The following is a 144,179-nucleotide window of genomic DNA, read 5'->3' on the forward strand; positions in this document are numbered from 1 at the left end:
TCCATTAATGGGAAGCTATAAAATATTACACAGCAGCAATTGAGACTGAACTTGACAGAAAAACAACATTTTTGGTGCTAAGTGTTACGTCCTATGGAATAAATCTGTTCTATCTACAATCACGTGCTACGACACTCTCGTCCTTTGATAGATCGAGAAATTAATGATACGCTCGCTAACGAACTTACTTCCCTAGCTGCTGAGCTTCAAGCACTAAAAGGGGCGGAGATGCAATTAAATCTTTTTTCCAGCAACACACCGCAAACATCACACAAAAGGTACGACCTGCGCACACCATTCGTTTTGTTACAAGGTGCAATCCAACACCATTTGTTTTTAAATACCTATTCACGGCTAGAAAATAAATCAGTGTAAACGACACTATGTCGAGGAACACGGTTACCTCTTAAAACCGCCAAAAAAACGTATTTGGAGTAAAATACTGTATGAATCGATACGAATATTTGAATAAATCGTATCTTTTATTCATCACTAAACATGTGAAATACCTAATTAAGGTTTGCTCCATTTGGTACGTATATAAAAGTATATTCACAAACGCAAATACTTTAAGGGTTGTTTTCACCCATTTTGGAGTGAACTCCTCTGGAACCACCAAAATTTTCACTACTGAGAAAAAAGCTTTGAGTATTCAGAGGATGTTACTTTTTCGTTACTTTCGTCAATTTTAGTAATATGCCTACCAAAGCCAATTGAAGACTTTGGTGCACAAATCGGTCATCTCCACTTTAGGCCATTTTTAGAACGTCTTCTACTGATATTAAAAGAAATTCTTTCATTTCGTGCTACAAATAAATAAATGCTACCAATATCATGGTTACTAGAAAAAAATAATAAAGACTTTGATACAAAAACCAGAATGACCGTTTGGTCCATTTAACCAGTTTCTTTTATTTTCTGATGAATCGTCATTTCCGGAGACAACCGGTTCTTGCACCAATGTTTCAAATTGTAAAATATACTAAATAACAGAAAATCAGTTCAACGTAACGCATCTTTACAGGGAATGTATAATATTTCCCTGATCCATCGTGTAACCATAATTTCAATATCTTCGTGATTCGAATGGCGTCCAAGAAAGTCGACGATGCCGGGGCGGAAGGTCGTAACACGAGGAACGCCCTGGCCACCCGTTATTATACATATAGTACCGTCCCGAGGCACGATGGAATCTCATTTTTCCTATTTATGTTAACACGAGGCACGGACAACGCAGACCATCTCCGCGCATGCATAATTATTTGCGAAGTCGGTGTGTTACGACGAACGAACAGGTAGGTAACATTACACCGGACAACAGCCACAGGTAAGAGAGCAAGCAAGAGATTCAAGCATCCCGAATAGCCGAATCATTCATGATACGTCGTTTTTATTAGTATCAAACGACCGTTGTGAACTGTTCATTATTCGGTATCGCGATAATACGAGCGGAGAATTCCACGAATCGACTCGTTTAAAAATCTCGAATTACATGGGTAACAGGGTGTCATTACGGTGCGGAATTTAAACGACGATGACAATATATATTCTTGAGAGAGCCTTGCTCGTGAATATTAAACCTGACACGAAACCAGAATGACCACAGATGATCAAGAAAAATTTTCGTATCGCTTGTAAATAATTTCTACGACATCGAATATATAATTATTGTTTATGGTTTGTGATAGTTGATAGCAATAGGAGCTTACTCCTTTCTATGAGCAGTAATCTCCAGGATCCTTGGTATAATATAAATATAGTAGATCGTAATTTATTCAAAACCATATAAGCTTGTTGATATATTAATTTCTATTAGAGAAATTAATAAATAAACGAAAGTAAAGATAATTTTTATGCAGTACTGAAGCCGAAGCATAACGAAATGTTAAGTATTTGGAGCATGGATTGAATTGTTTCATATAAAATTTGTTAATACATAAAATGATTCCAAACTTTCGACCAACAATCCGTAAGTATTCGAAGCGTCTATGCAAAGAATGCACAAGGGGAAGTCCGGTGTAGCGGGCCAAAAAAAGCGATTTTTTTTGTTCTTATAAATCGGTAGTTTAACATATAAAAAGTATCTTCTTAAAACGGCAGAACGAAATTTTAAAAATTAAACCCGCTACAGTCGTTTTTGTTACGGACTAGACGACGCAGATATACCAGAGAGCGCGTGGCGTGATGTGCTCCGTTTCTTTCCCTGTTGGGTGTCACTATGATAATTAGATATTACAGTGGCAAGGTGATGGATACTGTTCTTAAAAGAAGCTGTTGTCAAGTTTGCACATATTGGGAAAAGAAAAAGGACACTCATGACTATAAGTTATGGTTTAAACGTTATGAAAACGAATGTCCCATATATTATCTCGGTTCAGCAGTTGGGAGTGAAATACACAAATTATATCTATATGTTGAAGACGGGGACTGGAAGACATTCAAGGTGATTTTAGACATACAACCTTATGGCGATGATTTCAAAATAATAAAATTTGAATGTGTTTGTCACGTCGGGAAACGGATGGGAAGTTACCCCTAGTCAAGTCCGATTTATGAAGATTTGTCGCGATCAGATTTATTAGAAAGATGCTTAGGGGGCCATACGCAGAACGCGAATGAGAGTTTTAGTTCCACCGTGTGGTGATTAGTACCTAAAAATCTAAATAGCGGTTTCAAAATTATTAACATCGCTTCCTTCTTGGCTGCTAAACAATTCAACGAGGGCTACAGTCTTCTTCTGGACAAGCTAGATTTGTTATTGGGCAACAATGTAAGATTTTCGCCGACGTGTACGACGCGCAGCGACTGAAGAGACAAGAGAGTCGCAGCTTCAGCAGCACCAGAGTGCACGAATTGCTAGAAAAGAACAAAATGCGACCTAACTCGAAGACTTTAAGGAAGAAGAGGGTCTAATAATTTAATCTATGGGCCTGGTGTAGCGGATTAGCATAACATAGCTGTAAGTATCCGAAAACTCATTTATCCTCACCGAAAACTTGAACGGATTTTTCACGAAACGCCTTTTTTCAAATTGGCGTGTTAACTCAAAGAATATTCAACCGATCGAGTTGGCGTTTTGCATAGATATTCATGAACGTTTTCTTCGTAGAACGAACCTATTGTTTCAATCATATTGTTTGAATAAATAATTCTTTTTGGAATATTTATCGCAAACCGAAGAAAGTGAATTTTTGCTTTTATTAACAGATATTTAGGCTAAAGAAATTTGTTGAATTTTTTATTTCAGATGAATACAGTAGATGTTACGTTGCACGTCGCAAAACGACTGCGAGGCCGACGGACAGGGAAGTAGCTTTCATAACTTTGTCAGTATTCCTGTTAAGCATTATATGTATTAATATTAATAATTATATTATATTTATGAATCTTTTTTTTATAAACAATTTTTTTTTAGAAACTATAATGTGATAATATAACAACCTGAAAATTTGAAAAAAATCGATTAAGTACTGTCTTTAAAAAAAACTCCCGAACATTCCTCAATTTTTGGCGAGATACACCAGGCTCCCCCTTGAAGAAGAATATGACAATTCTTTTTAGAATGGCAAATTAAACTTGAAATCTTCACATTATGTTTGTTGCCGCCGTTCGTCAGATGACGCAGACATCGAATAGTTTAATGTTTTCTCGTTTTGTACTTCTTAAAACACGATTGTAATGCTCAAAATACGTCATTTTATCACGTAGTTTTCTAACTCAGTGTCGAGATACATCAAAGTAACGAACGTCATTAGTCAACGTATGTGATAGGGTAAGGAATACATGAATATCTTATTCCCTACGTGCAGCATTTCCAATCTTTCCATCTTCTTTCGCGACACGAACCCGCTTCGTGGAACTTGTCGGAGTTTCGTTCGCGACACAGAGAGCACGCCGCGTGTACAGAGATGTTTTTTAAGGGAACATCGATACGCATGCTACGAAGCGTCTTTCCTCTCGAGAGGATGCGCAAAGAAGAAGGCGCGAGAGAAACCATAAGGGATCGCAAAAACATGCAAGGCCAATGGTCTTCTCGTAAAATTCGTCTGAAACATTAATAATCTTGCGTTTTTAGCGGGGAAAACCAACAGCGTACAACGTTTTCTTATTCTTCCACGATTCTCCTTATTACAGTAAATGTTAGTGTAACGAATACTGTACACTGGGTGATTAATGTGTTAAATTACTCTATGAGTTATATTACTTCAATTCATGGTTCAAGTTACGATAGAAACTGTCTATTTTGAGAAAGGTGAACATGTTAAGTGAGGTACTATAATATTTTAATATTACCTACAACTACTATACCCACCCCATTGGAGTAATTACTTAACCCTTAACTGTTGAGGTAGCAATCGTATTACTTATTGCTAGAGATTGCGGATTTTAGGCATTTATAGCCTATGGGGCTTTATGAAATATAATGAAAGACAAAACTTTCATCAGGTACAATGAGTTTTATATTTTATTCTTAACCCAATAAGATACTTAGGGAAAGATGTCCACTTATAACTTATTATGGAACTAGTTGTTTTGCATTTTCATACAAGAAGACATTGAAACAACCAAGAATTCCTGTAAGTAATTATTGAATAAAAATAAAATATTCTAAACATATGAATGTGGTAAGTACTTCAGCCCAGTTAAGAGTTAAAAATGGGGACCGACTTAATAAACTGCTTTGTTTATGCAATTTCAGGGTCTTAGCGATCAACATAGAGCAGAGGAACCAACTAAAAAGTTATATTCTTTAGAATAAATTTGATTGCTTATGGTACTTCGTACACATTCACAGATTCTGCAAAGGCATAAATCTGCAATCCAACAGTCGAATATATCGAAAATCTTCCTGAATGAGTCCCTTTATCTAGAAATCGATTTAGCCATAGTAAACGTCATTCAAGAAGATCACCACTTTGGGCATAACAAATGTTCCCATTCAATCCCCCAAAAACGTCCAAAGAATAATCGAATAACCTGATACAAGAAGTTCACAGGAAGCGTCTGTCACAAATCTAATTTGCCTGTTTGAAGATATTCCCGCCATTTCTCGACTACCAGCCGATGTGTTAACACGCTCGAACACACAGCCGCCGTATCTACCGATGTATAATACATCCGCAGCAGGACAGGCTTTCCGAGACGAGTGGATTACGCGCCTCGTACAGGCTGAAAAAGATCTTTTTACGTGAACCAACAAACCATTTGGCTTGTCGGCATTCACTGCCGGTCGCTCTGACTTGAAGTGGTCCCCGTGTAATGCTTTATTCTACGGGGTCCTAAGTTGCTGGTGCAGGGCCATCTAACGCTCCATTGTTCGTCCCCGCGTACAAAGCAGCCTCGATACTACGCAGATTGCATTGACCATGGGTCCGATCTTCCGTTTGAACCAGAAATCTATGGTGTCATCGAGATCGAGAGGGGGGGTTAGTGTAGAGCGAGAATTTCGAGGGTGGAAGAATGGCTCGTAACGACAATGAACATCGAGGGGGCCATCTTTGCGCAATCCACCCACCATCATCGTGATCCATTTGACCGCCGAAAAAAGTGGCCCGATCCTCTAATAATTACTATTCAAAATTTCTCTGAAAGAAAGATCAAATGTAACCAGGGCCCCTCGTGCTATCTCTCGATGAATAGACCACGTCACGTGTTTCGTATCGGATTTCTTTGCACCCGATTAACGCTTCATCCTATGTCTCTTGTGTGATGTTTCAAATTGTGACGTCCACCAACAACGCGGTGATTTACAAGAGGATACTAGAGGGTCCATGATCTGGTCCTGATTGTTTTTAATGGAGATAAATGTTAGTGACGAGTTAAATAATTCAACGAGTTCTTTAACCACTCTGTTCGACCATGGCGCACGGCTTTTTTCCGCGTCAAGAGTAGCTGTCCGTTGCCTGATGGCGGAGCAGATTCGTGAGCAAAAAGGGCCCACGATATTATATACCGTACGAGATGGTTAAAGAAGGGCGAGGAAAGAATGGTCGGAGAAAAACAGACTGTAAAGAGCGCGGGAAGACCCGGGATATGTCAGCTTGTCTTTCTTTTCCCATAACGGGATCCGTAAGGGAACCTTGGATTGATTTACACGGCCAAGTACATATCTCCTTTTCCTTCGTTCTCCGCCTTTAATTACGGGCTACACACTCAATGAATATTATACATAATATAAAATACAGACAATCTTAACATTTAATATGTGGATACGCATTCCCATATTATGCTATTATTATATTAGGTGTACTAACCACCATTATGTTTTTAATTCTGAAACGATATATTCCAAATCGAAAATATCTTCTCGACTGTCTGCTGAGAAAACATGGGGCATAGGATGCTGGAAAATCATTATGAATATAAATAAAAAAGCAATATAGATCAGGGTTTCGCAAATTATAGTACACATATCATTGTACGCGGAAGAGCCTTCCAGGTGGTACGCGAGCTATGATCACCACTTGTCCTGTAAAGCTGAATCTTTCACTGCACAGCAGTATTCATCTGAATTTTAATTGGTGCTATGTAACTGTTCGTGTAGATATTTGAATACTGCGCAAAAAATAATGTTCAAGAACCCTTGGTATAGATCCATGACTCCCATAGAAGCGAATAGAGATCTCGACAAGCAATAGCGGATTACTTATTGGTACACCTAATAATTGAAGTTTCTTAACAGGAGCTTGCAGTAAGTATCTGATCACATATTTTCATTTTATTACAATTATTACTCAAATGACCGCTATTATCCAATCTTATCCTGCATCTAATAATACATAAAGGGGCAGCATAAAAGCTACGTAACAGCCGGGTAACGTTCCGCCGGACTTTGTCACGGTGTTACACGGTTCATTTTCAGCCGGCAGTGTTTCTGTGGCGGCGATCAAAAGTTCGGGGCAATTTCACGCGTGTTCGCAAGCGGTATTCGGTTGTTCGCCGGCTCGCCGGCGCATTAAAAACAAGAGGCGCAGGCGGTCGCTGGACTCGTATACACCGGGCGAAAAAATGGACGACAAGAAAAGCTCGACATGTGCTTCTGCACGGTGCTGCTGCTACCAAACACGCCCAACAAACGCACATGGCCAGCAAACTGACTACTCTTTTTTTCTTCGCTTACGAGAACACCATGCCGTCTCCTGCCGCGTGTTGGCGAAACGAACTTTGCGTGCGGCTGCGTTTTCGCTAAGAGGTCGAGAAAAAAGTTCAGCCCCCGAAAGGCTACAAACAACCTTGGACAACGGTTGGATATGATGGTCCGAAGTACAAGTCCTCTAAATCATGCGGGTAAATAGTAATCTGTGCTCGAATGATTCTTGCCGGTCGGGCCATAATTTGCTTAGCTGCAAGAGGTAAGAATCGGTTCAGCGGTTTGTATTTGAACGAACGTGTAAATTGAAATGTTTGTTGAAATGGTCTTCAGACTTGAAACTAACTAATATAGATTTTCGCCGACGTGTACGACGCGCAGCGATTGAAGAGACAAGAGAGTCGCAGCTTCAGCAGCACCAGAGTGCACGAATTGCTAGAAAAAAACAAAATGCAACCTCACTCAAAGACTTAAGAGGAGAGTCTAATAATTTAATGTATGGTCCTGGTGTAGCGATTAGCATAAAACAGCTGTATATATCCGAAAACTTGTTTATCCTCACCGAAAACTTGAACGGATTTTTCACCAAACGACTTTTTTCAAATTGGCGTGCAATGTTAACTCCAAAAATATTCAACCGATTGAGTTGGCGTTTTGCATAGATATTCATGAACGTTTTCTTCATAGAATGAACATATTGTTTCAATCATATTGTTTAAATAAATAATTCTTTTTGGAATATTTATGGTAAACCGAAAAAAGTGAATTTTTTCTTCAAGAAGCCGCCGTTTGTCCACTTTTGCTTTTATTAACAGGTATTTAGGTTCATTCAACGTGTGAATTGAAATGTTTGTTGAAATGATCTTCAGACTTGAAACTAACTAATACAGAGGAAGACACGCTTGTGATGATAATAGGAATGATACTGATTTTATTATACCGTAATCAGTAACAGTTAATAAAGGTGCATTTGTTAGTATTAATATTATTTAACATGTTCGCTACTACCGTGGTTTTGAATATGTTCGTCACAGACTATTCTACAGGTTTTCATCATTCTCTTCAGTGGAATACTCGTACCTTCTTGATAAGATAAAGAATAATATAAAATATAGGTGAAAATTACAAAACACATTCTGCTTTTATCAAATAAAGTATGCTGACTTAGAAATGGGAGCAGTATACATACGTGACACCTGGTAGCGAATAGAGGAAATTGATGATATTAGAAACTTTCATGACTATGAATTTAGAACGTATAATCTTATCTGTAAAGGTGGAACTTGGTAAAATGTAAAATTACCTTTTACAATTTAATTTGAAACCTTTGAGGAAGGTATACCTACCTAACGCAGTAAAGTATTTAGAATGTAGACTGTATAATCTGCACTGTATAAAATACAAAAAAAAATTGAAAATATTAGGGTTGGAGAATATATTATATTTTCAGTCATAGTAACTGATCGAAAATATCCGATTCGAAAATGTAACGTAAAAAGATTACTCTGAGCAACGTTTTTTGTTTATCATAGTAACATACGCAAGCTGTTCCCGATCAAGTGGTCCACCCTGTACATAATAAATCCTCTGTGTTCACTGTGCACCCGGAGTTAAAGCATTCACGGTAAAGGTATCCTCTAGGAACGTAACCGAAGAGTATCTTATTCCTCGCGCATAACACGACGTTGAACCAACACCGTGTTCTTTAACCACGATTGTGTCCAACGAGAAGCGAGCGTGCACGCCACCGCTGCTTCTTCTCGCACTTCCATTTCACCGTGGCCGTTCCCATACCATGCCACCAGCTACCAGAATGTAACGTTATATCTTCACCGAGTTATGGTGGTTCTTTCACCACGGCGACGAACTCGTATCTCGCACACGTTGCACATCGCCAAGCGGCATAGGTGGCCGACGCTGTGACGCAGCGAACAAGATCTCTTCTCCTTTCGATCCCTCGATGAATTCTCGGTTCGAGGCGATTGGCGAAAAGGAATACAGATGACCTCCGTATAATACGGTGGTTGCGTTTCTAAAAATGGCCATTAATTGGGTTGTAAGAAACTAAGAACTAATTTGTACATACATACAAAAAGTAAGGCTAGATTCCAAAAACTAGCAAAACTGCACTAATCTACACAATTTTTTAACACATTCACCGCTGCATCGGTCAGTAATGATTGACATGTAATACGAATACAAACGTAAGAAAATATTGTCTGCGTGAATGTAGAGTCAGACGAAATAGGTTCCCCAGTGAATGTGTTAACCGTATTAGAAACCGTGTTCCAGGAATACGGGGTTACTCGAAGATTTCCTCGATTGTCTAACTGTGTTATATGGTTGTTACCTGTGTATGCATAAAGATAACATAATAATGGGACCTATCAGCGAAATCTGATCAGAATTCTAAAGGCCAGTCCCCAAAAAACTGTCAATCCAGCGAGTACCCACAATAGAGTCTGTAGCCTTCACAAACGGTGTCTTATGCTAAATCCCATTTTTATAGCGTACAGTAACATTCTTGTTAGGTCGTTCATCCACCGTAGTCCCACTGGGGCTACGTGATAGCTACCGATGCAGTCACAGCTGGGCCTTGGAGGGAATATCGAAATTCCCCTCTCCCGGGAGAAACAAGCTAAACTAAACTAAACTAAACTAGGTCGTTCATCCTTCCGAGCGTTATCTTTTTGCTCGAGGAATCCAAAAGTTCTAAACACGGTCCGAGCCGCAAGGTGCATGCAAACTAACTATGCCGGCGACGTCTTGCCCTCTTCTTTTTTTTGTGTCCCTTGGAGGCGAGTTCCCGTCTCAAGTTCAGTGCCACCTACAAACAGGCTCGCAGGTTAGCCTCGGCCCTCCTCCTCCGCCTTCTGCTGGTTTGCTCCTCTCCACCTCCACCCGGTTGCGTATCGTAGAACCCTGCGCCGTCGGCCTCGTACCACGAGACCGGCGACGCAACAATGCGGTACCTGAGGCGTTCCCCCACCGGTAACCTAACCCCCGGGTGTCTTTCATCCCTCTTTGGACCCCCTGTCTCGTCTGGTGCCGCCACACCATCTCCGAGATCCTCCGGAGTCCTGGGCAACAATGGCCCTGGACTCCCCGATTTTCTTTATACCCATTCATCGCGGATGCGCCATTTTCTTCGTGCACATGCCGTATCATGCGATGGTATGGGGGATGTCCTGGAGGTGCAAAAGAGACCAGGGGCCGGTGCGTGCACCGGGGTCGCAAAAGGAAGTGAGGTTTGTGCGATTTCAAACCACAGTCGACGCCATATGACGCGGAGCCCTCCCTTGCGTGTTTCCGATCCCGGTGCGCTGCTACAGGTTTATTTTGTTAAGAGTACCCCGGCGGAATAGCAATAATCTTCAGCGAAGATTGTATAGGAGGTTAATACCGAGTTGATAGAAAGTTGAGTCGACATCATTCCATGTCTACTGCATTTGTCTGTGTAAGTAAAATACCATTCTATTTTGCCTTCTGTGCCCTTTTATTACCACTTTATAGAAAAATTGGATTTCGAGCCATTTTAATCAGGCTTTGAGGATATTCAAGCTCATCTATTGTTATTTGCATGTTAAACATTGTAACGATGTAAATTTGTAAATTCTAATAAAAATTCAATCTAACAGAAATTTTAACATGACACTATTTGCTATTCACAGCGAAAGTAGAAAACGTAATAATTATTTATTTGTTAAAACAATACGTTCCATCGCAACAGTCCGCGTTTATTTTTTTAGGCCTTCACACTAAATCGGAAAACGTTGAAATCGTTTAAACAGTATGCTTCATAGCGTTATTTTCCGAATCCTTTTTGTTCAGAAATATCGCTCGATAGATCGACGATGTATTCCCGACGCGTGACCGCGATCGATCAATATCAACCGTATCGTTGGACCCGAAGGTTTGACGGACACGCCGAAGACGCGGAGGAATGGGAGCTCTCGAGTTCACTTGTTCGTCCAGTCTGGCCGACGACGGGCGACGACGATTGGACATTCACCCCGGCCCCGACCAAGTGAACAGATACACCGGGCGAGTTCGCCAGATACCGTGTCCCGGTTTGGACGAGGCGAGCGCGCCAACTCCCAGGAGACATATCTGGGCTGTGTTTTCTTCGCGACCGGTTGCCCCATTTGGTATAGAAGGGAGGGCCACCTCGCGGAGCCACCGGCCCTCTTGCGGCGTATCGAACCGCGGTGACTGACGGATGTGACTCGTTCTTTATCCTTTCGGTACACGAAGCGAGCGCGCACGTTGCAATTTTACCACGGGCTCTCCTCCATCCGACAGGAAAACATCACCTTACATGGCCGAGCGTTACGAACTGCTCTTTTGTTGATCTTTCCGGGCACGAGATTCCGAGCGAAGGGTTTACGCGGAATCCGGGTATTACATACCGATCGCGAGTGATACAGTTATCATAACCATCGGATAATGAGCCTTGAGCAACGGCCGAACTGTCTGAACCGCAATTGTCAGTTTTTATCGATTTGAAATACAAGCATGGGAATCGGTCGAGTAACACGCAATAATTAACGAAAGTTCTGTACATTGAATACACGACTTGAGTGTTATAAAAATTTTATTTATGTGTATTTACTGAAATGGACAAAATTTTCATGTTTGTAGCTTAAGGGGTCATGCTCAGTCAGGAGGCCGAGAAAAGAGTGTTATTTGGGAATTTTTCTCTCGAAAACTATAAGACTTTTAAAAAAATGTATTTGTGTTTCAAAAATTGCAGTTTCTAGATTATAAGGTAATTTTTTATTTAAAAATATTTATTAGTAAATAAATGGTGAGCGATCTCCCGGATGTCTCTTCACAACAAGTGGTCTGCCGTGATCACTGTAACTTTGTAACGGTTCAACCAATCTTTCCCTTATTTCCCTTATTTATTTTCTCAAGGCTGAACCAATCTTGTCCTTGGTGGGGTTTTTCCAAATATTGATTAGGTACAAAATAGCGGACGTTTTCCTGAAAAAGTGCGATTTTCACCGAAAAAATCACTCGTCTTTGGTCAATTAAAAAAAAGTATGGAACGAACAAAAGAATCCTTCGTTCAAGGACAAGTTTTTCTGATTTGAAATAAGGTGCAACAGGCTTCATGTAAATCGACACAGTAGTTTACGAGACATATTGATCACCGATTTGAAAAATGTAGTTTCGAGAAAAACGCGTTTAAAGTTTCAAGTCAAGCTTACACTTATATCAAATGTTCATTTTTGAACGCCTGTAACTCTGTCATGTTTAATTGGATTATCTTGAAACTTGCACAGAATATTCTCGAGATGTTCTACTTAAACAAAATGTAGAAAGTGAAACATCGATTTTTTCAAAATTTCTGACTGAGCATGAACCCTTAAGTGGTATGTATGTTGAATATTTTGTTTTGAGAGAGTGACTGTATATGAATAACTAAAATATGTAATAAAATTTAATTATATAAACTTCGTTTTTAGAAATAATTGAAAACGGATAAGCCCTACAATTTCTATTGACTAAACGTCAGTTGCAAGAAATTTCTATTTCAAGACGAAAGCTGTTAATTCCGTATCATCCGTATTGAATTTTTTTGTATTTTTGAGTAACTTTTTCACGAAGAAAGATTTCTAAGTTACGATATAGAACCAAAGAAATGATCACTATTACCCAGAAATAAATCACAACACTTTATTAAATGATATGTAGGTCATGAGTGTCACAACTGAATTCATAACTATTTAAACTGCAGATTTTATGCATTGATAGTATTGAAACTTACCAGGAGACAGTATAACAAAATGTTTAACAAAGTTCAATGAGGTTTCCATTTAACTTGATATCTGATCGAATCCTTAATAGAATAAACAATTTTAATTTCAGTTCTAGTTTCTATAAATTAGTGCATAAAAATCTATATTTGCATAAAAATCCACGATCTATTCGTAATTTCGAGCAAAACTATATTAAATAACTGTCACCGAATATAATAGAAATCCATAAGATAGTTAAAAATTAACTTTGTCCGTTAATATCCTCATTGATACTAAAATTCCCAGCACTGTATACCATTCAAGTGAAAGGCTATTTTTTTCTGTTGTGAGAAGACTGATTTTCATTAGCACGCAGCAAACCACAATACGGTGTATGACACTCGGTTTTGAATTGCAAATAACCGAAAGCCACCGGGGAAAATGGAGGAGGAGAGATCTTGTCGGTGAAGTTTTCCCCTCACCGTGTTTCGGAGGGCAAAATCCTCTCCTCGGCGATTTGTGGCATAGCGTACTCGAACGATGAGAGAAAAGGAACGGAAAATAAAGACACGTTTCTCGCTATCGTAATGCGGCGCTCGTTTTTTTCCACTGGGAATCGGATGTCGCCTTTACTCGCGTGACGAGCGGCTAGCAGCGAACGTCAGAAAAAGGTAGAAGGCACGATGTTCCCTTGCGCACGCATTACCTTCCGCAACTTTGCTATAATTAAGCGGGATTTTTATTTAGCGTGAATTCTTGTGCGTCGGTTTCACAAACCATTAAACCCTCGGGTGACGACATATTTCCCACCTGTCGCGAAGTTTTTGATAAGTACAGAAATTATCCTATTGAAAAAATAATTCAGGAGTAATCGTTCTACAGAACGAAAACTCAGTTTCGAAACATTTATACAAATCTACACGAGTTTTAGTGGAACAAAAGGCCTTAAATTGCATGACTGGTTGGAATCGTCGGGTTTAAATAAATTTAGGATACATAATCAATTGAAATTTACCACTGTTCGCATGCAAATGCTTTCTCAAAATTAGGTTCGATGCACAGAAATGATGCTGTGTCGTTGCAATTTTGCAGCAATGAAATTTCGTCAATGATTGCTGTAAAATTCTGCTAACTTCGGTGAACTGAAAATTTTGATTTCTTTGAAATTTTGTATGTTTGTAGAGGATTTCGGTAGAAGTATCAGCCAATTTTTCATTTTTGCTACTTTTTGGTTCTTAGGGTGAAAGCAACTCTTAAACTCTAATGTGCGTTTCCCTATCTTTTTGTATATTTTGAAAATTATAGTAAATATGAACAAATTATTATAACGAAAATTTACCGACTTCGGATGCTGTATGAAACTGTGCGATGAAATTGTTAAAAACTTGCTGCTTAAATAAATAAATAAATAAACAAATTTTCAACAATTTAATTGCACGGTTTTATAGAGCATGAAAAACCATTAAAGTGTTAGTGCAACATCTACTATAGTATTCAAGATATACCAAAGTAACGGGAAAGGTAAATTGCCTGATACCTCAATTGAGGTCCCCCACAAAGCTCCGCAGTTTCAAAGCTATCGGAATGTTCGAGTTATCGAAATTGCATTGTAAATCGTCTGCGACTTTGTCGCTTCGTATACCTACTGAATCCCTCGTATTCATTAAACTTCAAAATACACATTTGGAACTTAATTTTCAGCCACTATCGATTGCCTACTAATGCGAATCTACATAGGGTATATAATAAGCGATTGTGTCCCGCCATTTTGCTCGAGAATGAAGATCAAGGAACGAAATTAAAAGGGGACGAAGTACACGTACAGGCAGTGTAGAAGACACAGAAGAAAACAGAAAGGGGGAAGAAAACAAGAGAGAAAGAAATAAAGAAGGAGGAATAACGAAGACCAGGAGGAGAGGGTAAGAGCATTGGCGGGAGAGGAAGAGGACGCGGAGGACCGGCCCGAGGGGTCTCGTAGCGTGCAATCTTCGTCCATTGAAGACGCGCTGGGAAACTGCACGGTTATTATGCCTGAATGGAACAGGGGACGGGATGTGCAGGACGGGGAAGGAATGTCGAAGGTAGCAGAGGATGGATGTCGAGACGTAACGCGTTACTCCTGCAAAAGGGGGAGTGTTCTTGCCCTGTAAACCGCGATCGAAGAACCTGGAACCATGTGGTGGGGTGTCCACCCAGCGTGGATTCATCGTCGAAAGCTTTCAGGAACCGCGGTCTGAACAGCGTCGCCGCGGTTTCTACGGGCGTCTTGCCCGCGACTTTTACGACACGTAGCCACGGTGAGTTTTATGTACCTACTCAACAGGTTGCTTGTTTGATAACTCTTGGCTATAGCGTCGTAACCGGACCCGTATACGATATTAAGCGTTCGCGGGACGACGGTAAAAAACAATCTTACTGTCATTATATAATAAGATTCTAATAAAACGCTTGGAAGAAGATAATTGCGCGTTTTGAGACCCGTGACCTCGGCGAGTTTACGAGTCGTCCTCGACGGAACTTGTGGTTTAGGCTTGAAAGACAATGTGTATCTTATCGGTTCTAGTCGTTCTGCTAGATTAGAGTTATCGATATCGAATGTTAGTCGATTTATTGTTGTTCCGTCGAGACGGATATAGAATATAAACTTTGACTGTGATTGGAACGCATTGGCTTGACTGTGCGATGTGTTAAGCCTCACAGGTAAATAACCGTGAGGCTGGCGTCCGAGTTAGTGGTATGTGTGAGTACGATGTTTTGATGCGACAGCTGACCGATAATTCGACAAGGTACGATAGGCCAAGGTCCCCACGAAAGACCACAAAAACCGCGTTCTATCAGCGGTTGGTGAGGACAAGCGAGTAAGAGAAAGAGAGAGACAAAAAGAAAGCGTCAACTTCGAGTCTACTGACGAATAACCTCTGAGACAAATCGATTTGTAAAACAGTTCAGTTCCGAACAGCGAACAATAAAGAACAGAAACAAGCCGAGTCTTGTAATCCCACATCCAAATTTCTTGTATCCTGGGTCTCCGCAGAGATTCCACTAAAAACAATATCTTCTTAGAAGATATACGAGTACACGCACCGACTTACTACTCTTGTGGAGTATTGCGGGTACACAACAATTGTTTTTCTTTGGAGATTTGAGTATTGTTCGTACTTATTGGCATCGAGGTGTGTGTCCGCAAGAAAGACACGAATGATGACATCCATTTTCTATCGTCTGATAAGAAAAGTTATAAAGATATATACACATTGATTGGCGATTAGTTGTTCCTTCTTGCAGCAAGTTTGCATCTGTTTCGAGGATGTCTCCGCGATTTCATTTCACTTGCATCAGTGAAAGACACTTCCTCGGCCTGGTCATCTTTGTTGCTCTAGTGTATATGGATAAATGCGAGCGTGTCTTGGGACAGGATGCTGACGACTCGATCGGTCGAAACAGCTGGTACGCCTCCATTCAAAGAGTCACTATCGTACGAGCCGCGTACAAAACGTGCTTGATAAGAAGCACCTATAGACAATCATAAGCCAGGCATTTGAAGAGTGACCATGCGGAATGCCATGAAAGGCGCATTAGGAAGCGTGAACGGAGTTCGATGTCACGTTGCCTCTTTCGGGCGCTTTTCACGGGCAGTTTATGCGTGATAAGTTCTGGATAAAGATCTCTAAATTAAATATGGACCTTCTAATTGTCAAATTAGTCCGTTATTTTCTTAATTTGCGTCTTGTATTAATGAGAATGAGGTTTGAAATTGTGTAGACTATTTTTCTGAAGACTGATTTCTTTCTTCATAATTAGACATGGATGTTTATGCATTTATAACATCCCTTAACTTGGAAAATGCAGTAAAATAAAGATTTGAATAAAGATTTTTATAAAGTTTAACACTATTTCAGTGTTATAATTAATGTAGTAAAGAATTTGCATAAACTTCCGCAGATGATTAAATTTGTAAAATATTGTATATGGTTCAAAATTTTCTTTCACGAGGGTTCCTAATTCACCCCGCTGACTTCGCGAGAAATAAAAAGTAATCATGATGTAATTTTCTCAAATATCTCTGGAATATAATAATATACGAGCACTGAATAATTAATGAAAATATTTCATATTGAATGCACAGTATGAGTGTATGAGACTGGTTTCTACGATAAGTTATATTTTAATAATAACTGATTGTTACCGTTACTACTTTATATACTTTCAATTTTGGAAACGATTCGTTTGCCCCATCGCGGAATTTTATAACACGACTTCGATTGAGTCATCAGACTCACTGAACACACATAATTCATGTTACACTCTATCGATAGCATACAAGAAGTATAAATACTCTACACGACCTAAGAATTGCTTCTCCACTTAACCATGTTTGAATTACGAACTACTAAAGAAACTTCTCACCACTCAGAAACTAACGTATTTCTAATAGTAAAACAGAAATATGTATATTTAACTTCGTAGATATATACACTAAAATTAAACATCAATAATATCGCTTGTTTATTTATATACTTCGTTAATCAAATATGATTCTAATATTAAAAATGATGTTACCCATATTAAACTGACAGTTATAGTGCCCAATTGAACAAGCATAAAATGTCCACGAATAAAAGAGTTGATGCCTAAAGGGGTCATTTACAGCTACATTGATATGCACAGAGCGTAAATGTAGGTTCGCTAACAATTAGTCACTCTTAAAATAGAATCGTCACATTTTCACCACTGATAGTACCCACAGAACGCATACAAGAAAAACATTTCTGAAAACGCTGTCTACAAGTGAACGTCGCGAGGCACCTAATCAGAGATTAGAACAGTTCATCGATTTTTCCGACGCATTCTGTCCAAGGCAGCGTCTTGCTACAAGCAAGGAACATCATCGCGGCATTGAATTCCGGGCCAATACGAGCGCCCCCCTCATCAACCTCAATTAAACTCCACCGTCTCGCACTTATGCTCACTTCGCACCCGAGGCGCACCGAGTGTTGCTGGTGTTAAGTCGCTATATACGTACATATTATTGGTCTCGGCCAGTTCATCTCAAGGAGCGCGAGTTCTCCAGACTTCGGAATCGTCAAAGGAATCCTCGATTGTTTCCGTATCTGTTCCAAATCGTAAGAACTTGAGCCCGTTCACGCGTATCTCTCCCTGGAATCTCCACCGTTCATTGACCCGTATCGAGCAATTAAAAACTTTCGATTCGAATTTGACTTTTTAATGCGTTACCGATCCCTCCTCCCGAATATGTACTTTCCTTACGCGTTTCCAATACGCGGTCCAGCGAGCATCGTGTATTGTTCACGGCGGCGTGCAATGGAAAGTTTCGTGTGTAGCATTTCGTAAATTACGATTAAAAACACACGAATCGCACCATTGTATCTCTGATTTACCGATTTCACGACCGGGGGAAATTTCTCTGGTCTCGCGGTTTGCTTTCTTAGCTATCGAACACCCGTAGTCTCTGGGGCTTCGGTCGCACCACGAAGAACAATGACGTTATCCAGCAGTACCTTTTGCTTCATGGATCTTTATGGATCATTCTGCGAAACGAACGTTCTCGTGAATGCTTTTTATTGCGCGGGAGAAAAGGAAATGGTAACACTCTTTACTCCTACAAACAAACGGCCCATTGAAACGATGATCCTTCCTGTTAGTGACCCTCGAGGTGTGACCATGCTCCTTGAGACGCGTACGAGTCGAATTTCACGCCGGACATGACGGTGAATGTCCACGCGAGGATTACGACGAGACCAATGTGGCCGTTGAACTTCAATACTCGTGATCGTGAAAAGGTTGGATCCTCGAGAGCCGATTCAAAATCCCTACCCTCCGATCCGAATGAATGCGAGACCGCGGGGGTCTTTGAACTTGTGCTCTTCGCGAGACTCGACTTCTCCAGTCGGGGCGTCGAAGTTTCCTTGCGAGCGAGGCTTCTTCGCGTCGTTTTCTCACGTCTTGGACACCACTGGAGAAACGATGATGACGATCGAAAGACTGAGAACCGCAGGGATCTTTCACGCAAGATTGAATATCGAGCGACGACGTAAGTAAAAGCGAGCGGGTAAAAAAGAAATTCTGCAGAGAATCGAATATCGAAATTATGCGTGATGGTGGGACTCGTGGATCACGAAGTATCGTCGACTGCAATGGAGTCCAACCGTAAATGAAATTGGTGCATTTTGTTAAATTTCGATATTCAGATTGGGTTTCGGGAGATCTTTTATAAAGAAAATTGTATTTTTATGTATGAAAATTTTTAATATCTGCAAATCTAAAAAAGCAATATATCCTCAATATGGGTATATTAAGAGTTTATTCGTATTATATATTTTGAAATAGATATGTTGAAATTACAGTTTGACTGGAAACTTTTGGCAGCCATTATAAGTATCGAGTCATTCCTAATTGAAACAAAAATTCTAATTAATTGCAGGTAGTAACTTTGCCTACGTAAAGCGTCGCGTAATATCTTTCTATTTATTCTATTTCTTCATGAATTTCATGTCATCTGTAAGACAAGGTGTAGGAGAAATTTATTTAGTTTCTCCTTTAGATTCTACAAATCGCATTACAACAGATATTGTTTTATTTTTTAAGAACAGAAGTTTCCTTTATTCTTTGATACTAAAGAAATTAGATGACGATGAAGAATAGATTCGATACGCTGCATCGATATTCTATAGAAGATTCTACTTCATGATAGAAGCCGATTCATTTCATGCGGATTACAGTTTCTGTGCCAATACTGGTTTTAAATGGGACGATTATGCATAAACGTGCGGAGATATTTCTCATTGAACAGGAAGTCCGGTATTTTTCATTCAGCGCGAAAACCGGATGACGCGTCCTTTTAATAAAACTACACCAAGAATGGAAAGCGCATTAGAGCCGGTATAAAACAAGACATACTTGGAAATAAGTTCCAACCGGATAGAACTGGAAATCGATGGAGTACGTGGAATAACATATTTAACACGTTGAATGCCGTGGGGGTCACTGGTGACCCCCACTCTAGGCAGTATACTTTGCGATATTATTACTATTGGACCGTAAATCGGTAAACTTCTACAAACCAAATGCCAAAAGTATGATAACATAGTTGACTTTAATAATTTTATATAACATTTTATTCTTGTACCCTCTGTTTAACGAAAATGTAACTTCGACGATGTGATTAAAATGTACGAAAATTCTACGGCAGAAATGTGTTTGTATTGTCAGACCTGTAAGCTTCGAAGTTATACTACTGTTTCAAGAATTCATGTAAATACTGTATGAAATGTTTTAGGAAAAGTCTTTGGAGATGGTATTTCTATAGAATCTTCTTCTAAGAATACATAATATACTCCAAAAAAATAAGTCAACTGTTGCAAAAACAATATAGAAGTAATTTACCAAATGGTATGGCGGATGTTTATGTACATATATACACACTTTTTCATACATCAAACTTTCCAAGAAAATGGAATCTAATAGAAATTTACCTTCTCCATTAAGGGATTTTTAAGTTCAAAATAAACTAAAATATTTATGAGAATTCTATTAAAGTATTTCTATTATTATAACGTTTCTACAATGGTAGATACTATCTAAAGATACGAATTTCTTTTCAGCCGTTGGCACAGAAATCGGAAAGTAGAAAGAATTCGGCTTATTCCTTTTACGCAAGCTATGTACAAATCACGTTCACCAAACTTCACAGCCAATACAATCGTAACGTCTACGTGGTTGTAGCAGTCAGGTCGTTCGGAGATACCCCCGTAGAATGAAATGCAACATGAATGGAAGAGAGGTAGACAGTCACCGTTAAACCCTCGCAGCGGGACGCGTCTTTCGCTCGCGAGGTAAATGGACTTGCATTTCGCAGAGAACTTCTCCAACCACCGCACTTTCAGATTCTCGTTTTCTACATCCTCTGCAGTATACTTCGAAAAGATACAAAATTCTACTGTCACATTGCACGACGCTTTAAATTTCATGTTAGAAAAACCGTAACTGAAAATTCGCTCAATACTTTCATATCATCGAATTTTTTATAAACTTAATTTCATGCTTCAAAAGTTCATGCTTAACCATAATTCCCATCTCTAGTTATAATTAAGCTTTTATTTCAAAAAGGTACTACTTATCTGTTTATTGGAGGCAAGACAAAGAACGATGTTACCATAACTATTAGTAAGCTTCTTCCACACGTGATCGAGAGTAATACAGCCAGAAGTGGTACAGCCACAAGCACCTCGTGGTCTCTTCGCGCAATGGATCATCGCACGAACGCCAGAATAATCGTGGAATGTCGGTGGAGCACAATTGGCTTTTTGTGCGCGCTTAGATTCGGCGGGTGTATCATTTCATTAGCCCATTAAACAATTACGGTTAAGCCCGGTACCCTCAGGCTCGTGTCTACAAGCAGCTGTGAATGCGTTCGTTGTAATTGAACTACGTTAGTTCGCTTCCTTTCTTGGTTTACCAGACACGTGGCCGCGGACATTTATAGGTCGATACACTAATGTTCCTACTGATTCTGTACAACCGTTTCACGCTTCGCTCTAATTAACACATTACTTTTATTACTTTAGGATCACAAGGGTCCGAAGCTTCTGTACTGACTCTCTTTACTTTATCATGTGTCTCGACTTGCTTTCTTTACGTAGTGATTCATAGCAGATGCTAGATTAAGAATTTCGAGAGACAATCGGAAAAAGAATTTTTTATAATTTACAGTCCTTCTTTTTTTTGAGGAATAGTAATGTTTATTACTAGAGCTTATTAGTGACGGGTCCAGTAATCACAATTGGTAAATATGTATAAGGTTGTTGCATAATACATGTTATTTTTAAATTGCAGAATTTAAACGATAATGATTTATTTGCAAACAAATATTTATAAACTTATTTATAAAAATATTTTCAACTATTTTATACTCATTAGATCCACCTAAATTGACTCACTCTTCCCAACAACTTAGAAGCTGCGTGATCCCATGTTTAACGATTTTAAGATAGCTGAAATGAAGGGTATTGGGAAACATTTACTATGCAACAACCTAATAATATTGGCTATTTTTAAGTACTTAATATTAAAGTTTTCCAGATAGTATTTAACTTTTGGAAATTACTTTTCAATACAGAATTAAGTCTGTATTGAAGACGTCGTTTGAATATTTCACACATCCAGAAGAAGAATCTAAAAAAATTGTTATGAGGTTATTTTTTAAAATCTTTTGTTTGCATTTTGACAGTGTTTTGAGTTTACAGTTTGCTTAATTGATCAGTTCAATTTCATAAATTGATAATTGATAAGAAGTGATTCGTTAGAAAACAGCCTAAATAAAAATGATCATTGCTTGAATAAGAAATTCAATTTAATCTGATAGTTTTAATAAATAAACAGCAGGAAATCTAATTTGTTTACTTCTCCTAGTAAATTAATCAATAATTAAAGAAATTTTTTAGCTTCAATAGCATTTCTTATAAATATATTTATTGGCAATGGATGTTAAAGCGAGTCGCGATGTTGCAACGTTCGACTGATATTCATGACGAAATCATCAAGACGACGCAGTGGTGCGTAGCGGAAATGCAGTTTATCTGACAAGAAGTAATATAGACAAATAAGTATATCGTTGGAACGCGAGACAATGTACCAAGTAAAGCGTGGTCGATGCACGAGGTGAATGCATTGTCGCTCGGCTCTGATTGCTTCTGCTGCCGCCGCTGTAGCAGAGCAGAGATAGCTCAATTGTTGAACATGCTGCTAAAGTTCATTCGCGGTAAGTCGGCAGACTTACAGTTTTCAAAAAACAATCCAAGATTTCTGAATCAATTTTATATACGTAAAATTTACTCCCAATTTAGTGGCGCAGTAAAACAGTTCATTAGAGATAAGGAATTATAAAGGTGACGCACGAATATGTTATATATTTCATAGTTTCAAAGTTAAACTAATTCATTAATTCGTAAATTATACTGTAGATTTATAGGTAATTTAAACAATAACAAACCAACTTTAGAAAACAAACAGAATTATAAGTAACGCTAGGTGCATCTATGTATTACATCAGACATTAACTATTTCTTCAATGAATTTTCATTTTCTTTACACATCCGGATGGACAAAGTAGTAGTCATAATTTCAAGACGAGGAATTCTAATGTTATACTAATTTAGATTGCGTATATTTCGTATCAAGGAAATAATTTAGCAGTTATAAAATAAAGATTCTTGCCTTTTCGATTATCATGTAAACTGAAGAATTTAAGTGTTCCTTCGCCCAAGTGGCTTTTAATCTATTGAAACTAATATTATACTATTGAAGAATGTTTGAAATCGATTACATAGAAATCACCTTTGAACATGGAGAGTTCATCCACGATGCCGTGTATCAACGAATACTACTGCCTCGAGGACTTGGCATATTTTCATAGAACCGTTCTACTTTCGCCACAAAACGAAAAAGAAAATTAAAACGTAACTCGGCCGCCAAATAAGAAGTCCAGGCATTACGATGGACAAATCACTTGGCAACATTATCGCGCAAGATGATTCGCGAGGTGATGCGTCATCGGTTGCGATCGTCGTCATCGACATCGGTTCAAGTGGTGTTGACCCGGGCTCGTTCCCTTGCAACCATGCGACTCGTTACGAATTCGTGGGAACGCCATAACAATTCCATACGAATTTTCCTTCCAGCGATCCTATCCCTTACGAACAATCAATAAAATAATTATTCGACGAAGAAACAGGCTAAAATTCCACCAAAATCGAATCAAACGCATTCGAACGACGAGAGGGACTACGAGAGGAACCACGACACCGAAACACTTTATCTTTCGCAAATATGGACGCAAATCTCTTACATCTAAATCGCCACAAGTCTCCTAACCGTTTCAGATGTTAAAGTGAAACAACATCCAGGGAATTCGTACGAAGCAACCGATCAAGTGAACGATAATTAAAACAGCGTTCCTTGGATCATTCAACTGGCACGAGCGAACCCTTCCATCGGCAGCTTCTCTTTACAACGACAGTTCAATAAACGATCATCGATGATTCCCCCAATCCCACGGTCCACGTGAAAAAAAACCTCGACCGTTTACAAACGCCGCCAAGCCACTCCCAACGAAATAAATGAAGCGACGCTGTATTTACAGAATTCAGTCGATACCGTTTATGACCTCACAAGGGAGCACAACATACGAACGCATATCCTCGATCATCGGCCAAGATCGGTTACCTAGACAATTTTCAGGCCTTTCTCGACGGTTCTCCTATAACCGCCGCGAAATCGTGGTGCATTCGATTCGAGCCTCGACTTCACGGTCGGCCGGCTACCCGGCTCCTCCTATGTCTTTTCCTCTCCGCCGCATACTTAAAGAGAGAAAAAGAGACGAGGGACGTTGCGTCAAGAACGCGAGGGAACGCGTTCTTGCCTCCTTCCGCAGGTTGTCGGGGGCTTTTTCAGCCTGGGTCGAGCGACGCGACGCGCTACGACCATGGAATTCAACGATGGAATCGCGGCGTGATCGTCGGATCCCCGTCGTTTCCCCGCCGTATTTGGCGCAGCTCGGTTTTATGCGGCTCTCCCGTTCGCCGGGACGATTTTCTTCGTAGCTGATTGAACGACATAACTGCGCGTCATCGGGGGAGCCAAAGAGCGATCGGTAGATAATACGCCGAAGGTTCTGTTTCGCGGTGACAATCGAATTCCCCCAACCCATTTGGCATCGTCAAAAATCAGATTCCGCGAAGCTGACGATAGGCGATATAATAATAAATAGACGCGAGAAAACATATGTGTCATCCGGCAATTTCCCATCTAATCATGAACGCTGCGTAAGCCTAGTCATGACTGGTTATTCATACGCGACAGCTGGATCGGGAATCAATTGTTAATTAAGCGGCCAGTCGGTGTACGGGTGTACCAAGCGCATTGCTAACGGATTACACGAACGACAAAGAAAGCACTTGACTCGATCTGCAGTTGTACAGGTATTTGTTGGTTTAACAAAAGTTTAAACAGAGAGAGAGAGAGAGAGAGAGAGAGAGAGAGAGACCCCGTTGCACCATTGGCCTCATTCTTCCACGGCTGTTCTGGGTGAACCGATCTTATTAAGGCCTAATTAGCCGGTTAACGAGATATATTTAACTCGTGTACAACACATCGCAGCCGTGTGACGAAAAACGAACGAATCCGGGAACGAATTTGGTTAAACGATCCATTGGAGAACATTCACGTATGCGCGTAAAAACTAAAGGGGTGGGGATGGTCTCTTGAGAGAACGAGCAAAGGAGTAGATTGTGTTGCCGTATCACTTTAGCATTGAATTTTCATTTGCTTATCTGCTAGGTAGTAGTGTATACTTGATGATTTCCCGAGATAACGGGTTCCTTGTTTTATCTTTGATAAGGTGTCTGAAAACGGAACACTCGGCTGACGTGGTTGGAATGGATCGGTGCATGTCGCGGGATGTGTTTGTATGATTTTCTTTCTGAACGTATGGATTTGCTTTATGGAGTTGAAAGTTTTATTGTGCGTCATTCTATACATTGAATTAAATAAACATGACTGCTTATTAATTAACAGAACAGAATTTTTTATAACACTGTGTAATATGTGTACAAACGACACAAGAGGTGGAGTCAAACAGTTTAACGTATATTCCTTAGTTGTTAAGTTAATGTAGTATATGACTTTCTAATTCAAATATCTGTCACATACTCTCGTGTATTAACTAAGAAAAACAATCTTTGCCCCATGTGGATAGAGGACCTTGAATTTGCTCGCTCTGAGGAGCCGAGTCTGATTTGGTTAGCGATCGAAATGGCGGTGGCACTCTTTCATACGTTTTTTTAATAATAGGGATAAAGATTATAAAGCAAATGAAATCAATTTTTATGGTAATTCTGTAAAGTATGGTGCACGCATTTATCGTGAAACATTTACAATATTTTTAAACATTTGTAAACGGATGAATGGATACAGCACATGCAAAGGGTTAAATATTTGCTTCAGTTGTAATAATGTCGTTTTTAAAGTCTATGTCAGTCCACATTATTTTATGATTAAGAATAATTCATTACATATTATGAGCTTTTGTTAGTATTAGTAAATGCTACTCCATTTAAATATTTCTGTCATTACTATTATTTAACACGTTGACTGTCCCAAGTTGTGTCATTGCGAAAATATCATGATAAGGCATATTTTATTAATATTCTGCTATTCAGGATATTAATATGTGCATATATGTTGATTTATACGCTCAGTATTTTATTTTTATCAGATAAACAAAATTCCGTATGTTACTATTTTGAGATTGAATGTTTTTTCATATAATTTATCGGCATCGGTTATCACTGACCATCTTGATATTCAACGTGTTAATTATTCTAAAAGGTTTCAGTATTAATAACGGAAATCATTTTTCTCTATTTATAACAAAAAATAATATTAATAAATCAATATTTAAGTATCCTTAAAGCAAAAAGTGTCTCGTGATAAATAATAGTCACGTGTATGTACTATACGCGTGACCGCTTGGTGCACAAGAGACGCAGGACTAACCCTCAAATAAACATCCCCCGGAAGAGACATTTAAATTTTAGTAAATACAAATACTATATAAATTTTCAAATCAATTCTACCCTTCTACTTCCTATGCATTGCAATAGATACTACTAAATATTAACACGCTTCACTAGGACGTTTTAAATTCCGCTGCAGTTACACAGAAAGACTCTAAACGGGTCTATATAGAACACAAGTTCAATACAAGGGTTAATGGCCCTAGAGAGGAGCACTTTGATTTCCGTATTGTCGTTCGATTCGAGCCGATACTACGAAAATAAACAATCCACTCACCTCTTTCTTCGATGACATCTGCCTGGGCGATGTACACCAGAATGAGGACCGCGCAAACCGCAATGATCCTCGCTGGTCCCATCTTTTATCCAGTTGCCAGCAGCCGTTCAATCCAGGAAGAATTACTTAGGCACCTTTCACAATAAAGACCCAACGCATATCCACTGCACTAGCACCAGACACTGAATAATATGCCGCACAATATTTCACTCCGGTATACTAAAGCGATATACCTCGAGGGGACGACGGTAAAAACACGGAAACGGTACCAAGTTTCACGGCGAGCCACGACGCGTCACCGTACCCCACGTTCCCTTATCGCGGTCGGTTAAAATTTCACCGGTATCGCTGCCCGGCAGGTCCTCCTGTCAGTCCAAGTCAGAGTCTACATCGTACACACACGTGAATTCCGTTGGTTCCTGTGGAATTCGTCCTGTTCACTGGTGGATTTTTCAACGAGGAATGAACAACAGGCAATGTGTACGGTTCGAATCCGCGCGCCCGTTACCACTGTGATTTGTTTTGCGACAACAACCGGTTCGCTGGGCACCGAGACGAATTTCGTCGATTCTCGGTGACAGAAAAACACCGAGGTTTCCGTTCGAAACGAACGCGGAGAATTTCACTCGCGGCTACCACTGACGTGTGTCGGTTGATCGTGACAAGGAAGGAACCGTTTCACGGGAAATATCGAAGTTAAGAAGGCGATAAGTCGATCACCTTCCCAGGCGTCTCTCGGGGACAGCCTTACTCCCACGCTGGCCGAGTCAAGAATACGCGCGTCTTGTCAAAGACGGGTACTGGTTCCGTTCGTGGTCGACAGGTGGCGGAGCCGCCGGAGCTCGGCGAAGATTTACGAACGTTGCCGACGATCGACGAGAGGATAAGCGGATCTTAAGAAAGTGTTGCCGGTACAAATAAACACTGATTTTGTAATAAATCGTTGAAAGTAGGGAAATTATTGTTTTTAAAGTAAAGTATTTCTAGTTGGAGAACTTCGAAGCTCTCGATTGATACTCTTTTCCCCTTAGAACCCCTCGAAGACTCTATTCGGATTTTGGAGTTTAATGTTTTCAAAGTTGTGTGGATTGAAAGTCTGATACTTTTTCGAAGTAGTAGTTAGTTGCGTTATTAGAAAACTTTGGAAATAAAATGAAAACATACAAATTTTTAATTTATGGAGGAAGATGCGGAAAAACTGTCCACAAATCAAACGTCATTTCAGATCATGAACTTTTTGTTCAAAAGCTTTTCACATGTCCGAACATCGGTGCATAGGTGCTAAATGATTGACGATTTTCAGATTGTTCTTCCATTCGAAATTTTAAAATTAAGCATTTCGTACATATTGACTTTTGGCTGTGGATTTTATGCAATTGTAGCATACACAATTTAATAAAGTTTTTGTGCAGGATTTATTTTGTCCGGACTCTGATAGAACATTTAATAGATTAGACCAATGTTGTATGTGCTTTCGATATCTGTAAATTAATCCATAAAAATCCGTATTTGTCTGAATATTCATAGCGTATGCATTATTACGCATATTCGTCACAGATATTTATCTATATTTCTTTGTTCATGTATTTCTTAAGTAATATTAGAAATTTTATACAAAATATTGACGTACGCTCTTTTATTTTGGTGGTTTTGCCTTCTAGATTTACGTACCCGTTGGAATTTCAAATCGATGAACTATATATCTGTTTTCATAAAACTATCGCCTTGAGCCCCTTCTAAATCAAAACCAGATAATTTTCATTACGTTGTCGTAGGAAATATCTATATCTGTAAAGAATTATATTTATGGGTAGCATAAAAATTGTGTCCAAAGAAGTTTAACACTAACAGAATGTGAAGTAATATAATTAGTTTCTGAAATTGCCATCGGAAGAATAAAATACAGTCTACACGACAACGACCATCAGTGTGTCGAAGAACTGTTCTACATTCTTTCCGTTTACTGCCTTTTCTTGTACGTTAGCAGTGGTCGTGTTATAAAAATCGCGGCATAATTTGAAATCATTTCAGTGTTACTGATTGGCGGTTAAGATTCAAACGGATAAGGTCATTGTCCATCGAAGCAGGTAAGACATGTAGGCATATACGGCCCTATCGATTCCTTGAAGACAGTAGTCGTTTCATCGTCGCAAAAATCATCAGGAGACTGGTTTCTCGTCGCGGTGGCACGCACCTAGAGTACGTGCGTACGTGCAACTGCGCTCTTTGGAAGAAACTGAAGACAGTAGAGCTGCAAACAGCGGCGAAAAGGTGAAACACAGGATTGTCATAATAAATATTTGGAATATTGATTGAAAAATCACATTCAATTCACTTGAGATTAAACATTTTTAAACGAATAAACAAGGTTGGTTTGCCCTACCAATGACGAAAGAAACACATTTCTTAAACAGATTCATTACAAGAACTATTAAAATTTCAAATCACGCAATTTTATGTAGCGACTTGTTGGGTTATATTTTTATAATTTTGAGAGTATTATTTATTCATATGCGTTATGGTATGTAACATTTAGTGATTCAAATATTAACTTCATACTGTCAGTCAGTAAATTCGCAATCGTTGCCGATTTTCAGTAGAATTACGGAGAAGAACGAACATATTTTTCGCGAGCTTTCCACGAAATGAGAAAAACTAAGACTGCAAATCGAAGGGAATTTTTATTCATACGATAACTTCCCAGCGGTGGGTACAAGTAAAGTACCTTTGTACTTGTCCTAGCAAGTTTTTACTGAAGAACGTGCTGCATAGCGTACGTTCGCATGGTACACGTGTGATTACACAATGGTGGAGCGGCCAGAAACATTAGAGACCCATTATTGTTCCGCGTAATTATAGATTGCGTATTATTTGAAGAATACTGTAATCAGTAAACATTTTTATATAATACCTTAATATACATTTTTAGCGATGGATATTCATACAGGGTTTATAGAAGTTGATAATTAAACAATAATGTATCCCTGCCTCTCATGCAGACGTAAAAAAGATAACAGTGTATTAAAAAACTATTTCCACATTCATTTTATAATAAATATATTGAACAGAATAAACCTCGGATTGAGCAAACTTTTGATTTTCATGTAATTTCTAATATTACGTTAATCAATTGGATGATGTTGCTTAGAAAAAATTTTGCCCAAATAATACTAATTTATATTATATTTTCTTTAAATCATCCAATTAATTTATATCTACTACTTACCATTTTTCTGGAAAACACGATTAAATTATCATAACTTAAACAATCTACGTGAAGCCTACCGTCTCTAATTGCAATATGGTGGCTTAGTTCATGCGACGATTCGTAACTCGTAAGATTTGTGTATATCCGACGCCGTAATACAATATGCGTTTTGATTAAACAAAATAAACCTGAATATTTTCAAGGAATTATTGCTCTTATTAATAAGGTTTAGCTTCGTAAAAATATGCGTAAACACTTTCATCGCGAATTTCTTCCATGGTGTACTTTTTCCTCCTTTTAAATTGTTACGCCAGATCTTTCTGACGTCTTGTACTCCAGATGACATCCGGGTTCCGTGCTGCGTGTTCTCCAGGCAATTTTTTTCTCGTTGAAAAGAAAATATAATGAGTATGTTTATTGTTGGAATCATACGACCCAGCAGCTGGAATATACGTGTATTAGTTTTTTGCTTCCGTTTCGTTGATGGAAAAAACTTTTTATACATTTCGGGTTTACACGTGATCAATATAAACATGAAGAGATTTTCACAAATAACATGAAATATTTTACCATTTACAAATAACAATGAAATGTATATGTATACAACATTTGTATTTACACTGATTTCAAACACTTTCCATTCACATGAAGAAGACGAGTCTCTTTCTGTAAAGAAAAGTAAAGTATCAATACCTTCTTAAACTCTGAAAATGTCCAATTTCTCATAAAAGTTGTAGCTATATTTAAGAAATTGATTCCAAAATTTAAATTACACTTTATTGTATTTTCAATTGAACAGACATATGATAAATACATTTTTTAAACTTGTAAATCTATTTGTTGCTTTAACTCTTTTAGTACCTTAGAGCCAATATATCGGCTTTGTGGATTTTCTGAAAAATACCTTGAGCTGATATATCAGTTGTGCATTTTTTATATAATTTAAACACATGTAATGACACTTAATGTTTAGAAAATAAGTTTATACAATGGAACATACATTTACTGGATAGGAATAATAAAATTTAAAAAAAACGTGAAAGTATCTTCATTTTCAAGAGAATTATGTTCATTTTAATGTACATATACCTCCAAAATCACAATTTTGAAAGTATTTTTGGATGGTTTCCGGAAACCTTACAAGATACTATAAAGATTTTTATTTACATTAATTAAAGACACATTCGTGTTACATATATAGTAATTTTGTTTATTCAACACATACTCTCTAAAAAGATATTCACAAGTAGGGATAAAGAAAAGGAAATTAAATCTCCGACACGATGCGTTGTTTTTTTCAATTCGTTTATTATAAATAACAAGATGTATATTCGGTGCGCACGTGTTGTTTAACCTGTATATTTATATGTATACTCAAGCTCCGTCTAAGTTTATTTCGCTTACTGTACTATACCATGTTTACTTTGAGTTTCTTCTCAATAACATATTTCCGCTACAATCTATCTGACGATAACTGCGCGAGGAATCCGGAAAAATTTTGCTTAATAGGCAAAACACTTCACGTTAGCACCCGATGGAAAACGAAAGAAAGGATCGTCATCCTCCCCGCGAGATTGTAGTGGCTTTTAGTGATCGATCGTGTGCATATGGATTTCACTTAAACCCTTCGTAACCATCCAGAGCAAACTGTTCCCGACATCCCTCGTTCGAGCGTTATAGACATTCAATCACCGTTAGCACCTAAAAATTTAATGATTTGAACACGAGAATTCGTGGCCCGAGGCCTACGAACAATTTACGTATATAATTTCGCTTCTCAATCAATAACGAATAAAATTCATAAATTAGCATTAATGATATGCGTTCACCGTGAAAATCTTCAATGGAAAGATCGGATATAGGATCACGATTCGTTTATCGAACGAATATTATTTGTACAACCTGTGTACATACATATATATCGGTTATCACACTTCGCCACGATATGTTCAATCAAATACAATTAATGGGGTCCTGGAGAAAAACGCGCGGTGTATATATACTTTGAACTCGGTGGATTTAATCCGTTTTTGAATGTCTCTATAATGCAGTTCACAAGAGCGATGTGGAAACGAAGGGGTTAACGGTGGTGGTGTGTGTATGTGTGTGTATCAGTGTGGCCCTTAAAAGCTACATCTTCTTTTTTTATTATTATTATTATTATTATTCAGTTTTACTCTTATAGCGCTCACGTTAGCAATGATTAATGCGTGCATTCCTCCGATCCTCCCGAACCGAGCCTCGAACTTTCTAACATCTAAGCAGTCGACTACTATCTGTACTCAATTCGCCATAGTCTAAATAACGCGCCATAAGTATACATCTATAATATATTCGCTCTTTTTTGTTTTTCTTTTTATAAACTCTCTTTTACACGAAACGATTAAACCCTCGTCCCTCGATACGTCCTTTCATTCTGACTTTCGTCGTAGATTTTCGCGCTTGTCGGCCTCCCTTCGATCGTAAATATTATTGTTCTCGTGTCGTCGCATCGATCGAAAAATGGAAATGTATCGTCTACCCCGCACGACGCGCAACAAGTACACGTCATATATGTCGATGGTCAAGTAAAATGCCGTACTAGATCGCCCGAAAACTGTATATATGTACCAAGAGGTTCTACAGGCATCAAATAAACCGGACAAAGATCATTTTCTCCTCTGTCGTGTCTTTCGAAACTCGTAAGATCGTAGAGATTTTTTGGGGACCCAGGAGTCCTGAAACGGAACTGTCGAACAAATGGACACGTGTTTCCATCCGTTCGAAGTGCAGAGATATGTGACAAGTGTACGTACAGAACACGGCTTCGATCGTCGTATGTTGAGGTGGGAAGGGGATGGATGTTTTCAGACGGGTTTCCGTGTAGCGATCGTTAATCTCGCGAATTGCCGCGTGGTTTTCGTTTGTTCAAAAACGGCGCGCGAAAATTGGGGAAAATCCGGGACGCGCGGGAATTATCGGTATAGAAAACTAAAGGCGGCGAAATTGTTTTTTTTTTTTTTTGAAAGCTACGTACGACATCGTGTAGCAGGCACGTCTTATCATATCACGCTAAAGGCTTTAAAGAAGCCCGGTAGAGAACAGTATTGAGGTACCGAACCAGATGCTCCTCCGGTGTTTCATCATGTTTTTTTTTGTCTTGTTCATCTGCCCTCGTTTATTTCTTTTAACGACTATCTACCCATCCTCTCTACTCGTCGCAGGCTCTCTCGGACATTCATTCCTCCATGTTCTCCTTTGCTTCTCGTGCATAAACACACACACACACACTTACACACGCATGCATCCTCCACGTCTAATTAACTCTAAACGCCTCGCGAACTAAGGAAAGGGTGCGAACGGTGCGCGAGCGCAAACAAATGAACCTGCCCGGTTCTTACCCTCGCGAAGGGGAAGAAATAACCAGTGTGCCACCGAGGGACAGGCACGTTCGAGGACGCATTTACGCGCGCGGTGTCCTCGTAACGTGGTGGGCACCTGTTCAACACGTAAGCACATATCACACGTGCAGGCCTAGTTTCTTATCGAGAGAACACGAGCAGGCCGGATCGCCTTTAGGCTTTTTTTTCTTGTATTCGCTGCTTTTTAACTTGTGTGGAACAACGAACAAGCGAGATCATCGAATATACTTTTTCGACGCGTCTAAGGCCGATACCTACCTGGTTGTCTTTCCGTTAACTCTACTTTATCCGCTCGTCGCCATGCGCCCCATATACTCGTTATACGATAACGGTGAAGGGCGACGACGAGAATCGATTTACTCGGGACTTGTTGCTTTTTGTAGGCGACGAGTTATAATTTTTTCGGAAAGACATCGCGACGTTATTATGGGTCGTTACAATGCTCTGAGATTATTCGAAAGCGATATAGGTTCTGGTGAATTTTAAATATTCAAGGAATAACGAATTCTCGCATGCGGTTGTAGTCCACCTCGGTGTAGAAAATGAACAAAAGACGCCGAGAGTGAATAAGATGGAAGAATTTTAACATTTTATCATTATACCTCTGTATTACCAAGGTTTTTCTTGTATCATTGAGTCTATACACGACCTGATACAAACGATTTTTAGTCGAGCATAACCTAAATTTATGTGAAGAAATTTAGAGCAGTGATAATGCGACCGTGATTAGACTCATTTTATCCGAAAAGATGCAACAACCTATTGATAATGCTTTCACGAAGGTATAAGAAGAAATATAGAAGTTTAAAGTCTTAAGTTGTTGGTCTCCACCCAACGAAAGAGGGAGACACCATTAATTATTTGGGGTAAAATGCTTTCAAATAACCGCGGAGAATTGTGTAATGAGTTATATGGCAGCGATGTCTTTCCACGAACGATACCTTCTACTTGTTACGTCTAAAATTCGTTCTCTCGTTTCCTTTATGAACACGGAAAGCATTAGTGCGCGTTTTTCTACGATGCAGTGCTGCCAAACATTGTTCGTCTTATTCGCAACACAGTATTTTTTTTCCCTCACATTCGTCAGTGGTATTCGCTTCGAATCACCGATCGAACGATTCGATCGTCCAGGCATGTCCATATTATCCAACATTGAACCGATTTCATGTACACTCAAAGGCCAGTATTATCTTTCGTTCGTCAACTTTCCCTCTTTCCTTTATATAAGTTTCTCCCTTTCGTTCGTTTTTTGTAAAAGTTGCGTTCATGTGAAACGATGATCTTTCGTTGTCTTCCGACGTTGCACGAGAATCGTAAACTGCGCGAACCGATGAATGCGATGGTTGTTGCATTGAAGATCATTTTTTTGTGTGTCAATTCCACGTTTTCGATCGCGATTTTTGTTATTAAAACGTCCGTCGAAGACGGATGGGGTCAGGGGAACGAGTGTTACGTATTGTTCGTTGAAACGTTTTAAAAAAATACGCTGTTCCGTCTTGAACAAAGATCCCATAAACAACAACAGTAAAAATCTGTCAAGTTATCGCAAAAAGTTGCTGCGCGTTAGCGTTTTAAAAGTGAATCCGCGTGTAATCCGAATTGTACTGAACATGTTTAAAAGTCTCGTAAAAGATATAGATACATCGGTTTCGATCCAACGTTATCCAAATCGATAAAACGCTTCGTGTACTTACAATGAACGATTAAAACTTATGAACTTAATCTAAAAAATAAAAAAAAAAAATCACACACACACAACATATTAAGTAATGAACTAACGGAAAATGTCTTGCATCATCGAAAACAATGGAGTGCTACTTTAAAAGTTATCTAATAAATTAAGGGAGGGGTAACTATTGGGAAGAAAAAGGAATCCTTGAAACTAAAAAGTCGAATAGGATTACCGCTACAAGTTCGAGAGAAGAAAAGGAAACTGAAAAAAATTAGCGCCACGTCGATCGTTGCCCGGACGAAACCTCAGTGAGATATCGACGCGTTGGCTCGACTTGCGTTGTTTTGTCGTTCGAGAACAATCATAATATATGGTAATGGCGAGGGGTCTTCGGAGGGGGATATTTAGCAAACGACTGCCTCCGATATGGGATTCTCGGTGATGTGTATAGTCGCGTTGGGCCGGTCGATTTTCTTAATGCATACGTGGTTCAGTTCTTCGAGGGAAGCCAGCCGGTAGTCAGCCATTTTCAGTGGTGAGAGCGGTGCCACTGCAAAGAAAGATAAAAGAAAATACCAGGTCAGAGGGATCGGCGAATCGGATTCGTTTCTGTCGACCTCGATCTAAGGTTGAACGATTGCGAACACGTATGCACGTTTATGTTCCGTGTCGTACAGATATGATTATTGTAAATAGAAAACGCACGAGAATCTAGAACGTCGGACGGTTCGTTCTATCGTCGAAGTAAGGCGACACGCGGGGAAAAGAAAACATAGAAGACAAAAAAGAAGGCGCGCATGCAAAGTAACAGGTAGAGTTATATGTGGTTAGTGAGATTGTATCATGTGCAAGGCATGTGAAATCCAGCGTAATTTGTTGTTTTGCTATTCTACTGCCCAGTGGGTGCGTGTCTTCGAAAAGTTGCACTTTTTAGATTAGAAATGTTATCTGGAAATATCCCATCATGAGTAAATGCTGCTACAACAAGAGAAATTTAATGACTTTTACTAGAATAGTTGTTTAGAATAGTTTATTTAAAAGTATCGACAAGAATGGAGGCGAACGTAACCACAGACGATATATAAGAATAGACCTAACATCTTAAGGGATTTGGTGTCCTACGAAAATCATGCTGGTTCGATCGCACCTCTACATAAAAGGTTCCGATTTCAGGAACTACGTTCGACACCGGGATAACGCACAGCACACACGTACCCGTGACTGCATATAGCGATATAAGGAAGGGAATACTGAAATGGTACAAGGGCTTCTGACGCCACCGAAACATGAAACAGAAAATTACATTGCATGTAAGGTATATCCTTATAATCTCGTCTGTGAACGTAACTAGCGCTTATATGTAGGTCTCTGATTTATCGTCGATTGGTAAAGCTGTTTCGTACCATCTAGTGATAATAGTAGGACCATGGAAAGTCTCAGCCGATAAAGATTTATCGTGAATGAACCTGGCAAGTATGTAAAGGCGAATGATGTCAAGGAAATTTTAATTAAAATAGTTAACGTAATGTATGAATATGCTATATGCAATTTTGACTGGATTATGAATCCTCTCGCTGCAATTAATTTAGATTAAGTGATTTAGAACACTTTTTAGAGATTCGAGATTATATTTCGTTCTTCGATCAATAATATTATGGAATATTAATGGGATACTGCAAGTAAATTCTATAATTTTCATTTCGTTTTCTCATGTATTTCAATTTCGATTTTGAAAAAAAAAGCGAACGTTATTTGAATTACCGACGAGTGAGTTACATTTTGCAGTTAAATATTTGTAATTGCAGGGTGAGTCATTAGAGCTCAGCATTTCAAGCAAATACTGACGGTGCACATATATTTTCCCAATTTGAGAAGGTAATACATATACTTTTTTGTATTATAAAAGAGTAAAATAAGGAATATTATAATTTTGTAATTTTTGCTATTATTTAATAATTGTATAATTTTATAATTAATGTATAAACAAGTATTTAATGATCTATAAAATTATGGTGATACTGTGATTGAATTTTAATATTTACGACGTATAATTGTAATTTTAATAAGTATGCATAATTATAAAGAAAATATTTGACGATCAATATGCTTTTTCAACACGAATGTTAAGATTCAAGGTCAGAACATTATAGATTATTAAATATACCCCCGTAGAAACCCTAATATTATGACATATCAAGCGTAAAGTTTTGATGATATGAAATCACATTGATTTTAGTTTTAAAAAATATATTTTCAGCTGAAATGTTTTAGCATACATAATTTCGATGTAATGAAACTAATAATGAAAATCAGTACCAATATCGGGGTTCCGTATTAAATATTATTAAAACTAACTTATTTTATTTTTGCAACTATTAGAAAATTAACTTTGATTAAAAAGACTGATAACGATTACTAGTAATCAAGACCAATTTACTCTTTTTAATTTTTATAACTGTGTCATGCGCAGGTTATCTGTATTTTATGCACTTATTAACATACTAATTACCAATTTACATTCTTCCTGTATAATTTACAGAAACTGGAATTGAATAAAAATATACTTCATGAAGAATTTTATTAAATGAAAAGTAAAATAAAGATGTTGTGATAGTATACTAAATACTATTCTTACAGTCACTTTTTCACATTAGTAAATATTATAAATATAAGCACTTCTTGAATAAATTTGTTTGTTTCTGAAATCTCATATTAAGTATTTATATCGAAAATTATATCACACAATATTCATGTTAGTAAATTTTTGAATACAAATATTTCAAATGTTAAAGCACCGTTTTCTCCCGATCCACCAATTATAATCTAAAATTTCTAAATACACGAATCCACTTGTTCATAAAAACAAACAACAGCGAGAGGGTATGGTAATTTTAAAATGGATCTGAATGGTTCATGAAGTATTCCGAGGGGATAAACCCAGAACATTCAAAGATCGAAAGTGTTAGTAATGTGAAAAGGAGCAGTAGTTGCCTTTTATTAATCCTTGGGGGACTATAACCCGGAGGTTGTCCAAGGCATGTTAGTCGTAATAGAGATCATCGTCGGTTAGTAGCTCCCGATAAGAGTTTGAATTCCGACTTACTTAACACATAGACGTGGCCTAACTGACCAACTGCGCGCTTGACTCCTTTGCGGCCTTCAATTCCTAATTACAATTACCTTCGGGTGTTGTCGGCGTCACGGGCTTCCGCGAGGATTTCACCACTAAAACGCATAAAAAAACAAATTCTCTTTAAAGACTCCAAGCACAAAGTCGTCATGTCGTGGCGGACGTTCTTTAATGTAACAAATTTCATCGAAAAATCATTCTGGTGCGATGCATCGTTAGGCGAACCGTCGTGTATCAAGTACGATTAAAGAAAAGTTAAAGCAACGACCGTCGTTCATGCATAATATTGTTTTACATACCACAAAACGGGTAATGATTTTATTATCGAATGACATGGACGAAACTGCTGCTGACAGTAATTCGCAAATTACGACTGTAATAGGCATGCATTTTATAAAAGTAATTTTGATCCAGGAACTCGGACGTTCAAACAGCAGAAACGTAAACCGGAAGTCATCTAACACTTAGAAATAAATTTCTAACACTACGGTTCGTTCGAGCCTAAACTACAGAAACTCGATGTTTGATAGTAATTGAAAAGCAAACAGAACACCTAAGAAGCCAAAACTATTGACTACTCCAGTCTGATAGGCTATTAGTAATGTATACGTACCACTCGATCGATCCGAGACGCGTGGGAAATAAAGGCGCAAGTCGGTGAACATGTATTTTCGTATAATTCTTATTTGTCTTCAGATGATAATCGTACTTTCTTTTCAAACAAAAAGCTTTCAAGTAAATGACGATGGTGGTGAGACTAAAGTGATGAATTCAACGTAATCCTTTTTTCAAACCTCTTTTTATTTATCAAGTCGAATCAGTGGCTTCCCGTTCAAGGAAAGTACATGATCGAAGATGTTGTCAAGTCTCGACGTAACCAAGAATCCGCGCGAATGGATCGTGTGATTGGATCGAACGATCCAAAATATTATCGGAGAAAAAAAAACTTCCCAATCATTTCAAGACCAAAGGTACATCGTACGCGACAAAATCTCAACGTGCATCGAGGATTAACAACACCTAGGGCGTCGCGCCATTCGTATAACATGAAAACTCTATTCATATAACAGAGACGGTTGTAACAACAATTAATTTAACAATAGTTACCACGGATAGGAACGATTAAGTTAAATAGAACAACACGGGCGTACTTGGCTACCATACGCAGGATATCTACCACGTAAATAATAAAATTCATTGTCATATGCGTGTCGATGAAGAGAATCAGACCAAGATCAACAATATGAGACGAATAGACTTGCTTCGACGATAATGACTCTATGCCCGCGACAGATACACGCATTTTCTGCTTTATCAACTGGGCGATAGTGGTTAAGCGTTGTGTCATGTGATAAGTGCTATCGTGTTTTCTGTGACCAAGAAGCCAAAAAAGAATCAAATAAACTTCAATTATAGTCGCTGGACCGACGTTAATTAGCGAAACGATACCACTCCCCGTTCGCCCCCGTATTATGTTTGTTTGTACGAGAAGCGGTCCCCGAACGTTCAGCGTGTAAAGAACAAATAATAACAGGGATGATCACGGTGTGTGTATGTACTTCGAGAGACACGGGCGAGAAACAACGCCTGAACGCCAAAGAAACGGCAGCTGTGTGGTATTTTATCGAAGCATCGAGTCGCTTCTGTTCGAGGGCCGGGGAATGATGAAAAACGTTTTTACGCGCTACGACTAAATGCAGCTTGAACCGAGCTTCTCGAAGCTTACAGCCGGAGCCGACTAGCGGGTCCGAAGGCAAAATGGTTGACGTCACTTAATTTACAAGCGTGACTTCGTTTATATTCGATTCGCAATCCAACTGATCCGGAAACGTTCCCGACGAAGAATTAAACCCGGCAGACGATACTTTCGTTTCGCGTGATTAAACACACCTGGGCGTTGATTCAAGTTCATAGGCCAAATATACACGGAATACTCGTAAAACGCAGCAGTCGATGAAACGAACTTAAGCCTACGGATATTCATGATCTACGACACTTGCTTCTGTTTATTTTCTTTCGTTTCTTCGTATCGTCCTGTTAGGAGAGCACGTGAACGTTCCCGCGTTCGCTATTGGTAATTAACGTTTCACAATAACAACGAGTTAAGTGCGTTCTAGAAGGATTTATATTATGAAGTTCTTGAACGAACGGTGAAGTAATGTAAATTGTAAACGTGAACGAGTCGCTAAAACTTGATAGTAATTGGAGTAGTGTTGTTTTCTTTATTTATCTTGGTTGTGTGGTGATCACGTGCTCTTCTACGTGACAGCATGGCGCGATCCGTTTATACCGGTGACGATCGATGGGAGTAATCATTTGTTAATCCGATAATTAATGGCTATAGTGTGAATCGCAAGGCCGCTCACTTACCATATCCCTCGCCCTGCAGAAACAGTCGGAAAGCCTCGCTTACTTTGCCTGGTTGCTCCTCCAGCACCATTCCGCAATCAGAAATCTGCGAATTGAAAACAATCGAGTCAGCACTCTGGCAACTATGAATTCTCTAATCTATATCTAAGGTCCAACATTTTTAAAAATTCTTTCCTTTATTACAATAATCCTGCACAGAAAATATTATACTTCTAGAAATTGTAATATATTTTATATGATTTATCAATACTAAAGCAAACGTGACAGTAAATAATCATTTTCAGAGACTACATCACAAGGGTCCAAATAAAAAAGATTGATTAAGTTATCAATTAAAATGAAGACTTCATTGATTTTCATTAAAGTTTCATTTCGTTGTATTTTACATTAATGCAGAAACCTAGAAATCTACTTGTCACACGTGGTTTGATAGCAGAAGATCCTATTTGACTTTCATAGTAGGGAAGTGATCTTGGACAGTTAATTGAGGTTTATGTGACCATACTAAAGAACTGAATAAGGCTAACTTGCATTATCTAGAAATTATGAGACCTTCACTGGTGAGAAAAAAGTGAGCAATCTATTTACAGAACTTTCAAGAAAATTGTCAACGTGATTATAGACAATAATAGATACGATACTATGGTCATTTCATTAGCTGGAAGTTTAATTCTTATTTACTTGCTTTCTCATTGTAAGTAAAATCGAAAAGAGGTTTGTCTACTGTTTTCTAGTCCCACCGTATGATGGGTATGACATTGTATCTATAGGAAGATCCGTACATGGCGATTATAGGCTGGAAATATTTTAGATATACTGTATATAAAACGGTAACGATAGACTGAATGAGTAAGCCCAGTGGGATCATGAACAACCTCTTTTTGTAGTTCCGGCCCATCAGAGGTTCTAGGACTCATGATCGTCTTAAACGTCGAAACTTTTCAGCTGGTGTAAAAAAAATCTAATTCAAAAGAGAGATGCTTGAAGCAGTAGACAAAATAGCAATTTCTTATTATCAAAATATTTTGTATTGATTATCAAACTCAAATCTCAAATAAACTTCTGTTTATGGCCTCGCTAGCTTTACCATGTCACTGTATGAATGATATACATGTTGCACGTTCCCCTTCCTCTAAATATAAAGCGAACGAGAACGGTTTGTATTAGGCAGGCATCATAGAGCGCAGGAGTAGGTACCCTACAATTGGTACTATACTAAACGGAAAGAATAGGGGAATCAGCCTAAATGTAGGCTATGCTACAAATGAGGACAATCTCTAGAGTAGCCAAGAGTAGTCTAGAGCTTGGTTTGGATATTGCTACACCGTTACCGCTACGTAAACATGCAGCAGTTGAGGCCTGGGATTAATATTGCCCAACTATTTCGTACCTTCATCCAAGAGCTGTTCGTCGGGTCTAATCGACCGTTTAACGTCACGGTGTCGTCGACATGCGGGCTCAGTGCTCCGGTGATATTTATGACAGGCACGCCAAGCGTCAAACCCTCCTTTTTACGTATCGGGTCTAATTCCCTCGTGATATTGAGATCCGTGCGGCGCACGTAGCTGTCGATGAATAGCGCCAAGTTCGTTGGATTCACGTGACGCTCGAAGTAGTTCTTGTACACTTGAACCAGGTCGTGATTCCTCTCCTCTGTGCCCTGAAACGTATTTTCCAATCAGTGTTTCAGGCTTCACCGATTCGTTCCGGGTGATCGAGAAAAAAAAGAAGTGTCGAGTAATTCAAAGGCACATCACCGTTCACCGAAAGAAACTCCTGTTCAGTGAACCAACATGCCTGTAAATTAATCCCGAAAGAAACATACGTCCATAATTGTACCGTGGCTAGATGAACCTGTTTTTTTTTTCAATTCTCACTTTTATAGATTAATTTCGAAAAGACGCAGAAGATTGTATAGAAGCTGTTTTTTTGTTCACAATTTTGTTGAATTAAATATCAAAATGTATGGTTTCGTCCATGGCGAGGGTTCAGTTTTTCGAGTAAGCCGCACTCGAAGAGTTAAATGTTCCCTGTGAATTGAAGTTTAAAAATAGCGGCAGGATTCGAAATTTCATAACCCAGCAGAATTTTTCCCTTACAACCGACAAAATTCCACCGACTCAGGTATATCTGCAGTTTCATGGTCCGATTGCTCCAGGTAACGGACCAGGGCAAAAACACCCGTCGAGGCCTATCATTAGGCCCTGGTCGGCGAGAAGATTAAACAGGGAACACGGGAGAAGGGTTCGAGGGTACGGTTCTTATTCGCGTTCATGAAATTGCGCGGTGCCTGTTGTCGAATGATGTTTACACCGTCCGGTCAAGCAACGTGTGCTTTTATTTTTCTACGGTATGTATGCGGTAACGCTAGTAAGAAGCTACGTGTTGCATAATAAGAGCAGCTAGAATTGCTGCTAATTCCCTGAATCCAATTTTCCAGGTTGCATAGAGATGACACTCGACGGTGTAAGCCTTCGTCAGACCCGGCCACCGGTTACGCCGTCGACAACTTATTGGTCTACGTTTCCGTGTAAATGTTAACTTAGCCTAACCAACCATGATGAGGACTTTATAGGTCACCTGGGGTTGTTGCCTACTTATTTGCATATGAGACTACTTTTAGTATGCGTTGTGATCGGTGTCGTCCTTTTGTTCAATTAATTTTCATGACGATACCACAATGTATACAAAAAAAAAAAGAATGATTTTGAGTGATATGATTTTATGGCTTGTGAACTAGTCTTTGTGATAATCGTGATAACTTAAGACTTACAAGAATGGTAAGTTGGAATTGTTTATTCTGCTTCGTAATATGTCGCTTAAACGCAATCATCTGTAATTACAAAATTAATGTTTTCAAACATTGTTAGATGATTTATAGGCACTAATTTCTAACAGAACATTGATTATTACTAGACTGCGGATATTTACGGAAACGAATGTTTTTTTATGGTTGAATTTACTAAAATGAAAGTTAAATTGATACCTAAAATAGCACAAAAGTATATGTTAATAGTTTTCACCAATTTCTCTGCTTCACAATGCTTTCTTTTTCAGTTAGATATGTATGTATAAAACTCCGTAGTCTAACAATTACTGATGCTGAAGAATAATAAGCATATGTATCGGTATCTAAATCTATATTACAAAGTGTGTAATAGTAACTGCTATAAGCAAAGAGCAAGTGATTCTACATCCGAGTAGAAAATGTAGGGCAACAACTTTTTCATGTGAGACTATAAATTAACGAAAAAAAAACATTGAATTTGGAAACGTCGCAACGGAAACGATATCGACTATCTAGCACCCATATAATGTGATCTTACGTATTCAAGACTGAACAGACTTGATATAAGCAATTCAACAGTCACTTTTCAAAGTCTAGACCTTTCAGAATTCAAAAGATCACTTATCAGCGCATTCTATCAACCAAAATTCGAAACACATTTAGAAATCTGACGTATATTCTTCAAAGTACATGAGAAATAAAATGATTTGAGTATATTCAAAGGTTTGCTAGAACCCGTGAAGTCTCGAAGGTCTCCGTGGATTTAAAATTCGTCGTCAAAGCTGCCAGAAATTCACCATGTCGCGATGAATTCAGAAGTAGTTGGATCTTGAAGTGTCATGGAGAATATGTATAGAGAATCTCAAAAGTTTGAAGATTCAAAGAATTATTCCGTCTTCTCAGATTACAGTGGACGTTTATGCAAGTTTCGGAAAAAAAGGAAATTAAGGAAACTAAGAAAAATCTGTCACCCTTCAAGGGACTTATCGAGTTATAAATAAAATTAAAATACTGTTAGCCCTCTCGCTCGACTATAACCAACATCCGTGACCTATTAAATACAGGGTTTAAAATAACGAAGTAATGTTATTTAAAATAAATATTGTTCTTATGTAAATTCCGTGTTATATCTATGCTTGGAAAGTTGTACTTTTAATATCAGCCTGTATTGTCGTATTGCATAATCGTTATTTGGTTGACCCATAGCGAGAGCATGAATTTTCGTTAAAATTAATGTTTCCAGTGTTTCACACATGCTATAAATGTACAAAATCCACAGTCTGGTTATTTATACCGAGTTTATGACGACTAGATGGTCGATATGTTTCAGTCTGTCATTTCCAGGTGTATCAAATCGGATGAGAATGATTTTGCGGAACGTTCGTGACGTCCTGTGTATCAAATCTGTTCGAGTACTAGATAGTATGTATGTATTCTCTCGGGGATTATCGGAACTATCGAAACTATTGAAACTATCGATGTCGCGTATCGAATCCCGTGAAGATGATCTTAGATCGCGCGGTACCTTGGTTATCGGTGCCAAGTCTACTGCAACCGTGCTACTGGAAGTTTCTAGCTCAATGGCGTCGGTATTGAATCCAATGAATATGGTACGAACAATACCGCGTACAGTGATACCTACGGCAGCGATATTGAATTTATTGTATCCTATTGTGCGACAACTTGAGGTCCGATCGTTCTAGGGATAAGTTCAGGCACGTGAAATTGTACTGGAGAATTCCTATAGTTATATCGTTAGTAAAGACGGTAAAATAAATATAGCATAGAGTATTCGAGTACTAGCTTCTTTCGATATAATATTACTGCTAAATTCGTATAGTGTGTATATGTATACATGGTGTTTGGAAAATCACTGCCTATTGCACTTTCTTTTAAATCTATTTCGATTTTCTTAGATTCGATTAAACAGAAATATAGTCAGATCGAAGTAATAGCTTACAAAAAGTATTACAACTTTCTCCGTCTTCCACCCCTATCACTATCAACCAAACACTTTTTAATATCCTAATATCACTATTAAGATCCACTCCACTTTCCCTAACTTTCTCAGTTTCAGGATCTTTTACACATTTACTTTTAACTATTCACATGTTATAATATAAAATATAGATATTGTATAATATAACACATAATTTTAATTTGTTTGTTATCAAACTGTTAAAACTTAATGAACAACGTGTAAAATATCAGTAGTCTCTGTTACTTCTTATCACTTTCCTAACAATGGTGCCTTATATAATTTTTATAATAATATTAGTAATAATAGTAGGTAATACGTCTCGAATACATTTGGTATTGCTACATAGAACACATAAAAAAAGGAAAGATGAAAATTAAAAAGCAAAGAAACCAAATAATATCATTACAGTTGCAATATAAGTAATGCTCCGAACAAGTGTAAAGAACGAGGTTCAGCACAGATGTAACCACTGTCATTAGAGCTCTGTTATTAGATCAGACTCTGCCCAAGACCTTTTTTTTTCGATAGATATAATGACCGCTGTTGTTGTACCCAACACTGGTAGAAATATCAATAAAAGTGCACAGTGACTTTCCGAACAGCCTGTACGCAAAACGGTTTCCTTACCCTGCCAAAGTGATGCCACATCAGATAGTCCAGCACGCCCTGAGTCATGCCTTGTGATCTCAGGTGACGAACGTTCATCTTCTGGTAAGCCCACTCGATCCAACCTGACTGGGTGGACACGCAGTTTATCAAGCACAGAGCGTTGACCTTTTCCGGGTGGGTAAGTGCGAATCTGGCTAGTATGTTAGCTCCGGCGCCGACTCCGAAACCGATTACGGACTTCAGGCCAAAATGACCCAAGACGAAGAGCAGCTGCTCTGCCAATTCGTCCATGGACGGATAAATGTAGCTAGAATCGTAGTATATCGATATAAACAACCTTAGACGGCCGATATTGACGTTGTAATGAATTTTCTGTGATTAACCATCCTACTGCTTTCAAGTTTTTTTGGACCTAGGTTTTATCCTTTCAACCCTGCTATGACTCTCTAGCTTCTTTTGGCGCGACTGTGTTTTGTTTTCGTTAAAGTCCACTCTAAATTTAGATGAATATTATACAATTTTTGGTAACGTGTGTCTCATAAATGTATAGGTGAACCGGAGAGCCGTAGCAAGGTTGATATTAGTCGTCTTGATCATGGATGACACACGGTCATTTCTTTTTATTTTTTTGGCACCCCATGGTCTAACGAACACTGAGTTCTAGGAACATGTTTTTAATTTCTGCATATCTGTGGATATCTTTACATAAAGTATAATAAGGAAGTACATCTATCTCAAGATACATGGAAGCTTTTGTACTTCTAAAGCCCGAGCAAAATGTTTTGTACAAAACTTTTTATAGAGATAAAGAGACCCGAAATATGTTTTCAGGGATAAGAATGTATACCAATATTCTGTACATAACATTATTATTAGTGCCATCCTGGACTGCTTTTAGATCTTCCAGTGCTTTAAAGATACAGTTTTTAAAAGATTCCAGTTGGTACCTTGAATGTGTATCCAATTAAATTTCCTTTATAGAATAAACAAATACCAGACAAGACTGAATAAAAGGCAATGAATCTGACATTGCAATGTATACATAGAGTAGTTATTTAAATAAATATAGCGACTTGTAATATACACTCTTCATTACCGATTATTTTGTAAGACAAATAGAAATTATTTTGGTTTTCTGAGGCAGAACAAATTCATGGTACTTTGAACTAGAAATCCGTAACATAGACTCGATAATTGACAATTAACATTCATGTTCTCAATATTTTATATTAATACATAAATTGAATTATTCTTTCGATTGTTAATTGTAATTTCACGATCCACTGTTTAACAAATCTCACTACAATTTTTTCTAGAGCTTCCTCCATAATCGATAAAACCGTGAGAGCTTGAAGTATCACCGACGTTATCGATCCGTCGCTAATGCATTCGAATACGTACTCAACATGAAATTTTACGGATTTGGCACGCGAACGAAAATGGTTTCGTACGCTCGTTCCAATGAAAATCTGCATTGCAGTCTAAATTATTCTGTAACACGCTGTTTAGGTACGTGTGCGTCCGTCGAGGTTGAACCTCGATTGTTTGAGGTCAGCTTAATCGGATGTCGTAGGTAGGCACCGTCAATCTTCTAATTCAACGCCGTAAACGTTCCACAACCATTGCGTCACAGTATTTTTCACTTAACCATACGCGTTGTCGAACGCAAATACATTAATTGCTTTACGTAATTAACACCAGAATTATCGAACCCGTCAAAATGACAGATTTCAGATTTTTTGCTTTACAATTACTGAAATCCTAAAGATACTTTCATCGGAATTTATGTTAACCTTTAATTTATTACACACTTTAGTATATACAGGGTGTAACAAAAATGTTGTCCGACCCGGAAATAGGGCACTCGGGGAGTGAATTGGAACAGGTTTTTCTTTAGCAACAATGTAACCTGAGGCTTCGTTACCGAGACATTAATGAAAAACTCCAACCAATCAGAGCGCGAGTTTGCCAGCCTAGTTCCCGCGGTAGCGTTGGCTACAAATCGCAGCACGTAGCCACCGCTAGCGCGGGAACTCGGCTGGCAAACTGGCGCTCTGATTGGTCGGGATTTTTCGTTAATATCTCGGTACCGAAGCCTCAGATTACATTGTTGCTAAGGAAAAACTTGTTCCAATTCACCCCCCGAGTGCCCCATTTCCGGGTCGGACAACATTTTTGTTACACCCTGTATATGTAATAGTTAGCATACATTCAACGTTGATAGTTCTAGTGTTAAACCAACGCACGTTTTCGACTTGTCTTCGACTACGTCTGATATATTTAATTGAAATAAGGTTTTCTGCATGAAACATGTATACAACAAGCTATGTACATATATCATTCTTCGAATAAACAGAATATTTTTCTACTCTAGAACCATGTTCGTAAAATGTTGACATTACATTTGTAAATCAGATGTAAAAATTTCAGCTTTATTTTCCTGTGTAACAATCAAGGTTCTATTGTACTTCATTAAAACTTCTAGACCAAACAATTTATACCTATTATAATATTTAAACTACACACGACAACTTTGTGTACACTGATTATTAATAATTATTTCTATACATAACCATATGACAAAGAAACGATCTGATTACCGAAGGCGTTATTATTTGACCAGATCACAGTTCACAGGTTAAAATTACTAACTCCACTTGTTGAATTATTTTACATTTTAGCGCCAAACCACTTGCTTAGCGCTTAACCTTTTACATTTAAAATACATTTCCTTTATAATTTTTCAGATTTAATCACTTCGGCAAACGAACTGCTAGTTTCGTTTCTTTTTCTCGAGGAAAAAACGTATCGATCGAGGACAATTGAAAGGGGGGCTCGGAACGATCACACTCGATGTACAATTTCGTGATTTCGTGGATGATTGAATATTGGAAAGGCCAATTGCGCAACCGGCCGATAAGATCGAACCCGTACGAGTGCAAACGGCGATAGAGACAAAGCGCAAGGGAAGAACTCGCGGCGCGAGCACCAGCGAAGAGGAATAACTCGCTTTAAGACGCGCCGGAATTATCCGCGGTAAAAGCGGGACGTACGTCGGGGGCTTCGACTAATTAGAATGTTAATTGGGTCATTGATTCGCACTAATTGAATTCGCTGTCGCTGGGTGACGCGTGTGCACAGTGTTCTTGAACGAGATCTAAATACGCGTGTTCTCGTATGGGATCTTCTAATTAATCGATTCCCATCGTCTCTAAACGGTGATTAGTCTATTCGTTGTTGGTATTACAAGGAATTAGTGTAATCAGACGACGGAAGTGATCGTTTCGCGATGTAAAGTCATCTTTGATTGAATTCTCTAATCCTAGCGCATTCATTTCTTTGAATTTGGAATTAGCAATGGAAGTTGAATTTGCATTATGAGTTTTAATGTTTGTTACTTTTTATCGTCCTTCAATGAAAATTAAATATTAAGCTTAGGATTTTGTCATGATGGTAGTCGAATTTTTGTAAATTGCATTTGTAACCTTTTTATTATAACAGATAATAAGATATATTATTATAATAGATAGGCTTATTTTGATCGCCTTGTGGAAATTTCTGATTGAAAAAAAAGAATTATGTGACAAATTATGCCACACGTTCGAGTAATTATTATTATTATACTAGTAACAAGTGGTTAAAAAGATTTATAATTGGAAGGTGTACTTACTCCTCTGGAAGAGTCGATGCACCCTCCTCTTGACCTGGCGCGTTCACATGATAGACGCAAAAGTTCTCGAGTAAAACACGCATGTCGATGTAATTGAAGAATGCCTGGAAGCTCGATATATCTGAGAACACCATTATCAATGCAATTTCTTCAGAAACGTACTTTAGGTCATCGACAACTTATTAACTTATTAATTGCGACCACATTGCCGTAACTAGACTGCGCACGTTTATGCAAATTCAGATATTTATGAAGTACTTTATAGAAACTGAAGTCAAATATATTTATATTTATATTATTAAGGATTCTATCAGGTGCCTGGGAATATGAAAACTTTATTACTATTTATTAAACTCTTTAATGCGCTGGGTTCTAAGTATGTGATAAATTCATAAAATCCATAGTCTTCTCATAACAATACTATTTCACATCGCCTTTGTTAAATATTTCAAATTTATAATGTTAAATTTCCCGGAAATGCCACACAATTGTTGTGATTGTTGTAAAATATTGTCACTGTTCAAGCGATTATACGTATGTTTCCATATTTCAGTAAGGAACGTTGAATTAACTTCAATAATAAAATGTTCCTGTAATAGTTGACTTTGATGTCACTATAAACGTAACAGAGATGGAACACGGTACTTAAAAAATCACAGTTAACCACCGCATAAGCTGTTAGTAATAAGTAGACTGCGAATATTCATGCAAATATACACTTTTGTGGAATAGTTTACGGAAATTGGAATCCAAAAAGAACATGTTTTCATTATTAAATGTTTTGTAAAGTTCTATGTAAAAAACTTTTTAATTCTTGTTGCACATCTTACTGTACTGAATCTCAGATAATCGTAAGTACTATAAATGCATAAAATTCGCAGTCCAAAAATAAGGTTAGAGTTACTCACAATTAAGGCCTAAGTCGTGATAAGTGAGAATGGCAGGTTTCGCCCGGTTCCCTTGGACAGCGACCATGAGACTTCCCTTGTCGGTCTCCACCCTCTCCTCCCGTACAGAACTGTCATCCCTCGACAGGTATCGCAGCGCGGGGAATTGGAGCTGAATATTTTTCAGTTCGATGTCATCCATACTATCTGAAGGCATCGTGCTGCGCATCGAAAGAAATTTCGTAATTAATCCGACTGTGATGAATCGGTCAACGTCCTCTTAACACGTATGCAAACGGGTATAACTAATAAGAGTTGTTTCGGACGAGACACTTGGTGTCGCGTGAGTCGACGATTACGGGACATATTCACGTATTTTTCATCTTTGGAAATTGTCGATAGGGGATTGATGATCGAAGATATGTGAAGGTGTCCCCGAAATGTTGCAGCATGACACCGAGTGTTTCGTGTGAACCGGCTCCAACTTTCCAAGGCCTGCCGAGTCAGATGAGATTTATTGGGCTAGTATTCATTTAACGACATTGATTAGAAAATGCAGCGAGTTTTACAAAAAAATTTCGTAATGGATGGATCAACCGAAAGCGTAGTGGTTTTATATGTGAAAAGTAAGATTCTGTTTTGAGAAATAAGATTTAGATAATCATCTAGTTGCGCAGTCAAAATTAGTCAATTTGATTTGGATAGTAGTGATTCCAGATATGGAAAAATAAGATTCTATTTTTAAAAAATAATGAGATTTGAATAGCCATCTAGTTACATAGACGTCATATTTAGTAAAGTTTGATTTGAGTAGCGGTTACCAAGGAACGTAGCAAATTTACTGAGGATCCTTATGCAATGCCACGTTTTTTTAACCATTCGCAATATAACAAACATTAAACAGAAAGTTAGCTTTCGCCTTAAAAATCTTATTGAATTAAATATAACTGAAAGTTTTTATTAAACTTTCGTTGTATGTTATATCTTATGACCTGTCGCACACTGCAGATCTCAAAGTCGATTTTCTCTACACATTATTTTCTGCTCAATCATTCTTTCATGAAGGATCGTTATCTATCGTCTTACAAGTATTACGATATTTTCTATACGTAGCAGTTGTTTTTGTTAAAAACTTATTGTGAATTTTCTTTACTTCGAGTTACTTTAGAATGTGTTACAATATATTAGTGGAAGAACAAGTTACGTATATAACATCACGGGACTAATATTTTATGAGAAAGTGTCAGAATCGTTTGGAACGCAGTGATCAATAGATCGCGCAAAATTGAGAACAGTTCAGTTCGATCAGTCCAGAAAACTTAGTACATACTTTTACTACAACTTTTACTAGGGCGTCTGTAGAAAAGTGTATTGTGGAAAAATTACATATTCGAAATCAATACATATTCGTTTTCTTCTTCTCATTGATATACTTATGTTATACAAGAACTTAGTATGCCTTCTGGTGAAGTTTTTTCTATCTTACGCTGAAGTGAAATCCAATTTACTATTTCTCAACCGAATTTAGTTTTTCCATTAATTAATATTTAGGGGAGTTTCATTAAGTTTTCACTGTGAACTTTTGTGCAAGTTTTTATATAATATATTACTTCACTTAAAAGACAATTAACCAAAGATCATGTTAAATTAAAATAAATTAAGAGTTGCATTGAAGTTTCTCAATTCTTCCATTTTACTTATATTTTTTCGTAATTAAATGTGCCATAAATGTATGAAATTCAGTGTCTAATTAAGACAATATTTGTAAAGAGAAATTACAGAAAGTAATGTAATTATATACAAATGTTCTATATTTTTAACACGGAATCTCTGAAGAAAGTAAATCTCTATGGTGAAAAGAATCACTAAAGCATAAGACGTTACACCTTCTCGTTTCTTTTCGTTTCATTCAGACTACAAGCGGAGTTGTATCATCAAACATTTGCTACTTCAATGGCGGAGTATCAAATGTGCCAAGCCGATGCTTTCAGTAAGTTTGAATGGTAGGAGATTCAGATTTCATTTTCCCCGAGATCTCCCAAACAAGTTTTCTGGTTACCCTATTATATAGTATTAATTGATGTCATATTTCTATTTCGTAAATCAGGATACATATTTATTATTAACGAAATATTTATATCTCTTAAAAAATGTATAGTTACATACTATGTTCTCGCAGAGGAATGAAAAGTTACCACCTGTAATGTGGAAATGAAAGAAAAAATGTTCAAGAGGCTATCATATAGTTGTGACGATTTTCTTGCAGAACAACTATCTATTATTCCAAAAATTTTACCATTGCTTTCATAGTTTTGGAAACACTAATGGTATTAATTGCTATTGGTCAACCCTGATGTGTATGTTAATTGGAACAGATTATTGTTCTACTTTCTAGCAATATGTATATAAGCGAGAACCTAAATTAACAATAAAAAAAATCAAGTTACGTCACAATGTGTTTTCAGTAAGAATAATTAATAATCTATAATTTTGCTAAGTTTTAAATTTTAAATCCTGTTACTTATAGATCACGACATTACTTTCGTAGTCCACGTTCTCATTAGTCCCATATCGGGTAACATTGTAACGCGCTGGAATGATGTGCGATTATTCGATGCTGGGTGATCCATATTCATTCGCCCTATGAGCACTCGACGATCATACAAGTGTATTAGTCTTGTAAAATTCATCTGCGTTTAATTGATGGAGCAATTAACCCGAATACATCGAAAACGAATCTCTGTACGACGAAAAACAACCTCTACGATATTGCGATGTACTTTGCATCATAACATGTTCCTGATGAAGGATCGAATCTGCTATTCATAGAGTACACTCTATTAGCGCTCACGAAAGCAAACGAGTGTCGTAAACAAATTTCTTCATTTTTATGATTTACATCGCTTGAATTTGTTGTAAGTCATGAGAAAATATATGTTTCGCACATATATCCTCATTTGCCTTGCATGATCTTTACAGAGTTCTCCCCGTATGAAATACCTTAATGTATTGTATTACAAGTTCTTTTTGTGAATGAAGACCATTGTATTTGTTTCTCTGTAGTTCATATTTAACGCATTGAAAAAGAAAACGGTTGATTCAAGTATCCTTATTACACTTTGAGTATTCTATTTTTAATCGTGTCATTACCCTTTATTTTCTATACAGGGTGTCCCAAAATAGTTGTAAGTCTTCGAAAGGGTTGATTCCTGAGGTGATTTAAAACAACTTTTTCCTTAGCGAAAAAGTTCTTCGAGGCTTTGTTAACGAAATATTAACGCAAAACCCCGACCAATCGGAGCATGAGTCTGCCGGCTGAGAGACTGCGATAACGGGGACTACGCGCCACTGCGGGAGATCAGCCGGCAGGTTCGAGCTCTGATTGGTCGGGGTTTCTCGTTAGGATCTCGTTAACAAAGCATCGAAGAAGTTTTTCGCTGAGGAAAAAGTTGTTTCAAATCACCCTAGTAATCATCCCTTTCAAGAACTTACACCTATTTTGGGACACCCTGTATAATCCATCGTAGGGTATTGGTTGTAGAAGTTTTGCATTGTGTTATGGCTTTTGATTCAATGTTGGTTGTCTCTTTTGATTAGATTGGCAAGACAACTTTGGCAACTCAAAAATTCTGATCTTTTGAAATTTTGCGGATTGTACGAGAGACCTCGATCGAAGCAACAGGCAATTTTTTTCCCTTGGTTTTTCATGGTGAAGCACCCCTTAAATGTTACTGTGTCTTTCACCGATTTCGTATATATATATCTCTCGAAAAATATAATATATATGAAAAAATTGTTAGAACCAAAATGTCAAAATATGTTCTACATATTTATTTATTTTTTTAAATAACAATTTTGTAAGAATTCATTGCACAGTTTGATAGATTATAAAAAGCCATTAAATTTACATTCCAACCATTTTTTTATATCCACTGTAGTTTTCAAGATATACATATAGGAAAATAGGAGAACACACATTAATTATTAAGGGACGCTTTCTCCCCGAAGAATCAAAAAGTAGCAAAAAATAAATGTTGCCTGATGTTTTTATTCAGGTTCCGTACAAACCTGCAAAGTTTAAAACAAAATCGGATTTTTCGGGTTATTACCGAAGTTTCCACGTGAGTCACGTTTAGTCAACCGATACCTGGTCACGTCTTCAAAGTCGTTCGGCCGCGCGGGAAAGGGTGGCCGGAAGGGTGTAGCCCGACGTGGGCGGTCACGGAAGATGTGGGAAAATTGACATGAAACTCGCAGAAACGCTTAACGTTCGTACGTATATATATATACGTGGAGTTGCGCGTTTTATTACGGAAACGTGGACGTGCGGTGAACTTTTTATGGTATCGATCCTGAAGACCACGCCCTGGCGAGCGTCGCGGGACTGGGTGGATCGCGGGCGCGTTCCCCGAAGGTGGCTCGTGTCGCCGAGCCTGTGCGCCACGTGCTTTCATTCTGATTTGTGTGCGCAATTTTCCTTTGACGCCTGCATTCTTATTCAGCTTTATGAGCAGCTCCGTTCTTCTTCATTAAAGTCCCCCGTGACGTACAGAAGTGCATCACGCCTCCCCCGGCGAAATGGCCGTTTAACACCTTGTTAAGTGCATACTCTGACTATACGTGGCACTGTGCCATACAATTTTGATTTGAATATTTGTAACCGAGTAATTACTTGTATTTTTCGATCTTAGTTTAAATAAGTAAAAAGACACTATTTTTTTTTTTAAATCTTCGCGAGGTAGAATATGGTTATAGAAACCATACGGTTATATGTATAATGTAAATTTTTGTGTACTTTGCCATGTTTTGTTGGAGATGACAAAATTGGCCTACGGGACCGGAAGTTTAACTCGAGGCCTTTCGCTTTCCGGGCGACTGTTTTGACAAACTAAGCTTCTTGGGCTATCGATGATTCTTCTTCTCTTATTTCGTATAACCATCAATCGACTATTCATTTATCACCAATACATTACAGTAGATTTTGTGTTATACGGAACCAGAGCACAAAAAGTTCAAACTAAATAAAAAAGTTTTTTTTTTTAATATACCAGAAAATAGTATGCATTTTATTTCATTTTAGAACAATAAAACCGTCAAGTTTTTTCATTATATGAACAGAATTAATTTAATCGCGTCATACGGGGTACAGTAGTACTATTTTTAGTTCGTACTATTTTAGTATCGGGTTATACGGGGTCCTACTGTATATTAACACTTTGATGTTGGATGATATAGAAGCACGTCTTTTCTAAAGAGAAACTAGAATAGTAAAAAATAGAGAAAAATCGTTTTTCTTATACATATGTAACGTTCGATAAATAAAAGTTAAGTAGTAGTTTCCAAATATTTTCGAAAAACTTTGAAGTTGTATATTTGCAAACACAGAAACGCTCTCACCAGTAAAGTGTTAATATTTGTACGATACCTGCCTGTGAAAATAATTAGAACTCACAATTGGTTCCATTCGTTACCCAATTTGCACGACAATTCACAGAACATCCTTTTCTGTTTTCTTACTCATTGAATCTCCCTCCTAAAGTACCAGGTTAAACATTTCTCTATTTCCCGTCGAAATAACGAACACAAGTAATACCCAAGGTGATTAATGGTAGTTAAGTTAATTATTGTATCCCCCTAATGTCCGGGGTATACCTACTATGACCTGTATTTCTGAGGATTTACGAGGCGACCTAATTTGTCGTAGTTTACCGGGAAAATGTCAGGAACTCGGGCTGACCTGTGTTCCGTATATGCTGACGCTTCTGCAAGTTCTGCGGGAAGATAAAGGAACCCTCCTCCCTTTTGCAGAAATATCAGTGAAAATACCATCCCCCTGACCTGGTAAAGAAGTTACTTTCTTCCTTCGTCCATTATACTATATATTACTCCCCTTGTCCCATTATTCGGTGGGAATCAGCGATGCGTAAATTGGTTCTCCAATAATATCGTTTTACGTATGAACTATTGTAATCACAGCAACTCATCGCCAACACCTCTTTCTGCTCCTCTTCACCGAGAGACAAATAAACTTCATTCATTATGCCAATCTTCGTTTTGATGCAACTCTGCGCCCGGTTCACGTAGAGCGCGGGACATTAAATGAAATTCTTTTCCTGAAAATGGTGATATTCCCTGGAAACATACCTCCGGGAACTATTTCATTCAATTTATGCTCGGGATTTAAGAGCGCGTTCGGCTGGCGTCAGGTTGACTTTATTCGAAATCGATATAGCGTTCGACGAACTTTATCGTACACGCGTTACCAAAACAACCGTGTTTTACGTATAGAGATACATAGTTTCGAGTTAACATATTTGAATACATTGTTATTCGATGAATGCCGCTTTATACATATACAGTATTTGACGATTTGTGCACTTTCATTTGGAGAAAGATGAAAAATAATGGTTATTCTCTATGACGGAGAATCGAAAAATTTACTGGAATTTTTGAAGGAAACTGTAAGGATTATAAATGGGAGAAGATAATATTGAATGCATATTGATAGTAAATTCAATAATTTCTCAATCATATGAAGTTGTAGCTTTTCGTATATATTCAAAAATATTCGTTTCTGTGACTTTGATCACACTAATCCATTGAAGTAAATATTAATTTTACAGTGGTGGATCGAAAAATATACCAATTGGAAATTAACCCTTTGATGCTGCGTCATCTTTCTCCCATAAAATTTACTTTATATTAGGATATTTATGTACAAAATATAAATGGCTAAACACCTTGCATATTCACCGTGAGTAGACTACAACTTCTGTGAAAATTCATATTACGGACTATGTAATTCACAAGAACAACAATTGAATAGAAATTTCTGTCATTAAGAATTTCCGTATCACAAAATGAATGAAAATTACCATAAGTTTGAATAAAATTCTCGATTTTATCGTATTGTGTATATCGTCGATTTCTATATGAGAATATAAAATCCACGGACTAATGATAAGATAATTATTCGCGAATGAAGAGGAATTGTCGAGGAATGTAAATGCCAAATGCATTCGACTTTTTCGAAAACGGAAATGACATCTCGCGTCAAGGTATCTAGTGATAAAATATAAAGCAGATATATCGTGTTCCGGTGTTTACTCTGATAGTAAGCTCAGAAACGATAGTGAGCTTTATATTCATCTTACTATCGCGATCGTGTTGCCGTGGCAACGTAGGGTACCGTGACGTTGCTATGTGAATCGACGGTGCAGCGAGCGCCGTAACGTGAAGAAAAACACGAAAAAAAAATAGACAATGAGAAAAACCGTATTCAGAAGAGAAAAATTACGCATACAGGGTGATTCTAGAAAGTGGGGCAGGGTTTAATTCTCGTTTGAATAAAAGTAGAGGAAATTTGCAGAGGGAAGTTAAACGGCTTTATGAAGACCATTTTTCTATGATGCATTTTTTTTCTCTCCTATTCCAGTGCAGAATAATCTTGTAGACGCAATATGCACCGATGTATTATTTCATTTATTTAATGATATCATTCATTACTTTATCTTTTCAAATTTTTAATATTAAATTATGTACTTTTTTTAAAGTAATGAATTCGTCTTCGCAATATTTATGTAAAACAATTACGATACGTTACTGAAAATTTTTCATCCCTTGTAATATTTCATATTTTTGTTTCAGGAAATAAATTCGACAGAGTAAGCGTTTCAATTTTGAATCATTTTTAACTTACATTTAGAATAGAATATAAACGTAATAACAATATTTGAACAATGAATTTGATGTAATTTGTGATTATAATGAGATTACAGACAAAACTATGAATATGTCTGCTAAAACTAACATCTTGAAAGAAGTACTGAAAGTCTCAGGGATTACTAAATTTTTTATAAATATGCCTCATTAGTTTTCTTGAAGAATGACAACGAACGTCAAATTATGTGATAAACTATATGTACTTACAATTAGTTTTATCTAAGAACGAAGTTAGAGTAAAGATCATGCTTGCATTCTTGCAAATAAAAAAAGAAATTCTCAACCTTAAAAATATTCACATTCACGGCATCCAAAATTTTTTATCAAAACCGAACTGAATTGGAAAATAGTACTCTGGTTACGTTCTTGAAAAAATATTACTTATAGTTTTAATATAATTTATAGTTTTTAAGCATTCTTTCAATTTTCAGTGAAACCTTTTATTTTTTCTTAGAAAATAGCTACTTTCAACATCAGTTTCTTGAAAGACTCTATATAACAAGATCAATGTAGTACGCGAATCGATCTACACGTTATAGTAAACGAATGTCCAGTGACATAGTTTAATGCGAGTTAATACATACGCGTGGACATGTTTTCGAGGCAAATATTTATTTCCTTATACGACTTTCTACTACAGTATCGATTCAATAATGCCGCAAACACTTTCCAACCCTTCGTAACCATCCACATCTGTGCAATTAATTCTCTGAACCTATTTATAGGAACAATAAAAACATCGATTAGTTCAATTGAAAATGGTGCAATAAATTTTGTAGTATAAATTGCTTGCTGTTATAAAGATTACTGATTAAATAGTGAGTGAATTTAGTGAGTCATGTGTATCAAACCATAGTGTAAGAAGTTTATTCCAACTGTAAACACTTTCATCTATTGATTACATTAAAATGAAAATCTTAATAGCATTATATTTACTTTTAAATCATAATTGCAATAAGGAACTGGATACTTTGAAATATCTCCAGTAATTGTGAAGACATAATCCCAACAACGAAGGAGACGCAATCTCTCGAAAGATTAATTGGCTACTTATGAGTATTGATTATCGATTGCACGAACTGGAAACTTTAAAGAATATTCTAAGTTCTTCAGCTTAATTAAACGTTTTTTAATTGTACTCGATTGTAAGTAAGCTTCCTTGAAAAAAAAAGAATTCGATAATTTCTTATTGAATATTTAACCTTATTACGAATTTCCATAAGCTCCCATGAACATGGAATTAATAAAACGAAGAATTCTTTAAAGCTCACTTCGATTCGACTGGTAATAACATGACTTATAAACTCTGTAGGATGCATTTTTAGTAGTGCCGTGATAATCTCGTTTTTACGAGCCAATAAGCACGGCGTTATTTCGCATGAATACGATATTAAATTTTATGTTTCTTTTTCCTGACTCCTGCCATTGCCAGTCTCATTGAAGATTATACAATCTGCATAATAGCTCATTATTTCCTTGAATGAAGTACGAAGAATAGAGTTTTCCTATGTTCGTTGCTTCTTCTCGGACTTTCTTTCGTTACTATCTGAAACATCAATTTTTTGGAAAAATGAATTCTCTTTCTACCAGAAGGTAGAGAATGGCACGAACAATTTAATTATCTTTTTACTATGTTCCTGAATGCATTCATAAAACTAATTAACTTTTATGATTTTGCTACAGTCTAACAGTTTCTGGTTAATAAAAAATACACGTATACACATGTAGAAGATTTCTATATGAATATTTCAGTTTTTGATTAAATGTAAAAATCAATTCTTAATCTAAGAGATTAATTTCTAATTAAGATATTAAACATTCAGCTGTTAAGTTTCTCTCGACAACAAATTCGTTTCCACAAGCTTTTAAATATGAATGTTAGCAAAAAAATTGTGTATTACTTATTAGTAGACCTAATAAAAATAACAGGGAAAGCTTAAATATCGGTCAACGATTCTAATTTATTAATTCGGTCGAAAAACTTTACACAATTATTATTCAAATTCTATTCAGACAGTATTACATTGACACTTTCTGAATTAAATTAATCCCCCATTCAAATTAAATTAGAGAAATGTATGAGTACATATAACTACGTACAATCGATAGTAAAACACGTGAATCATTTGTGTAAAATTCGTTCTAAAATTGACGTAGTATATAAAATTATTCAAAGTCAGTGTTCCCTTTTGGATCAAATGAATTTGAACAATATTATTAGTGTTCCCTTTTGGATCAAATGAACTTGAACAATATAAATATATAGTTAGCTTGCATGAAGGTTGTCGTGTGTGTTGATCTAATCATCGAACTGTCAATTACAATTTACGATCTCCTTTCTGTTTTACTGTGCATTGGTCTCTTGTTATATTTTATTTCCGCGTGAATTGATCTAATAATCGAAATGTCAGTTATAGTTTACGTCCTCGTTTTTTGTTTCATTGCATAATATAACGATTCTTTTACTTTTTACAGCCAAGTTCGCCGCGTTAAAATAGAACCGTGGATACAATGGTATTGATGTATCGACGAACTTCAGTTCATTAAATTTCCAAGCACAGAAAATCCGGCTGCGTGTGGTTCCCGTATCTTCGACGCGTCACGCTATCGTTTCCGGTTCAAGTTAATTCCGGTCGTGTTCCTGTCCCCAGTGTGTAGTCGATGAAGACGCTAACGATACAACGCAGTGCTACTGTGCTTGTATCTTTTTGTCTGTGTAATTCATATTTATTCCATTAGAGAAATGAAGTAGCGAAAATTAATTTTAACGAATTTGCCATTTTTGGTGGACGTTGAAAGTAACACTCTATCGTACCTTCTAGTTTAATTTCATATTGGTCTATGTTTTATGCTGACTTTGTAAAAATTTTAAGTAATTTCATATTAAAGTTATTTCCATATAAAGAAGACTTTGCAAATTATAATGGAATCATTTTTAAACGTTATAAATTCACTAATTGCAGACTTTTTTCTGAATAATTTCATTGTTCAACATAGTGTCTATCAGAATGTCAAACGAAATCTTATGAAGCTTACCCATCGAGTTAAAATTAGTTCCCATCTGGTTTGAGAAAAATATAAATTTTAATTTCACATGCAGATTCCTCATTTCGAAGTAATTTGTATTATGATACACAATTTATATTTTAATTCATATTTTCAATTGAAAAGTGAAATTGTAATGCAATCGATGCAAAAGTTGTTTTCAATAAATAATTTCGAAGGAATAATAGGCCTACGTGAATAAACTCTTTGGTAAAAAGTCTCGACGAGTCAAGGTTGCAGATGTTATAAGTCGAATGAAATTATCCGTTAATTTGCATTTCACAGAATACATTACGGACCCCTACTTAATTCAATTTTTTTCTCTCTCAATAACGTGCCATTGTTTTCCAAGTTTCACAATCAGAGAAATATTAAAGACTGATTATTCCGAACCTCCCAAGATTTCTTTTGTGTGCCTCTTACGAGAGTAGACGCTGAAGTAGGCAACCTGGTATCGATTATGCAAATTCCGGCAGGTTACCTTTCAAACCACCGATGTTCCAAGAGTTTTGTTGCTTCTACAGCTGAACGAGTAATACGAACAGAAGGGAATTTTGCCAAACTATGCGGGTGGTTTGGTTGCTTTCGCAAAACTTCAAAATTCTGATCCAACATAAGTTTAATGACCAGATCGAGGAGGTTAGTAATAAATGACACTAATTTTTAAAAATTAAATTTGGATGCTAATTTATTATACTCGTGTAAAAGTAGTTTTATTATGCTAGTAATAATGTATAAGTATCATAAGATGTTACAATTTGCTGCGTTTTGCAGTAAATGTTTTTATAATAATGATAGTCTTTTTGCTTAACGATTTCTTTTTTGACAATTTATTTCTACTATAATCTTAAATGAAAATTATAGTGTTTATCTTTGATATTTACTACAAATTTTCAAGAATAAGTAAATACAGATAACGATTTTCGTCGAAGTCCATTTTAACCGATTATTTGCTTTAATTTATTCTACCCTACTTTAGATTACCCCTCTTATGCACCAACGTAAGACATACTCTGTAAAAATTTCAGTTACACCGACTTGTTAAGATCAGGGGCCACATAGATTGACTGTGACTTATGGGAGGGCCGGCAAAGAAAAGACATGAAAGTTATTTAGCATATGTTCTTTGTTTTGTTTATATTTATCATACATTGTTACAAAGGAAAATAATAAAAAATAAATAAACAATTCAATTTGATGCGTGAGATTGCATTGATTTAGCAATTGTTTTAATATTTGGTTCGATTTTTGTAGTAGCCAAGCGCAAAGTTGATTCTAAATTTTCATTAGACAAGCGGTTCCTATTTTCCGATTTGTTAATATTCATGACTGAAAAAGTTTGTGCCCAGATATACTATATATTGACGCAAAGAGACTTGCGCATTTTAATGCATTATCTATCAACGATTTATAACTGTTTTTATCGATATACAACGATAGAAGTTTAATAAACTGTCTTCATTAAATTCATTTCGCAGGTTCTCATCGTTTTGCATGTCGATGAGTTCAAGCTGTATTGACTCAGATGCATTTTCGAGCAAAATGGCAAAAGGGTTGCGAAATAAATCTAGCAATGGTTTTACTTTTTGAAAATCAGAAAAACGATCCTTGAAGGCTGATATCAAATTATCAATCTTTTCAACATGTACAGTCTTCAAGTTGACATTGAACATTTCTGAAATTTTCTTGTAATTAGAGAAATGGACGTAATTCTCTGACTTTAATTGGATTTGAAATGGATTTAACTTGCATTGAAAAGATAAAATGTGGCTGTGAAGTTGCGTAATCAACTAATCTTTACCAGCTACTTTGTTGTACGCATGTTGCAATTTGTAAAAATCACCTATCGTGTGACTTGTTGAAAGTTAAAATAACACATGGTGTGGCGGGCCGCTAGCAAATCAACGGAGGGCCGCATGCGGCCCGCGGGCCGTGGTCTGTGCATCTCTGAGTTATACGGTCACACCTGAAATATTTGATTCCTGATGGATTTTAAAATACCAATTGGTTCCTTAACCTTTAACTGGTGAGATGGAAATCTTATTACTGCACATATTATTACTTATTCGAGACTGCGGATATTTATGCATTTATAGCATCTCTTAACTTAAAAAATACAATAACATAAAGGTTTTAATAAAATTTACTACTATTTGCGTATTATTATTGATCTAGTAAAACTTCTAATATAGAATTAAAAAATCTGCTCCATTTGAATTTTTAGACATTGGTATCAGAAATTGTAAATTTGCATAAACTTCCGCAGTCTACTTATTACACAACAATTTGTTTTGCATTCTCGTGTAAGAAAACATTGAAATAAACAAGTATCTAAGTAACTACTCCATAAAAATAAAGTATTCTAAAAATAACCATGGGGTTCCTCAGACCCCACCTCACCAGTTAAGGGTAAAAATTCTTTCAAATTCTTTCAGGAGAAAAGCAAAGCCTCTAACTGCTACAAAATTCAAAGTCCTGAATGCTACATAAAAACTGCCATCGCCATAAAATAAATCCACGCCTATAGGCCTGGTCACTGAATGCAGACAGTTTAATTCTTTCAAACAGAAAATTGCTCCGTGCATCTGTTATATTTCTATTTGAAAAATATTCGCATCGAATTAGGCGAAAAACACTGAATGGACGGAATAACGTTGAGAAGCGAGATTTAATTTCCGTAGACGTCCCATGGTTCCGCGGGAATATGGAGGGGAGGGCTTCTGGTGTGCACGGTCAAGAGGGCTTAAGCCGAGCTTTAAAGGCAGCGCAAATTAATCGCCGCTAGTGAATGCGGGTCGCAATCGTAGGTTTTAAAGCTGATTTGAATTTGGAGCACGATAAGCAGACGCTCGGACTGGAGTGACCAAAATAGATAGCGTATTCATTATTAAGAGGTGCACGAACGAAACTCGTGATTACATTCAGTCTGAAAGACGCCTAATTGTGCGCGTTTTAAAGGTTCGTGGTAGAAAAACTTTTATTTACAAAACTCTGAAAATTGTAGGTATCAACAGCAGGTCTTTGCAATGCATGGTAATGTCTATGGTCTAAACTTATTATTATAATTTAAAACTTCTCAATATACTGCTTTGTATTCGCTTATCTCGTCAAACTGTCTATATCTTTACTGATGTAGTATCAGCATTATCCCCATATTGCTGGGATAGTTGACCCTGGGTAATTTGCGTCCTATATTGCTGTCCCCTTTGTTTTTTTGTTCAATGTAGCTGCAGTAAATGTATTATAAACATAAAATATGTAATTCATTCATCTGAACACAATAATTTGATCCACCACTGTATTTATATAAATTTTATCTCGAATAACGAGTTCTCAACGTATCGAGTGCAGATCGATTAAAAAATTCTGCTGAAATCAATCCATAGATACCGCACCGAAGCAATAAAGCCAGAACAATTCTGAACAGAGGCTACAGGAAGTTCAGGGTACCGTTCGAAAAGATTACACCGAAGTGAAGCGAAAGAAAATGGGAGTCTCGAGAAACGATTTGAGCGTCGTTGCTGGAAGTCCAGCGAACCGCGATGGCGGGTAATACTCGATATCCTCGGTCGTCACTCGATATCTTGCCCGTGTCCTTTTTGTCGAACGATTAACCGAGCTGCACACGAGATTTTTACGTCAGTCGGTTTCTCTGCCGACCACGATCGAGGATGGACGGGTAAGACGAGGCCGCCGGGGATAGATCGATTTACGTGTTTCCTTTCTGGATGTTGGCCGTTCTCCTTCGTATACATATAACAGGACAGGCGAACAACGACTCCCTCGTAAATCTATGCAGAATGCGGAGCACGTTCCGGCGAAGCTGTTCCATCCACAGAAAAAAAGCACGTGACTAATTCGAGTCTAGCTATTGGGTGGTTGTAATATCTAAAATTGCCCTTCCTAGAAATTTTATTGAAAATAATTTTTATTCAACTGAAATATGAGCTATTTACAGACGAAAGTGACTAGCTACATTTATTTAATTTTTTCAAATATTATTGCCAAAGCATTATTTAAAATAAATTTCCTTCATTATGTTTGTGGGGTTAATCGCTTTGGTAGATAAATCACTCTATGCACCATGAGGATCAATAACTTTCTCCGAATAAGATGCACATTATTTTTATAAAATTGGCCTTTTTAGATAGTACGATCATTTGAAAATTATTAAAACCCGCAAGTTTATATGAACTTACAATTTTTTATACGGATATATCAGTATTATAATTGGAAATATGTTTATTTTCAGTACTAGAGATTTTAGTATGTTAACACTAGAGTTACCGAAGCAGTAAAAATGTTACAACAATGCGTTGTTTTCAGATCTTTCACAACTTTCATTGCAATATGAAAGTGAAGAAATAAGTTAATTTCAGTAGTTTCAAAAAGTTGTCGTGTTCATGGGTCCGATAGAATTACATAGATATACGTTTATTGTCAGTGGTTGTATTGTTAACAATTATGCATAGACCGTAATAAACATTATTAAATTTCTTACTTTACCATATTTTTCAATTTAGAAGATGCTATAAATGCATAACCATCCACGGTCTACTGATTCTTCATTAGGGAATGTTTTAATTTTCAAAAAGAATTCCAGATGTTTCGAAAAGTGACCTACTAGAGAAACATCTGATAAATGTTGCATATGACGCAAGATTTTATAATTTAATGCAACTAACTTTGCTATGGCCAAATCTAAATCCGTATTGGAAAAGTAATTGAAATTGTTGTTTCGTTACCATACGATTTATTTATGTAGAATAGTTAAACAACTACAAAAAGAATTCAGTAATCAAAGGAAATAGAGAAATTATATTTAATCTATATTACATGAAATCGTATTTAATCTATTAATTGTGGTTGACCGTTAACGTTAACTATTTGAATATCGGCGACTTCATGAGATATAACCTAATAGAATAATGCATAGTTTCGCATACGCATATCAATAAACAATACATTTTGTAGTAGACTGTAACAAACATTTCGCCCATTCATGACATGCATTAATTGCAATCACAGAACGTTTCTTTACCTTTTAGTTGACACTGTTGTTGGGCGAGGGGTTGAGGACTTTGTTCTAGTTTTGCGACTATTCTTTGGTATTCAGGCTCATGCGTAGTTATGAGACGCTAATTATGAAACGTGTGGTTGTTGTCGAAGGCTTTGTTGATTGTGAAGTGGACAACGGTGTATTGTGTGAAAATATGCAGTATTCGAAGTGGTATAATTTCAGCGAGTTAGTGTATTTGAGAAAAATATAAGTCATTACATAAAAATATATCATATATTTCTCTATATACTATATTTAGAAATACAAATATATTATAATCCATTGAGATTATTATTTCATTTGGAGACCGATACAATTTTCAACAGAATAAATTTGAATTCGTCCAAATCGAGACCAACTATTGTTGAATGAAATAATCATTACTGAAGATGTAAAGTAACATCACTTTTATGTAGAAAAAAATATTCACTAGAAACAAACATCCGTAATATTATGAATCTATTGTTACCGCCACAATGCGCACTTTATTGAACCCTATTATTATCAGCCTCTGGAACGCAGACGTATTATGTTTGACTTACTATTGGCGCATAAAGTTCTTAATGGCCTCATTATATGTCCTGGTATCTTATCTCGCTTTAAGTTAATTACGTCAGCGTCATCCAGAAGAAATTATGTCCTACTACTTCAGGAGACCCAGCGCACGAATTATGGTCAATATAATTGTATAAACCACATAATTATGAATATCAGTAAATTCTGTGTATCGCTGGATTTCTTTAGCTCCCAAGTCTCTTTTAGGCATAGATCATACAACACATTATTACCCACAATCGACTGATTATAACTGGATTGTATACTAAAGGATTATATATCCGTATATCAATAAATAAATAAATCATGGATTGACCCTTGTTCTTAGACTGGCGATATTTATGCAAGTTCCTATTTGTATAGACTACCTCAATAAAATCAGAGTTAAAACGAATTTATTTCGTCAATTAGGAGGTTCATGAAGTTAGAAATAAAATAAGAACTTTACTAGTTTCGGTTAAATCATTCGATTTCATAATGTGAACACACAAACAATTACTCTTCCTTGAAACATTTTTCATTATGTCCTTAAGTTGCACATGATAGAACAAGATTAATTGACTCGATATTTCAGGTGCTCTATCGTCGGAAACCATTATTTCGTGTACCGCAATTTCGAGTGTATATCCTCTAATTTTCCGATACTTCAACCGTATCGGTAGCCTCCTGAAAAAATGGCACTTGTATTGTTTTTATCGAATCGGAAATTGAGCCAAAGCCCGGGGATCAAGTAATTCGGATGTGTTTGGCGCGGTGCCAAGTGACGTGAAAACGAATTTGCAGCGAAAGTAGAGCAAAATGACGTATGCGATCGTGGCGTCATAAGGAACGGTTATATTTTAATGTCCTACCGCGAAGATAAAATCGTCGTCTATCTCTGACGTAACATTCTTACACGAAACTCTGAAATACAAATTAACGTTCCCTGTCTCCTCGACAACACGGAGTATCTATATTTGTGGCTTCGTGAAGGTAATTAATCTCGAATTTTGATAGATATTTAGGATAAAAATTATTTGAATTCACCGTGTGATTCAAGAAATATAATATGTATTTCGACAAATTTTTTTTAGGAGATATTGGAATTCTAATAGGTGATCTGTAATAACAGTTGAAGCAATTGAAAAGCGTTTTAACTAAATTATTTCAGTGGTATTACAATTCCTAAAGTATCATTAATTTGCTGTATATTTATTGGTGAGAAATTAACGAAAGTATTCGAACTTCAAAATACTCAATGATTCGTGTTGCAAAAATTATACAGCACATTAGAATGGAGAGACAAATATGTATATTAATGGTTAATCAATCAGACAATTTGTACGAACTGTGTGAAAGTAACATACAAAATTGTGTACATCGATATATGTATGCATACCTTGCGTTGCATAACTATAAAATCACTAAAAAATTTGCAATTCTCGAAAGTTGTCAGTAAGTTTATATCAAACCAAGTATAATAATATATACATAAGTATATATAATATAACAAATGTTCTTATAACGAAAAAGAATATTTCTGCATCTGTTTTCATGTAATAATCGTGTTTTCAATCAAACTTAGTTGTAACCTATAGTACGCAAAAAATTTAGACAGGTTTTATAGTTATGAAATGTAATGTAAAAATCCGTCTTTCGAATACTCTCATTCATCACTCTTCATCTAATAACACCATTTCAAATTTTATATGAACTTTAACATAAGAATATTCTGAAATATTCGAGCAACTAAGAAAAAACTACTCTACAATTTTCTGAAACAAAGTTATATCACTAATTAAGAAAAAAACCTACGTAAAAATCAAGAAAAATAAAACTTACTCCTAGATTGCGAATATTATGCACGTCTACGTCGTATAAGTGTTCAAAGAGCAATGAAATGAATCATTTTAATTAATTGACGAAACTAAGAAGCAAATTTAGTTTTTGTCCACATACGACTGTTATTTTAAATAGTTTCTGTGTGGCAATTACGAACCAACACAAGTCTGTGACACAAATACCACACGAATCGATATCCCCCAAGTTCTCCATTCCTTTCCTTGGCAATGCGGAAACCGCCCCTGGGCGGCAGCCGAATACTTTCAGAAAGAAGAACCGATGTTGCGAAACGACGGTCTGTCTATCCAGCTGGCTCTAATGGCCTGTAATTAATCTTAATTTCGTTGTTAATTGCTTTACCGCGAGAATCGATTGCGGAAGGATTCCGTTTGCTTCGGTTCGAAGTAGGGCGCCAGTTCGTCTACTCAGTTGCAATAAGGGAAAAATATCAAATAATTTCGATAATTGAACTGTCCATCAAAGAGAAATATTTTCGATTCGCCGAACGACTGATCAATGCTTGTTCAATTTAAGAGGGTGTCCTAGTATTGGTGATCCAATCAATTTTTAAATACGTTGAAATTTGTATATACATAGATGAAAATATTGACAGTCCAATATTTATTAGCTCGTACCACATAAAAGCGCTCATATTCGAATAGTTCCTAATTGCCCGCGATTAGTAAATTAAATATCGTCTGTATTGTTTGTTGGACTAGTTAAAAGTTATATGTACCATTACTGTGTTTCTCTATCTCTTTTGATGATTGAATTCTTATAGTTATTACTTAATTATTTTATGACAATAAACAATATAGTAGTGAAAGAATAGCTTCGAATACGTTTACAGGATGAACATAAATTAGGTCGCATCAGAGTTAACTGAACTAAATTATCAAGTCAAGTTAGTCACAGCATTCACCAGACGTTTTTCCAACAAAAAATCACTTTTTGTGTTGCCGGGAGCTTCTTCTAAGAAACAACACACTTCTTAATGGAAAGTCGGTAGTTGGAGGGTTCGAAAATTTTATACAATTTTGAAATGCTAATTTTTGTAAAAGTGAATGTATCAGATAATATGTATCTTGTTTGAAGAACGCTTTTAATCGTCATTGTGCATGTTTCAATCGAATAAAAATTATTTTTTCAAGAACAAGGTTTTTCCGTTCAAACTATAGAAACGACAGTTTCATATTCTACAACCTAATAATTCTGTGTTTTGTACAAAATGATTTTACCTAACCGTGTAACAAATTATCTAAGTAGTGAGACTGAAAAAGAATTTTCCAATAGTAAGTGTTGTAAACCAAATTACTATTTAGTGCCTATAGTAACAAAGTCAGTACGTAATGGGTAACATAATTTCTGGTCTCAAGTTAAACAATATTATTCATAGTATGTATCATTTATAATAATCTTAGGTCTACGAGGTCTAAGAAGACCAGAAAAAGTAAGGTCTGATAAAACGTTGATTACAAATCCTTATAAGATGTGACAAGAAGAAGTTAATAAAAAAATTTCATTAATAACGCGCGGGAACGTTGGCTTGTCCCCGTTTTAGACGTCGAATCACGAAACGCGTTAGTATCGCAATAGATTCGACGGGTAAATATCTCGTGACGTGGATTCGCTATAGTCGAGGAACTGTCATGATCCGGGGAATAGAAGTGTAATTCTGCTGGTTTAATTACGTGGAAACAATGCGACGTGTCTAGAGAGTTTGAAATTTAATGTTGTGCCGCGCATCGAAACTTGCTGCCATTGTGTCGCCCGCTCTGAGCAAAATATACGAAATCGTTATATAATGGAGACTACATTAAACTCGCATTTGCAGCTACACTTGCGAATGCCAGAGAAATACTAATGGGAAGATTCATGGGATCAATATTTTAGAAAATTATTATAAGAAAAGAACGTTTCTCTGTTTAAAATTTCAATTAAGTTTTCTGTTCTGAATTACGTATTGGGTGTACCAGTAAGAAAGACAGTATAATTTCAACATGGTGGCAATACGTTTTAAATTCAGAATGTCTTTCTAATCTTCTGTTTAGTCAAAACGGCGGAGGTTCATGGGAATAAATCACAAATATTGTTAAAATAGGTTAGGTATTTGAATTATTTCGAAACTAATATAGAGTTTCACAGAAAATAGTGGACTACTTGTTGGTACATCTAATAATAGTGTAATTATGCAACTTCCATCGATATTTATTGATTTCCTTGTCAATTAAAAAATTTGAAAGAATAGAAATCGAAATAGGCATTGTAATATAAATACAGTAGGACCTTAATTATCTGAAGTAAAAGGGAGACAAATCCATTCTAATAAACGGTTTCCCGGATATTTAGTCTGGGAAATCCACAATTTTATGTACTAATACTAATAGATGAAACAATATACACATCTGTATTTGAGAGGTTCTGATTATCCACGTTTTACTGTACTTATAGTAATAATAAACACTGCTAATTACAAGCTTCGTCAAAAATCTGTAAATTCAGAACAGAAATTCTGTGACAGAAAAATATCTTATTTTCTTCGAAGGGACCAAATGGCAAATATTTATATTTGAACTAAAATATACTAAGTTTTACTGAAATATAAAACACATTGAATTGAAATACTCTTAACTAAACAAAAGTTATTCCACTAACTTTTGTAATGCACAATTCTGATGTAATGCTCCTTCCATACCCGTAGCTTCAATTAACACATTGGCGACCCGATGAAGTTTCGCTAAAGTTTGCTGCACTATTTATCCACCAAAATCAGACACCAAACTGAACATATCCTTTGTATGGAAGCCAATAATATTCGAACATAAGAAGAAATACCGTGATCTCAAAAATAATAAATAATGCACACGCCTGAAAGTGAGATTATACTCGTTCCCGGTTGCCCACGTATTTCCTATGAAAACGAGATTCCCCGTCACCAGTCAGCAATCTGTCAATTCAATAATAAAGAGTTTAATTTGAATTTGCTCTCTGATTTAAGGAGTCATGCTTAGTCAGAAATGTTCAGAAAATGGATTTTTCACTTTCTACATTTTCTTTAAGTACAATAATAGAATTACGGGAATAGTCTGTGCAAGTTTCAAGGTAATCCAATTAAAACTGACAGAGTTACAGGCGTTAAAAAATGAACATTTTATATAAGTGTAAGCTTGATTTGAAACTTTAAACGCGTTTCTTTCGAAACTACATTTTTCAAATCGGTGATCAATATTTCTCGAAAACTACTGTGTCGATTTACATGAAACCTTTTGCGCCTTATTTCAAATCAGAAAAACTTGCCCTTGAACGAAGAATTTTTTTCTTCGAACCATACTTTTTTTTTAATTGACCAGAAACGAGTGATTTTTTAGGTGAAAATCGCACTTTTTCAGGAAAACGTCCGCTTTTTGTTCCTGATCAATATTTTAAAAAACCTCACGTTCAAGGACAAGATTGGTTCTTCCATTACATAAATCTTACTGAATTTTTAATTTCAGATGAACCGTTACAAGGTTACAGTGATCACGGCAGACCACTTTTTGTGAAGATACATCCGGGAGATCGCTCACCATTTATTTACTAATAAATATTTTTAAATAAAAAAATTACCTTATAATCTAAAAACTGCAATCTTCGAAACACAAACACATTTTTTGAGAAAGGTCATAATTTTTGAGAAAAAAATTCCCAAAGAACACTCTTTTTTCGGTCTCCTGACTGAGCATGACCCCTTAAGTGAACCGACTGTGCCAATATGACCAGAACACATTTTCGGGCCAAAAGGGATACCAGTGTATCCACGTGACTCGAGTGTCCCGGGTGGAGTCTTGGAAGAGTTTTGGTAATATTTGCGAATCCCTAATTATGTAATCGCGGCGGCGACGCCGTGGAACTTCCCTCCCGAGAACTTCCTGGGGACGCGGGCGTCGTTTCGATAAAGAACACCGGGGAGTCCCCGAGCGAGATTCCTTCCGACAATCGGAGTTCCGGTTTCTGCCCCAGAAACCGGGATAATGCGCGCACACCGTTCGTTTTCTGATAACTTCGGGCTGCTGCCGCAATCAGAAATATTTCCCCGTCGCGAATAAAATGTTGCCCGGGCCGTTCGACGAACGTCAAGAGAGACAAGGCGGCACGCAACGGCGCGGCAGCCCCGCCATTGCAATTTCATTTCTATGCGGAGCGCGAGTTAATGTCGACCCTATCGATTCGCTTTTGCGTAGCGTACCCATGGGAGAACGTGAAGGGCTCGAGGGGAAATGTTGCACTTATAGAAATGACACATCGAACGATTCGATCACGACGAGAGTCGCGTACAATACACTGGTACACGATTGGACAGCCATGCTTTTGTATTCGTGGAATAGTTATTTATCCATCGGATGACTGACAGGATCATATTTTTGTTTCACGAAAAAATTTTGGTAAAATTCATCTATACTATCAATGTACCATAAATTAGGACAACTTTGACTTACAAGGAGAGGTCCCCAAGTGTAACGCTGACTTTTAATGGGGTGGATTACAGCGATAGAGCTTGGAATTCTGAAGACAATGATATTTGTTTCAGCTACAGATGGCCATTAGTTTATGAGGTATTTAATGATAAATTGGAGTCTGTATACAAGGTGTTTTCGAACTGGTGATACAATCCGAAAGGATGTGATTCTACATGTAAAAATAAATTGAAAATATAGAATATAATTTTCTCGTATGAGGCTTTGTTTTTAAGGTAATCAATTATCGAAATTCATTTGTAAGACGAATGTATTCTTGGTAACAATAAGTAGAAACTGAATCTAATGAACAGACGCGTTAACCAAGTCCTATTCAGTTGCACGCGCATCCAGCAGATTTTCAAATTCAATTGTCTCAAAAACTAAGCGTCTTACGAAAAAACTTTTTTCTACATTTTCGATTTATTTTTGCATGTAAAATTATATCCTTTCGAGTTGTACTACCAGTTCGGAAACACCGTTTATATAGGCTACAACTTTTACATTAAAGATCTCTTACACTAATGCTCATATGCGGCTGAAACAAATATTATTGACTTCAGACTGCCAAGGTATGTTGCTGTGCTAAACATTATTAAAAGTCAGTGTTATACCTGGGACCTCCTTTTGTTAGTCAGGGGTAACCTTGTTCAAAAGTTAAAAATGTTCATTTTCAATTTTACAGCTCTTTTGCAGGTATTTTTATCTGAAATACTTTTTCATGTAAAAATCAACTTAATTTAACAATTTGCAGAGCTACAAAATGGAAAATGATCATTTCCTGACTCGGGACAAAGGTACACCAAACTGACGGTACACAAATATTCTGATACTGTATAAAACTGTGCAATGAAATTTGATAAAATTTATTTATTAACTTATTTATTCATGTAAACAACAAATTCTTTACACACACTACACCGGTTTATAGACATAAAAAATAGTTGAATATTCTTTCCAACAATGTTTTTATATCTACTGCACTTTTCAAAATATACCGGTAAATTGGAAAATACACATTACCATGTGAGGGATATTTTCATCCTGAAGAACCGAAAAGTAGCACAGAAGAAAGATTTTCAAGTACTTATATTGAGGTCACCTAGAAATCTGCAAAGTTTCAAGAAAAGTGAAATTTTCGAGTTACCGAATGTCAATTACTATCACGTTTACAGTAATTCCAATTATGTATAACTTCGTATTTGAAGAGAATCACAAAGGCCAATCGCCAACATGTCCCGCAAAAACACCGAGAAATGTGAAATTTTTAATCGTTATTAGTGCGTGACTCATTCTTCGTCCTTACTCCGAAGTATACTTATTAACAGCCAGTCAACCATAACACCAAACAAAAATCATCTGACATCTATAGACGGTCTTCACAGTTGAGAGATCGAGCAAAACAATTGACGACCTGTCAAGAACAGTGAAAGTGTACATAATGTTCCATTTAAAAAATTCCAAACATTTATCTTGCATTTCTGTAACCTCTTACCAATCATAAAATACGAGATGAGAGTTTTACCAAAACCCCTAACAGTTCTCGAGAACACATTTCATTAACTCCCCACGAGTCATAAAACACAGGAAAAGAATTTTATTATAATTCCTAATAATTCCCGAGAAAACAACAGGTACCACTTCAAGTGGTCCACTTAGGACTTAGAACAATCCACAATCCAGTAAAGATTCTTCACGAGTAAGCTAAAATCGCCGTAACAAGAATCACACCACCAGAGACTGTACACGTTTCCTCATCTGACATCGTCGGCCGACTTGATCGGAAGCCTTGACTTGTCTGTACTTCTGAAAAGGAGCAATAACGCGATTGCCACTCTCAATAACGTAACTGCCAATTACCGGCGATCATTCGGCTTCACTGACATCGAGGTCAATGCCGACATTCTCGGATAGATCTCAGAATCCCTATGGAACAAACGCTGTCGAGTTTGACGACACGTAGGTAGCAATACCGCGCGATACGTGGACCAATAGCTGCGATATTCGGTTTGATCGAAGCATGGATTAAATCAATTCATAAACCACTTTTATGTTCGGTTTGGATGAAACGGAAAAACTGCGCTCTACGAGGGCTTGCGGGGTGGGATCGGATAGATACAACGCGATACATTCAACTTACCCCAACAGTGCTGATTCCTCGGCTGTGGCGGCGCTCGGCAAAATTAGCAGGCAGAACTGTTAAACTCATTCCCAAACACGAGGTCGGAACCGGCAAGGGGGGGTGGGGCGTCGTTATAGTTGCACACACACGAGCCTAAGGATTGTTCACATTCAACGGGACTTCAGACGCTCCTTCTGACCGTAGTTCTCGACGTCTAAGAACGAGCTTGGTCGGAATATTTTTCTGTTGTTTCGTGGAAGAAATATACTAACCGGTAGAAATAGGGGTAGTTTTATTTTATGTGTTTCTTTGACTGTGTTCGTAGATTTCTTGCTGTTTATGGGTGAGTGGTAGCAATAACAAGAATCGATAAAGTGACACATCCAACATACTACTTTATTAATTTTTATGGTGCATGTACGGTAGTACGATGATTCTTGCCGGGAAAGCTATAAACTCACCAGTTGGTAACGGCAAGAATCATTGGAGTATATAATACAGTGTGGATCATGAAACTGCAACGAGTTGTACTTTTCGTTTGGTTGAACATGAAAACAAATATTGGTGAAAGAAAGAGTATAGTGAAACAAGTAGGTGAGAAATGTTTCTAAATTAAATGGAACTTATGATATACCATATGACTACATATAATCGAACACATTCTTTGCCATATCTCAACCCTCTGATTTTATCATTAACTTAGCAATGAACAGAAAGTGTTTTCTCTTGGTGAACGAAGAAACGATATATGACAGGTGTAATTCAGTTTAAGGGCATTTTTCACTTGCTCATTTGACAATATTCTTTAGTGATACCATAGGACCTATTTTCCTGTAGTCTCAATTCTTTTATAGATAGAGCTATGTAGGTATCTATAAAGTGCTTTTAAATCTTCGTTCAAAGTAAAACCTCATATTTTAAATTAAATCCATATTTGTTATTACTTCAGACGCACAAATATTAAGTAATACATTCAACCTATGAAAATTTGTTTAACTGTGACAACTACGCTTGTATGTCTTCTACGAAAATGTAACAGAATTAAACACAAACTAGAGAGATTTGTAAATCTGTAATTGCACGGTAATATTATAAATAGTCGTATAAAATGTATTTACAAATTTTCTCAAACATACAGAATTACTAAAGATTAAACTTTCAATATTGCACCATCAGAATATTCTGAACAATGGCTTGTGTCTTTCATTTCAAATAATTTGTATTATTTGAACAGTTTTCATTAATACCTTCATGTGTAAAATATAAAAAGAAATCGATCAATTAGAAAAAACCGTATGTACGATTCATTTTGCAATATGGATGCAATTGAATATTGTTGTAAAAATGGACATGTGTTACTGCACTTGTTCAAACTGTACAACTTCCACCGAAGCTTTGTTTCCATATGCAACCAAAAAGAAAGATATGACTTGTCCCAGTTGCGTGTCTCACTCTTATAATCCACTGGCAATAAAATTCTTTTCAGACGAGACAGTTAATGGCTGACTACTGCTATTCGAAACAGATTCACACATATTTCTGCTTCGTAACAGATAGCGCAAAACAAAAGATGAGAAATGTGTGTGTATGCCCTAAAAACAGTCATCAGCCCGTGAAGAGGAGAGAAGCAGCACTGTATAGATGCTTTTTTTAACGAATCACAGATCGAATTGTACATTCTGATTTGCTCTTTAAAAAATAATTCCTATGTGGACATATCTAATTAGGTATCTTCAAGATAAATACGATTAAAGAAAAAAATTCTCGGGTATAACAAGAGTAGAAAAGTTCGCTACTGGAGATTACTGCTTGAGATTTTCTTAGTTCGCTAAATTGAATTGTAATATTAAGAAAAGAGCACTGAACTATGCTCTAGGCCCTAGTCCCAGGTGATTACCCGATAATTTACTGTAAAATTAACGTTAAAGGCAATGTACATATTACTATTTTAAGATAACATTACAGAAAACTTCGAAATTTATACTTTAATCTATTTTTGATAAAAAAATCATGTTTCTGTTCTTTCCTTGTAACTGAACTCCGGATGTAATGCAAATTCCTACTTCGACTGACTATTTTGTAAGACACAGACTGACAGAAGATTTTTTTAATTAATATAAGTGATGATTAATCTAAACAGAAAATAAAAAACAGGTATCATCAAAAGTAAGTAAATGAAATTTCATTATACTGATATTACTGACCTATAATATATTTGTTTACAATGTTACAACAATATGACGAACTTCTTGACTCTAATACATTTTCGGGTCAATTTGACAGCAAACTAACGTTTGATTTTTAATTATGTTTTTCTTTCATAGAAATTTGCAAATTCATTTAACACTAATACTTCATAAATTCTACAATTTAGTGGGAAGTAAACTCATTTCCTAAATTCGATGTTCGCACAATTTAAATACAACAGTAGCAGTTTCTCGAACAGACTAGGGTTCAACGGTATAAATATATAATTCAATTCAAATATAAAAATACAGCTAAATTATATGCTACTGGTGCAACCATCATAAATAGAAGGTCGACAATACATACTTCGGATTACAAAGTATTGACCTCGCCTGAAAATTTAATTCTCCATACTCTACTCAGGCACATGTGCCATAACTGCATAAAATTTGCAATCCACTCATAACGTTACATATTTCAGTGTCATACAGCACCAGCGAAGCTTAAACCTCGCTCGTTCACCATTTACGATGCAATAAACTCTCTATTATCAACTGTCTCCTTCGAAGACAGCTCTAAAGGGGTTGAGTACGTCGAGAGGGTAAATATTGTGCCTGGTACTCCTAACCCGTTATTGCTTTCTGTGTCACTTAATGGTGTCTGAAGCCGAGTCAATATATTCCTTCCATCGACATATACACGCCCTTCCGAACGTTGTGATTACAGTCAGCGGAGTTTCGTTAGGTCTCGCGATACCCTAAAGATGGGAACCAGACGCGGTGGACGACAGTGGCGAACCACAGTCGATATTGGCTGGTACCTATCGACCGACAGGGGGTAGATGTTCCTTTACGAAGTGGCCCACGAGGAAATTGAGCATCGGTGGCGGTTTCAGGGAATGCCTCGTGCTGAATGTCCCGTCACTCTCGGGTGGGATCGACCTCGCACAAGGAGCACTCGAACCGAGAACGGCCGGTTCCGCAACGCGCCTCGAGTTGCCGTCGCGCGCCACGAAGCGCACGCTGATGCAACTCGAGCGTTGCAAGGACAAAGGAACACACATCCGACTACGTGCATGCAAAAAAAAAAAACGAAGAACCGTCTACTAGCGATGATAATAATAACATAACACCGGTGATAGTTTCACGGGACGAGGATCGGCTGCACGCTGGACTTGCTTTTGTACTCTCCATAAGGGCTCGGTTCGATAGCTGGTTGCTATCTTTAGCTGAGCATCCTACGTTACACAGTTTTAGTTACATCCTCCTTACGTTTCTCTTTGTGAATTTACTTTCTTTTATAACTCTAGTCTGTTCAATTGACTTTATACTTGTGTGCAGATGTTGAATTAGTAGCATTACTGTAATTAGAATTGATGTCTGTTCAGAAGTGTCAGCTTTCGTTTATTAGTTAAAAGCAGTGCTTTGTACTGAAAAAGAAAGAAAACATCCAAATAATTCATATCTTGTATTATTTTTCTTAGTTTGATGAACCTTTCCGCGTATAAATAAATAAGGGATTTGACACAAGTTCTTGTAGAATCTATTTAAAAATTTGTTGACCTGTACGTTTCTCATATTTATCTGATCATTTAGCTAGGTACATAAAATACATTTTTAGATCAGATAACGTACCGTAAAATTTCTACAAACAATAATCTTAAACAGATTCGTGTCCAACATTAGTACACTTACCATTTCAAAGGCAACAATTTTTTTCATAACAATACATATTACTTTTGTCTAATCTAATAAATGAAACTGACATCAAAGATTCTTCTTGAAAACTCTCATTATCATTATTACCATTATTCCGCCCTTATGAAGTCAAAAAAACAACGACCACATATATTAATTATTCTCGACGGGATCGCAAAATTATCACCGGCGGCAAAGTCGAAGCGTAACAATAACATGCCAAATACAGATTACGAACAAAGCACGGTGACCAACAGCAATCACAAAAGAGCAAAGAGAACCAGAAATAATGTCTCTGGCAGTTAGCAATATGCGGGTGGAAGTGTTCAGCGTGAGGAAAGGAGTGACGTTCAGGTCGCATGATGCGGCTTACCTCGTGGCCTGCTTTTGTACCCAGGCCGATCAATAGTTGCGGCTCCGACTTCCGGTCCTAAAGTCCGTTCATGCTTAAGGTTAAAGCAAGTCTTTGATTATTCTGATAACGGGGACACGCCATGTGTCTGCTTCGATTCGTCAAGCGAAGTCGAAGGAGCGCACTGAAAGCGGTCGCAGGATCGAAATCTTGTTGGGGCCATTATTACCGTGGGCAATGGTATCAATTCGATCAATACTTTGACTGCCATGTATCACTCAGATCACATATTAGCTTCAAACTACAAGTTAATATTCATAGTACAATATTAGATTCAATGAATTTGGTTGAGAACCACCAGGTAGTTAAATAACTTCTATAAAGTTGGAAAAATAAAGGACTGTCAGAAATGTCAGCTTACACAGTCCTCGTTTTCTTGAAAGAAGGGTTGTAACACTATAAAAGTTTTAGGAATTTTTTTTGGCAGTCAAAGTGTTCAATGAGTCATAAAGTCTGTTCACTATTCAGAGACTCACCATTGGTATTGACTAAGTTACGCAAATGAGTTGAGCATATTTTTTTTTATATGCCAAGAAAATTCAAATGCAATAACGAAACTGAAATTTGTTTCTTTGACGTAGATTTATACGATATTATTGTTTATATGCACATGAAATGTCGTTTTCTTTTATAATTTTTAATATTTCTTAAGTCACATATGATACAATCATCAGCATACGGTTAAAATATTAATCTTAAAAGTAGGATCCTGAAGTACAATTGGAAAAATATGGACATACTGATAATTAGTTTCAAAAACTTCCACTAATTTTAAAAGGCTAACAAATTTTTGAAAATGTCGAGAAGATATCTATCAAAACGTATTTACACATTTCAATCAACTTTACTATTTTTCAAAGAATAAATTATTCTAGTATTTTATTCAGTTTATAAAATGGTCATATTATAAATGCGAGAGAAAATAATGAGAAAAATTAAGAGAAATCTAGTGAAACTGAATATTTCATTCATGAATAAACTTCAGAGCTTATCAAATATCAAATTCCTTAAGGGCTCTTCTACAAAATTAATCTTTCTTTCCTCAATTCAGATTTGTCCTTATAAATTTTAAAATACTTCCTTTTAAATCCTAACCACATAACTGAATGACTCTCGCAGAAATCGAATCACAGAAACCGATATTTCATATGCAAGAAACATTCCAACTCGATACGAAGTAATGGAACGATATTCAGCAAAATACGACCCTTCATTGCTAGTCCGATACAGATACATGGCACAGTTCTCGGAGTAAATAAAACAGGGTTCTACGCCCGTTTAGTATACTGGGGTTAGTGAGTCAGACATTTTAGTAGCGATTGGTTTTAGTAAACTGGTAAGCGGCCCCGGTACATCAATGCGTTTCTCAGAAGTACACCAAGTGATTCCCGCGATTTTAGTTTGAGCATTTAAGAAGGGCAGGGAACTGTGACGATCGATCCTTCGACGCCAGTCCACCACACCGTGGCCAATAGCAAAAGCACTCTAACCCGTACCTCCGACATTTTCGACCTCGAACCGATTACCCACGACCTCCTTAGCCTCTGCTCAGGTCAGTTTATCATTGATCGCGTGCTCCTTAAAATCAGAAATTTCTTACTTTTTTTAAACTAGAAACGCTTCCTTTCAGAAAGTTACACAGGCAATCCATTGAAATGTCAATAATCCCCTATTTTCTCTCAACAAGATGCTGGGAGAGTTTAAGATTTATATATTCTGCTACTTTGATACTTGATAGAAATCGCGTAAGACGTGAAAAACTGACACAGAAATTAGGAAAAATAGTAAATTATTCATTAATATAATTAATAAAATTGACGAAACTGAAATTTGGCACTACACCGATACTATAAGAATTATAGTATTAGAATGAAAATTTTGAATAAGAAAATATGTGACAAACTAAAAAATTTTCTGATGCAAATTATAAGTAGATATGTAATCGAGATTTGTCTCAAATGCGCTCTAACGTTTGAAGTTTATGATACTTTATAGTTGAACGTGATATGGTTTAATAAAGATAGAATCTGTTCTAAACATAAACCACTTTATATCCCTGTGACTTTTTCAAAGACCGTCATGTGTGACAATACAATCTCTCGTGTCCAATTATTTTCAATATCCGAGCCTGTCAGAATTAATGATTGGACTGTCGCGTCATTCTCTCGCCAGAATAAAATCACATTCATTTATAAACCGTACATATCAGCGTTTCTATTAACTTTCTGTAAACAAACGCAGTTTTTCACAGTCCGTAAGCAAACAAAGTCTATGTCCAATCCTTATTTCTTTACTATTATAGGCTTCCAAACAATTTCAAAAAATTCCGTTATACTTATCAAGGTCTCTACTACATTATGTAATCATTCGTTAAGTCAAATGTTTCAAACTTTTTCGAATAAAATACAAAATTTTGAGCAAATCCCGCGAAAAATGGGAATTCACTTGGGATCCTCAAAAGGTCACATTGCCTATGGATGGTCAACTATATCCTACTGAAGAGGTATGTAAACTTAAATAATTACACAACGTCCCGTGACAAATCACGCGCCCACAATCTCGATTTTTACCGCCCAGGTATTCGTCCGAATACGAACGCCAGAATCTCTAGACTTCAGACCTGCTATGTATGTACATCGATCAACGGGTACCCAACGTACTCGCCGAATGTGTGCACAGTCTTACCACAATGATTCATGTCGTTCGATCCGTAAATCACCCCACTCCGGCCGAGCACGAACGATCCCACATAACGCAATAATTCCAACGATCGACCCGAGCAGAGGTCTGATTGTGCGGGTCGAGGCAATATCATCATCGATTCCGGAGGGCTAGAATAGACGGGTCCGAGGTCGTGAAACAATGAGAAGAGGATGCGATAGTTTGTGTGCGTTCCGCGACCGTCACCCTATCTGCCGACCGGTTTTTTCCCCTGTACATACCGCCACGGACAATATTCGTATAAGGCATTACCTTGAGACGATCGAGACGCTCTCACGGCGGTCCTCGATCAGCGGGTCCTTTTTCCTCAGCTCGACCTTGGGCGAAGCGAAACTGAAAGCCTTCTTCACGCTCTCGAGGACGCTCTGCCCGGTGGTCTGTGTTTGGTCGACGATCGTCGTGCTTTTGTAGACGTCTTCGCCCAGGTCGCCTAACGACCTGTACGAAGCGCCAATACCTGCCGGCATGGCGACCACGTTTCCGCGTGCTCTCGCTCGCCCACGATGATGCTCTGGCCCACGGACCTTCGACGACCTATTCAGACGTCTTCGACGAGGGATTCACCTGTCCACCGTGTTCCGGTGGAGATCTGGACAGCCGTCCTTTACTTCTCTCACTGTGCTTGGCCTGGTTGTGGCGGTGCGCTGTGATGCTGCTGATACGCGTGCCCGAAGCCGATACGCCTATATCGCACGTCAACGAGGCAAACGAACGGGCAAATGGGCAAATAAAGAAAGTCCAAGATAAGAGGGTTACGTGTGAACGGCTCGAACTATCGATCGAGGCATCGGCGATGATTTTCTGTCGTATTCGTTCGGGAGGTTTTTCATTTGGAGTTAAATATTAACGTTTATGGAATAGTAATATTATTAAGTGAAACAAATTTAATCGAAGGCCAGTAGATTCAGGGAAGTTAATGTTGCACCATGTGAAATTGACCCTGTACTACCGAAATTAATGTTAGTGTTAAAACAGTTTGTTACCACTGACCAGTTGAACACAGAGAACTGAAATTTTCAATTTTGAAAGTTTTAGGTTATTTTCGAAATAGGATCGCGACTTTCAGGTCACACTGGGCAGTAGTGCATTTGCAAATGTCTTATGATTTTTTTATTTCACGTTTCATTGGTCAACTGTGGAAAAAGTACTCATTTGTTTCATAATTGCAAAATTGGTATATGAGTACAAACTCAAACTGGACAGTACAGGGTTAAATGTGATATACAATCACATTTGTTGGGGTAGATGTGTTGGGTCAATGTGTTGGGGTAGACAGTAGTTATAACGGTACTGTGCCTCCCTATTTCCGTTGATTATTGAATTCTTTCTGTGCTAGTCTAAGTTCTCTACATAAGTAAACGAGATGGCAGCTATCAAAGGAATAGTTCCGAGAATTTTTCTACGGCAGAGTCAGGGGAATGAAGTTACGAAATCTCGCGTCATTCACAACATTCTCTTAACGACAGATGACCTTTTGCGGCACTGAAGCTTTCCGAGAAACAAAATACTCCCAAAGCGATAATTGATAACTATAGTATACGAAGAATTCATACAAAATCCTTCATCTGTATAAAAATGATATGCCATTTAATTATGTCGTTCGAAGGAAAACCTATTCATCGTCACGATACATAATTTCGATCCAAGAAAAATGATTTTTGTCAAAAATATATCTTTTCCATTCCAACCTATAGAAAAAGCAATTTCATATTGCTCTACCTAAGAGAATAACTGCTTTGACAAATCCTGAACTACAAATTCGATGTTTGAGATTTTTAACCCTGTGGAAGAATGCAAACTGCTCTACTAATTGTGAAAAAGATAACGAAGGAAATCATATATTCATTCGATTTGCTTTTCATTTTTCTTCACTCCAAATTCGTTTTCGTATCACGAAATATTCTGTATACATATATTCTACTTGCTACATAGAAAATTCGAGTCGAATTGGTGACCCAAATGTCGCGAAGTATTCTCGTAGGTCGACCCTAAATAACGTCACAGGCAGAAATGCAATTATTTTCACAGTGAATAGTAATATTTATTTCGTTTCTCGCGAATTAATCTCATTGTTACCGACATGTGTTTCCTTTGTTAAAACATGTATTAATTATAAACTAACATCATGCGCGACTTTCTTTCATTCGGCAGCAGCGCTTGCTAATGCTCCAGTAATTTCCTTAATTACTTCGCTTTTCTGTTGAATTCCCCATTTAAATTCTAGCTCCCCGCTATTAAGTTAGTTTTGCTCGAATAATTAATTACTCACTATCGTTTCACCGGTGTTTCATTGAATCAATGAGAATATGATACCACGAAATCATATTTCTTCAATTTCTAGATATTTCAATTTAATGTATCTAACATCAATTTCTAATTCTTAACTTCGGCGTTACTGTATTTTGTTTCGAAAAGAAAAGATTTTATTTAATACTAATTTACATCTCTATTATTATCACAAATTCTATCTTCCGGATATCAATTACGGAGAAAATTTCATTTTCCCAAAAATGTGAATTACTATCGCTTCATTTTGCCTTTCATCAACAGATATAAAACACCTGCAGGTATCTCCGCTCAATGAATTCGAAATCGAAGCGTACCGAATGCGGTCGAAATGCACGAACAACTCCACGGAGAATCATTAATGCTGTGCATCTCCTTGATGCAGAACTGCACTCCACCCGTGACGTCATGCGGTTTGAAAGGACAGGTACAACTGCCGTCATTACTGCAGGCAGGATGAATTTGGAATTATGGTTTCTGGTAATACAAAGACACAACAGTCGTTGAATCCACGGTCACGGGAAACCAAACAAATACTCCACGGATTACTCTTACCGTTAAGTGATCGCGTGTGCATACTTGTACGAATAAACGAGTTTAATTGGAATCTCAATTGATGTGAACATTGCTATATTCGTAATTCCCACTATCGGTACTTATCAATCTACGAAGATTCAGTAATCTGCTTTAAAAATATGATTAAGAAGAATGGAAGAAAAATTGACAAAATCATGGAAACAGTATACATCTATTAATTCAGGACGCGTTCAATGAAAATTTATGCAAATATAGAACCTTATAGATAAATTTTTCGAAACTGGACGCGAATAAAAATATATTTTTCTTGTTAAGAGTTCTAGTTGATTTGGAATAAAAAGAAAACCTGAATAAACTTTCTGAAATTCTTTACTATACTTTAATTTTATATAATCGAATATTTTGTAAATGCATAAAATCCGCAGTCTAATGATAAAGCATCGAACATTCCATCTTTAACCTCAAATAACAAGATTATTTTTCCTAGTTCCTAACTAACCACACAAAATAAACTCAACAGTATATTTCTAACAGTAGCACCTCGTCTGATCTTTGCGACCAATTCTTCTAGTACCCACAACATACTCACACTAGTTCCCTAAGTAGAATACTGTCAGATCGAAGCACCGAATCGTTTACAACTCTATTCTAAAATCTTCTAATACGGTCAAGAACTCATTTAATTCCTGAACAAACAGTAAACTATTTCCCTAGTTGCAAAGTTTATACCACTTGATCGCTAATAATAATCTCATAGCTGATCTCACAATCAAATCAAAGACTGAAAATGAAACGAAGATTTGAAAGTTCATACAACACTTTTCCCTTCAAACAATTAATCAAACTTTCTCGCACTCTCTCTAAGAATCACTTTATACATCTCGACAGAATTTTTTCTCTCATCGTTAAAAATTCGCTGCCAAAGTTTATCGAATCAGTTTAGAAAACTTCAATGCCCTCTCCGTTCACCTGCCCGTTTGTATCAAACGATCCTTAATTGCTATCTGGCCAAGAAAGGGACAGACGGTTGCCCGTCGAAAACTAATGGAGCGCTTCCTGTACACGCCCTTCCCTCGATTCCAGATCTTGATACGTGCTTCTAAGATTACAGTCGATCTTGATCGACTGCAGGCAATATCTTCATTTCCCGACTTTAACGTCGAATCGATCGCGATTACGCTCCCCTGAAATCGTCGCGGATGCCTCGTCGAGCCGAGAGAACAATACCTAAAAAAAAGGGGGTTGAAGTAACATAGATGCGTGTCAAAGTGCGGCGTCAGCATGCATAACAACTCATTGTCTCATACATCGAGATATAATCATGCGTGGCCGCATGCCAACTGCAAAAGGTGATCATCGCGCTCGTGGAGACACGCAGATGCTGGGAGAATCGCGAAACATTACGATTGACGGTCGTGCTTGCTCCGGAAACGCTTCGGGATTGTTTGATCGTCACGTGAAAACACGGTTTCGCAGCTTTGACCGTCGATCGCATGCTTCGCGACCGACTCCGAACGCAGATGATTCGAAAAGACAGGCGCATGCAGATATATAGATCGTGCGCACAGTACAATCGGAAGCGGACAATTCGTGCGAATGTTTTATTTTTTTTTTTTAAGTTTCGAGGGGCAACAGAAGTTTTTCATGTCGGTTTACGTTATATTGTACGAAGTGGAATTTGTCGTTGTTAAACGGCAACGATAACGATCGATACATGTATGTACACGATTGGAGTTTACTTTTCGATATAAAGATTGACGATTCGAGGATTTACGATGACGCGTTCTGGTTGACTCGGTGATGCACGATGCTTGCTTAGAAAAGTTGAACTTTATGGGTCCGTTTGAACAGAATTCTTGAAATTTTCGCGAATTGTTTAGGGTGTTTCGAGATGAAATAGAGAAGTTTCTGTGGCATATTTAGCAGACTATTCCGAGCCAAAGACGTCATATATGCTATAGTATCTGTTTTCTTACAAAACTCGAACTACGGTAATAGAATGTACTCACATATATGTTTACGATGTGCAATTATGTTTGTTTTTCGTGTTTTTTCGATTTTAAGCATTTCAAAACAAAACGATCGTATACAAGATTATCACCAGTTATTAGCAAGATAAATATTATATGAAAATAATCTCGCTGTCGCGTGGCACGGTTTCGTTCTTCCGAAAGACGCAAATTGCATTAAATATTCACTTTCAATTTCTAGGCTCCGATGAACTTCCTTTAACGTCAACTTGGGAAATATGCGTTGAATATAAATAAAGACACCAAAGTGAAGTAAAAAGATAATTAAAAAACAAAAAGTAAATATTTTATTTTTACCGTAAATTTTTAAGGAATTTAGATAAACTAAGAAGATTATACAATTGTTTTGGTTCGGAATGACCTGTTAAATCTACTAGGTGTACTAATGAGTTTCTATTTTTCATTAAATTTTACGGCAATATATTTCTTGTTACGAATTTAAATTCAAATTAATTATTTATTATCATTATGAATATAAATTAAGTAATATAGAACTCAGACTTACATAGAAACGAATAATGAGTTGGTTATGAAATTTTGTATTATTTATTCGTACACGAAGTAGTAAAGAAATTTATTGGTATCATCGTGAAACACCCTGTGTGCTTGTCGACAGACGCAACATTTATTGAATGGTAATAGCTGTTGGAGAGTTTTTGTTATCCCGGTATCCACTAATACTACTCACGAAAATAGAATCTCTATGATGGACTTCAGAGAATAGCTCCATCAACTACTGCTTCCATCGGCACGAGTATAATTCACAGGTGTCTACTCTCGCACATAGACATGAAAACTGCGTTTCGGACTAATTTCAGTAGTGTTCAATTTATGAGATATAGGTATGGTTTCGTAAAAACGAAAGTGTAAATTACTTTTTTATCGTTACGATCCTCGTCGAAGCAGAACGCATTAGCGTACCGTCGCCGTGTGGCGTCGTGGCCTTCCTGCTAATTAAAACCTTCAGTGGCTAAGAAAATTTGTTCCATACAAAGACTAGGTATTGTGCGTCACGCTCGTCGGTATTGAACTTCACAGACTGTAACCTGTGCAGTGTAACTCTAGGAACTGGGACGGGCTGCGTGTCTTCTTTAACCCTTAACTACCGATCACTCATCTCAGAGACGAATTTGAATTTTTCTTTCACTATCACCACTTAGGTAGAAAATTTCTGTTGCTCTAGACTCTAGGCGTTTAAATACCTTCAATTGACCATATGTGCTACAAAAAAATGTTAAAGTTTATAAACTAGTTGTCAGATTATTCATCCATGACACGGATTGTCTGCAGTTAGGGGTTAACAATAAATTGGAGTGAATAAGATCTGCGAAGACAGGAGGTTATAGTGTTTGTAATGAGAGATTTTCTTAAGTCGTACATAAATTCTAGTATTCATATGCGATTTACAAAACCAAATTATATTGTCGCAATAAATATATTTCAATCCTTTACGCTCCAAGATATCTTTAATATGAACGACTAGGAACTTCAAGAGATTTTTAATCAATCATATCTGAAACTGAAAAGTACCAGTTTTCTAACAGATATTTCGACGTGCCTATAATTTAAGTCTGATTTATTAATACAGTTTTAAGAATTACCCTATACAGGACGATCCGAAAATAATTTTCAAAAAGATTCTAAAAATCCTAAAAAGATTCTCTTGTTGACTCAATTATATCATGCACAGAAAGCAGCATTTTGCTAATTTTACAATATTTCAATGCTTTTATAGTTTACATAATTCACTACTATAACGATTAAGTCAGACACTTTCTTAAGTGTCCCATTTTCTAAAGTCACTCTGCACGAGAGACTAACTTAAATAGCACAGAAGATATTGTGTAAAAAATGTTAAGGTTAAATGAAATTATACCTTGAACAGAAAAATATAGCGACAATTAAACAATGACAACGAATGAACGAAATTATTTTTCCAAATATCTTATTTTTATAAAGTACATATATATTTTTGCAATTCGCGGTACGAGCAGAACCGCAGGCTACGATCTAATATATTTCGAGGCCGACGCGCGTACGGAAAAGAAAAATCGATAAGGAACAAGATTACGGAAGGCTAGGATGCACAATAGATTTACGCACGGAAATGAACTGATTTCGGTATTAGCCAATGTCCCGGCGTCCGTCTCTGGAGGGTTGTTAATTCGATATTCTAGCGTGACATCGGAATCCCATTAAACTTTCCCCCCAGCCAGCCAGTAAACCCGCGAATATTAAAATTCGGTCAGGAACTTTTCTCATTTTATTCATGCAAGCTGGATCGAACGTCGAGCACGGGCAGGATGCATCACCGAGGACCAAACTCTATATCGCTCCGCGAAAACCGAAACAGTTGGGGATCAGCTGGGGTCTCCAGACGCGGACTGTGTTTCTGTATACAAAGGTGTACCTGAAAATGTAATAGTTGCAGAACGTGATTCTAAAGGTAGAAATAAATCGAAACTGTGGAACAGTACCTATTATTTTTATCCAAATTCGGAAAATTTGTTAGGTACAAATGCACTTAATTCTTTAGCAGAACTTTCTCAGTATTCTTTGCCATTTACATCGATGGCACATCTATCTAAAAAATACAAGAAATTCATTTTTTAAATTATAGACGTTTAAAGCTGTCATTACTCCAGTTCCTGTCGCGCAGTATGTGAGCAAAGTAACTGTAAGAGCTAAAACTCGTTAGAAAAAATTGTTTTCAATTGAATTTGATTAAACTGATGTATTTGTTATATTACTTTACACATTTGTTGTGTATGTAATTTCTTTTTAAGATAGCTAAGCTTCATTGACTTTAAACGCTTTTAACTTGCAATGTGTTTAAAAAAAAAATTAAAATGGAAGCATTTATGAACCTACATATAAAAGACCTGTTTTCAATAGTATGAATCGACATTTATAAACATTAATGAGATAATATTAACTAAGCAGTAAAATCACGATTCTTTAATGTTTTATATAAATGTAAGTGAAGTATATACATATTCTGCTTCGACGATTCTTCCTGTTTCGTTCACACACTCTTGAGTTGCGAACAGCGAGTCACTGAAGCATTGCGTATACCGAAATTCGTGAAGCAGAAATGCCGTTAACCCTTCCTAGCATAAATTATATTTAGTCCTGTATCATTACAGAGTATTAATATTTCCATTATGTTCATATTGTAATGAAACTCAACATCCAGTACCCTCGATATAAGCTCGTGAACGATTAAGTGCGAGTGTACTTGATAAATTTTAAAAATTGACTTTCTAATAAACAGAACCACGTATAATACAATTCATGTTGCATTTTTATTATATTTTTCGTGAAGAATCATCGTGCTGCTACTACCACATCTCACGGGACAACGCGTATGTACAGGGTGATTCAAAACAATTGTAAAAAACTTTTGAGAATACATTTTGAGTAAAGAGTGTCATACGAACATAATTTTACGCTAATACTTAAGTAGCTGTAACAGTTTAAAATTCATGTGAATAATGTATCGTATCTAATACCTACATTCAATTTTTAAAAATGCATTTTAATTCTGAATTTCTGCATGCATGGAATATGCAAGTGAATAAAACACAATTTAACAAAAAAGTTTAACAAGAGCGATGTAGTTTTTATCCGTTTCACCTGACAACAATATAAGTCGACTACATGCATAAATTTTCTTTTCATTCAAATCTTTTGCTATACTAATAAGTAAATGGTACATTGACATTGTTTTCGTATAATTCCTTAGAGGTCATTCGGTATCAAGCTTGATATTTTACCGTGACAACAGTAAAGTTACCAGAAGTGTACTATGGCACAAGTATCACAAATAGGACCGACGTCCGTGTATATAACAATAACTACTCGGTATGACCAGCTGAATATATAAAAAATTTTCCACACTCGTTCCAAGTCACCCTGTATACGCATGCACACGGGGCTCGAAATCGATCCGGCCAAGGGTCTAAGCTTTCCACCTAGAACCCGAGGCGATCGCCGTTTTCTCCTAAGGCTGATCCCCCCGATTCTAGGAATACCGTCCGACCGCGCGCGTCTGAATCGCGGCCCAGCAGGGTGTATTGATTTTTCGCGTGGATAGCCGCGTGTGTAACGTCTAACCTCGATTCGCGTAGAATAACCATCTATGCGTGTACCCCGGGTCGCCTGGACGTATCAGGTTCTCGATCGTCTATCGTTGACGCTCGGCGGGCCACGGTGAACGCTAGATCGCGGTTGCGGTTTTATACGAGATCACAGACGCATACACACACAAACAACGCGCGCGCGCGCACACACATACACATATACACACACGTCTGGGGTAGAATAAGGATCGATCACTCGCGGGACCGAGGCTCGACCTTCGTTGTGACGGTGTGGATTACTCACTCTTAAACAGCGTCGCGAGACGATACGCGCTGTCTATTAATGAGAGAACTAGCACGTCGTAGATAGCAACGATCGGAGGGGGAGAACTACTCGCGGTCACGCATACAGGCGCAATATGTGACATATCGTTACACAGAGAGACAGACGCCTACTGACGACGACGGTCTGTCTAACGACACCGGAATTGCAATCGATCGTAACGTTGTCGCGTCGAAATATTATTCATTCTCGAATCGCCGAAATGTCTTCTCTCGTTTCAGAGTTTAAATGCACACAGATGACTCACCTTGTCTTGCGCGGCTCCCGCTCCGGAATCCTGCTACCGAAGAAGAGTTGCAGCTTCTCCCCGGCTACTGGACACGATAGCACCGGAAACAGAGAACGCGACGCGAGCGAAGTACGAGGCGTCTAAAGCTCCCGTTCACGTCCTTTTCTAGTGTGTCTCGTCGAACCGACGAACGTTCCTTTTTTTTTTTCCCGATCAACGGCTTACGGCGTTTTTCCCTGCCTTCACTCGCCCTTCCCTTTCTTTTCGACGTGACGTGTGTGGAAACGCACCACGGCCAGACTAACCGAGAGAGAGACCGTACCGTGTTCTCAAAACCACCGCACGATTACTATTGGCCCGAATACACCAACTAAGGCTACGAACTGGTCAATGGGAATGCGCGCCGCTCCGTGCGCGGTGCACGGCGGATCGAACCGGTTATGAACGGTCTACCGACATCTTGCAACCAGGTCGTAGACCCTAACGCGCGGGGAGGCATGTTCCCTGCCATCGGGATAGCCTAACCGATATTGGATAAAGGCGACTTCCGTTTTATCGAGCGAGAAGACTAAGACCCTACGGACATCTGCTGCGAGCCGGGGTTACTTCGTCCGAGGAACGACCGATATTTACTCCATCGGCTGTGAGGGGACTCGTTGTACCTGTTTGTGTAAATGTTACTCACCAGTTTACAGAGATGGAGTTAAGATGATTTTTTTTCAAAACATACATACTTAAACTCCTAGACAGCCAAACTGATTAATTATACTTTATAGAAATCCCCTTTTATGTTTCATAGAGGCATATTACTCTCTACGCTCTTGTGACATTATAAGTCACTGAATTAGTATTTGTAATAGTTTTACAATTATGAGATGTGGAAATATTCAATTTCACATAAGAGACACAAGATTATAAATGATTTGCCAAAGTTTATTTTGCGTATTCAATCCACTTTATAGCAAAGTAAAATGTTGCTTCAAAATCTTTTAAAACGATTACAAAGTTTTAAGAATGTTTTGTTTAATAGATGTACATTTTATTCCTCGTATTGTATTATCATTTGTTAGTAAGACGAAGTTAATAAACAATGTGTATGTAGCAATTAAGATTTTTCATTTTCGCTGTTATTTGTGATATACACGTTACTATCACTTCTTATCTGCGACTGTAAATATGCGCAGAAATATACATGCCACAGCTGTCGAATCTGAGATAGACACACCTGCAATCAAATTCCGTTATCGTAACACTTCACAGGAATAATCCAGATAAATCTAGTTAAAACACCACTAAAGTCGAAGAAAACGTTTCGAATACTTCAGAATATAAACGTACCACACATCCAGTGTATTCCTAATTTTGTAGTGTAAACATTGTAAAGACATAATGTTCTTAAAGATAAACATTTGTGGCGGCAATCCATAAACTGGGAAATGTGAAAAGGAAAGGAGAGGGAGGCGTTTCGTCCTGGGCCTGCTAGTGGACTACTCGTCAGTAGTTACGGGAAAGGTGTCAACTCGGTAGACCTCTGGTGGCGAATTTAGGAGGTAGTGCCGCCACACATTCATAATATAGAAAATACAATGTTATTAAATATAGTGTCTACTTACCAGTTGTTACAAGTAAAAGCATTCTCTCATTTAATGATCTGATTTTTAAAAAAGAGGTAGATCTTTCCCAATATCTTTATTTAAAACAATGTAGTAGTTTTGATACAGAGTGCCTTGTAACTGGTGGTGCAACTGGGTAGGTGTGATTCTACATGAATAGATAAGTCAAAAATATAGAATAACATTTTTTCATTTGATACTTCGTTTTCGAAAAAATCGACATTGAAAATCTGTTGGATACGCGTGCAATTCGATAAAACTTGGCTAGTGTGTCTGTTTATTGCATTCCGCTTCTACTTAAGTAGAAGTAGCAATTACAACCATGGCGAATACACGCGTTTCAGTTTAATTTTCAAAGTCGATTTTCTCGCAAACAAAGTCTTAAATGAATAAATTTTATTCTACATTGTCGACTTATTTTTTCCCATAGAATCACCACCGACCAGATTGTACTACCAGTCACATGACACCCTGTATATTTATAGACATGTCGGTTGTAGGATTAGTTGTTTGTAGTTGACAATCTTGATAATAAACTGTCTAATTAATAATGTAGACGTAGGATTAAACAGATTTGACATAGAAGTTATGAGTGTTTGATAATTTCTTTCTCAGAACATTCCATCTACACTGTCTCCAACATAAGGGACATAATATTGTTGTGACGTTTGAAGCCGCGAAACTGGTTACATGTTACAACTAAAGGCGCCTCCGACTTCGAAGATCCATATATGGATCGTGCGGTCTAGAACGAGGGAATATTTAAAAAGAGAGTCTGAAATTTGACATGTTAGAGAACGGATGTAAAATATTTGACGTGCATATATTTGTAAATAGTTGTACAATTGTAAATAAATACTGTTTTTACGTTACGGTTAATAAAATAACATTATGTCGTGTGGTGAAGCACCACGGCGTAACAATATACACCACTTTGGTCTCCGGAGATTCATTACAAGCTATCAGCGACTCAAGAAACTTGATACAGAACATTTAGGACTCACGAGACCGATGTAGAATAGGAATCGACGGACTCGGGAGACCGTATCTGAATTTAAGGGACTTGTTATAGCCTATTGCGGGCTCAAGAGACGCGGTATAGAGCGTTCAAGGCACAGATAATACGATACGGACTTCTCCGAACTCAATACGTCTAAAACTCAATTTGCGGAAGCTTCAACTGGTATCAAAGTCTGAGACAGTTTGACAAAGTTGCGTCCTAGTTAATGGGATCTGGCTGGTCTGAGAGAACGTTGTTATTTGAAATCTTGTAATCGTCCCAGAAGCGAGGTTATTTATCTGTATTTTGAATATTTTCAGTTCCGGGTCTATAGCGTACATTTTTCAATCAGTAGTCTCTATTTCATATCCTACATCTATTGCAATAACGAACCAATATAGGTAATACTGATATATTACTACTATACATATACTACTACTATGTACACTAATGTCCATAAGTATCCGAACACAGTAGATTGTCGATATTAGAATGTTATTCAATCAATAAGACTATCATTTATGCTGCTTATTTATTGAATTGAATAGCGTCTTTCGGCTAATTTTATAATAGTACCAGGCTCTCTTATTGTTAATATTCCTTTAAAACTCGAGTTCGCAGTCTCTTGCACTGTTAAACTTCAACTAATTCTAACCGATCGCCTGCATCACGTAAAGCAAACAATACTCAAAGTACAATAATAATTAGAATAAATGTAGCTAAAACTTGTTTCTATTCTATACAGAGTGTCCCCTAATTCGTGGTACAACCGCCAGAGTGGTAATTCAACATATAAAAATAAATCGACGGAAAAAGAATAGCATTTTACTATTTAAGGCTTCGTTTTCGAGATAATCGAACTAGGAAATCTGCTGGATACGCGCGCAATTGAGTAGGACTTGGCTAGCACGTCTATTCATTTTATTCCGTTTCTACTGAATATCATGACGATATAGACGTTTTAAATTAATTTTCAAATTCGATATTCTCAAAAACGAAATAAGAAATGAAAAAAATTTATTCCTTTTTTTAGATTTATTTCTTCTTATAGAATTATCAGCCGTCCTGTTATATTACAATTTGGGGGACACCTTGTATATTCTACGTATACCTTTTCATTCAACTTTGATCATAGTTCTTTTAACAATATTAATTGTCTATAAATGTCACTTGAGTTCCCCTATAACAATTTAATATATTCACTTCGGAAATAAGAGGATATGGACAAGAGAGCGTGTGTATTTTATAGTCCTCTATTCGCAATTAAGATAAAAGTATTATAGGCATACTAAAGGGAAATACAAAAAATACGATATAGAATAGTTAGGTTTATAAGATTAAGTAAAAGAAAAGTAACTTAAATTATACCAAAGCTAGATATAAGAACACAACCGCCTAATTGTAATAAGCTAAAGACCTGAAGTACAATAAATAATAATAATGATATTCACTTTTGATAATACAAAATTATCAATAAAGACGTATGGTATAAAAAGTATTTATAAATGTTCGTAGAATATTTCACAGATTTGCATTATCGCATAACTGTCCGTATACTTCAGAACGAGAGTGTATACGATCTGATAAAATTTCGCTCCCTGTAACAAAGATCATTACTCGACAACGGTTAGATTCTCAATTAGACAGCTGGCAACGATAAAAAGGTTCAAGCAAAACCGAGTACGCGGTACTAAATGTAGTCGCCGCCACGATGAAGGCACTGCGAATTCACGGACAGCCTTTTATGCTCAACGAAGCCTTGCCTCGACGCTATTCCGAGTAGCATTACGATGTCAGACGTAAATCTGTGATTCAATTGCACCCCGGACAGTCACGTCCCGCTTTCATCCCTGCCGTCCCATCTTCGTTGATCAGTTACCATTTACTTCGTTCTCGAGATTAGTCCGCAAGAATCCTAGACCGATTCGAACACGTTCCAGAGACCGGTCCCCAGTCCCCGTTCCATCCGCCTGTCATTCCAGCGTTTCACCCGTTCCCCCCGTCCGGTAATCGAGTCAAATATGAGAAGAATGGAACAACGAAACGGAAGTGCTCTCTGGAGAGCTTGAGGGAGATGGTCTGTTTTATGGAATTCACTTTGACACGAGCGGGAGAGATTAAATTTGCGAGGGTGCGAGAGGTGGCCGAGGGGTGGGGGGAGGAGATCTCCTGGATAGAGACGACGTTTTTGAATTGGTGAACGTGCACGGGGGACAAGAACACGGGGGAGGGAGCGGTTAAAATCGCAACCCATTCTCTCACACAGCGTCTACGCCCAATCCAGGCGGCATTGGCAAGGTAAACGAGACTGTCTAACCCCCCGCCGACGCCCCTGGTAATCCTTCCAAGAGATTACTTGCCCTGGCCGCGCCTTTATTTATGCCTGGTTAAAAGGATTTTAATACACGTCGAGTATCGTCTCGTGTAGTAATTCAAAAAGACGCTCGCCATATTTTTCGACGTACCGGGAGAGCCGCTAGAAATGTCCGTGAACGTGAACGCGGAATAATAGCCGGAGACGCCCATTCGAGTACTGTTCGTTGGATTCAACGGGATCATCCGTCACGCATTCGTTTTCCGCTGTTCCTTCGTAATCGCCGTTACCGCCAGAGAAATCTTCGAACGTTTAATTAAAATCCTTCCTCGGCGTCTCGATTAATGAGGTTAGACGTGGATTTCCGACGAACGAGGGATCATCGAATTCGCGGATGCTGAAACTTTTGACCGTGAGTATAATGATGAACACTACTTCTTGGTCGAATTTATTCGAGGAATTTTATGCTTTTATGAAATCGTACCGCGGTGGCATAAGACGATGTTTGTTGATGGTATTCGTAATGTAGTCAACCGTCGGCGATCCTTCCACGACCCATTGACCATCGATGACATTTTGACGTTCCAAGGACGGTTGATGACCCTAAGACGAATCATAGACCGTCCACGATCCTTTCGACTACCCTGGGTATTAACCCATTTATTATTAATTATTAATAAATAATGCCCGTACTATTTTGTATACAAATTAATTTATGGCCCCAAGAGTTAATTATTTATTGACTTAAAGCCGCTATAATTATTTTGAGAGCAGATTCGCCAACTGCCCGAGGAATGGCATAAATGTGTAGAAAGTGATGGGGAATGTCTTTCGTAAATAAACAACAAATCTATGAAAATAAGACACGAATTAATTTGCGTACCTGATATTATATTATTGAGTTCATGATTTAAAAATATCTATCTCGAAAGGGTTAACCACTTGCGCTGGCAACTAATTCACAGATGCGCGTGCCAAAACGTTCCACTGTAACTCGCCGCGAGGCGTCACTTGAAACGAGAACACAAAGAATTTTACACAGATATGAATACTAATTTTGTTGATTAATAATCTTGTACAGTATGGTATCTTTCAAAACAGTCTGGAATATGTAGTGCCACAAGGCATTTTTATTTCTGCGACAACTACCTACCGACGTGTACAAATGTTGGTGACTATAACAAAAACATCTCGACGTGCGTGGCACGTATTTCCAACGCAAGTTGTATTATGTTTGCTATCTCGCATACTTTCAGAAAATACTTAGTAGCTCACATAAGCGATTGAAAGCCGAAATTCGAAGCTCTTTGAATTAATGTTGTTGCTGCATTTTCCTCGCAATCCGGGCTGTAAATTTTGGTGATCTTTTAATATTGCTGAAAATTTTCTCCTTGTTTTCGATCATGAGTTGCATTTGAGAGTGTACGTTGAAATTTTGTAATTATGGAGAAGATTAGTTCGCGAAAGCTGAAAGGCGGCGTAAGCACTTTGAAAGATCCACAATCTAATTTCAAAACGAGACGTTCGACGCGATTATGTGTGCCGCAACGATGAGACAACTTTGACTATATTATTCTAACTATCGTAGCTTTGTTGCAGGTTGAATAATAATAAGGTGTGCGGGAATGAGATCGTTATGCTGCATCTTAATTGTGCAACTATATGCAGATAGGGGTTGCGGAGAAATTCCATGCTAAAACTGAATTTTTCCGAGCTCCTGCCTGCAGAGAACTGTATTTTAAGAGAAATTCGTTCACTCTGGAAATGAAACTTTCAACGCAGTAAATGAAAAATAGTTCTGAACTTTGTTGCGTAACAGAAAATGTAATTTTGCATTTCAAATTGAGATGGAATAATAGAACCTTCATGCGCGAGAAAAATTACTTGGAAACAGAATACGCTAAACGTATATCACACAGAAGTTTGGTGCTTAATACTTGAAATTTTACTTTTCATATTATATAATGTATACAGGGTGGGGCAATAACTATGTCAACTTTGAATATGGTCGTTATTTGTAATAATATGAAAAAATGTTGTATACAAAACTTACACGGTATAGAGGGGGGCATATTGTGACACAAACATTTTCTGCGTGGGTGAAGGCATAGAGGAGATTTCAAGGTCACCTCTATTTTCTTTAATGGAATGCTATGATGTTTCTATCGCGACGTGATATCCGGTGTTGAGACGACTTCAGCGAGCTATTATTGAAGGTCATGCAAGGTCAAATGTGGTAGTAAAATAAACTTTCTTACATTACAGGAGATGCTCGAAGTGGTGACGTGTATGTCTTATCGTTTCCGAACTTATTCTAGCACATGCTGCAATTATCCGTTGTTTCATATTTTCTGTAGTGGGTATTTCTTGATAAACAGCATTTTTCAATGCTCCCCAGAGAAGAAAATCTAATGGGGTTAAATCTGGAGAACAATGTGAGCAAGAAACTAATCCTCCACGTCCTATTCATTTATTTGGGTAAAGTTCGTTCAGTGCATCTCTTATTCTCCGAGCATAATGTGCTGGACACCCGTTGTACTTATCGAATTTTGTCGCATTTCTCCATAAATGAGGATCTTATCCAGTTGCTCTTCGAAAGAAAACTTCATTTTGATGATCACGCAGCTACTTGAATTAGCAATCGACCGAGACTGACTATCGATTCATGTTACTGTTAGGAACTGATGAGATGTTTACATTTATAGCTATACGCGGTGTATTGCCACAACATAAACAATGTTACGAGACCATTCGTTTATGTAAACGTGAGGGTCTATGAAATAATACAACATGTGCTAGAATAAGTTCAAAAACGATAAGACATGCACATGATGCAGCGATACGAAGATTGCAACTTTGCATTGACGCAAACGGTCACCACTTCGAGCCTCTTGTGATGTAAGAATGTTTATTTTACAACCACATTTGACCAAGCATGACCTTCAATGATAGCTCGCTGAAGTCGTCTCAACACCGGATATTACATCGCGATAAAAAAAATAGCATTCCATTAAAAAAAAATAGAAATGACCTTGAAATCTCCTCTATGCCTTCACTCACGCAGAAAATGTTTGTGTCACAATATGCCACATTTCCATTAAAAAAAAATAGAAATGACCTTGAAATCTCCTCTATGCCTTCATTCACGCAGAAAATGTTTGTGTCACAATATGCCACCCTCTATACCCTGTAAGTTTTGTATATAACATTTTTTCATATTATTACAAATAACAGCTATATTCAAAGTGTACATAGTTATTGCCCCACCCTGTGTTTTAAGTATATAAAGCAATATTTTACAAGATAATAATTTGGTAGAACTAAATAGAATTATACAGATTGCTTCTTCTGCTGCGTCTCAATACACAATAAGGCATAGCACTTGTTACATTGTGTCTTTCAATCTAAATTTGAACAATCATCAACTAGAATGAAATTTAAAACTTTTAATCTTTATCATAAAATAAAACACATGATGCACATTTAGAAATCATTAAAGTGAAAATAATGAAGATCTGTAAGAAGTTTTAGTCACGCCATTTCCATGAACTTTAAATAATTACCTTAACTGAAAATCTTCCATTATTCGTGTGTCTACGTTTTTTAATGAGTTCAATAACATTTAAAACCAAACGATGTTACTGAACTAAGAAAAGTTCCATTAAATCTGGGGCCAATAGTAAGGACCAGTAAGACTGAACTAAGAAAGAAGTTCTAAAAAAGCTACATCGTTCAATTGAGTAGGGTATTTGTTCAATATCTTTCATTGTTAGCTGCTACAATCAACAATACAATGATACAGAAGAATGGAAAACTCAGTCACAAGACTTTCCGTGCTACACACGCCGTAAGCGCCCGTCTCCTTTAGCCAAATTATGACAATAAAAACATTTAAGTTGATATTTTCTCTTCTTAACAGATATTAGGTGTACCAGCATATAATTCACTAAGTTTTGTCAAATTCAACATTTATTCTGGAAAAATTCAATAACCTATACTATTTCAGTGCTATGCTATTCAGTAATTTTGTAAGAAGAAAAGAGTTGGAAGATGTTTTAAATTTAAACCGTGTTACCAATTTATTAAGAAGGAATAATTACTTATTGGTGCACGTAATATTAATCGTAACGACAGAGCATTGCCAAAAGTAATAAACATACAAATGATTTAAAGATCCACTCACACAAATCCCCAATATTCTATAATACTCTGCTGGAAAATAACATCCCAATAAAATCGACGACAAATCACGTCGATCTCAACGAGATTTACTCAGTTTCACCGTGTTAACTCTTTACGCGGCGTCTCAGCACACCGGTTCGAAAGCGACCTTTCCACCTCGATCTTCGGCTCGTGGTGCTTTATGAAACGGCTCGTAAACCACGTTCGGCCAGTTTCTCGCGACACGGCTGCAAATAAAATTTTCTATCGACAGCCTCCAATTTGCTGTGCCGCGACTAGCGTCACAACGCGTGTAAGGAGGCGGACAAAAATACGAAAACGACGGAAACCGGAGGGGCGTGAAATATCCGGACGGTAGACGTGACGTTTCTCCTCTACATCCGTTTACGAGCTCCTCTGATGCGACACGCCGCACCTGAACCTCCGCCAACCCCATTGTTCGCCTTTAGGATCTCCTCGGAATGATATACAAGAGGATTCAAAGTGGCATTAGAAAATTTACAGACGCATTTCTACACCACTGAACCACGAGAAAATGTTCCTGTAAAATATGTTTGGAAGCCTGTTATTTCTTTCAGACACTATCAGCTATGACTACCAAGAGATTGTATGCATCTATAACAAAATACAGTAATGTCTTGATAAGTGCGACGTACTCGGGTCCACTTTGGAGCATTCGTGGAAAGGCGGAAAGGTTTTCAGCCCCTCATAAATTTAATTTTTGACCGAAGCCGGGCCTCTGTTTAGTTTTTGTTTACTCTGTTTTGATTGGTTCCGCAGTGGTGGGAATAACGCTGTTGCTCGTATCACATTCATCGAGGAATGACTGCAATTACTTCTCCAAAGATAAACCAAAATGTTTCTTCAGTTGTACCTTAATGCACTCTTTAAATTCATGAAATAAATTTTTTCGTTTGAATCTGGTGTTAGTAAAATACTTCATCCAAGTGGAAATTTTTCCAAGTGGAACTAAAAAAACATGTTCTTGTGAACGTGTTTTGAAGCTGTTTCATTTCTAGTGTAGATAGTTATTGTCAGACTATGGATAGTTGCATAATTATAGATTTTTATGGACTACTTCAGAAAAATTGGAATCGAACAAATTTGTGTACTCTAGTAAGATTCAAATAAAATAAGTACACTTTTGGTATACTGCGTTTTATACAATCTTGTGAGTTTCAACTGCATGAAGTCCACAGCCTACTTATTATATTAATTCGTAATAATATGGTTAATATAATCTCTGTTGGTAACCACATATCATATAGGTCAATATGCAATATCATTAACTTTTTCTTATATTCGAACCCTCCTGGATAATTTCTGGCCTTATTGTATTAATTTTGTATACCTATTATGTAAATTATGCTGTAATGTACACTACTGTTGTTAAATGATCAGACAAGTGGAAATTAATTAGACTCAAATTTGGCGATCAAGGGGATCAATATTACTTAACCTCTTCGCTACTAAGGATTACTACCACTCTCCACTGAACGCTCCCTGTATATTGAAAGTTTCTATAAACACCAGTCGACGTATATGCGTAAACACACTTAATTCGAAAATTTTCCAGTAACTTACACAAGGAAAATAACGCACTATTTAAAATAGTATACTAAAGGCCCCGAGTTCCCAGCCTATGATTCGTTACCCCTAAAACGGTCCCAGAGTGTTTTCTGGGAGGTCGTCGTACTTTTAGTTGCAATAATTTTTATGGAAAACTACATCACGAAGATTTTCAGCATTTATTTCAAAATAACTACATTGCAATATTCTACTAATGGTTTTTAAGCAAATGTGACGAAGGGTCACACGTTATATGGCTATTATAAAAGGGGATTCCGATCCGAAAAAGATTAGGAAAACTGCTATAGGCGATTCTAATTGTAAATAATACCTTGTACCATGAATGCTAATACCATTCTGAACTCGTGTACAACCTAGGTCCTTTTCGAGCGTCCATTTTCGCAGCAAAAGGACTAACATAACTCAGACTCAAATTGGTAGAGGCTGTAATTAGAAAGAATCAGATCATAGGTCGTCTAGTGTAATTTCCAGAACCATACGTCTGCATATTCTATGACACACTTTCAAATCATCCTGTATATACTTCCGTCGGTGTATTCATCATAAAAATGTATATTTATGTACACATCTAACGACATACTACGGAGAATATATATTGTTGAGACGCGTCATCCCCTTTCACCATTTCGGTTACAGTGGAACTCGCAAAAGCGTAAACGGAGGCGTGTTGTAATACCCGTGCAACATCCGGAGCATATTTTCTCCTGCGCTCCCATCAGCCTTACATTCACATTTCCTCTCCCCAGCGTGTCTTCGATGCTCGGAGCTTTTCACTGGAAGAGGCCACGGGCGCTTAAATAAAAAGTTGTTGAGGGATGGTATTTAGTCCGTCAACCGTTGTGAAGAATCGCTGTAATCCTCGCGAGGGGACAAGGCTCAAAGCTACTTTATGTAGCTGCTTCTTTTTTTTCACGAAAAACTTGGATACGAATCTATATTATAGACAACGGTAGCGACATAGTGATGTGGTACATTTAGTAGAGTCATGAACGGAAGATCCTTCTACTTCGAGCTTAGGACTATTTTCAGCATTTCCAAAATTTTCAGAACTACCGTGTAATTGATGGAGAAGGCATTGTTTGATCAAGGCCTACTCTCATCACAACAAAATCGAGAAGACTATTGATCTTCGTCGACATCAAGAATATCGAAGTAAGCAAAGCAACTGTTTCCCGGAAGTTCTGGTCAAATATAGATGTCTCTGGAAGATCGAGTTCCGAACGATGAAATTATGTAATTATTTATGTGGGGAAGGTTAGGGCCGTGTGGACAGAAAAGACAAAACATTAACGACGAACGTGTTGTGCATGAGAGAGGGGGAAGAAGGACTCTAGCAGTTGCAGAAAGACGGTCGAAAGGAAAGCGTGCGTTCTCAGTAACCGTGTATTTTATACCACCTTGGTTTTATTTTTATATTAAATCGTTTATTATTATATCTGATTTATTCTCATCCTTGTTCCCACCCTACATTTATTATATTGATTATTACTAACTTATTGTTGTTAATGTTCAATAAATTGATTATGAGTAACGAAGAGACGCGGAGTAGCAACAACATGAAACGCTATTTCATCTTCCTACATTTTCCACGAAGCTGACGTCTTGTATAAATACAGGTGTACAATGCATCTAATTGTAATCAATTCTGCATAGTGACGTTGAAAATACTGGTGAAGTTATAAGAATCTTCAGGAAAATGTTCAAGTTCATTGATGACGTAATCTATGTGGAGTATAGAGGAAAATACGATACATCAATTATTGTTGACTTTCTGATGTTTATGCAATTTAGTAGTTAAAAGAAAGTATTTTGATATGATACAGTTGAAAAAAGGAACAACCAGTAAGGTCCAAAGATATAAGCGTTTTAAAAGTAGGTGTACAGGGGGACAACATAAACGTTCTGAACTTTAACTTGTAGAGAACAGGTAGCCTACTTTTAGGACCCAGAGGGGTTGCTTATTTTTCATAGTATAACACTATAATAAACATATAAAAGTTCTAATGGAAAATATAAGAAGTCATGAAAAATTCTGCCCGTCTTCTAAAATTTAAACTTGACCTGTATGTTAAAAATATTCGTCCGAAGCCTTTGACTTTTAAAAGAACTGCGTTCTTTCGAGTTTCTGGTGTAAGTGCCGTGCGGTCAATCACAGTCCTCTTATCAAAAAGCATTGCTGCCTTCCCCACTCCGTAGCCAGATTCTCTAGGAACAACGTCCTTATTCTTAAGGCAACGCAACGTCAGGCTGCTTGCCATCTATAACTTTCACTGATCTGTTTCACATAAACAACCGGCTACATAGCCGATAGTTGAAGGATCCAGCGTGATCTTCCGCCGCCAGGCGACGCCTGGTCTGTTTAGTTTCAAGCACCCTCTTCCAAGACCGCACGCATTCTAGAAACCCTAGTCCATAATGTCCCCAACAGTCAATGAGCGACAGGCCATCCGCCTTCGACCCCGCTTAAAACTCGACGATGTAAAAAAACAAAAACTGTGATTTTGTCAAAACTTGTTTTTCTCATATAATCACCATGTGCTATTGCCTCTACGGTTTATTATCAAATTATAATAGCTCTAATACAAACAGGATTCAGAAACTCATCAGATTTACGTCGTAATAGTATTTGTGGTTTATTTACAATGGCGGTTTAGTCAACATACACATGTTCACACAACGTCCCGATATTATTCAATCCGCGAGCATGTCACTGGAGCCGAATTGTTGCTGTATGCTGGATTATTTAAGCAGCACTGAATGATATCTGAGCGAGCCGTGACTGTAATGCTATCGGAACGTTGATACGTATTAAGGCTAAACGTCACGGATACAAGCGACTATTCGTATTTAATATATGTAGATTAGCTTTCAAGCTACAAGTCATACTTTGTTACAGCGAATCCTACGACCACGGTTAACGCTGGATCACCTGGCTGTCCATCTTTCTCAGGGATAAAAAATTGAATGAAGACGAACCCGTGGAACTTTCGAACGAATACACAAGCGGATTAAACAGGAACGAAGTTAGAGCGAAGTTCCCGTCAGGGAAAAGATTAATGTGCATTTTTAAACCGGTACCGGAAATTGGATGAGTTTCCTGTAACCTTGCAGGGGAATTATTCATAACAGAAGCGGGTCCCCCGTGTTGCAAATGATCGGTGTCGCTCTTGCAAGGCGTGAGACCAGAGGAGGTCGATTTGGCTTTTAAAATCATTATCACAAAAATCCACGGAGTACACTCGCATCCTGAAAAAAAGTTTCGGTATTCAATCGTTAGGAAAGTTACGAAATTCCTCCTTAACGGGTCATGCTCAGTCAGAAATTTTCAAAAAATCGATTTTTCACTTTCTACATTTTCTTTAAGTACAACATCTCGAGAATATTCTGTGCAAGTTTCAAGGTAATCCAACTAAAAATGACAGAGTTACAGGCGTTAAAAAATGAACAATTTTATGTAAGTGTAAGCTTGACTTGAAACATTAAACGCGTTTTTCTCGAAACTACATTTTTCAAATCGGTGATCAATATTTCTCGAAAACTACTGTGTCGATTTACATGAAGTCTTTTGCGCCTTATTTTAAATCAGAAAAACTTGTCCTTGAACGAAGGATTCTTTTGTTCGTTCCATACTTTTTTTTTAATTGACCAAAAACGAGTGATTTTTTAGGTGAAAATTACACTTCTTCAGGAAAACATCCGCTATTTTGTTCCTAATCAATATTTCGAAAAACCCCACGTTCAAGGACAAGATTGGTTCTTCCATTACATAAATCTTACTGAATTTGTAATTTCAGATGAACCGTTACGAAGTTACAGTGATCACGGCAGACCACTTTTTGTGAAGAAACATCCGGGAGATCGCTCACCATTTATTTACTAATAAATATTTTTAAATAAAAAAATTACCTTACAATCTAGAAACTGCAATCTTTGAAACACAAGCACATTTTTTGAAGAAGGTATTATAATTTTCGAGAAAAGAATTCCCAAAGAACACTCCTTTTTCGGCCTCCTGACTGAACATGACCCCTTAAGACAGGCAAGAAAATCTTTCGACGTAGCATCGGCCGTCGATTCGGTGAGATTATCCGAGCGCGATGAGCATTTCCGCGTAATTCTGGGATACGGTCGAGGCAAATTAAAATCTTCTGGGTACGGTCTCCCGAGAAAAGAACCCCTACTGCCACTTGACGATGTTACGCTTCTCCCTCTCTTCTTCCTTTTCCTTTCAATTTCCTTTTCTTTCCCCCGATCCTCCGCCCCTCGAATAGTTTTGCATTTTTGTGGCCGGACTAATAAGAACACCGGCGTATCTTCGACGTACCGACGTTAGGCCGACGAGACTTCGGGTTTGCTCATGCAAATCCCTCCCCTCAGGATTCACCGCGATCGCGGGACAAATTTTAATTCAACGTCCGCTCGGATTGCCCGCTAACGTGAAAGTTTTCATCCGCGACGCGACGACTACGTTCGTTCGTTCGCTCCCGCGGCGCGCGGAGAGAAACCAAGTAGCCGCGTGAAACCACTCAAAATGGTAATAAGAAAGTTCACGGGGTTAATCCCGACATTTGTGTCCCTTCGATTTTCTTATTTGCGGTCGCAGCTCGGTAGGGAATCGTCGAACGTCGACGATTGCTTTCCGCGTTGTGATAGGAGAATTTAATCGAAGGACTACTGTTACAGCGTAACTGACATATGAACCGTTTCATTCGACAATGTGAGTAGGACCACAAAAATTATTCAGGAAAGTTATTTTAGGTATAAGAAGCTAAGCACCAACTAAGTATGTTGTTACTAAAATTCGAAAAAATTAAAAAAGTGGAGTGCGTCACTTTGACCTGTGAACGTATTGTATCTGTATCTTGGAGCTGGATTAATCCATGTCCGATGGTCTAAGTTTATAGCCGAACACAAAATGTTGCTGATGACACATTTATCTTCATTTTTATGACTACAAAATTGTAGTTTGTTATGATATATGTACTAAATAAATTTATCAAATAAATTACCATTGTATTTTCAGTACTTCAAACAGTCTATTTTTATTTATTTATTATGGAACTTCAATAATTCTCTATGGCTTTAATAGAGTTCCGAAAGGGTAATACCCACTGCATACAACTCAATTTTTAGAATAATGGACTCGGGTTAGTTTGGCTGTGCAGGACAAATGTAGGGCGTTCTGCACGATTCGGCGAAGCTATACCTTCAAAATAATTTAAAAGAAGATAGACGGAAAAATTACATGGTTTTAGGTCCTTCGCATTCGTGTATTTTTGAAACGCATTTATATGCACCGGTGCAGTTACAGCGTACAACTCTAATGTCTCCTCAAGTTATTTTCTGTATTAAAGCATAAGATAAATATTTTACGAAATATTTCGATAACACTTGATAAATTCATTTTCAAATCTATGGATTGAATCGTTATTATTAAATTATTAAATTATTATTTATGCAGAGAAAAATAAATTGTTCCGTTGTAGTTCAGAAATACAAATTTCAGAAACTAACGCGTGTTACATTTTAGTAAATTAACGATCAATAAATTTTAGACTTATAACACTTGCGTTTGAAACAAATTTCTAATAATTTTATTGCATTCCTTTATATAGCAAAGAAGCCATTAAGTTTTCTTAGTAACAATTTTTTTATATCTACTATAGTTTCCAGGATATATAAGAGGTGGTTTCACCCCGAGGAACCGATTATGTATTAGCAAAAACGAAAAATAGCCCAATGCTTCTATTGAGGTTTCCTACAAACCTGCGGAGTTTAAGAAAAGATCAACCTTTCCCGAGTATCGATGTTCCATTATTAGTTTAGACCCATTTACCTACAAATGGGGATTTTTGGCAAGAATCGTACCACAAACCGTTCAAAGACCACAGTGACCTATGGGACGTCGGCGAATGAAACAAATCTTGGAATCGTTAAACCGAGGATCCTGAACCGGTACACGTCCCAAGAGTATTTTTTACACGTTCGTCGATGATCCTGGCACCGAGCTGCATAGCGGAAATCTCGCGGAGTAAAAGATATAGCAATGAGACACCGGGGTGTGCTTGAATCGAGTGCAAGGGAGGTCGGTTACCTCCGCCCCCAAGTCCTCGCCGACACTAGCAGAAGTTTGGCGGCTTGTTCCACCGCTGGCAGATACACACATACACACATATACGACGTGGAAAAGAAACGGACACGTTGTCGTCATTTGTATCCTCGTAGTATATTCATATAAATATTGCATCCCCGGAAACACGTGCGGGGCCACGCTGTCTACAAGACAGCCAGCCAAATTGTGTATTAATATTAAATTCCCATGAAGCTTTGCGGCATCGTGGATACGACGTCGTGTCCAATAAAGTGCTTCTCTTACACGATACCTTTGGAAAAATATTCCGAAATATCTAGACACTTTCCTTGGATATTTTTAATTGTGGATGCTTGTGAAATATAATAACTAGTGTAAGTGAAGAGCTGCTTGAAAAAGTTTGGTCGAAAAGTATGTTGTTCTTAAGAGATAACCTATAATAGCTACGACGTATATTGTCTAAACAAACTAATAACTTATAATCATGTAGAGGATAATGATGGTCGGTTCAATAATAATATACCAGTTATTAATTAATTTGACCAGAAGTTTATAAAATGGTGATTCGTTCATGTGTTGCTGTTTATCATATTTGTAAGATATTTAATATAATGTCTATATTTGAAACGTTTTAAATATCTATATATAAATTATCATGGCATTGTTGTCAGGTTTTCTTGTAAAGTATCTCTTGGATTATCTTGGATTTATGTCAGCCGTGCTTCTCCAATCTTCGTTTCATATACTTGTCGCAAATTTACACTGTCGTTCACTTTTCAGAACGTGCAAGTATTCATTAACAATGTCTGCTTAACAATTATGTTAATGTATGTTATAATTAATACGATCCATTCTAAATAGAACTTGTATTTCCGTCATATTTTTTGTTCTAAATGTTTATAAATTTTATTAAAACAATCTAGTTGTAGACAAAGCTATTTCTTAATTTGATTCGAACCTTGATTTAAATTCATTTAGGAATCCGGAATATAATAATTACCTGAACACTGTGCGTGGATTAAAATAGTAAAGAAGAATCATTCACACAACGTGCGTAATCATTCTACATTGAGTAACATTCAATATATATTCATAAAAATTGTGTAGGACAAAAGAAGGCAAACCAGTTTTGAATTTTACGACGATTATATTGTAAATAAATAATATCGCTTTAAATGAAAAAATCTTGGAAACTGCAGAATGCTCTAAGGAAAATTAGAAATACATACCTCTTCGAAGTTTAAGAATTATAAGTTAATTTTTACTGTGCAATAATCCTAAATATTTGTTACAAATGAAAAATATTGTATCCATCTTGTACCCATTCTCCCGTTCCCTATAAATTGTACAATAAAAGGGCAACGCGTATTGGTCTCCATCACGATGTGGAAAATTTTAAACATGTTTGAATAAGGGAATATTGCACTTGGCATGAGCTCGTCGGTACGCGTGGATGAACCGCGTGATTAAATATTCAGTCGATCAGAACATATTCAGAGAAGGAAAAACCCACGTAGAAGGACTGACGTAGAAGGAATCGTGGAATATTACGGTCGGATTCTAATGAAGACAAACGTCACTCTTGTGACTTCTTCTCTGCACGTTTGTCAAGGCTCCGCATATGATCATTCTATGCTTTCAACTTCGTATTCATTCGAAAATCGACTGCAAGTATCTTGAATAAATCGCGGTGAAGTACATAGATTCTTTTAATAACATACACACACTACACATACAAATAAAGTTTAAAGAAAAATTTCTACCTTTACGTAGAAGTATGTAACAAAAATGTAATTAATCGTATTTAATTTATTTCGACAACCTTAATTAATAAACCCTCGACAATTTTAAATTAGAATTACGTTTAGTAACACAAAAAGATGTAACAGAACCAGTCTTGTCACCTGGCTTTTTTGTAGAATAGATATTTTGAGTGTCCTAGTATTTAATTAAAGAAAAAGTATTCGGTCATATAAGACATATTGAATTTCAAATGACATTATGCAGAAAAATTGCAATACTTCAAAAAAAAGAAAGAAGCATAAAATATATCGTTTTTGGACAGGAAAAGATTAATTAGAATATTTATATAACAGTTGTACAGTACACAAGGTGTATGACTATGATAAATATATTAATGTCTACAGAATTGATATGAAACTGTTACGATCAATTTTTGGTTATTATTGCTTCCCATTGAAAGTGGCGAAAATAATCAAATAACGTACATGTAACATTACTTTTTCTGTTTTTGTTTGGACAGGTGCGAAAGTAATTTGAACACAAAATATATTTTCGATTTTGTATGTTGTGATCAGAAATTTATTAAATTCTGGAACGCTATGTGACCAGAGTTCACAGGAAGTGGTTATTCAGTATTTAATAAACGGCATGCATGTATGGTACTTCAAAATGGAAAGAGAAGCAATCAGTTCACACGTATTCCGTGACTGCTGAAATTATATTTATGATGCTTGGAATATAATATATGGGAAATATTATTCAATCGTCATACATATTCATGGACGGAGCGTCACGTAAAATTACATACGAGAATTCAGCAATTAAACGCCCACCTCCCTTGGCTTATGTACGTTTTAATGAATTTTGTTTATAAAAGATGTCCATTTACATGAATGCATCAGATAGCCTGACTCCGTTTGCTGTAAATGATCCATATTACATTGTTAATAATCTGTAATCCTAGGAGTTATTTAAAATTTCGGTGAGCACAAATATACATATATTAGTAAGAGATCAGCCTTCGCCAAAAGCATTCGTAGTTAACATGTCTTCCAATTCATCTTGAGACAGACGTCCCACCGCTAAGACGAACGTCTCACTATCACCATTAAGACGAATGTTTCATCATTGAGACGTAGAATAACGGCACCGAATATGAGGCATGTGCCTAATATGAGATCTTATAGTAGATATTTCCACAAGGAAGTGCTACAATACTGCACTAATGTTTACAACTATTAAAACAAATGACAACATCGTCTGTAGGAGATTACCGTTCACGCAGAAACGATTGTTTCAGTAAGACGCCAATACGTTTGTTTTTTTCTCCTCGCAAGTTTCTATAGTTATTTACAAAGAAGCGTTGTACAACATTAAAGGTAAATTGTTTGATCTGTTCCTTCATTAGTTTCGAGTCTTAGTATTATCAACTAATTCTATTATCGTTTCAATGAAACATTAATAAACTGTTTTGAGAATAATTTAATTTCTTTATTCGAAACTAGGATGTTCCTAATATGAGACCCTACGCCATTTCTAATATGAGATACTTGTTATGTCCTTATGAAGATTCAGAAGGGGAACAAACTGTCAAGAAAAATAGTTCTGAATCGGAATTGGATAACGACGCAGAATGTTTATTTTTGTCCATGTCTATATTCTAAGGACCACACTGATGAACAGTGGATTCAATCTACTACTGATTGTAATACTGATGTTGCCTTTATATGTCCAAATTACCTTAAAAAGGTAAAAAAAGAAATGACTTTAATTTTATACGGTAACTTTGACTTTTAATTTTAATTTTAAACAAGGTCTCATATTAAGAGCAGCTTTTTAAAACCGCTAATTTTGTACTTCCTTATATTTCCACTATTTTCATAGTAAACGATAGTAGATTATGTAACTGATATTCTTCTAAATATGTACAAATTAATAACGAATATATTAGCCTAAACACTTTTAATTTTTTCCCTTTCTATTGCCAGACAATTAATCAAATATAAGGGTCTCATATTGGGTGCAGTTACCTTACAACTCACCTTGAGAAAAACGTCTCATCACGACATGTAATTATCAAAATGAATTACGTTAATTAAATCAATCATCCATGCACAACTAAGGCAGAATACAAAAACGAGATATCTGGTGAGAGGTCAGAGTGGGTTCGAGGAACCCCCCATCCCCTGGGCGTTCTAGGGTTAATAGAGCGAATCTACACAACTACAAGATTAGCGATGCTACCAATACTATAAGAACCAACTTGAACCTTTTGAACGAAAACACTAACAGAATAGAAACCGACCGGAAGGTACGTCAGCTTTTAGAATGACGCGTATTCGCATAAATAATTCATCGGTCTGAAACTCCGGATCCACGAACGACGAATTGCACATTGGCGTAGTCGGAGCAACGGTTTTCGCGGAGATCCGGGCAAATCCTCCTGGTGAAGTTCGAAATTTGTACGTACAATTATGTAAATGCATCGGTGTTCTCTGTGACTGCCTGGGGGAGGGGAGAGGAGAATTTCTCGCGCGAGCACATCGTTGCGACACGTTCCGTTCCTCCATACACGTGCATACAGACCTGTACAAGGTGAGCGGTGAAGCTCTATTTTCCTCAGTCGACGAAGACTCGATTTCGTCGTAATCTTGACAAATCGACCGGTCCGTGTGCCGCGGAACGGGACCGAATAAATATTCCGACGTCGCTGGTTCACGCGGAACCGTGTGTATAGCTTGAAACCGAGCGAACGCTAAGGCCGGCAAAGACCCGATAAAGTCTCGAAAACTTCGCGCCGGGACTTCGCGAGAAGTTTTCGGAGAGGGAAACCGGCATTAGCATAAAAGGGATTCGACTTAATTAGCACCGTTCCACCTCTGATCGGGAGCCGGCACGCTTCTTACTTTCCGATGCCCGCGACTGTTCGCGAGTTCCCCGGCCACCCTCTTTTCATTCTGCCACTCCGGCTACGGTAAAAACGACCGATAGTCGATTAAGCGTTAATTACTTGGAAATTTTGCGTTTGGGATACTTAATTAATCGGAACGTCTTTCTTCAGGGGGACGTTGGAAGTTGAGTCGTAAGTAATTTCCAGACGGTAACGGGGATTCGCGCCACTGTGGCCCGTTCCGGTTACGTTCACCGGAAGTTAAGGCTGTATTGAGGAGTTATTGTGGAGGTACATAAAGGATCGAGGTTTTGTCGTAACTACGACGAATGGGCTTTTGTAAGAGTGATTTATAGGCGATTTGCGATTGATTTAGAATTGATTCTTTAGAATTTTGTAGTACCTACTGATATTTTATGATTTAGTGTTCATTAGTGTTCTGTGAATTCAGACACATTTTATTTACCCCTTTAAAACCTAAATTAATTTGATATTCTTCAGAACATTTTTTACCTGTACACATATATGTACCGTTCAGTACCGACAAGTTGCGCACGGGGAACTTAAATTTTCAATTTTTATTGTTTACGTTTTTTCAAAATAGGTTTTCGATTTTATGGTCACACTAAGCTGTGTAGATTGGTCAACTGTGCAAACAAATATTCTCGTTTGAGTGATAACGGTAAAATTGGTACGTGATTTCAAAGCTATGTGTACAGCATTATACGGGTTGAAGTATCAGTAATAAATAGAAGCGAAGGACACGATATTTCATTTAAGTTATCCAAGTAGAAAGTATTTAGACAAGTACATTTTCACATTAATACACACTATGTTTGATTTTACGTAACTAATATAGAAATATATGACGCTAATAGCAATAATAACTTCTGACCAGGTACAATACACACCTACTATCATGTAGTTTTTGTGGTTGTCAGGATAAATGAAACACTCAGTACAATTAGTGAAACGAAAGTGACGAATCAATTTTATGAAAATGAAGGTCTAAGAAAATAAATTTCGACGTGTTATTTCATGAAAAATTGAATTTTAAACGATACGTTTCTTTAAGCGTTTTATTATTTCTGTTACGAACCAGGGCTAAGCGGCTGCGAAAGCCGAGGAAATGGAGAGTTTGATTTTTTAGAGTTTGTTATGTGGACGTAACCGAGCCTATTTCATCTCAGGGAGCCACCAGGATGGTTTAGACGTCGTGGACGACAGGGAGCCACTAGGAAAGATTTTCGTGGACGAACCTGATCCTATTTCATATCAAGGAGCCACTAGGATTGTTAGTATGGGCCTCGTAACTTTAAGAATTCGGTACACTTCGAGCGGTAAAAGTGTGTCTTTGTGGGTTCTCTTCTAGCTGGGAATTTAGATATTATTCTAGAGTTGAAATGAACAACACTGAATTATAAATATATAAATGTATAAAAGTATATTCAATAAAGTAAAGGTTTTACAAATGTTACTGTAAGTTGTGGTCGTGGAAGTTAATTCCAACGTTCTGGGTTGTCACGTACTGAGAAATGCAGGGATTTGTTATACCGAGTTTAGCTTACCTTTAGAAATGCTTGACGGGGACTTTAATACCTGATCTCACTAGCTAGACTTTTAGTATGTTCCCCGGATGAGCTGTACGCGTCCCTTTTTATACCCCGAAAAGCGAGTCTAAAAGTAGTGAGGAACACGCCTGTTCCTCAGCGGAAACTATTTCCCAAAAAAATCTGGCCACGCCATAACACCCCAATTACGTAATCTGGCCGAATGCATTCCAACTCCCGATAGGGTTAAGACGTTACGAGAGTGTCTTCGTACGTAACATTTCAAATACTAATATAAAAGGACAAACAACAATTTTTTCATTGTGTAACAGAAAGAACTTAAGGAATTCGAACAGGAATATACCTATACATTAGAATAATAAAGATTTATGCCAATAATCAACTCTATTAGTAATAAAGATGCAAAATATCGCTGGTTTCATAATAAAGGAATTTTTATTCCCAGAGAAACGAAATAAGCAATACTTGGATTACAAATAAACTGACAAAGGTAATAGTAATATTATCTAAGCTATAATACATACAACAAAGCAAAGAATAAATAAAAAGAAAATTCTATTAGAATAACAGTTATATTATTTTTTAAATAAACCCATATTAGCTTTCGTCAGTAGTAACAATATTCGATCAGAAATAAAAATCTTTAGATTTACCCCACTTGATCACGTGACTCGTATAGTCAGGAGTACAATTTGTTTGTAGGATTTGTTCACGGACGAGAAAGACATTGGTCTAGCAAAAATACGACGTGCCGTCTGATTTATTTGCACACGCTTGCACAAACTCAAGGTATCTCCAGTACGATGCAGTTTTACTCCTAGCTCCAGGCCCGCCGTAAATATTTAATGGCGAAGCCGATGGGATTTCCTGATCAATGTAAACCCTCTTTCGGTCGTCCAGCTTTTGAACAACTGTAGGGCCGCTTCCCTCTGGTTCGGGTATGTATTTCGCAGCAGATACGGCCGAACGCTGCCAGGGGGGCATGAGAGCCGGCTTCTGGCAATTTATTTTCGGCCTAATGGAGAGAGGTTCGACTCCTTGGGTCGTCACCGTCTCCGATGCCTTTTTCGAGGTTACGAACTCAGGAACGAGTTTACATGTACCTACCTTTCTAGAAAAGCCACGACGATTCTGGACTTCTTTTGATACAACCGTACAGCTTGGCTCGCACTTACCGCAGATTATTATTTATTGACGTTTTGATAAGAAACCCCCATAGAATTATCTGTACCCCGAACTTTGCAACAACCGTTTTGATAGCATGTTTCTGGAAAGTCCGAGTTTTCCAGTTATGCAACTTTCTTCAGGCGAAAATGCGGTTGATGTTTATTTAATGATGAAGCAATTTCGTACCGAATTTATTTCCTACTATGAGTCTCTGAAAAGCATAACTGATCATTTCTAATAAATTTCTTATTTTTTATTTTTTTCATTGATCATTCGTATATATTTTACATACTTTGATATTTAAATAATTTACTATGTAATATGTCTTCCTAAATTTCAAATCAAATATGGAGCAGCAATGTCTATAATATTGATAGCATTCTGTGCTTTTTCTTCCATAGAGTTAATCAATTAGCAATTCTTTCAATTCCATAGAGTTAATCAATTTAGCTTATCAGAGACTCGTATTATGAATAAATATTGCTATTTGTAATTAATAGTTTGAAACTCGAGTCTAAAATTCGTAACAAAAAAAGACTGTTTACTTTTCTGTACACGTTCCTGTTACATGTGACACATGATTACTCATTGTCAGTAAAATGTCTGTTGACATCTAGGAAATCTTTTCCCGAAAAAGTGGAATGTCCATTATTTCATTCAACTTAATTATAGCTGCACAGTAAATAAATTAAAGTCTAGTAGTAAGTGAGCCGTCAATGGAGAATGTATAACCAGCGTGAATCTAGAATTTTGGTTTATAACATTTCGGAAAACAGAGACGTCAATTCACGGCTCTGGTTCGTAACATCTTAAAACACACTTTACTAACAAGGGAAGTACGGTAACACAAAAATTTAAATTTTATTGAATTTTTGTATGTTTGTAGGGGGCCTCAATAGGAGTATTTACCAATTATCCATTTTGCTAACTTTTGGTTCTTTAGGGTGGCAACCTCTTAAGAATTATTCCTTATTTTTTTTATTTCCTCTATATCTTGAAAATTGTAGCGGGTATAAGAAAATTGTTAGAAAGAAAGTTTAATGGCTTTTTATGCTGTATAAAGTTGTACAACGAAATCGTTAAAAATTTGTGGTTAAATGAATTAATAAATAAATACAGAAATTCTCAACAATTTCATTACACAATTTTCTAGAGCATAGAAAGTTATTAAGTTTTTATTGTGACAATATTGTTATATGTACGATATTTTTTAAGATATACGGGAAAATAGGAAAAGTTGCATTAACCTTTAACCTCTTGCGCTGCAACGACGTGCCACACACGTTGAAATTACACGCATTTATGACCTAGCTGCCAGCGCAAGTGGTTAAGGGGTGTTTACGTCCTGAAAATCCAAAAAGTAGTAAAAAGGAATAATTACCTAATACTTCAATCTGGTCCATTGCAAACCAAGCAAAGTTTCTAAAATTTCAGAATTTTCTTGTTGCCAAAGTTCCTTCGTAAGAAAACAATCAATCCCCGATGCCCAGGTAATGCTCCCCCTAACAGGCACATAAATTTGTAAGCAGGCCATAAATTCCGTCGGCCAGAATGACTAATATAGTTAGTCCGACCAAGACGAAAAAGCCACGTGTTAAAGAATTAAAGGAGCATTTTTTTGTGTCCGTAGGTAACGTTATCCAATCGGAACCGGTCGGAACGAGCCGGCGAACGCTGGTGTACTTTCTAAAGGTGCAACGTGTGCAGTAGATCACGTGCACCGGGCAAGAATGTATTCGTGGAGGGCCAGTTGCGACTCGCAATTGCAGTCGTCACTTCCCCTTGCACCTGTACCTTATACTTTTCGCAGACACCGGTTCGAACGAATGGTACGCACGTGCACGCGTTTGCAAATTCCGGGCAACGAGGTTTGTGAGTGGCTTGCACGTGAACGTCTTCTGGAATGAGAGTCGAGAACGCCAGCACATGCTACCCCCGGCCATTTTTTTGGCGTTGCCTCGGATGCATTCGAACGTAAGCTAGGGCCCCCGGGGCTAAGACGGTTCGGCACTGCGTCGACGCCCTGTGTCAAACTTTCGCGGAATTCAATTTTGCTTCGTTCGTCGAGTGACACTCAGCTCGCGTACCCTTGCACGGGACGCGTTATTAGTTCTTAGCGTGTCTGATGGGTGTTCTGTGCAAGGCGTGACAAATTATTGTCGACTATTATCTCAAGGAATTCGTAGTGATCCTATGGCTTACAATTTTCGGGATTCTGAACTTTGATTTAGTTTTATTTTATTGTATGAACCGTATGATATTTTGATGTTGTTTGAAAATTTGAAGTTACTATTTCGTGTATCTGTTGGGTTATGAATATTTAATACTAGAAACATCGACGATAAACGCATATCTATTTATCGGTCGATAAACATGACAAACTATTAAAAATTTACAAATTTATAAGTTGACTAATTTCTTCACTTTCATATCGTAATAAAAGTTGCTAAAGATCTGAAAGAATGGACTGTTAAAACATTTTAATCATTGTTATGAAAATGTACTCACAAGTCATTCTGACTTCTTTGGTAGTCCTAGTGTTAAATGAGTGGAAGAAATTTAGACCCATGGAGACAAGAAAAAACATAAAACTATGGTAAGTTAAATATCCCAGTGGTTGGACACGTCCTGGTGATTGGATACTATTGTGAATTTTTGTTAATATTAAATTTTTAAATGATAATAGCGAACTTCAGGATAGAAAATAATTATCCTTAGTTATTTCTTATCATACATAATATAAAAATGTTCGCAGAATCACGATGTATTATTTTAAAAAAATATTATCATTTAGCAATCATGAATTTCAGGCGACATGAATGCCTTCGTAAATGTTTTGCTAACATTGAGAGCGCATTTCTTAAGCTCGTAAATAATAAATAATTCGTGTGTTTCTATTAAGTAAAGGTTTCTTAAACTTATTAAAGCCTTCAGAATTGATATCAACTTTGTTTTAACAAAACCTTTTTCTTTTAATGTCGAAATTACCCAGTTCATTTACTAGTAGTACACGAGAATGCTGATTGCGTAGTCGTTGGACGCGCGTCCAGTTACTCGAGCAGCATCGAGCAGAGAGTTAGTATGTGACTTAAAAAATTATTTTCGTTATATTACAGCAGATATTTTTGTGTTTTTTATATTAATAACAATATTTAATTTTGGAAGCTCATAGTTTTTTTTTACATATTTTATACATAAATATCATTATTTTGACACAACCATAACCTGAGCGATCTGCGTACTGAATATTCATTAAAAAATCACCTTTTTATTTTATTTCTTCTTTTTCGGGAATTTTTTATAACAATAAGACTTTCAACAAGAAGAATTAAAGAAGCGTATTAAAAAAGAAAAACTAGAAGAGAAAAATAAACAAAAACTTGCTCTCAAGAAAATTGTAGAAAGTGTTAAAAAAATCAAAAACACAAAAAGGAGTAATTTTAATTTTATTTTTGCGTAATTTTAATTTTAACTTTGTTTAATCTTAATTTTGTTTTATTTAAAATATATTTTTTCTATAAAACGTTTAGAAAAAAAACCATAGTTAAATCCACTATGGGTTGTTTTTAACGCACAATTTCCTAAATGTATAAAGATAAATGTTTAAAAACTTTTCGCAAATATACAACATATGCATAACAATAGAATGCAATTTATAGATTCAGTTCATAATTTTTATTATTTTATTTATTTATAATTTTGTTTCTTTTATTTATTGCATTAAATTAAATTTGTTATGTTTTTGTTTGAATTTCTACAACATAAAAGAAAAGTATCATGTTTTACTATTAAAGATCAACTATGAATAATTTATTCAATGTTATGTCGAAACACTGGGACAGCTAAATTTAATCATTAGGACATGCCGTAAATTCCGTCCAATCACCCGGCTAAATGAACACTTTTAGATATTCTTAAATTTTAATACTTTTTGAGACGTGAACGCTTTCTTATAACGACTTATCTGGAAGAAGAAGTTCTGCTCTATCGATTGAATGTACTTTTTTGCTAATCTATATTATTTTAATGTATAAAAAGTCTTCGTAACCGCAATCTTCGCCTTAAACGTCCAACCACTGGGACATTTACCTTCTATTCATAATAGTGTTGCTTTCCATTAGATAAGAAATTATTTAAAGCATATTTTACGATAGAACTCGTTAAAACTATGTATTCCCCTTATAATCACATTGTGTAATATATCTGTTTTGAAGTAAAAGTGCCTAAGGCAATATGATATAATTAATAAAAAGAAGTAAAGAATACTGAATCGGCAAGAATCATATAATGTAATAAAATGTAATTTTGTGTTTCTGAATATTTAACAACATAAGTAAATTGACGATCCATCATTCACAGTGTTGTTTGAGAATGTAAGAATGATGCAACGAACACGTCTTGCAATAGTGAAGGTGCATTATTCTACTTTGTTATAATTTCTATCCTCCTATCGTATCTTTTGCAATAATTTCACTGTTACACCGATTCGTAAATATGTATAAAATCACATCATGATTCACAACATGATCCACACAGATGAAGCATTTTGTACCGTTCCCACCCAGTACAATAACTCATTGAAATGTTTCACTGATTCAATGTACGCTAAATAGATACATCGGAAGACACAAGTGACTCCTCGATGAAACAACGTCTTTAATACGATTAAGTGATTAAGATTTAAGTGATACATCGATACCTGCACTGCTTGCAATGGACATGGATCGTCTTCAAGGGCTCCAAGATAAAGAGATTCTTCCTGGCACGACGCGTCTCAGTTTCGATTTCTCCGCAGCTCGATGAACCAGAAGCTGTTGACATGGAGATACCCTCGCTCAGCGGCTCGTGACCTTCCTCCAAACACCATACTCTCGGTTTGTTAGTTTCCGGTGCACTTTTTATCATGTTCCTTCCCGATTTAAGTATCTCCCATTCACCAGATCCACACTATTCCCACCGAAACCATCTAACCAAACTGCGGAAGACGCGTGAAATTGAATCACTCGATCACTTGGCACCCTATTTTCTTGAACGACGACGCGACGGTCGTATTCGAAGTATCCGTGAGGCTCGATCGGCAATGAGTTCACGCAGTATCGTGGCAGATCTCGTGGCTGAACACCGTGGTCTCGACTGCGATTACGTTACACACGGGAGGGTCTGTCGGGCGCAGGTTAATGATTTTGTCACGGTGAGCTGAACGCAAATGAACGTGTGCACGGTATATGTCGCATTATTGGCGCTCGATCCAGCTTAAAAACAGGTTTGAAAAGGACTGGGCCGGGCACGGGGGGTGAAGGGGGATACTTCAACGAGAAAACGCGCGTTACGCAAGAGTTTTGCGGCGCCGCTAGCCCCCAACGACTCTTTAGAAAAGAAAATCCTTGGCCCCGAGGTGTCTTCTTCGCGAGTAATGCTCGCTTGCGAAAGGAAACCGCGAGGACGTTCGGACACTTAACACCGGTCCACGAGTGAAATACATTTACGGGGCCGTTTCTTCCTTCGTTTCCTGAAGTCTGCACGCCATGGTTTATCTGTATGTCGTTCTTGTCGCGCGAGGAAGTAATTCATGGAGAATTACTGCTCACGTTCTGTCATATACGAGGTATGGGACGAACATAGCATAAAAGGTATTTTTTTTTGTACGTTGGTGTATCGTTTTAAACGCGCCGTCGACGTTATCTACAAGAACTGTTTAAATATAAAAATCACAACATACCAATGAACTAATAAATATTCTACAACGTGGAAAATATTATAGCATCTCAAATAATACGAAGATAGCCCTAAACGAAGAAAAGATACTACAGAGACTTAGCCCTCAGACATGATAGTAGTGCATATTTCCACCAGCGAAATATTGTTTCGTCTGTTCGTTTTTAAAGTTATCATTTTATGATACAAATTTTCATAGATAAAAAATTATTTCTCACTTTTCCACTTATTACTATTGAATTTCTGAGGAAATTCTACCCTCAAGAATATGTTATATGTTCAATTTATTTTTATTTTTTTCAATTGCTTAATTATTAGAAATTCAAAATCCCAATTCGTACTACTGTGGTGTTTGCGTGTGCCGACATGGGGTGGGGATTCTGAGGGTTAACAATTTCTAAAAAATACAAATTTTCTTCAATTCATCAAGCTGAAATACGATGATGATTAACTATGAACCAAGTCTAAAGTATAATTATTATATTAGCATATGGAACGCATTATTTATAGTATACATCTATTTCCTAGTATATATAAAGGTATTGTATGTATACAGTGTAACATACATATGTAGTATGTACAGTATAATAAAACTAATGTAATGTAAACAATCTAATACAGTAGCCGCTAATAGCCTAAAGAGATGCATGCGATTTTAAATGAAAAGAAAAAAATTATCGGATATGTTGTGTTTAATTGTGTGGTTAATTTAAATACTTTAAAGAATTTTCACTGTCCTACGAACTTTTTTGCACGCAAAATTTCATATACACACACTTAAATAATTTTCATTTACGTTATTTAACAGTACATTAGATATATTGATGTTTGCCTTCTAACTAAAAAATATATTACCCTTATCTGGATAATACAGTAGTCAAAGTATCAAATAAAGTTTCATTTTCCCTGCATCTTGGAGTAATCAGTCGACATTTCCTTTCTGCCCTGAATTCGGGCCTCGTAACAATAATTCAATTTCCCCAACGTTATGAAACTTCCCCAGAATTTCGTATTTTGTGATCCTCCATATCGTGTATGGAAGAAGCGCAGATGCGTCGATGGAGGTTCGCGATTCGCGGGGATGTACAGGGGCAACGGCATCGGTTCTAGCGCGCGCCCCGTTGGAGAATTGCAAATTCTGGAATTGTACGAAAGATTGGGGTCGAAGACTTTTGAAAGTATAACCGAACGCGTTGGGGCAACCGATTGAAATGCTTTGTGTGCTCGCTTGGTATCGTCGATGCCTCGATGCTCCCGTAGAAACGCGGATACAACGTTAGCTGGTGAATTGGGGTTAGCATAAAGTACACCGGGAAGACAGGGGGCGGAAAGTAGACGGGATCATACTTTGTTATCCTCTCGCTACCATTCTCCCTTTCATCTCTTAGTTTCTCAATATATCGTGGTTCTACGTGATACGGAGTTTTTCAAACATTTACGTACGCTTTGCTCGCGATCCCGAATGACACGAGTCGTTCAGACGAGAGAATTTTCAAAGTCTTCTGGAATCTTTGATGTCGGAATAAAAGAGTCGATTTATGAAATCTGAGCATTAAATGCTACTGCATGTTGCTACACTTGGCAAAGGAACTAAATGATTGTAACTAATATTATTTATGCATGCAAAATGAAACATCTGTCCTTAACACAGATAGAAATAAAATGAAATAGGTATTTTTGTATGAATAAAATATTAATATCAAAGTTAGATGAAAGTATTTTTGTTTACTTGTAAAATGTAAAATGTGAAAGGTGAACAGTGACTGTAATAACCTAACCCTAATTTTTAACCTCTGGCATCGATCATGTGTTCTTCATAATATTCTTATTACTTCCGACGTTTCTACATTAAATACTTCATTCCGTAATTCAACTATGTAAAAAAATATTACTCGACAAACCACATTAATGTCCTGCGATTACGAATATAGTGTCAATTAAAGTTTGAATTAAGAAAACAATGTATTCTTACGTTATTCAAATGCACCTACCAATTTTGTAGAATATAAAGTATTATTCAAAATTACAATAATGCTCCAACTAGGTAATTTTCATTTCCATAGAAGTTCTTTTTCTTCCATTCATTTCACTTGGAAGCAATTACAGAGTTTGTAGGCCTGTTATCGTCATAACTATTATATATTATATCAAAACGGTGGCACTGACACAATATTAATCTGCGGAAGATTTATTCAGATCTCTACTAATCTGTGCTAAAATTTAGCATAAGCGTGTTTTAAATTACTTCTGAAGAGTAATTATATTTCCTTATAAAAATAAGCTAAACATTATTTTTACATTATTTAGCATCATTAACATTATTTCATCATTTTAAAAAAAAGTTAAACATCCCGTCTCGTGTCAACTAACCTTTATTATGCAAGTCTTATTACAGGAAGACCTATGAAAGCGATTCCAACATTTCATTTCTGCAGACATTAGTTCGAATTCGTGACTACAATTGTAATTGATTGTACTATTCGTAATATTGAAACATTAGGGCATAAACGCATAAATTACGATAACAAAACAGAGCACGTCGCAATTTATATTTTTAATGGATATGTTATTTTCTTTTGGAATACAAGTACATATTATTACGTCCATTTTCTCGTACGCATTCGTTTCTCTGGACAGTAGCCGGGAATTCCGCTTTGTATACCTTGACTTTTACATCCATCATCGCATTTTTCTTCCAGCGTATGGCTATGGAACACGGCCCCGGAAAGATGCACGAGCGAAAATTAAATTATGACATTTAACTTTCATACCGGTGTTCCGGTAAGAGGAGCATCATTTTTTAAAAATATTTCCGTACGTCCTACTTAGCCGGGATTTAAACATGAAAAATTAAACTGCTGCCGGTGTACTGTCATGCGAGTGAAATTAATTAATGTTAATCGTAATGTAGTAAAATAAACGGTACAGTTTGTAACATAAAAGAAATAAATAGAAAATCAAAAAGTCTACTTTCAATTGCAACTTTCTTGGCAGCAAATTATTTTTTTTTTCTCCTCCAGTTTTTCTTTTTTAATACGCTTGATTAATTCTTCTTCTTGAAAGTCTTATTGTTATAAAAAATTCCGGAAACAAAAGAAATAAAATAAAAAGGTGATTTTTAATGAATGTTCAGTACGCGAATCGCTTAGGTTACAGTTGTGTCGAAATAATATGAGATTTATGTACGAAATATGTAAAATAAAACTCTGAGCTTCCAAAATTAAATATTGTTATTAATATAAAAAACACAAAAATACCTACTGTAATATAACGAAACATATACGATAACTCTCTGCTCGATGCTGCTCAAATGACTGGACACGCGTCCAACGACTACGCAATCAGCATTCTTATATACCAGTAAATAAACTCGGCAATATCGAAATTAAAAGAAAAAGGTGACTACGGATCAATTGCTTACATCTCGGCAAAATCAAAACTACTACAACTCTTAGAGCCTATACAAAATACAGCAGCAAGACTAGCTACTGGCGCCTTTCGAACCAGCCCAGTAGAAAGTATACTATGTGAGGCAAACCTTATCCCGCTCAAATTCAGAAGAAAAAAATTATGTTTGAATTACGCTGTTTCTACCTCAGCTACACCACAAAACCCAATTCATAATCTGTTACAATCAAAAACCTCTGAGGAACCTTATAAAAAAAAGAAAAACTACCCAAAACCTCTAAGTATTAGAATTAAAAACTATCTACAAGAACTAAATCTAACAATCCCTCAAATACAAATACGGCAGTTTAGCAAAACCCCTCCTTGGATCAGATATACTCCAATCCTTCTTAAACTAAACATTGAAAAAACCAACCTTGAGCAAAGCACTCTAAAAAACCTTTTTAACACAAAAATTAGTCACTACAGTAACTTTACTCAGGTCTACACTGACGCATCAAAATCTAAACGAGGAACAGGCTGTGCCATAGTACTACCAAACAAAAATCTTGTATACAAACTACCAGACGAATTCACAATTTTCGATAGTGAAGCCTTCGCAATATTAGAAGCACTAAAACACATCAGAGGAGCCAAACTCAAAAACTCAATAATCTTTTCAGACTCTAATAGTGTGTTATCAGCCATAGAACACCAATCTCAACATCACTATCTGGTACAAAACATCTTAGAAGCATATAACGATATTAAATCAACACACGAATCCACAGAAATAATTCTCAGCTGGGTGCCATCTCATGTAGGCATCGAACCAAATGAGAAAGCTGACTTTTTAGCTAGAAACGCAGCTGAAAATCACAATAAATACATACATCTAACCCTACCTCTTAACTACAAGGAAGCCCAAAAACTGACTAAAAATGCAATACACAACGCGTGGAACGAAAAATGGCAAAATATAACACCACAAAAACTCCATAAAATCAGGGAAAATATACATGAAAAAAGCCCGGCATTAAATTTCTCAAGACAAAATCAAATCACCATAAATAGACTGAGAATTGGGCACACGAATTTAAGCCACATACACATTATAACAAAAGGAAACCCAAACATGTGCGACAATTGCAACATCCCACTAACAGTGCAACACTTAATTATCGACTGCCCTCTATTTCAAGAACAAAGAAGAAAGCATCACATACCCGAAGACCTTAACACAAGTCTCAACGATAAAGCTTCATCTGAAAACACCTTAGCCTTCCTAAAAGAAATCAATTTTCTACACCGCATCTAGACTCAAAAGTATAAAAATAGCAGTAACGTATATGTAATCAAATATATGTAACGTAGTCCTAAGTCGCTAATGACCCACAAGAGGTTGATGCGACAATAAATAAACAAATTAAAAAAAAAAAAAAAGAAAAAGGTTTTCTTAAAAATTTTTCGTACAAGATATCAAAAAGATGCAGTGATCAGGTTAATGCAATCGAATCATTTTGGCTCTGATATCTAAAAGAACTGAAAACACGCGACAAAATTAATAAGGAGCTAGATAAAATAATTACAGACTGATTTAAGTGGAATTAGGGAAAAAATATGTTAAAAAATTCACTGTTAAAGTGCCATGATTTATTTAGATGAATATTCCTGAATGAAATAAACACATTGATTAATCAAATTTTTAAGATTATTCATAACACTAAAAAAAAGTGATTCTTCAATCAGAAACCCCATTATTGTGTCAATAGAACACGTATGAGGAATCGTATAGTTTGTGTTCTTCAACATTGTTTCACATTCAACTACTACCTTAATATTTATGGACAGAAATGTATATTAAAATGTGTTAATGATAGTGCATATTTCACGAAGTTAGTATTTTAAGTTTAGTGATTTTCAATTAAATTTATTCTATTTTCTTGTCTGTGCATACTCAGTACTCAATCATCGTGATACAAAAACGTATTCTCATCTCACTAGAATTAAACGATGCCCTTTCCATCAGCCACTACATTATCGTTATCAGTGGGGCACGTACGAGGAACCGTATAGTCTGCGGCGAGGCGTACCTACAGAAACTCATGGCAACAGGATTCTTTTTACGCGGCGTCGTTAACGTGTAGTCCATTTATGAAGCAGTTTATGACTTATGCTTCCCGGGGTTAAATTTCGTTTTTACAAGCATCCGAAGCTTAGCGAGGAAAAGGAAGATTGAATTATGTTGTACCAGAGGCCGGTTAATTGTGCCTTTTTGCGTTTCAACGGATTCCACGCTGCGTCGGCATTAAACACGAATAGGCACTCGGATCCCCGCCGCGGCACCGTCCACGCTAAAAGACGTAAATTTTCCATCGTCCCCCCCGTTTCTCCATCGTGAGAGTTTTTGGGTCGATTCGCGTCGAACGACATCCACCACCGACTGTCAACCCCCTGCGAGCGAATGAACCTATACAGGGTGTTTCTGAAATGGTGGTACAAACCTTAAATGATTCCTCATGTAAAAGTAAGTCGAAAATACAAAAAAAATTTTTTATGTTGGGCTCCGTTTTCGAGAAAATCGAGTTTGAACATTCAACGAGTGTATTCGAGGTTGGGTATAAGTAGAAACGGCATGTAATGAACAGACGACGAGGCAAGTCCCATTCAATCGCACGTGATAAAATTGCTTGAATGTAAAGAATTACACTGAACAAGTGACTAATAACTCTATTCTATTATATTTTCTTATTTTTTATTATACAGCGTGATAAACAAAAGGATTCATAACTTTTAGGGTAGGTAGTACTCGCCAAATGATGAAAGAAAAAGTTCTAATAAACATGGGTCGAAAAATTAATATTTTCAAAGTTTTAAATAATTTTTTGTCAAAGTTATATCGATTTAACCGATAAAGTATCGGTTAAAGTTGTAAAGGAAATAGTAAAAAAGAAGCAATCAAAATTGTAGAAAACCTTCTGTCAATAGGGAACGAAGAAATGTCAATCCATGGTTTCCATACGTCACTAGCATTAACCGAAACAAAAAATTATTTATATCTTTGAAAATATTAGTTTTTCGACCCATGCTTGCTAGAATTTTCTTATCGACCCTGGAAGTTCTGAATCTTTTTTCACCCTGTATAACAAATCTAACTAGAATGCCACTTCTTTGAACATTTCTTCATGAATGCTCCTATTGTTTTTTCTTTGTGCATCATCTCGACTGCGCTCGGTCAAACAAGTGCTCCTGATTATGATTAAAACAAAATTCATATTTAATCTTACTTCGAAGTAGCCAATGCTAGCACATGCACATCCAGCAAATATTTAAATTCGATTACCTTGGAAACGAAGCATCACACGAAGAAATTTGATTCTATATTTTCGACATACTTTTATGCTAGGAACCTATCTATCACCTCCATTTCGGTTGTACCAGGATTTTGGATACACCCTATATAGCGACTGTGCGTTCGCGTAATGTGCACGAGTGTGGCAGAGAAAGAGAAAGAGAGAGAGAAACACAGGGAGGGAGAGAACGTGCGGTGGGTTCCACCCCGCAAAAGCAGCAAACTCCCGATTATCCATGGGTAAATTATCTGGCCTGTGGATAACCGCGAAACTTGTTAAAACCGCAGTGTTACGCATCTGTGTACGGCGCGATCCGTAATAAATTATGTTTAAGCGTTATGAGATTCACTAGTTGTTGCGAAAATTACTATAATGCTGGAAATTATCGCCGGCGATCGGGGGTGTATCGCGAACTATACCGTTCTGGGGTTTCTTCCTGCGCCAGTTGGCCTCGTTAACCACGAAATTCGGTTTGAAATACGCAAAGTTCCATTCCAGGTGCGTCTTACCCTATCAGAGACAAGTTAATTTTCTTGCATGATTATATTGCGAATGCTGTCGAATTTGTATTGAGGTTTCAGAATATTTTGATTCTTTTGATAGATTTAGGGCTTTTGATTTGTTAGAGATCTGAGTAATTTCTTGTGAAATGATAGTTTTTATAAGTCTACTTCCAAATCCCTTTCCTCCAAAATTTTCTCACATAATAAGAAAAAGTATCTGGTGAAAACAAAAGTTAGATGATTGAAAAATTCACGAAAAACGTATGAAGTTAATAATAATTTTTTAGTGGTTTGCTGCACCTCAACAAATTTGTTCAGATTTCGTCAGCTTAAATACGAATATAAATGGCAAATTTGCCCACTATTCGATGTCAGGAATGATACAAAAAAATATTCCACCCCTATAGTTCGTTCCATCCCGATGTACAGAGCTTGCAGTGAAATTGCTGTATCAGTTTCACTTTAGTGACTCTCCGGACAGACTGTATATGTATATATTTACGCGCAGAGAATATATTGAAAGTGAAATATTTCGTGCACGATCAATCTGTCGCGTAGGAGTTGAATAGTTTCCGCTGACTAAACACATTGTGGAGATTTATAAGGTACTGAAAAGTCATCCTCGAAGCGAGAGAGGAAAATATTCGACGTCGTTTCGTAGAGGAGCGCGTTGCAGAGGGGCGTGCAGCTGTATAGACGTTCACGAGATGGATAAGGACGTGTCAATTGCGTCATCTCCAACGAACCAGAAACAGGAAAATGATTCGATATGGGTGGCCTTTAACGTATCGACGGTTTAGTACTTGCCTGCTGAAAATTTTCGAAACGGGTGACATAAATCAAACGTTACTGCGAATCGCTCGTAAAAGGTGAACGACTGAGTAGCCATGTTTTCTGCTATCTTGTTGTTTACTATTCCTTCAGAGGGTTGGGGGCAACTTAGTTTTATAACATCTTGGCGAAGATGGGAGAAATAGAAACATTTTTATTGCCGGCTTTAATGTAAATATTTAATGAACGTTATCTAGTTTATACGCGAGGTACGTTATCGGATCTCGTTTTTTTTTGTAATTGAAAGTACAAATTTATATTTATGAAAACTGTAAATGAATCCGAATATTGGAAAAAAATGGCGGCACATTTAGTTCCATCATCTTTAATCGAGACAGACGATTTATCTTCTTATTTGTGATTAAATGTATCTTCTACGAATTTTTTAATCCTTCATTTAGTTAAAAATCCTTACAATCAAGTGTACCATAATATATGCAATGATACAAATTACATGCTTTTTTTACTTATTATGGTTAGAAAATCACGTGGTTGACAGGTTAGCGGGATCTACCAATGTCATCTACAGCAAAAAGTTTTATACAAATCATTGACAGTAGAAATCCCAAACATTGGGTATAGCTATACATATAGACCATCATAAATACTCTTAATCAGATAATTCTAGAAACAATTACTTCAAATCTAAATATTACATTAAGGTCATTAATGCCATGGTCATTGACTAGACTAGACTATGCTATTCACCCATAGCTTATACGAACGTGTAGAATAGAACAACAAAAGAGTTGACGAATGTTTCAGAAAATTGTTAAAGGTACTGCCTTTATCATGACAAACCCTATAATTAAATAAATTTCTATTCACTATTCACTACTGTATCCCCCACCATTTGTATTCACTCATCTGACAAATAAAGTTCCATTCAATCCAAGGCTTTTGTAAATTAATCTGCGAAAATAAAAAAGTCTAATATAAAGAAACTTGAAAATATTCATTTATCAAATAAACTATCAAAAACTTGCGTTGCTTCAGCTACTGATAACGACTCCTAAAGAGAGTTCAATGTATAAATGTACAGTCACAGATGTCGACCCAGAAGCAACGATATCAAGAGGACGATCTCGAGGGTTCGTCCAATGATAGATGGTTACCAGAGGAATCTAGATGGGACGGAAATTGGTAGGAGAAGGTAAATTATATGTTATCCAGCCGAATATATGACACGATTATAACTTGATCTAAGTTGAGCCGTTGCACCGTGATCTCCGTGGCAAGCGACACAGCCGAGAAATCTGCAAGTATACATACACTTCCGCTCCGATGGAGACAATTTGATCTGACTGGAAGCTCCTAGCCAAGACCCGAACCCAGCCTTGACTAAGGTATCGCTATTAATTAGAGCACCAGTGTTAGCTGAATTGTCTCCGTATCCATTTGCGGTTCTCAAGGACTGGCTAATTACTCCGAAGTTACATCCCTTCGCAGCCGACACCTTCTTACCTCCAATTATTAAGACATCATGATTTTAGTCGACAGCTGGCTACGCTAGTGTCGTTCCAACTGTCGTTATTAACACCATTCGTTCTACCATCTACTATACAAGATGCAGAATAGACTTTATGCATTATTGTTTTCAGTATGGGTTCAGGTAGGTACTATTATGGATTCTATTCGTAAAGATATACATATGTATAAAGACGATGACATAGGGAAGAACCTAAATCTTATCAGCATCGAAAATGAACTTGAACGTGTAGCTAATAAATGCAGAATGTAGCTAATTAAATACCAAAATAACCTTATAATTGTTATAGAACAGACGTAACAGAAAAACTACAATGGAAACATTCAAATGACTTAATTAAAACTGTTTAAAACTAAAATACGTATCCACATATAAGTCTAATCTGTCATTACACAGCAGTAAGATATGGATCAATGGGAAAGTACCTTCACGTTCCATATTTTCAAATACGCTTCACAAATTTATCGGATGTGCTTGTACAGATTGTGAATTAAGTTTAGGGAAATGAAAAAGACATCCTAAAGATGGACAATATTACGATTTACACTATCGTTGGAAAATTTAGGTACCTATGTTTGCAGTCTACAATGAAATACGTATGAGGATGTTGAATATTTATTCATAGATAAAATTTTCTTTCATAAAAACTATGTTTATATTTTAATCATCTGTTATCCGCCTATCTAGAGATTGACTCTTAAATAATTTCCCTTTTCTTTTATCAGATTTATGTCCGTTTAACAAACATTACAATTCACCAGTTTCACTTTCTCAGCGACTATTAATCTTTGTAATTGTTATACTATTTACATATTTTTATTGTTATTGTTATTTAACTATTATTTAGTAATTATTCAATATCCATGGCGTAAGTTATTCACGACTGAAGCTAACATGTTACCCAACAGAGATACAATTTCATTCAGATTATACAATATTGACTATCAAGCTTTAACATGGGGTAGAAGATGTGTATTCATTGTCATCAGTCATTTTTTAACATTCCTTTAAAATTGTTTTACAATCGATTAGTATCCCAACACTTATGGATAGGAATGTATATTCAAATTTTTTAATGATAGTTTATATTTCACGAAATCAGTGAGTTTTATTTAAATTATTTACACGATGGCTTCGTACTGACTAATTGGACACCAATTTTCCTGTGTCTCACAAGGAAGATTTCCCAACCTGTACGCACGGGATACATAATAATAAAAATTTGCGAAACTGTAGGAGACAATTTCATAAATATATATACCAATGGATTTGGAATGAAATGCTCGTCATTTTTTGTCATTACGTAAATTTGAATAAGTTGTAACATAAAGTTATAAAAAATTCTTTTGTTATAAACAAACTGTATTTTGGACAATTTTTTAGCACCATATTATTGTACATGAATAACCATAAAACTCACCCATTAGAAGTTTTCATGTATCTCCTCTGGTTTTCGACATAGCATTTCTCGGTCGAAATTTTGAGGGGTGGTTTCACCCACTTAAAGTGAATGTTAGCCGATAAAAAAAATACGTATCTCTTATTTTTACTTGCTTAACAAACGTACCAAGTTTCATTGAAATCGGCGTCTCCGGGTTGGGAAACCTTCCTCGTCAGTCATTTCCTCCATCTGCAAGCACATTGTGTGAATCGTTTTTACAACCACAGTATTTTGTTCGTTCGTTATCTCACCTCTCGTATACTTCTCCCGAGACACGACCATGGAAATAACACACTCTAAATTCATTGCGGGAACTGCACACATTACTGAAATTTTTTACAACACTTACGACGTGACCGTCGTGTGACATGCACCAAAATCAAAATTGGATGAATTAAGAGTAATTAGAATATTAAAATTGTAGCAGACCTTTACAGTTTCGGCGTTACCTTGCATTTTTGCCTACCAGGTCATAACATCTGCATGGCAGAGGTTCAGGGTAGGTTCGAATTACGTCGCCGTCTTCCCAAATGCTTGAACGAGAACCTTCTTTTTTTCGTAAAAATCTTGGGAAAACGAGATATGTGTTTTCTTGTGTAACCATGGGATGACGGTGGAAATGGGTAGATTGGGCAGAACATCGTCAACCGCCGAACCGTTAACAGCGTCTGATATCTCATAGTTTTATTACTATTGTATTGCTTATTTTTATCAGCTGTTTTGGTTTTGTTATAGTTTCGTTATTGTTTGTAATTGTTTAGTTCTTGTTTTTGCTTGAATAAAACTTTATTCTTGTTAGTTGTGGTGCACATTTACATTAAAGACACACCAGTGGCTATCCTAAACAATCATATAATAAAAGTAAATTCGTTTGGCCGATAGGTGGTTACATTAAATTCTGAAATTATCCGTTTACGATCGTATAGTGATATAGTGGACTGATATTTCATTAGGTAGGAAGTTTTCAACTTCTATGTATACATAATATGAGTTGTATATTTACGTTCTTACCTGGTTTGTATCTTCTGGGATTACTAACGAAGATGTAGTACTTCGGTATGTGATCTGCAGGGTATTACAAAAAGGGGTCAAAGATATATGGGGTTTAAGGGTCTAAATGAGGCTTATAGTATTCACTGCTAGAAGTAAAAAGTGTTTAATCAACATACAATAAAAACAGGGAAGAAGACGGTTGACTAACAATTCTGAAGCAGTTCCTTTTTAACTCAGGAAATTAAGTCCCTTTATTACGGTAATTTACTTCCTCAATATTATCTACCTGGAGCTCCAGAATGGTCAGTATCTTACGAACATCCGCGCAGTTCGCTTCGACGAATAATTGCTTCAAACGTACCTATTGCTTCCGCCCGCGGAATACACGAACGTTTTTCATTTCGTTTTCTCGGTTCATTACACAGTATGTGTACTCCTTTCTTCTGTATACTTTGTACTATTGTTTTTAAATCATTTTTTCAAGAACATGTTTTCAAACTCAAGGATTCCTCCATAAAATGACCCCATTGTACGTAGTATACCCACAAAAGAAGAAAGTATCACGTATCCACTTTTCCACAGCGAAAGTAATCTCCCATAATCCGACCAAAAATTCTTGCCCTCGGATAGAAACCCCAAGCCCCCAGAATATCTACCACTTTAACCCACCAAAACCACATCCCACCTCAGCATACATACGTAACCACCACACTAGTACGACTTGAGATTTTGAATTTTTAATAGTTAAGAAAATTGAATTCATAATATAGTTTTTAGAGTTAAATTTTATTCTATAAATTCAGTGGTAATAGCAAAAGTGAGAAATAATGTGTTATCATAGTGAAAGAAAATCATTATGGTAGCCAGAGACGAAGCTACATTTTGGTGGTGCAAATTTGCACTACTGTGGTGTCAGAGGGTGAACCCTCGTATTTTTCAAACGCTAAAGACACGCTACGCTAACCGGTCTTAAAAACAAGATCGAAATAAAAAAAAAAAAATATATAAGAGGAAGCGGAATTACGGTCCGCCAGGTTCGGCTAGGGTATATCGTATCGGATACATTCGCAGTTTCGGTTCGCCGCAAATCCACGTTCCCAGATGAAATTTTCAGTGCTCGCCGATCGGCTGTACATAAAGTAACCCTTGCTAATGTCTCTATCCACGGAGGCTCGACACGTACGCCGTATCTACAGGTGTAGCACGCGGAGTAAACCGAATTCATTCGGTGGTTTCATGCCCGGGCTACTACTTTACGTTGAAGAGGTCAAGTACCGTCGGCTTTACACGAATCAATGTGGCAGTACCATAAATACCCGATCCCTTTACGTACGACTGGAGGTTCGATGCAATGAGCACGGGAGTAGCTGCCCCGGCCGCGCCTGGCACCGGTCCACGGGGTGCACTTCTCTCACCCCCCCCCCTCGGTTTCTCCATCGGTATCCGACCCCACTGCCATCCTCATCCGTTTTGCCCCGTTTCTATCTCGTGAGCGCACGATCGACTCGGAGAAGTCTTTATTGCGGTCTCGCGAGCGCCCGCAATTTTACGAGCACGCGATCCGTTTACTGGGTGCCACCTGGAACGGTGCAAGCAACACTCGTTCATCTGACATCGCTGCTTATGGTCCCCGCGGTTACTTGCCGCGCTTGGAACTCGAGATGCTTTGAGGAAACGATAATGATAGTTACGAGAAAAACAACGTAAGTGTTACCCTCACTTTTTAGTTAGCTTCAACGTATATAGGGTGTAACAAAAATGTTGTCCGACCCGAAAATGGGGCACTCAGGGGGTAAGTTGGAACAAGTTTTTCCTTAGCAACAATGTAATATGAGGCTTCGTTACCGAGATATTAACGAAAAACTACAACCAATCAGAGCGCGAGTTTGCCAGTGGAGTTCCCGCGCTAGCGGTGGCTACGCGCTGCGATTTGTAGTCAACGCTACCGCGGGAACTCGGCTGGCAAACTCGCGCACTGATTGGTCGGGGTTTTCCGTTAATATCTCGGTAACGAAGTCTTAGATTACATATAGCCCATTTTGGAAGTAGTCGAATAATAGTTTACGAGATATTAAGAAATATAGTTTACTCGTGTGTGGTATATCTTGAGGGAAACAATTGAACAATGAAAACTTGAATGAATAAAGCAATAAAAGATTTATATTTACCAGCGGAATACGCCCTGGAGTTTACACTTGTGTAACGTTTGAGTTAACTTTAACCAGTTTTTAGTACTTGTCGTGCTGAACACCCCTATACCCACTTTTGGACGTGGACGGGTAACAGTTTACGAGATATTAAGAAATATAATTCACTCGTGAATACGCCGTATAAATACACTGGTATTGGAACCCACATCCAAAAGTCCTGCAGTCTGACAATTAACTGGTGCGCCAAAGAAGTTGAAATCATTGCCGCGTTGCCTACAATCCAGGATATACCGCAGAAGAATGAACTTTAATTATTAATATCTCGTAAACTATTAACTGATTGAAAAGTGAGGGTTATACTTGTGGAGTTCCCTTCGTTAGTGATAAATACGCAAGCGGTTCGAACATGTTTGGTCTTCTGACAAGAAGTTCGAACATGTCCAAGTATAGTTTGAACCTGACGATGAATTCAAATTCAAAATCAGGTCCAAACTTTTCAGGCTACTTCAATCGACTAAGCGATTCGATGTGGTACTCGATTTGAATAGCTTTAATAGTTCGAATCGGATCCAAACATAGTTTGAACGTGACGATGAATTCAAATTCAAAACCAGGTCCAAACTTTTCAGGCTACTTCAATCGACTAAACGATTCAATGTGGTACTCGATTTGAATAGCTTGAAGATTTCGAATCGGATCCAAACATAGTTTGAACGTGACGATGAATTCATATTCAAAACCAGGTCCAAACTTTTCAGGGTACTACAATCGCCTAAACGATTCAATGTGGTGGCTGACTTGGGTGGCTTGAAAAGCTCCAACTATCTAAAAAGTTTAGACGTGAACTTGAGTTTCATCGTTTCGACACGTTCAAACTATGTTTGGACATATTCTGACTCCTCGTGCTCATAAAAGTCCAAACATGTTCGACCCTCTATGGTGGCGGACCCATTTCTAATCGTACTTACTTGAAGGGCTGGCTGGGAAAAGAGAGGGGACGAGCACAGGGGTGGATAGCGGGCTCATAAACATTGGGGGAGTATATACAGGCGGAAACGCTTCGTTGATTTACCGTGGCTCGAGATAATGCGGCCGGGAACGGGGTAAAGTAGAACGTGACCGTCTTACGAATAAATGGACCGCGCCGGAAGACGCATGGCCGAAACCTAGTCTGTACCTCGCTGCCTGTTTTTGGGGCCGGGTTCGCTTGCTTCGAAACGGACGATTAACGTTGGATACGTATAGAAGCTCTGAAAACGAACTTGAAGAGTTTTTTTTCGTAACGAGACAGTTCACGGATATATAAATAAATAATATCTGAGTGACATTTGAAGTATAGTAAGTAATAGTAAATGATCAGTAGACTGCGGCTGTTTATATAAATATATAACTTGTGGATTAATTTTTTGAAATCGAACGCAAAGGAAAATTTATTTACCTCTTTAACGGTTCTAGTAAATTTGAAATAAACAGAAAACCTAAATAGACTTTTTCATATTTTTTTCTAATTGAATTTTGGACGATCGGATAATCTATGAAAGCAAAATATACGTAGTCTAATGATTAGTATGCGGAGATTACGAATACGCAATATTTTAGTGTTCTTCAGTATGAAGTTCGTTGTAACTGGGTGATATCAATACAAATAAACAGTGTTTGAAATTCTCTCATACAATTTCAGTCTTTGAATGTAATAAATTATTTAAGTATTGCAAAATTTATAGCTTCTCCTTGATTGGTAGGTAATTTGTAGTACGAAAGGCAATTACTTTTAAATTCGTGAATTTTTTCAACTGAAATTGAAATTTTGATCCGCCAACAGAAGTACAGAGAACGTATTGAGAATGGAGGAGGATTGAACGTGGCCCGGGTATATCTTTGTTCCACTGAATTCCGAGTTTTATGCGGTAAAAACACGGAATGAAAGCGACTCGAAGCTCCTAAGAAAATACGTGAGAGCGCCCGGGCTGAAATCATAACGAACCGTGTAAAAGTCCGTGGTTGAATCTCTTTCTGTCTTTTCGCGGTGATATCTGCGGTTGGTTAGATAGTTGAGAGGAACAACCTTGTTGCCGGTTAATAGCTGAAATTACGTTTCCTCGTACAGAGTGCACCGGCTAACAACATTTTCTACTCTCCCCTTCTCGCCGTTCCGCGTTCCTTTTGTTGGGCAACTTCGATCGTGAACCTTGATAACGCATTTATGGATTTCGCTTGGAAAACATGCAGATTCATAAGGGAAAAAAATAATGTATAGCTGATAGGAGCGAATTTATATTCACCGAAAAAGAACAAATTTTGTACGTTAGACTATAAAAATTGCACATGTGTAATTATCTCCTACTTAATATTTTGACTGCCACGTTATGTACATATTAATGACACAATTTTTAGTTTGGAACGAAAAGCTGAACTTTGAGGTGAAGTACTGAATAAATTAAATTTAATTGATGTCTATGAAATTCCAGAAGGTTCATTGAATAGCTTATGTCAAAATTGTATTACTTTTTTAAGATTTCGTTTACTTAAGAAATTTAATAGTAAGAATTTTAATAGCTACGAGTCTGGTAATCTAACATTTTCTGTGTAGTATTTTACAAAGTGATAATACACGGTGCTATTTATGGAACAACCTCTGATTTTTAAAAACTTCTATAATATGAAATATTTTCAATATGATTGCAGCTTTTATGCTAAATTGTACTTAGAATATCTCCTCTAAGTATGTAATATATGTATGAAAATATAATATATGTATACAGGCAAGGTTCGGTCGTTTGAAAAATGAAGGGTGTTCAAACCTTTCCAGTGGTAGTATTCATAATTCCTGAACAGGAAAGTCACGTAACTCTGAATGTATAGCAAAACTTAAATTTGATTTTAAATATGCATTGAAACAGAGATCGTCGGCGATTCTTCTCGTTTCTTTTATCAGAGCAATATAAACTATAGTAACCCTCTACTTTATTTATCTAAAGAAAATATCTGCAAATTATGCTGACTTATTGAAACTTCGTTTTATATTTATGACCTCTTTATAATGAGAATTGTAATTATTAATCACTAGTATAAAATATTTACGCTAACCAAAAATACTTATTGACTTACAGTCTGTGGCACAGTAAATAATCGATATAATAAGAGCAGAGATTCCAATAATGTATCAGGTTATTGTATAATGAATGTCATTTTAAAACGCGCTTCAATTCATCAAGAAGCTTAGAACTCATTGGTTAGAGTTTGGTAATTCAGAAGTAACTTATTTCGATTAAATCTCTTCTTCTCAAAATAAGTTATAAACGTTGGAACTATGTAATTCAACTAGGACATTTATTATGCAACAATCTAATATATAACAATCTAATACATCAAATGTATCTTAAGGATACATTTATAAAAGTTCAGTGAAGTTCAACAATAAAAACAAATATAGCATTATAAAAGTTTCAAGAAAATCTTTCTTCCTATTCTTTAATCTCCATTACTCTCAGGTAGTTTATGTTACCATAAAAGTTTGTAGAGAGCGCTAAAAAATAATAAGTTAGCTGATAAATAACTAAAATTAAATTAACTACTGAGTTAGCTAATTAATATAAAATTAGTAAATTAATAATAAGCTACCTATTCTCAAAAAATTTCTGTACGAGAACAGTTGCGTTTCCCTATTAATGAAAGTAAAGAAAGTTCCAGGTTACCCATTCGCAGCACCTTCCCCATCGTAATGGTGCAAAGCGTGTTCTGTACACATATACAGGGTGGTCTACGAATCAATCGCCACAATATGTGAGCTTGTTCTGAGGGTTAAATAAAAGAAATGTTTCAAACAAAATTGTTATCAAATGAAGACTTTCTTGACGTAAATAAAATTTTGGAAATATTTTTCTTTCATCAAAAGGTAATAATTAAAATGAAACGGGGCAATAAGGTTATTAAAAATTTGTTGTTTAAATAAATAAATAAATACATAAACAAACAACTTTTTAACAACTTCATCATACCGTTTTATAGAGCATAAGGAGCCATTAAATGTTCATTGTAACAATTTATTGATATTTAATATACAATAGTTTTCAAGTATATACACAGGAAAAATAGGAAACTACACGTTAACATTTAAGGGGCGGTTTCGTCCTGAATAACCGAATGTCAGCAAAAACGAAAAATTGTCTGATGCTTCTATTGAGGTGCTCTGGAAATCTTGTAGAGTTTTAAAAAATATCTTCAGGGTACCGAAGTTCCATCGTCAGTAAGAGTCAGTTGTAGTTGCAGGCAAGTATAAGAAAAAAAGTTACGTTATTGAATTTGTCTTTTAATAAACCTAATACATATAAGAATAGTAATAGATGATTATGTGGTGCTATTTGAAAAACACAAAATATTATAACTCGAATTGCTTATGTAAGAAAGTTAAATTCCAAATTTTCTCGACTCTGGTAATCCCTTCATTCGATACCAATGAACTTTTATGCGCAATATTTTTTTGTCCAACAATCCGAACAAGGTGGCGATCAATTCGTAGACCACCCTCTATACATATGCGCCTCGAGTATACGACGGCGGCACGGATAAAAGCAAAAGTTCTAATCGCCAAGTCGGAACGCGTAAAGTCATATTTGCTAAAAGGTCTACGACGGAAGCGTAAAAAGTCCCGCGAAAGACAACGACAAGGGACGAGAGTATTCGCGGTAACACGAAAAAAAAAAGAGTGCTCCGTACACGGAAAGAACATTACGGAATAAAAAACGGGTGATGCAGAATCTGGACGGGATCCGATGTATTATTAAATCAGAAGCTCGACAGCGGCGGATACGCTCGCGTCGAGATCCATAGCCTGGAAGTATGGGGGAGGATGGTGTGTATCTCGACTATTATTTCACGCGGCTGTTCTGGAATTTCCTTTCATCTATCTCTCTCTCTCTCTCCTCTCCCCTTGTTTTTACCTTTCGTCGGAAGCTCGCAAATCCACGTGGAAACGTGTTCCTCGTCAGGTGTACGAGTCCCGAGCGGGCGCAAACCCGTTAAAAATGCAATAATCCGGCGCGAGGCTTCATTAAATATTTGAAGATGAACCTTTAAGAGTCTTAAGTCCGGTGCCTCTGCCCTGCCTCAGTTTTCCGGGAGACGTTCGGTCGTGTAAACCGCGCGGTTACACAGCCACGCGCACGAAATGGCATGCACAATGCACTTAAGCCACCGTGACCTGACTTCGTAGCATTAACTCATCACACGCCCCCTACTAATCTATTATCTTACTTTCTTTCTGTCGTGAAACTCCTACTTTCTCTCTTAATACTCGCGATATTTCTTGGCATCGTGTCTCAGGATACAAATTTCCATGGGTGTAACGTAGGTAGGTACTGTAGAGTCAATGAAATAGTTAGACGGACTTTCTATATGTAGATGATATGATCGGTATGGTTTTGTGGAAGCAATAAATAATTATGTTAGTATGTTATGTGTCGATGTCAGTGTAACACAGTAGTGTTTTTTAGGAGAAAAATTGACGCGATTGAAAGTACTTTACAGTGCATGAAATAATTATTCAGGACAGGAGAAATTATTCATTAAGTGAATAATAAAATATTTGTTTAAACAAAATGCTCTATTCATTAAAGTATTACAAACAGGTAACTAATGATGTCACTTCAGTTCGTTGTTTCAATTTTATGTTGATTAAAAACTGAATGTTAAAAGAACAATGAATTAAATAATTATAGCAGACAAGAACTGAAAATCTATGGTACGGTTAAATTTTTACCGGGGGCTTTCGAAATATTTTGTCCGACATATTTTGCAGATTATACTGTTTAACCCTCGTACAATGCTCAATAAATAGTTGCGTTATTATATTTTTAACTACATATTGTCTAGGCGAACATCAAGTTAAGGTAATATATTTACTGATCGCTTGATCGTTATTGTATGTAATCTACCAGTATCAGATTAATTTACAAATTTCTCTGATAAATTACACAATTCAAAACCAAAGGCTGAGCTTGGGTTAAATTGACCTCCTTCGTCTCCTAACAATTTATTTAGCTGTTACTTGTTCATTAAAAATGCAATTACATGTCTTACAAAATTTTCGAATGTATTTAAAATATTTTTATTTCATACAGAAATTTATTAACTTAAAATCATTATTCTGAACAAGATTATAAAAGTAATAGGACATGTTATAGAATTCTACCGTTGACGTTCGTAAGATTAATTATTTTTCAAGTCGCAAAATGTATCATTGTATGTTGATTATTTAAAAAATGCAACATAAAAAAATTCGTTCATTTGCTGTGAAATGTCGAAAATCTGAAGAAATAGAAATTTCATAGAACAGGTATTTAATCTGACTAAATATAACGAAAAATTTAATAGAATACCCTTGATATTTTATGCATCGAGTTCATCCAACGTATTATGGCGACCGTTTCCACCAGTGTTTGTAGACGAGCAGCCTTAATGGTTTTCATAAATACGTGAAACAACGAAAGCGCAGAAAAAGCGAAAAGAAGATAAAGCGGATACAAGGAGGGCGCAGCTGGATCTGTCTCGGCAATAGTCGTTCCGGTGATGAACTAATACATAAGTAAAACCCTTCTCTAAGTTCGTAAACTTCAAATACATCGAGCCGTGCTCATCTCGGTGTAACACAAACGAAAAAGTTCTTACTACTTCATTCCCCTGTTTTCTTTCCCTCGATTCCCCAATTCCCTTGTTCTCTTATCTTTGCCCCAAAAATTCTCAAATTCTCGGACGTAATTTTTGCTTATGCAAAGGATTACTGGAGAAAGCTCAGTATAAGCAACCAGTATTTATTCTCAAAACTGTTTAATGGAACGTGATAATTATTTCATCTCCTATTACAGTACTACATTGCCCAAAAAGAAATTCTATAATATTAATAACTTTTCCAGTGTGATATATTTTTAGGTATTAATCCTGCGTAAAAAATTGAGTTCTTAATACTGAGTATGTCGTGGATTCTTCCCCTGTTTCATTTGGACTTACGAGATTATTCTCCTGTTCCACTTGGGCTTGTCATGTTATTTCCCTATAGACCTATTCTTAAAAAGCTTATATCTTTGAACCTAACATGTAGTCCCCCTTTTCAACTACGGTATATTATAGTACTCCCCTTTAGTTACTAGATGACATAAAACTTAGAAATTCAATATAAATCCACCTGTTATGTTTTTCTCCTGTAGTCTTCATTTTTGACCGTGTTTCCTTACCAGCCGCAAAACAATTTCGGAACATACAGTACGGTCGCTGCAACCGTCCGCGCGTAAATAGATAGAGTGGCGCGAAAATTCAAATTTGCATAGGGTGAATAGAGTTGATCCAAGCCTGACGTACGTAAATCTGGCGTGGTAAATTTGCGAGAATGCGTGCAGAGATATGTCTTCCGGTGTGTAAAGGAACTACGATACGAGATTACAAACCGTATTAGCGGCGGATTATACCCAGTGCACGAGACCTGGCTGTAGCTAAAGATAGTGCATCCTGGTATCCATTAAAGCCGCATGCGCGCACGACCGTACGTGAATTGCGAATTGATGCGGTTATTGTACAGATAAGCCGTGTACAAAGATCGCGATACCTACGTGTAACATTATTTCGTTCCATAATTTATCATTTCCTCTGCTTCTGTGTCATTGAGTTTTTTCCAGAAGACGAATCAGATTCAGTGCCGAACCACTATGTACATTTTAGGTAATTGCACAGAATTAAGCTACGTTACGAGACATGAACTACACGCGTATAGTTTTCTGTAATACGTAATTTTTTGTGATATTCCAATTAAACATATTAACATTGTCGAACGTATAGAATGAGCAAGAAATAACCGATAATGACCGATTTGTTGTTTCATTGGTTAGCCCTATGACGACCGATGACGCAGTATTGGGGTCATCTGAATGTCAACTAATACTTTTCAGATATTCTACGTTATTGAATTGTTTTACATATATACATGGAAAAAACCATATTTTGTTAATTTTAAGAAATGCCACCGGCCACTGGTAAAAGTAATTCGCGACACTAGCCACTCGTCATAGTATTACAAAACGAACAGAAACTATTGTTAATACGACTACACACTTTTTATTATAAAAATAAAAATCTGGTATCGTCAGATGTAGCGATCTTTGTGGCCAAACGATTTCGTCACCACGTGTCGCTAGTCGGCGTGGAAACATATTTTGCAGAAAGTTGATGCTTTCTTTGGATGTATGCGCTATAGTACGGTTTCGTTGAAACCACATATCTTTCAGACAGGGTTGATTCAATTTAGGCGCCAAAAAGTCGCACAACATCTGACAATATCGCGGAACAGTGACGGAAATGGCATCACCTGCAGCATTCTTGAAGAGAAATAGCCCTTTGATCTGACGGCT

The 144,179-nt window shown here is 36.9% G+C and overlaps 1 protein-coding gene across 6 annotated transcripts; it reads right to left on the reverse strand.

Annotated features, from left to right (window-relative positions):
- Nucleotides 1-35,160: 35,160 nt before the first annotated feature.
- On the reverse strand, nucleotides 35,161-91,878 carry LOC107193891 (protein NDRG3). Of its 6 annotated transcripts, none has more exons than XM_015583461.1 (8): nucleotides 75,255-75,286; nucleotides 50,441-50,640; nucleotides 49,533-49,653; nucleotides 45,881-46,169; nucleotides 41,875-42,144; nucleotides 40,485-40,569; nucleotides 38,165-38,209; nucleotides 35,161-35,534 (listed from the first exon to the last, which is right to left on the reverse strand). In XM_015583461.1, the coding sequence occupies exons 2-8, from the start codon at nucleotides 50,634-50,636 to the stop codon at nucleotides 35,389-35,391; spliced, it is 1,152 nt and encodes a 383-aa protein (XP_015438947.1). In that variant the 5' UTR covers nucleotides 50,637-50,640; nucleotides 75,255-75,286; the 3' UTR covers nucleotides 35,161-35,388. The 6 variants fall into 6 exon arrangements, 4 of the variants coding, with proteins under 4 accessions (XP_015438947.1, XP_015438936.1, XP_015438916.1 ...); XR_001516335.1 differs by lacking the exon at nucleotides 75,255-75,286 and adding an exon at nucleotides 82,506-82,844 and having other exon boundaries at nucleotides 35,459-35,534; nucleotides 38,088-38,209; XR_001516336.1 differs by having other exon boundaries at nucleotides 35,459-35,534; nucleotides 38,088-38,209; nucleotides 75,255-75,288.
- Nucleotides 91,879-144,179: the final 52,301 nt, after the last annotated feature.

This window comes from Dufourea novaeangliae, unplaced genomic scaffold (assembly GCF_001272555.1).
Source record: "Dufourea novaeangliae isolate 0120121106 unplaced genomic scaffold, ASM127255v1 scaffold1, whole genome shotgun sequence".
Taxonomy (NCBI): Eukaryota; Metazoa; Arthropoda; class Insecta; order Hymenoptera; family Halictidae; genus Dufourea; species Dufourea novaeangliae.

Excerpts from the sequence above, each read along its gene's own strand:
- LOC107193891 (XM_015583430.1), bottom strand. The coding sequence starts at position 82,720 with ATGCCGGCAGGTATTGGCGCTTCGTACAGGTCGTTAGGCGACCTGGGC. Across the intron at positions 49,654-50,440 it reads TCACGACTTAGGCCTTAATT|ATATATCGAGCTTCCAGGCA; the intron begins GTGAGTAACTCT and ends TGGTGTTCTCAG. Across the intron at positions 40,570-41,874 it reads CGAACAGCTCTTGGATGAAG|ATTTCTGATTGCGGAATGGT; the intron begins GTACGAAATAGT and ends TTCAATTCGCAG.